We start from the raw sequence: 113,569 nt of genomic DNA on the forward strand, positions 1-113,569 counted from the left end.
TGAGAGAAAGATGAACACAGCAGCATTTATTCCTCGTCATTTTTACGCAGTGACAGTGGAGCAACAATCCCTGTCTTTAAGCAAGCAACTATGAACTGCGCCATTTAAGATATCACACAGTTTTGAGGATATTTTTAATATTAAGGTGTTGTAGTTTGACGACCATAGCTGATAACAAGTTGTTAAAAGGCTGCACTGGAGCCGCATTTGTCTGCTCCACAGGAGTTGTAATCCGAAAAAACGTCACACACTCGGACCTTGCATGTTAAGTCAGGTGTGTTTGTATTTGCCCTGACTGTGAAAATTTGTAGAATGTGGCAAACAGTTTTATACTTCGAGCCTGTGTCTCTGTCACTCCTTTAAAATCCAGCTGGATCCATCCTGACACAGAGCTTCATACAGCACACACTCATGCATCATAGCGCTGAGACAAGTTGGAGAGATGGAGAACAACTTTTTAATTCTGTCTCTGGTATGACCTGTCAGTAGGCTACAAACGTATGCCTTTATCTGTTATATTTCCATGACTGATATCATGGAAACTACGGTGTTTCAGAGAGAGAGAGAAAGCAGCAGGCGCTGATCTGAATCATCATTCACCCATCTCCCTGTAATATTTCCATGGTTGGTATCCACATGATAAATGAGCAAACTTTAGTGTTTAAAGTGAGGTTTCTGTGGTGAGCAAGTGAGGTGGAAGCAGCGGGAATTGTTTTGAATCATCATTCACCTTGGACGTACGAAATTTCGCATAAAATCGAACCTGTTCCGGAAAAAAAGGGAAATAAACGACAATTTCAGCATCAGTGTGCAGACATGATTGTAACAACATGAAACAGGCTCATTGTGCAAAGGCCTCTGCATGCCAACCTGTGTACTGAAACACCTGCAGGCTGCAGAAGTCTCTCAGTGTGCTGTCAGCACGGAGACCGACGTGCTTTCATTAATCTACGATGTCGAGGTCAGGGATAGAGCCCACTGGCTACAAGTTTTTTAATAAATAACCTCCTTGATAGTCCATGTGTGCAAAATGGAAAAGGTCTGTGCATCTGTCTGTGTGTGTGCGCTGAAATGTAGGCTCATCCTCATCTTTCCAGTCCGTCAAAATGACGGACAGCCTTCAAAATTCTCTGTCATCCTTTAAAAAAATCCACCAATGACGGAGAATATACGGTTAACGCGACCTCTGCCCTGGAGAGAAGCCCCTGGCTGCGGCCTGCAGATCAGGTGGCGCTCAGCGTTTGCCGTTTGACTCCACCCATCTCAACGTTCCATAAACCAATCGCGTTCAGTCTCGTTACATACAAATTCATTTCATTTTGCAACCACTGTTTTACCCTGTCTCCCGCTCGACTCCCGACTTGTTATTTCTGTCGCTTATCCCCCTACTTTTAAGTATGGTCCTGTCATCTCTAATATTTTTCAAGTCAAAGCAAGTCCTCCACTTGTGCTTTATATGCAAACTTCAAAAAACATCCACCCCTCTCCCTGTAGTTGGTTTGATCCAAAGACACTGCATGAGATCCTCTCTGAAGGTTAACACAGGCACATAGGTAGCTGTGTGTCACTTGTTGCAGAAGAGTTTATTAGAGCATCAGCTCTTTTTTAAAAATGTGTTAACGTGATATGTGGTGAGTTATACTGGTTGGTTAAAGAGTTTATTCATCCTGTGGTTTAGCCCTGTTCTCGCTATCTAACATAAGTTCTGATGTGCTTTAACGTAGCATCCTCTAATATTCATATGGAGAGCTTAGAGCTGCGCGAATCTTACAAGTAAGGAGACTGACTGTTACTATCACGACTGACTTTCATAAAAAGCATCTTGTCTACAATCATCTTCTCCGAACCATATCCAGTGGTCTTCCTTGTCCCTCCCCTCATCCACAAACAGCTGAAACCTTGTTTCTGTCTCTCCCCTACTCTTCCAAAAAAAAAAAAAAATCAGCTAATCAGCTAAAAAGAGCGCATAAATTTCTATCCCACTCATTTACATAAACTCCAAATCAGTAAATACTTTTCCAAATACTGCAAATCAGTAAATATCTTTCTAAATGCTGCTAACAACGTTGAGCTCCAACTCAGCCAATGGAATGGCGTTGAGCTCCGCCCCCCGAACTCTCAACTCAGCCAATGAAATGCCGACGTTAAGCGGTGTTGAGCTCCACCCTGATCTGCAGTCTGCAGTCAGGGCTAACTGGCCCTGGAGTTCATGTAAATCCACCATGAAGAAATGGCACATGTGTAAATCTGTCTAATCCAATCTAAACCAATATCCATAGACTAAGAAACAGTTTGGATCTCCGTCGAGTCCAAATATTTCCCATTTAGGCAGATACTAGTCCATTTTTCTCCCGTTTTCGCCCGCTTCTCACAGCAGACTTCCGTCTTTGAAGCCCAGAGGCGAGCAGCTGAGTTGTGCGCTGATGTGACGTCAGTGCAGCCCCTATTGTTGCGTGTGTAGCTCCACCTTTTCGGTACGGTTAGGTAAGATTGGCACCCCTACGGAAGGGTGCCGAAAAGTGGGACGGTACGGTTCGCTTTTTTGGGACCCTTTCTCTATGGAAACGACAAAAAAAGCGTGCCGTCCCGCACCGAACTGAACCGAACTGCTCGGTGGAAACAAACTATAAGACTACTCTGAGGGAGTTCCAAGCTTCAAGAATAATTGCATTGACACTACTTTGTAGAAATTTGTTTTTACTTTGACATTAAAGAGGTTTTTTTTTTTTGTCAAAAAGCCAAAATATATCGACCATGATTTTTTTATAAAATCAGTAAAGGGTAAACATCCAAGGCAGGGAATGCTTCATATAAACCCTGTATCTAGAAGTTTAGTCAGTTAAATCACAGAAAATACCACACTCACCATTGACAAAAACTTTGATTTTATGTCCCACCGTTAAACTACTTTGGCACTGATATACACCTGAATCATTTCTGACAAGGTTTTTAATTATCAGAACAGATACTCCCTCTAAAGGCTTTAAAGTTTTCCACTCTGTTCTAAAGCGACTGCCGTGGCTGACATTAACAGGAACTACAGTTTCCTCGTATTTCATCCAGGAGATTGTTGGTGGTGGATCATTGCAGAATAAAACTGGGCATTCAATTCTTAGATCTTCCCCAAGAAGAGCGATGTATTTTGTGTTGCGGTGAACCAGGATTCTGACATAACATTCATCTTCACCTACAGAAACAGACAGAAAAATACAGTGATTAGATATGCTGGGGTTAGTTTAAAAGCAGTGATACCAGCTTATGATTAAATGATTTAGCAGATTTTAAGTGTTATCTCAACTATAATAAAAATAATAGGATCTCATAAAAGTAGCAGGTATCACTTTATTGTTGCAGCAGCTGTGGTCAGAACACGGAAAGTTCACAGCAGGAAGTTATGTGTGGTGTCTGTGGCTACAGGGCCTTTTTTTTAACTCTTTGTGTTCAGTGTTACATTAGAGAAAGTGTGTTTGCATTAAATATGTTTACATTTATTTTAGTTACATTTGATTTTTAGGTTGAAGCTTGCGGTTGAGAGTTGGGTTTGCCAGTTTTAATGAGGAGAAAGTGCTATAAAAGGATGTCATATTTAAGGCCAAAGATCACCACTGTTTAAACTAACCAAGCACACACTAAGGATGTAAAGCTGCTGTTCTTCTGCTGTGCTCTATTTTCCAAGTTCTGACCAAGTAAAAGCAACTAAATTTCTCAAAAGTGGATAGGAAAGGCAAAGGAAAGCAAATTTTGTGTAATTTTTAGGGTAATATAGTTACTCCAGCTTGTTCTACCTGAAATAGATCAAATTTCTGCAAAGATTCTCCTATTGTGATCAGAATTTGTCCTGTTTAACCTGTGAGATATTTGTGTGCTTTCTCCTCTATCAAAGTTTAATTTTCGTCCACCCAGTTTCACATTTAACCAGTTCATTTCCATGTTGAGTTTTAAACAACACACAGTTGAATCTCTTTGTGAGTCCTGGAGATTATGTATACTAAAAGCTATCACTTGTGTTTGAAACCTGTGTGCAGCAGATGTAACGTTGGCATTCTTTCTTTTTCTGAAGCATGTTGGTAGACAGATTCTTCACTGATGGAGAGACAATGACAGTTACACCGCACTCATCAGAAATGACAAAAACTTACTATCTGCTTCCAAAGTGAGGAGTGTTGCAGCCAAGATGAACACATGAAGGATGGTCAGGCAGAAATTTGGTCTCATGATGGAAATCCTCTCAAGAAGCAGCTTCCCAGTTCTGTAAAAGGACTAAAGGTCCGTTCTGTGTACTGCAGTAAATGACTTCTGGTTTACTTTACTTCCTGTTTCTTTTATCAGGGTGGGCTAAGGTGAGAGAAAACCCACACTGCAGACAAAGCTGTGATGGAAAATACATGTGAAAAAACTTCACAGGCATTGAAGCAAAAAAATCACTTCACTGGTGTAAGATTGTTTATAGAGAAAGAATGGAAGTCATATATTCATTAAAACAAGCAGACACTGATTCATATATTTGATTGCACAAAATATGTCATTATCAATACATTCTCTTTACCTGAGTTAAACAATCACAGGCTGATAGAATTACGGAGGCTGTTTAGGCATTCTTACAGTCGTTAAATGAGAACTTTTAAGCTGTTTTCACACACACACACACACTCCTGAAAATTTCTCAAAAATGTCAGGAAAACCTGCCCCTGAAATATTATCTCTCATGGTGGGAAGTTTTCACTATTGAACAGTGTCTGAAGACAGTGGAGGAAAAGTCAAACGTTGTAATCAAAGGTTTTGCCTTTACATCCATGCTGTAAGCAGACTTACTGAAAGTAGCAACAGATGAGTGAGAAAGAGCATGGAAATGCTTTTGTGATTGCACAAAGATTACAACAGTTCTTTAATATAAACGTCATGACCCTTGCTTACCCAAGATGAAGTTTTCTGACCCCTTGTTTCCACTTGTGTATTGTTACAGATCTGACCAGAAGCCTACTCAGTCTTATGGTAATCTCTGAGATATCTGTCTTTCCAGCAAAACTCTTCAACTGTTATATTTTTGTCCCACAAGAATATTTTGAAAAGCTTAATTTTCAACATAGATTCGAAGCAACTGTTAGCAAAAAAGGCTAACTCGCTAACATTCTATTACTTTCACTTATCAGTGTTGATTTTCCAGTGATGTCTTATTACCAAAAAGAGCGTTATGTTATGAAATACAGCATGATTTATCAGTCAATATGGAGCACAGTCAGATCCTCAATTTATACTTTCAAGTTTAAGGCATTAGACTAAAACAGGCCAAATGAACATTTGCAGGACTAAACAGGTTAGCTTAGCTTAGTTTGTTCAGTCATCATACATCTATTCAATGAAATTTTCTACATAACATGAAAAATTCCTGGCAGGCTAACTTCTTCACTTATGTCTTGACCTGCCAATATTTTTCTCAGTAATTCTCTGAACACATATTTCAGACTATTGAATGGTGATAAACAGAATCATCCTCACTACCATGGCTTCAGGTAGTTTCTATCAGGTTTCTCTTCATAAAGAGGTGCACTCCATGCCTTGGACGCTATGAGGCATCATCTGTATAGTGACTTAGTGGATTCCTACAACCAGCCCCTGAGCTGTCTTCTGGACCTCCATGCCCCCTTAAGATCCAGGTCAGTCTCCTTCTCGCGCTCAGCACCCTGGTACACCTGCGAGCTGCGCCAAATGAAGGCTGCTGGGCGTGTCCTTGAGCGGCGGTTCAAGGCCTCTGGACTGACTGTTAACAGACAGGCATACAGAGAACACAGAAAGGCATATGCAGAAGCTCTGAGGGATGCACGGCCCAGGTTTTATTCCACCATCATCAACAACAGCCCCAGTAACTCTAAACAACTTTTCTCAACAATAAATCACCTTCTCAAACCCCCTCACTCTCCCACTCTGAGACCAGCGAGGAGAGGTGCAACACGCACATCACTTCTTTCAGACAAAAAGTTGATAGCATTCGCTCACACCTCTCTGCCACTGCTGTCTTACCTCCCCAAACTGTTGACCCACCGTCTGAGATTGTCCAGCCTCTCTGCTCTTTCTCTGATGTCACACAGGAGGAGGTGGAGGATGTCATCAGAAAAATGAAGCCGACCACCTGTGCTTTGGACCCCTTTCCTTCAGCCCTGCTGAAGGCCAACATCTCTGCCATCTCTCCATTCATCACCAAGATCATAAACCATTCCCTCCTGACTGGCCACATCCCATCTGCGTTAAAAACTGCAGTCATCAGACCACTACTAAAAAAAACACAAACCCTGAATCCATAAGTCTTTTCCAACTGCAGGCCCGTCTCCAATCTTCTATTTCTGTCTAAGGTTCTGGAAAAAACTGTTGCAGCACAACTTCAGGATCACCTCAAACATAATAATCTCTATGAGAAGTTTCAGTCTGGTTTCCGTCCTGGCCATAGCATAGAAACAGCCTTGGTCAGGGTCATCAACAACCTCCTGATGGCAGCAGATACCGGTTCCCCATCTCTTCTCATTCTCCCGGATCTAACCGCCGCCTTTGACACAGTCGACCATAACATCCTCCTTCACCGCCTGAAACACACCGTTGGACTCTCCAAAAACGTACTTAGCTGGTTCACCTCATATCTGACTGACAGAACCGAGCACGTCGCCCTGGGCAAAGCAAGGTCACACACCCACAGCGTCACCTGTGGTGTCCCTCAGGGCTCGGTGCTGGGCCCCACCTTCTTCACCCTCTATCTGCTCCCCCTGGGCAATCTCATCAGCAGGCGTGGTATATCCTACCATTGCTATGCTGATGACACACAGCTCTTCCTCAGGACAACCCCCACTTCTCCTGCTCCCCTGTCAACATCCACACTGACCACCTGCCTGGAGGAGATAGACGCATGGATGAAGCTCAATTTTCCTCACCTGAAGAGCTCCAAAACAGAAGCCATCCTAGTTGGCACACCACATCAGCTCCGCTCTTCCACCATCACTAGTATCACCTTCTCTGGTCAAAACATCCCCCTTTCCACATCTGTCACCAACTTAGGTGTTAAAATGGACCCTGTACTCACCTTTGACATCCACATCAAACACCTCTGTAAGACATCATTCTACCACCCCAGGAACATCGCCAAACTTCGTCCAACACTTACCGTGGCAGATGCAGAGAAGCTCATCCACGCCTTTGTCTTCTCAAGGCTAGACTACTGTAATGCACTCCTCATTGGGATCTCTGGCAAGAGCATCCAGAGATTACAGTATATTCAGAAGAGTGCTGCCAGGATCCTGCTGAGGGTCCGCAAACATGAACACATCACCCCCATTCTGAAATCTCTTCACTGGCTCCCTGTCCCATACAGAATTGAGTACAAGGTCTCCCTCCTCACCCATCAATGCATCCACAGACATGCCCCCCAATACCTCAAGGAACTCCTCACCCTCCAGACCTCCTCATGCACCCTCTGTTCAGCAACCAAAAACACCCTCCAAGTCCCCAGAACCAAGCTCCGCACTATGGGTGATCGTGCCTTTATCTCTGCAGCTCCGAGGCTGTGGAACGCCCTCCTGACCCCCTGAGGGCCCCACAAACTGCAGATGCTTTTAAAAGAGACCTAAAAACCTATCTTTTTACTAAAGCTTTTTGCTAAAATTTTTTTATAGGTTCTCCTCTTAATTGATTTTATAATTTTATCATATTACTCTTCCGCTCTGTAGCACTTTGAGATAGCTGAAATGTAAAGTGCAATACAAATAAAATGTATTATTATAATTATTATTATTATTATCATTATTATTACACATGAAGCAAATGTCTAGTAGTCTTGTGTCAAATAAATATTTTCTGTAAATCCAATTTAACAGTTAAACAACTTACACCATGACCATGCTAAATTAGTGCTAGCACCACCAGCCTTGAATCCTCTTTTGGAATCAGTGCTTCAGTAATATGTGTGTATAACCTGGAAGAGCCTGTGGACAACTTTATCCCCATTTTCTAGATCAGAACAGTGCTAAATTGTGTTCCCACAAAATGCTATCAATGCTAACAGGGGTTGTTTACATCCAATTAAAGAGCATTGTGGCAGTAAGGCAGTGGTGATCAAGACTACTAAAACTACACTGGCAACTAATGGAGGGCAGCTACATTACAATAATAAAAATCTTTGTTAAACAACCATAATTTACTCCTTGTCCAGCAAAACTGATTGAATTAAACAGATGGAAACACCTCTGCCTTTAACTCCAGTACATCCTGGATACTTTAACACATTTATTTTTCCCAGGCACCAATTTGTGACCCACTGAAAACAGCTTTGCTACCCACTTTTGTGTCCCAAACCTCCAGTTAAGAATCACTGCGCTGAAGCATACTGTGTGCTTTGCCCCTCCCACCAAAACAGCTCTCACTTTAATTTGAGTGAGGAGCAGATGAAGCAACGGCACGTTCTGTTAGCAAGGGGGCTAAAGAAAATGACAGAAAGCAGCAGTGGTTTACAAAAACAACCACAGACACATGAAACCATTAAGTTGCAGAATTCATTACATTATGGTGACTGCCTCTCAAGGCAGTTGCTCCATCGATCTTGATGTACAGTCAGTTGTTTCTGGTCATTTTATTTGGCATCTTAGCACCTAAAGTGATGCAGTTATCAATCCCACAATCTCATAGATGCATTCCATGTGAGTATAACCTGACACAGCCACTGGACAACTTTATCCATATTTCCTAGACCAGAACAGTGCTAAATTGCACTGTTCCCACAAGAGGCTATCAGTGCTAGCAGTTACTGGTTGTTTACATCCAGTTAAGGAGCATTGTGGCATCAAGACAGTACTTTTAAGACCACTAAAACTACAGTGGCTACTAGTGGCAGGCAGCTGCATTAACTGGAGTGTTTCACTGGGATTGTGGGCCTGAAATGATAAAAAGAATGCTAGTTTAACCAGCGTGCAGTTCTGATGCTGACGACGAAGGGATCCGACTTAAAACATTTAGCTGGCTACTTGCGTGCATCATCATATCCCAACATGACACAAGATTTTATGGTGGAGGTGGCAGGAAAATTACAAGTTATTGTGTGCCAAATAATTCTGCTATTTGCATACCCTCATGACACTCACCCTGACATTTCCCCCTAACTGTTGTGCTTGTGTGAAAACAGCTTCTGTAAACCCATGGAACCATTTCTGTAAACAGATGAGATTTTACATGACATTAGATTCAAGTCTTTAAAAAAAAATAAATCACAGTTTTAACCTGCAGCGAGCGTGTGAAGCACAACAAACCCAAAACAAACCCTTACAAGTTCTACACAAGAAAATAGGTTGAAAGTTCATTTAGTTTGATGGGAAATCGAGCCAGTTTAGTAACTCTATAGTTTGACATTGCACTCCTTTTTCCATCTTCCACTCTGCTCTGCTTAATCAAGAAGGAAAATAAGTCACTATTATTAGTTTGCATTTCTTGCTAGTTCAAGATGTCAGAGGTTGAAAGCTTTTAAGTAAAACAGTGCACACGTTTTACTGATTGCTTCTGATTTGTTTCCTGGATTTTACTGGATGTCTATTTTTTCTATCGATGCAGCTGTCCATGCAGGATGACTTGCTATTCATCACTGTCTGTGCTAATCTCGCTTGTCACAGGATGTTGGAGGCTGCCAAAAAAAGGCAAAAACTGGTGTAAAAGCTCTAAAAACTGTTGTATATCTTGGGTAAACTTACGTTTTTACACTTTTAACACAGCCAGAGGTGCAAAAACTAACACTGCTGTAGATTAACTGAAAACAAAAGTTAAGTGATATTTGCAGTAGATGTGTGCACAAAGTTTGTCACCTACAGAGGAAGTAAAACATACAAAGACACATTGGATACAAAAAACCTGTCAGGTTTCTCATGTTCGAAATTTCACTTCTTGTATTGTCACAGGTTGATTTACAGGAAATAACAAGCACACCCTTTGATGGAAGAGTCGCAGTTATTCACAACGACAAACACTTTATTGAAATTAATCCCAGGGTAAAAGCAAAGGAGCGGCTCTTAAACAATCTAGCATGAAAGGAAACATGATAAGGCCTTAATTATGTAAAAGCAAAAGTGCTGAGTTAATCTAATCTGCTTTACAGGTCAAAAATGTGTATGTACTTGTAAGAAATAATGATCTTTTTGACATTTTATCTTAAGCTTTCACTGCAGATTGATTTCAGTGAACTGATATGGGGACTAATGAATGTTTTCGTAGTCATGATCCGTGGGTTCAGCTTTATTGGAGGGCTGGCTGCTTGGATCTGGTGTTTCCTTGGAGCGTCCTCGGACACCTTAAGTTGAAAACAAAAGAGACCAATTGAATATTTAATGATAAAATATTGTGGGAATTTAAGTTAAGATGGTCTAATTTGACCTTCAGCACAATATCTGCAGTTTGATGGTATATTAGTGCCAGCAGAAAATACTTTTACAAATGAAGGAGTGGAAAATTCCTAAAAAACATGTTTGAGATGTTGAGTCATAGACAAAATGCTGTTTTTCTTTAGAACAATCAGTTGAAAATTCAAATGAAACTAAAGTGAGATATTCTGTATCATTCTAATATTCTAGATAGCCTGAAAGTGAAGTATACATGACAAATTTTTCCTAGTTTCATAGCAGTAGTTGATGTGATCATATTATACTAAGACCAGGCAATGATGGCCCAGTTTGTCTAGTTTATTTTAACAGAATATGTCAGCATACTTATGATTGGCTATGTGGCTGAAAAATAAGAATTTGTAAAAGTGAAAACAAGTCTTACATTTACAGATGGAATCTGATGTGACATAAACAAGTATCACTATGATGACCAATCCCATGATCCCACCTACACGGTACACAGTCGGCCACAGAGGCTCCCCAGTTTCTGGGCTCCCTGCAAAACAGAGAGTCTCATTATCAGTGTAAATAAAGTTCTTCATAGTTTTAGCCAGAAAGTGGATGAAGTTTTCTTACGTGGCTCTGTTGTCATCCCTGCCTCAGTGGGTTTCTCGTTGATTTCTGAAATATATTCAGATGTTTATTTGCCAACAAATATTTAGATCCTCATTGTTCTTATTTTGCCAGTTACATGGGTTTCAATATAAATCATTATTAAATGGTAGGGATGGGCATGTCAAGGAAAATTAGTGATCTAAAATTAGAATTTCAACAGATTTACTGGAATGTACATGTAAATTTGCTAGCTTGATGCACATAACTAAAACTTCCGTTTATGGGCTAATAGATTTAGCATCATGTTAATGCTGAGGGCTTCATTAAGTTTCTGGTTTAATTTAGGATACTGTCTTCCCACAAGTATGGGAATAAATGGAGGGCATCATCACTTTCCTTACACCAAAGCATGTGCTCTGCCCCTCCCACCAAAACAGCTCTCACTTTAATTTAAGTGAGGAGCAGAGAGAGCCACATCACATTCTGTTAGTTGAAAGAGCGAGGGAGCTAAAGAAGATGACAGCGATGCAGCACTGGTTAAAAGAACCAACCTCAGTCACATGGTCAAATGGATACTCAATTAGTAATAAAATCCCAACATAACAGGCCTACAAAAACTCGTCCCTACAAAAATGCATTTTTGATCATTATCAGTGGGTTTGTTACTACGATTTTAGTTCAAATTTGCTTCTATTTGGCTGACACCTACCCCCAGCAGTGATCTCAGACATGAAAAATACCTGCTTAGAAATGATCATTATTGTTGTAACGGTCTTGGTCGGAATATTAACTGGATGTTAATAGTCATTTTAACTGCATATCTATCTATCTATCTATCTATCTATCTATCTATCTGTCTGTCTGTCTGTCTGTCTGTCTGTCTGTCTAGTATTCACCTCCCTTGATGTTTTTTTCTGTTTTATTGATTTTATAAATCAAACATGGTCAATATAATTTGTCTTTTTTGACGAAAAAATGTTAAAAAAACAAACAAACTTTAATGTTAAAGTGAGAACAGATTTCTACAAAGTAATGTCAGCTGACAGATCTAATTCTACAGAGGTTCAGCCAGTTGTGCTGGTAGACTCACTGTTAGTGAAAGTTGATCATCTCAGTGCAGTGAATGTGTCTCAAGTGATTGTAGTACAAAGATACCCATATCTGGAAGGTCCAGTCACTGGTTAATGAGTATCCTTGGCTACCATTACACCCGGAAAACAAGAGCACTACAAGCAACTCAGAGAATATGTTATTGAAGAGTTTAAGCCAGAGATGGATGAATAAAAGTTTCAAGGCACATCCCCTGGAGTTCATTTAAAACCATCATGAAGAAATGGAAGGAATATAGCACATGTGTAAATCTGCCTAGATCAGGCTGAGTGACCATGCAAGAAGGAGTCTAGAGAGTGAGACCACTAAGACAGCTATGACTACTCTGAAGGAGTTACAAGCTTCAAGTAAAATTGTAGTGTCCATATGTGTAAGAGTGAATATCTATACAGTCACTTATTTTACATTACAAATTTTTTATTTTATTGACCCTGCTTTGTAGAAATGAGTTTCACTTTGACATTAAAGAGAGTTTTTTTTTTTTTTTTTTTGTCAAAAAGCCAAAATATATAAAGCATGATTGATTTAAAAAAATCAGTAAAGGGTAAACATCCAAAGTGGGGAATGCTTCACATAAACCCTGTATCTGGAAGTTTAGAGTCTGGATGTTTAAAGTCAGTTAACTGAAAAAGGGACACTTACCATTAACAGAAACATTGATTTTATGTCCCTTGGTTGAACCACTTTGGCACTGATATACACCTGAGTCGTTTCTGACAAAGTTTTGAATTATCAGAACAAATACTCCGTTTAAATCCTTTAAAGTTTTCCATTCTGTTCTAAAGCCACTGCCGGGGCTGACGTTAACAGGAACATTAGTTTCCTCGAGTTTTGACCAGGAGATTGTTGGTGGTGAATTGTTGCAGAAATTAACTGGGCATTCGATTTGTAGTTCTTCCCCAAGAAGAGCGTTGTATTTTTTGTTGCGGCTAACTCTGATTTGGACTTCACATTCATCTTCACCTGCAAAAGCAAAGAAAACAGATACAGAAAGGGTTTAGTAATCTTAAAATGAGTTTTTATCAAACATTGTGATGCACTTACTGAACTCTATAGTCGTAACAAAAAGCATTTAAATCCTTTTTTTGTTTTTTTGGTTGTTTTTTTTTTTTTAACCAAATTTAAGAACTTTTCTAATTGGTCTTGGATTGTATTTTAGCTAACCCCCACTAGACCAAAAAATTTTTGATAAACTTTGTCATTTTTGACAAAGTTTTGAATGATCAGAACAGATACTCCCTCTAAATGCCTTAAAGGTTTCCACTCTGTTCTAAAACGACTGCCATGGCTGCCATTAACAAGAATATTAGTTTCCTCTATTTTTAACCAGGAGATTGTTGGTGGTGAATTGTTGCAGAAATTAACTGGACATTCAATTAGTAGTTCCTCCCCAAGAAAAGCTTTGTATTTTTTATTGCGGTGAACTCTGATTCGGACTTTACATTCATCTTCACCTGAAAAAACAGACAGAAAAATACAGTGATTAGATATGCTGGGTTATGTTTAAAAGCAGTGATACCAGCTTATGATTGAATAACAGACTTTCAGTGTTATCTGAAGTATTAGAAAAATAATAGAATCTCATAAAAGTAGCAGGTATCACTTGATTGTTGCAGCAGCTGTGGTCAGCACACGGAAAGTTCACAGCAGGAAGTTATGTGTGGTGTCTTTGTGGCTAGGAGGCCTTTTTAACCTCTTTGTGTTCAGTGTTACATTAAAGAAGGTCTCTTTGGATTAAATATTTTTCAGTTTATTTCAGTTATGTTTGATTTTTAGGTTGAAGCTTGTGGTTGAGAATTGGGTTTGCCAGTTCTAATAAAGAGAAAGTGCTATAGAAGGATGTCATATTTAAGGCCAAAGATCACCACTGTTTAAACTAACCAAGCACACACTAAGGATGTAAAGCTGCTGTTCTTCTGCTGTGCTCTATTTTCCAAGTTCTGACCAAGAAAAAGCAACTAAATTTCTCAAAAGTGGATAGGAAAGACAAAGGAAAGCAAATTTTGTGTAATTTTTAGGGCCTAAATAGTTGTGTTAAAGTTATTCCTGCTCTTTCTATCTTTAATAGATCGAATTTCTGCAAGGATTGTTCTATGGTGATCAATATTTGTCCTGTTTTACTTCTGTTGTGTGTTGTGAGATATTTGTGTGCTTTCTCTATCAAAGTTTAATTTTCGTCCACCCAGTTTTACATTTAACGTGTTCATTTCCGTGTTGAGTTTTGAAAAACACACAGTTGAATCTCTTTGTGAGTCCTGGAGATTATGTATACTAAAAGCTATCACTTGTGTTTGAAACCTGTGTGCAGCAGATGTAACATTGGCATTCTTTCTTTTTCTGAAGCATGTTGGTAGACAGATTCTTCACTGATGGAGAGACAATGACAGTTACACCGCACTCATCAGAAATGAAAAAAACTTACTATCTTCCAAAGTGAGGAGTGTTGCAGCCAAGATGAACACATGAAGGATGGTCAGGCAGAAATTTGGTCTCATGATGGAAATCCTCTCAAGAAGCAGCTTCCCAGTTCTGTAAAAGGACTAAAGGTCCGTTCTGTGTACTGCAGTAAATGACTTCTGGTTTACTTTACTTCCTGTTTCTTTTATCAGGGTGGGCTAAGGTGAGAGAAAACCCACACTGCAGACAAAGCTGTGATGGAACAAACTCTTGAAAAAAACTTCACAGTTATTGAAGCAAAAAAATCACTTCACTGGTGTAAGATGTTTATAGAGAAAGAATGGAAGTCATATATTCATTAAAATCAAGCAGACACTGATTCATATATTTGATTGCACAAAATATGTCATTATCAATACATTCTCTTTACCTGAGTTAAACAATCACAGGCTGATAGAATTACGGAGGCTGTTTAGGCATTCTTACAGTCGTTAAATGAGAACTTTTAAGCTGTTTTCACACATGCACTCCTGAAAATTTCTCAAAAATGTCAGGAAAACCTGCCCCTGAAATATTATCTCTCATGGTGGGAAGTTTTCACTATTGAACAGTGTCTGAAGACAGTGGAGGAAAAGTCAAACATTGTAATCAAAGGTTTTGCCTTTACATCCATGCTGTAAGTAGACTTACTGAAAGTAGCAACAGATGAGAGGGAAAGAGCATGGAAATGCTTTTGTGATTGCACAAAGATTACAACAGTTGTTTAATATAAACGTCATGACCCTTGCTTACCCAAGATAAGGTTTTCTGACCCCTTGTTTCCACTTGTGTATTGTTACAGATCTGACCAGAAGCCTACTCAGTCTTATGGTAATCTCTGAGATATCTGACTTTCCAGCAAAACTCTTCAACTGTTATATTTTTGTTCTGCAAGAATGTTTAAAAAAGTTTAACTTTCAAGATAGATTGGGAGCAACTGTGAGCAAATAAACGGCTAACTTGCTAACAGGCTATTACTTTCGATTCAGTTATCAGTGTTGATTTTCCAATGATGTCTTATTATCAAAAAGAGCGTTATGTTATGAAATACAGCATGATTTATCAGTCAATATGAAGTGCAGTCAGATCCTCAATTTATACTTTCAAGTGTAAGGCATTATTAGACTAAAACAGGCCAAATGAACATTTACATGACTAAACAAGTTAGCTTAGCTTAGCTTGTTCAGTTATCATGAATCTATTCAATTTTTTTTTTTTTTTTTTTTTTTTTTTACAAAAATGCTAAATTCCAGGCAGACCAACTTCTTCACTTATGTCTTGACCTGCCATATCAGTCCAGATTTTTCTCAGTGATTCTCTGAACACATATTACAAACTACTGAATGGTGCTAAACAGAATCATCCTCTCTCCCATGGCTACAGGTAGTTTCTATCAGGTTTCTGTTCATAAAGAGGTGTACTCCATGCCTTGGACACTATGAGGCATCATCTGTATAATTACACATAACCCAATTCAACAGTTAAACTACTTACAACATTACCATGCTAAATTAGTGCTAGCACCACCAGCCTTGAATCCTCTTTTGGAATCAGTGCTTCAGTAATATGTGTGTATAACCTGGAAGAGCCTGTGGACAACTTTATCCCCATTTTCTAGATCAGAACAGTGCTAAATTGTGTTCCCACAAAATGCTATCAATGCTAACAGGGGTTGTTTACATCCAATTAAAGAGCATTGTGGCAGTAAGGCAGTGGTGATCAAGACTACTAAAACTACACTGGCAACTAATGGAGGGCAGCTACAGTACAATAATAAAAATCTTTGTTAAACAACCATAATTTACTCCTTGTCCAGCAAACCTGGTTGAACTTAAACAGATGGAAACACCTCTGCCTTTAACTCCAGTACATCCTGGATACTTTAACACATTTATTTTGCTGGTCATTTTATTTGGCATTTTAGCATCACAAGTGATGCAGTTATTAATCCCACAATCTCATAGATGCATTCCATGTGAGTATAACCTGACACAGCCACTGGACAACTTTATCTCTATTTCCTAGACCAGAACAGTGCTAAATTGCACTGTTCCCACAAGAGGGTATAGGTGCTAGCAGTAAGTGGTTGTTTATACCCAGTTAAAGCCAGTAGTTTTAAGACCACTAAAACTACATTGGCTACCAGTGGCAGGCAGCTGCAGTAGCTGGAGTTTTTCACTGGCATTGTGGGCCTGAAATGATAAAATGAATGCTGATTACTAGTTTGGCTGACTTGTAGTTCTGGTGCTGATGACGAAGGAATCTGACTTGAAACGTTTAGCTGGCTAATCATGAGCATCATCGTATCCCAACATGACACAAGATTTTATGGTGGAGGTGGCAGGAAAATTACAAGTTATTGTGTGCCAAATAATTCTGCTATTTGCATACCCTTGTGGCGCTCACCCTGAAATTTCCCCTAACTGTTGTGCTTGTGTGAAAACAGCTTCTGTAAACCCATGGAACCATTTCTGTAAACAGATGAGATTTTACATGACATTAGATTCAAGTCTTTGACAACATAAATAGATCACAGTTTTAACCTGCAGCGAGCGTGTGAAGCAAAATATCAAACCCAAAATGAACCCTTACAAGTTCTACACAAGAAAATAGGTGGAAAGTACATTTAGTCTGATGGGCAGTTGAGCCAGTTTTGTAACTCTATAGTTTGACATTGCACTCCTTTTTCCATCTTCCACAATAGCTCTGCTTAATCAAGAAGGAAAATGAGTCACCAGGATTAATTTGCATTTCTTGCTAGTTCTAGATGTCTGAGGTTGAAAGCCCAACACATTTTCAGTAAAACAATGCACATTTTACTCCTTGTTTCTGATTTGTTTCCTGGATTTTACTTGATGTCTATTTTTCTATAGCTGCAGCTTTCTGTGCAGGATGACTTGCTATTCATCACTGTCTGTGCTAATCTTGCTTGTAACAGGATGTTGGAGGCTGCCAAAGAAAGGAAAAACTGGTGTTAGAGCTCTAAAAACAGTTGTATATCTTGAGTAAACTTACGTTTTTACACTTCTAACACAGCTGGGAGTAGGTCATGAAACCTTAGCAAAGTACAGGTTTCAAGCTGCTGCTTATAGATGCTAATTTGAGCGCTAACATTCAAGGAAAAGTCTGGTGTCTCAGGTAGATTGGTTGGAGTTGCACTGCATCATTCTCGTAAAGAAGCAGTTTTTACAAAAGTGTAAATGAAGTCTTTGTCCATCCTTTTTTCTTGGTTGTATAAGTTTGATCCATCAGTGGTCCTCTAGTGTCTAAGAACTGTTGGGGTCTCTAATACGGATCGCTGCATACTCCGATCTTTCCTCGATCTGCCGCCGTGGCCGAGCAGGAGCTCTAGGTGGGATCTCATGGTTGAGTGCAGCATACACAACAGAACCCCCCTCCTCTTCCAACGTATTCCTCTGACGATCTCTGTCCTCTTTAACCCTGCTGTAAACGCACTCGTCTCTCGGTAATGGCGACTTGTTGGGCTGCGAATGCGGCATCTTTCTCCTGGTAGATCTCCGAGCTAGCGGCACTGCAGGGCTTCCTCTTGGTGAGGGCTGGACGGGGTTTGGGAAAGGATTTTCGACCATTGGAATAACCACATACTGCAAAAATCAACAAATATAACACTTAAATTGGTGAAAAAAATCTGAATAAGTCAGCTGTTTGAGATGTTTCCTCGTCTTACCTGACTGTCCTCCATGATCTCTTTCTTCGATTTTCCTACATCATGATTATTTCACAAAATAAGTTACTGTTTAGCTATTTTTTACAACTCTTAATGCTGGTTAACAGTGAATAAAAACATTGATTTCTCACCTTTACAGCCTTGCATTGATGCGACTGATACAATTATCACAATGACAACGAATGCAGCGATCCCAGCAGCAACGTACACGTACGTCCAGAAATCTAATTGAAGTCCAGAACTCCCAGTTGTGCTGTCTGCATAAAAAGAGCAAAATATTAACATGCTTGTGTAATTAGACTTAATGTAGGTTACAGTGTTCCAAAGAAGAAAATATCTCATGCAAAAGTCTGATAAAAATGAAAAATGTTATGAACTTGTCTTACTTATGTTATTCTTTTCTGTAGCATTGCTAGTCCCTCCATCATCTATAAAACAAATTATACAAAGTCTTAGGTCTGATGTGCTGTCTAAAAAATGTGAATAAAATAGAAGAAATAAGAAGAACTTCATTTATGTAAATAAGAAATAAAATAACCTTATCATCATTTAACATATTCAGTGGTTGAGTCTGGATGTTTAAAGTCAGTTAACAGAAAAAGGGACACTTACCATTAACAGAAACATTGATTTTATGTCCCATTGTTGAACCACTTTGGCACTGATATACACCTGAGTCGTTTCTGACAAAGTTTTGAATTATCAGAACAAATACTCCGTTTAAATCCTTTAAAGTTTTCCATTCTGTTCTAAAGCCACTGCCGGGGCTGACGTTAACAGGAATATTAGTTTCCTCGAGTTTTGACCAGGAGATTGTTGGTGGTGAATTGTTGCAGAAATTAACTGGGCATTCGATTTGTAGTTCTTCCCCAAGAAGAGCGTTGTATTTTTTGTTGCGGCTAACTCTGATTTGGACTTCACATTCATCTTCACCTGCAAAAGCAAAGAAAAACAGATACAGAAAGGGTTTAGTAATCTTAAAATGAGTTTTTATTAAACATTGTGATGCACTTACTGAACTCTATAGTCGTAACAAAAAGCATTTAAATCCTTTTTTTGTTTTTTTGGTTGTTTTTTTTTTTTTTTTTACGAAATTTAAGAACTTTTCTAATTGGTCTTGGATTGTATTTTAGCTAACCCCCACTAGACCAAAAAATGACATTACTCTTTTAAGCACTTCACAGTTAAATTAAATAATCCCTAATGATTGTATTTTATATATTAGCATCATGCACATCATGCACAAATGGGTGCTTTAAAAATGCTTTTAAGTGTAAACAATGGCAGATTCATTGTTCAACTATATTTTATTACTATATCTACGCCACAGTTTATATTACTGTTTAGTTTTAAAGGGTTATTTTATATGGATATGAATATGGTATGTCGTGAGATATTGGCTTGATCTTATGTGTCCTTTGAACATATGTTTAAGTTTACAGATCAAATAGAGACAAGCTTTAGTCCTTAAGACACACCTTAAAATGTAAGAACAGGATGGGCTCCATTTTTCACACAAGGCATTAACAAATAATGATCTGAGAAGTTGCCATGGTTGTCACTACTTCTCTCTTCTTGGTGGATTTTTAAACCAACTTTGTACAGTCCACAACCTCCTGTATCAGACAGAAAGCATACGCAAGGGTGGAAGCAGACCGGTAGGAAGAGTAGGTAGGGTACAAAACAATCATGTCTATAATGGGAAACAATTTGGGGCTTTTCAGTGTGTCTTGTAGTGCTAATAAAATTTCACATATAAAATAGAACAACCCTTCGCCTACAATAGACATGGGAAAAAACATATCGTTTTTATGTGTTTTTAGTTGCATACTGGCTTGTAAGGTTTTCTAAATCGTTATACTACTCTGACTTTTTAAAGCTGTTTGGATGAACCTGGCAAAAATGGTTGATGCAAGGACATCATACACAGAAATAATAACAGACTTGAACTTTAATAAAAAAAACAATCCAAAAGAAAATATAAAAACAATACTTGATAGTGTCACACAAAAAGACATCTAAACATGATAACCAATCAAACCAAAAAGGTTGGTTGATTACAATAAAGATTAAAAAAAAGTTTCTGTGATGATTTTTTATGTCACTATTAGAAAGACTATTTTCATGAGATCGAACCATTACTCAACATTTTCTGACCCTGGCAATCCCCTCTGTGTTTTGCATAAATCTTTGAAATCAGCAAAATTTCTTTGTGTGCACTAATGCCTCAAAAGTGTTACAATACACGTACAATTTTCTACTCATTATTAATGCAAGGAGAGAGTTCATTCTCAACTTTTGGGGAAGAAGAAGTTGACAAAAGGCCACTTCAGTATCTGTTCTGGAGCTTTAGAATAAATCAAATAACCATCAATCAATGTTAAAAATGTTTAACTTCACTGGTGTAATGAGTGCATTCAGACTATAAAAAAACAACACAGTTTAAGCCTCAAAAACCCAAAGACAGAGAAAAAAATTACCTAGAGGAGCCAGAAGTGCACTACAGACAAGCCACCAAGAAAAAAAAGAGGAACCAAAAACTTACTTAAAAGATATGAACAGTTTTTAAGAGACACAGTCAAAAGAAGAAGGAGAAAAATGCAGAGAGACTCTAAATAACTCACCTGTGATTTAAAATAAGGACACAAATATCTTTTAAAGAGACCCAAACAGCTGCCAGGTGAAAATAAAAACAATAAAGCTAGATAAAACGACCACAGAGACACAAATTGACTACAAAGTAAAGCTAACTTCAAATACACTAATTCAAAAATACAAAACAATAAGAAAGAAACAAATAACTTTAAAAAAGATCTTAAAAGTGCCACAAAGAAACACAACGTTGCTACAAAGGGAGATGCACTTTTTCAAAGATACAAAGAGATGCTAAAAACAACAGAGACGCAAAACAAAGACAGGCAGATGAATTTAAAAATGGGACATAAAACTTCAAATACATCCAGTCAACAGAAACGCTCGACACACCACAAAGCTACTACAAAGAGTAACAAAACTACTACAAATTAAACAAACTGTAAAAACTTTAACAAGACGAGTCACTACATAGATGAAAATAACTGAAAAGGACAAAAAAAAACTACTGAGACAAATCTACTACAAACAACTTTGAGACCAAAGACGACATTAAAAAAGATCAAAAAGGGACACAAAACACCTACAAAAAGATCAAAGATGATAAAGTAAACAACAAACTTAATGACTAAATTTAATAAGACTCATTAAATCAGAAAAATACCAATAAAGTGGCTCTAAAGACACTTAAAACTACAAAGAACGTCAAAAACTACAAAGAGAAACAAGCTATTAAAAAACACCTGCAAATGAGACAAACGTCTAAGTAAAGAATAAAGATGACAAAGGGGCACTAAACAACTACAAGGAGACACAGAAAATCAAAGTGTTATTGACTACAAAGGGCGTTAAAAGACTACAAAGAGACAAATAACTACAAAAAGACACAATAGCCTTCATTTATCAAACGTGCCTAGAAAGCAGATTTAGGGGCAGAAATCATCTTCAGTGTGATTTATGAAAAATGCCAATCTGGCAAATTACAGCTGGTGGAGCAATATGGAGGTATGCAAGACAGCAAAAATACATGCTTCCTTTATCATTGTTTCACCCTTTAGGTCAGATAAGAAACGTCATATAAAATATTTGTTGTTTTCAGCTTAAAAATTAGAATTAAACGTGATAAAACACCACATGGGGAAGGAAGTCACTGCTGTGAGCAGCAATGGTGCAGTCTACCTAACTCCAGCTCATACTAGAAAATTTAATTTCTAAGTGATACAGTATAACTTGTATGTGATATTATCATTATTCTTCACATTTGATTTAAAATATAATCAATATTCTTTATATTTGGATTTTAAAATCATGGTCAGCTCTTAGGATGTGGACATGAAAGCATGTTTTGGTTGTTAAAAGAAGCAAACCTAAGAAGGCCGGTCTAAGACTCTTCCAGACTGAGATGAGCGGAAATGACTGTACACCCAAATTTCTGGTGATAAATGAAGGCCGGTGTTCCCAAGTGCTCATCACTACAAAGACACAATTACAATACAAACAACTAAAAAAGGAAACAAGACTACTAAAAAGTAAACAACAAACTGCAAATGACTTTGAGATAAAAGACTGTAAAGATTAAGGGGACACAACATACTTAATTCACTTCAAAGAGACACTTAACTCTTAAGCAACACAAGTTGAAAGGAGATCAGAAACAGCTACAAAGAGAGACAGAGAACAACTGATGAGCTCCAAAGAAACACAAGACAACTACAACAACTGACAACTATGGAGGTATAATAAAGACTACAGGGAGGCACAAAACAACAAATATCAGCTACAGAACTACAAAGAGACAGGACATTTAAAATGTATATGCAAAGCAACTACACGGAAACAAAACGGCTACAAAGAGACACATTACTTTAAAGAAACTAAAAATAATGAGCAAATGTACCACAAAGAGAAACAAAGAGGTGGAAAACAACTGTAAAGAGATGCAAAATGACTACAAAGAAACAGCCAATGATTTAAAAGGAACAGGTCGCCGAAATCTAAATGAGCCGTCTCATGATATAATCGACTCAACCATAGAGGCAGCTATTTAAAACAAATAACCCTAAAGTTAGTCCCTTTATTGCTTCATAAGCCATCACAAAATAACCACAAAGAAATATTTATGGCCAAAGAAAACCACAGTAGAAACTCCAGATTAAATACATGACAACACCGTGGTTTGTGTTCATAAGGTTCTTCTTATGACTGTTATTCTATTCTATATAAATGATATTGTATCAGTGTTATTTTAGTGAGTAGGTACATATGTCGAACAGGAAACTGTCACTTTCCCTATGTGAATCATCCCTTTAATACTCAAGGTATGTAATGTGGGCAGACCATTGGTCATGCTAATGAGAGGATTAAAAAATATGCTTTTTTGGTGTTTTTCACCCTAATATTCTCCATCAAGCTTCCAGACACAGAAAAACATCTGACAGAAGAAAATAATAAAAAACCAGCTTTAAGCATTTGAAATAGACTTAAAAAAAATAGTTTTGCGGATATTCACAGTAAAGACCTTTAAGAGACAGACACTAACTTTCACATATGCTGATTAAACATGATAATACTTTTATACCATAATAATATACATGCTAGGTTTGAGATGTACAGTGCTTAAGAAATTTATTAGACCACCTGTCATAAAAACAAGAAAACACATGTATTTTAAAAATCTTTGAAAAAACTTGTTTAAAACTAAAAACTAAAACTAAAAACGTTTTACCATTTTGAACAGGAATGAGGAATTTCAAACTGAATTCACCTTTTTATACCCTAATTTGAGCCGGTTCACTGGGCTTCTCTGAGAATTCAGAAATTAATCAAGCATAACATTCAACCACTAAAACTCTTTTCAGGAATGCAAGTAAATAACTATAATTTGACATATTAATCAAGAAATAATAATGTGCTTTACCATTTTTTCAGTTTTTTGTAAATCAGTAAATTTGAAAATTCATGGATAACAGTAATAATTATATTTACGCATTAAAAATATCATTTCGGTTAGAGAGCTTCTACATATTAGTGTATTAACCATTGCAGAAACATAAAAATGATTTTGGTAATTACCAATGCTGTTAATTTAGGGTAGCTGTGGCATAAACCTTACTTTGGGTGGTGGTCTAATAAATTTGTTAAGTACTGTACTTCCGCTAACTTTCAAAACTGCACAGCATGTCCGCATCTTCCATTTTTAAGATGTTATTATGCCATTTTTTGCTGTTTCAGTTTTAAAAGAACACCTAAAAGTTCACATCCTTTACAGGAATCAGGCCTCCCGGCTTCATTAGAGAGTCTAAAAGCTGACTTTTTGGCCTAAAGCCCTGATTTAACACATATCAGACCCACAGAGGAAGGAAAGGTCACACTACACAAATACAGTGACAGCACAAAATAATCCTTACTGTCAGCTTTTGTGGCGAGAAGCAGCACTGCCAAGACGGACACATGCAGCAGAGTCCAGCACTTTTTAGGCCTCATGATGGGATCATAAAACTTGCTGTTATCTTCCAGTCACAGTCAAACCAAGTGAGAAAAATCCCTCGGAGTGCTTCATTATTTGGTTGATGAAACAGAGAAGTGCTGAAGACGAGGTGTTCGATTTTAACTACATGCTGCTTCCTCTTTCTACCTCTACTTCTTTCCCCCCTGAGAACAGGGGCGTGAGAGCAGGAGGGGAGTCAAAAACGGTGGGTGGTCTTGCTTCTGCAAAAGTTGCAAGTTTGAAGTGCCGAAACATCTCAGATTTGGGGGTTTTCCACTTTTTAGGTGCTCACCCTGCTATAAAAACAGCCACACAAGGACCCTGTGTTACAACAACCTTCCTTTCTAACTTTACTTTTCATTTTGAGGCTGTGCTCACTGTAAGCTTCATCACTCTAAAGCAGCGTCTGTGGTTCACCTTCTTGAAGTTGACTTCCTCTCCTAGATCCTTTCCTTTCATCGACACCAGCTGCATCTCCTGCAAACCTGTGCGGCCTTGTGCACACAGCGTCATGTGGTTTCAGAGGAGGATGTACAGTCACTGAGGAGATGTGCTTTCATACCCTATGAGACGATGTGAGTGGTTAATATCAGAATACACCATCAGCCTTGGGACTGATACTTGTTAATGAGTCAGTCTCATTCAGATTTAAAGGAACAATCCACTAACTCAACACGTCACGCTCTGCTTGTTTTGGCACATTTAGTAAAATGTAGCTTGTTGACTCATCATGTTAATGTCTTCTATGATAACAGCGTGACTGGTAAGGAGATATAATGGAGTTTTATTATTGGAAAAGGTTTTTAGCCTTTTTTTTTTATTTACGTAAAAGTCAGGATATTCCATACTCAGCTGATAACATTAAGCATTTCTGCAATTCGTGGATAGGGAGGATCAGGCTTTGTTGTTTTTCTTGTGTTTTGCATGAAAAGTAGTCTGGTTGGTAAATTCAGTGAGATTAAATGGTAAAGTACTCACCTATTTTCAATATTATAAGGAAAGAAGTAAAAACTGCTCAATTGTGGCGACATCTAGAGGCTGTTTGAGTAAGAACTTCTAACTCCAAAACATCACGTTCTGTATTTAAAATAACAGCCTTACAAAAGCATACAAATGCCACTATATGATGTGTTGAAGTGGTTGTTTTGCTGTAAAAGGATTCAGTAAAGAATGATGTGCAATATGGTCCTAGAATAATTGGAATTCATTTTCCCAATTCTAGGTGTTTCTATGTTAGATGTTGTAAAATAAAGTAAGTGGATGGTTTAAGCAAATGCAAAGCATAAAAATACATAAATACAGCTACAAAAGTACAAGTTCTTGATGTTTAAGTATGCCTTAATTTCCACCGCTTGAATAGACTACTCTATTGTAAACCCAAGTACAAAGGTGAGTGAAACAAAGGAATAGTAACAATATATATGTTTAGGAAACTCGACATTTAACATGTATGAGCCTTTTAGGTGAGAATAAGGCCACTTTAGTGAGGAAATGTGTATTTTTTGTTGAACTACAGCGCGGACAAGCGGCTTCAAAGGTCAATGCAGGTTGTAGGCTGCTAACGACTGCGCAGCCGCTTTACGTGATGACGTTTATCAACGCGTCAACGACTAGCCGAAAATGGCGGAGTACCTGGCATCCATTTTCGGCACAGAGAAAGACAAGTAAGTTTTATTGCATAAATGTGTAATTTGGCACCTAAATAAGAGGTTTTATTGGAAGTATAGGTGCAGTGGTTATTATAAATCTCTAATGGGGCTATGTTAAAGGGCGCAGGGCGACAGAATGTTCTAGTCTAGTTAACAGTAGCACGAGGAAGCTAACACTGAGCTAACGCATTGAATGAAACTCGGGGAGACACCTTAGCTAACCTGCACCAGCTGTTTAGGCTTTATTTGCGCCAAATTTAGTTATTTTTCAAAACGTGCATGAGATTATCATCAAATTTGTACATATGCCGCATACTTATGACCTATCTTTCTGTTAGGTAATGTCCTTGTTAAATTGATGAACTTGTTGGCGCTGAACTGTGCTGCTAAGATTGATTGTTTTGTTTCCTTTCACCAGTGGAGAGCAGCAAAAGCAAGAAACTATTTTAATGTGTTATTGTTTCAAAACATAAAATGCTCATTTATCACATTCATGTAATGATAGGGGTCTGACATATGCTGTAGTTCATTTGAGATGTCTTCGGAAGTAGTACAACAGTATAGTGTAGTTAGCATCTATTGAGTTTCATCCATTGAAAACTTTACCTGATCTTTAAAAATTTTAATGCACAGCAATTTTTTCAATGCAATGTTTTGGTCTCATATCTCTTAAGTATGACCTAGTTTTGTTTTAAGGTTTAAATCAATAAGTACATCCATCCATTAAAGCTGTGGACATGCTGGTGGGCTCAACTTGTATGCTACTGGATTTGATCATGATTTTTTTTTTTAACTATAAAGGCATGGATTGAAGTCTGTTTATGATTAAATAGGATACTTATATTCCAAAAGTTTGATAAGGAAACTTCAAAATATCATTTTTTCTTAATGATTCTGCAAATAAGTTTGTTGTTTTATGTTGAAATAAGTACTTTACCTAACTAGAGAAGAAACCAAAGGCAAATAGAATTAGTATTGCCGTTTGTATTTAATCATATTGCAAGTTAGTGCTGCACAATATATGATAGTGGTTGCAATTGCAGTTTTGGGCAGTGCAATTGCATAACCTCATAAAAGCCTGCATATTTTTTTGTAATATGTAGTGCTTAAAAGGTTTATAACAATGACATTTAGTTTTAACTTTTTAGAAGTACCTACAAGGAATAAATGTAATCTTTTGGACTGTATTTATGAAATCAGTACTGTAAAACTTATGGTTTTGTATTTTTCGGCTAATATTTGTATGATTTGGCTTGAGAGTTTAACACACTTTTAAATTATTATTTTCTGCACTTTCTTTGATAAGTAAACAAGTAGACTCATGATACCACTTATGTATTATATCACAACACCAAATCGCAGCTTTGTCCAGTGTTTTTTTTTTTCAATCCCACATTATTACCAAATTGTTTAGCACTGTTACTACCAAGTTGTGTGGCACCAGACTTTCAAATTGTGCAGCACTTTTGTATCCTTAAACATCTAATGTCAGACTAATTTGACACTTACTGAAATAATTCCAAACCTAGGTAGGGGCTACTTTACCATAAGTATGTGAGTTATCTTGCTTCCTCTTCTTTTCCATGAAGCAATCCATATTGAAGGACCAAAACAGAACAAATGCAATCCAGAACAAATACTATCTAGTGCTGTTCTGATATTTCTATACGGTGCCTTGCTGTTTGGTTGTCATAAATGGGTGGATCAATAATTAGAACTTGCTGTTTACTGGACTTTTTTCTTGTGTCAGGTAAGTTTTGTGACATTGTTCCTTCTTTTCCAGGGTCAATTGTTCATTTTATTTTAAAATTGGAGCTTGCAGACATGGAGACCGCTGCTCCAGATTGCACAACAAACCAACGTTCAGCCAGGTGAGCATCCAGCCAAAGTCTTACGCCTCAGATTAACACTTTATTGGGCAAGACCTGCATGACATACTGTAAATGATGATAGACCGCAGTTACGTGGCCTTTGTGAAGAAAGTGCTTTCTTATTTGCCAATTAAGAGCAGCTTGGCATCATGTTGGATGTCTCTCTCTATTTGTTACCCAGTTTTAGTGCAAACAATCAGCCTTTTCTGCCCAGACACCTTTATCACAAGGCATCTAACCAATTCAACCAGTGGATAGAGAACCTTAAAGAAAAATGTGCATCACTAATCATACTTCTGTTTGGCTGCGTTATGTCTTAGACTTTGCTTGTTTTACTTGGCTTTATACCTGAGAGTCAAAAGTTTCTTAAACCATGAGTTCCGGGAATACAGGGTGTTCTCAAATTATTACAAGCCTTGTGAATGTTTTGGTCAATGTTTAAGTACGTGCTTGTGAAGAAAAACATGGTTCGTTAGTCATTTTCTAGTTAAGCATTTCTTATTTAATCTTGCAGTTTATTATTAAATGAGATTTGACTTTTTGGATTAAGGAGGGCTTCCAGAGGTTATTTGGAATTTAATTATCTCATGCATACAACTGGGAAGATTTGTCACACACAACTGCTTGCCTCCTGTAACACAGCCCGGGTACAGGCTTTTAAAAGCTAACTTCTGCTGTAGGGGATATCACACAATGTTACAGTTAAACCTAACTTAAAATGAGCTACAACAGTCAAGTTATCATAATTCTCTCCTTATTTTTTGATGATTTTATGCATGTTTTGTCTGAAAACAAGCTAAAATTGTGCTTCATGTAATTGGAACTGACACAAAAATGTTTATGTGCTTGATCTTTCCTTTCCAGACCATCTTGATTCAGAACATCTACCGAAACCCTCAGAACAGTGCACAAACGGCTGACGCTTCTCGCTGTAAGTTAAACATTTGTCAGGAAACAGTCCTTCTGTTTTGTAAAAATAGTGCTCACATGTAACAACAGGTGTGAGGTACTGCTGCAGCCTTGTGAGCTTGAAACCATGTTATCACCCAACCAAATATTTTGACTATCACCAACAAACGCAGACACCTGCTTCTGACTTACACTGTATGTTTCTCAGCCTTGAGTTGCTCACAATAATAACACAGCAGAGGCAAAGTATCTAAATGCAAACAAACAATACCTGATGATTAGTTAAAATACTCAGAACTGTGTGCTGAAGTTGTGTACTGTCTCCTAGAGCTGAAACAGTTTCTATAGTACAGGTAAATGTGTTGATGCTTTGGCATAAAATTGGATGGATTTCACTCAGCCTGTCCTGAAATCTGGTATTATGAGCAAAGCAGTCAACTTAGGCATCAGAAGAGACTGTTTTAAGCGCTCAAACATCATTTAAAATCAGCCAGTACTGTAAAACACCTCTGAGCAGAGGTTGTGCTTACTGAAAAATTTCCATCTTTGAAAAATGACATGAATGTTAGCGTTGACTGCATACGTTTCTGAAAGTGTCTCGCTTTCCGAGTTCTGATGGTGAGTTTTGTTGCTGTGGACCGGAGGTCTCTGAGCACACCTGTGACCGATATGGGTCAGATACAGGGGGCTGAGGTTGTTGCAACAGGTTTTCCTGCTTCAATAAATCGGGGAAATCCCACATTAGGAATCTTACCTAGTTGTAGGTGGATCCTAGTGTGCACATGCATTTCTAATTTGTGTGCAGATTTTCCTAATTTTGCATGTTTTTAACGCCATGAGCTGGGTTACATATTAGAGTCAATACATTTTTTATTTTAAAAATTATTTCGTGTTGATAAAAACAAACAAAAGTCTAAACTAACAACACAGGCCAGCCTTTTCATGACTATTCATATAACTACTACTGGTTTTTTTTTATATCATAGATAGACTGTGAACAGTCATGGATATTGTATTTAAAAACTGCACAGTTAATATAAAAATCTCATACAGACACTGGACCCAAACTATGATTTGCCTGGGTGCAGACTGTTTCCTGAAATCTCCCTGCCAGAGTTGTCCAGGTCAGAGCGAAGGTGGCCCAGCTAGGCTTGGGCGGTATCCACTTTTTAACACCGTCATACAGTCCTCAAATTTTACCAGGGTATACAGTATTACCGCCAGCAACCCCCACACATGTGAGCAGCGTGCACCTCTACAGTGCTTTATTTAATCTTTTATCAAAATGCTTCAGTTTAAAAAAACGTCATAAGGGAGACGTTTGCAGGAGCTCATGAAGTGATTAACAGGTGAGCATGTTTATCATAGAAGTAAACATTTACTTTACTTATTTACCGCAAATGACATTTCTATCTTTTTCCTCTCCACACAGACGTGCACTTATTCCTCTGTCTTACCTTCGCTCCTTCCAGATCCATTATGAGACATAATAACCTATTATCATACAGGACACGGCAATGTTTAGTAATGTCCAGCATGCTTTTAAACAGATAGAAGACTGGCCTTTAATATTATTTCCTCGTAGTGCAACAATGCCGAGCCCCGTCCTCCGTCCAGCGCGTGCACAGTGCTGATGGCATTCCATGGCGCACGAGTTTCTATGCGTTGGTATGTATGTGCGCATTCGTCATTTGCCAAATTGGGCTGACATCATTAACAGAAATTCTTTCATCACCTCTGAAGCATCTTCACACAGACACAGCGGTGCTACAGTTGGAATGGACACAGACTCTCAAGGCATTTTTTTCTTTTATAGACATGTGCTTTTTTAAGCAGTACTGTCTTCATGACAGTGACTAAAGCAATAACATGGCTATTTATTAATACCCCGGCATATGATATCACTCATTTCTAGCTGGAAGTGACTTTAAGTTGAAGCCTTTGTTTTCACACCTTACAGGCAAGAAGAGATAAGGCAGAATGAACTCATCCTTCCCTCGCTCTCTTTCTCTCCGTGTCTCTGTGCGTAATACCTTAAATATATGACATCTTTACCCTATTGTATGAGGAAAAATTAAAATAAAAATCCTCAACTGTTATAATACAGCATCTATGAGTGTGAAGCAATGTCCCATGTGCTTCTAAACAGATAAAGATCTGCCTTAATTATTTATATTTGTGTTGTGCAGCGTGGGAAAACTCTGTTGCCATGAGTTTAAAAACTCCATTATAGGTCTGAGCACCTTCATCATTTGCCAAATTGAAATTAAATCATAAGCAGGATTTCATTTATCATGTTGAAGCATCTTCACATACTGGCAGTGGTGCTGCTGGTGGAGAGAGACGCATGTTTTCAAGGCATTTGTTTAAAAACCTGCACTCATCACATGGTCCCGTCTTAATGACAGTAATTGAGGCAATACCATGGCTATTTTTTAATACCCCGGTATATGGTATTACCGTATTACCGCCCATTCCTAGGCCCAGCAGCTCACCAATGTGACCCACCTCTCCACAACTACAGAAACTTATCTTAGCCTAACAGCTCATGACATCGACAGCTGTGGGAGTTCAAACGTTTGTGCCTCAAAACAAGTTTTTTTTCCCCTATGTATGATCACACAGGAGAGCTCCTTGAACAAGGTCTAAAGATGCTCTCATGTCATAAACTAGTCATAACTTGGTCCAGTGTTTATCAGCACAGATAACGGGGCTAATGTAATCAAAGCTTGTGAGTATGAATGGTGGCCTAGACTGTAGGGTTTTGGCCATCAGTTGTATCTATGATTGGTGAGTTTTGTGTAGGTTTGCTTCACCTTAAGGGGAAGAGAATCTTTGTTTTTATGATTAACAGTAGTAAATTTAACAGAGAAAATGTTTTATAACTTTCCATACACAATAAAAGACTATGAGAGTATTTCATGGTTTCTGATTTTTTTAGCTGAAGGTCTGTTCTGTCATTATTTATTTTTATTTGTAAAAGCTTTTGAATGAAGTCTTTCCCAAAAATAAAGTGTGCTAAATAAAAATAGGGATTTTTACCCTTCATACAAAAACCATAATAGAGTGGTCTGTTTTAATCACCTTAATGGTGTCATTTTAGGCACCAAAGGACTGAATTGAATTAAACATGCATACAGCAATTTAGAGGAGATTTAACAATAAATCAAATTAATAGGATTGTAGCAAGAAATGACATAATGTAAACGCGAAACTGGTGGCTACAAACAAGGTAGCATTAGAGTGGAGACAATGCTAAAAAGCAGAAGTTTGTGGAGGAGGAAAATATTGATTTACAGAGACTTTTGTAAATATGAATGCTACATTTACAACAGCTTTCTTGTTGCTTTGCTTCATTATTTTACGACAACGTAGATGGATGGCACAAACTGATGATATTTATTTGTTGCATATCAGCATGCGTCCTAGCCTGCAATTCAACTGCGTTTAGAGGGAATTGTCTTCATACAGTCCGCACACATTAAACGTGATTTCGTATGAGGTTTGTGTTGCAGTGTGGCATGCCAGAAATGTGTAAGAGTGCAAAAATCGCACAGTCTGTAGGAAGCTTTAGGCAACAGGTTAGAAACATTACCTAATAATGAGTTTTGATCATTGCAGACAAGCATCTAAGCGCTTTAAACAAGTTCATCTTTGTTAATTTGAAAAGACAAAGACATAATCATTGTCCTTATGTGTCTAAGTAAGGAAATGTCCTGGCCTAGACATTGACTCTGTAGTATTTATAACTGAGCTGAAGTCATGCAGTGACACCCTCTGACGATACCGATAAATACACTTGAAATATCCTATATTTTGGCTCTTACAGTGAGTGGTTGTGACACTTTACATACTGTTAGTGTTAAGACCTCTTAAGTCCTGGATTAATTTGATGGTCTTGTTTTTCAGCAGTAAAGCAAAACTTTAATTCAAATCCTTAGACTTATTTGCAACAAAGCATAACAAACACATGCCAAAGTAATTTGCTGATGCCAAAGTATATTGGAACAAAAGAAGCCCACAAAAATGAAGGAAATGCAAAAATCTCAAACACACAACAAACTCAAGGACCCTGGACTCAGGAACTCATGAGATTCCCAGTAGTAGCTAAAAACATTTTATTGTAATCACATTTGGTTGATTTTGGCCATAGAGATTCACAGTTTGTATTTCAGACCATCTCCCTCTTGAGTATTTCCCCTCATAACCTTGAACGCTGCCCAGCCTGCTGCTGGCTTAAACTGTAACTTCTCCCTCATCTGCAGGAGCCTCAACACCACCAGTGCTTAGTTTACATATCACACTTCCAAATCAAAAAACTGTAGGAAAAATTCGTTGACATCTTACATAACTATGCATGTTATCTAGGCTCAAATTAAACTACCTGAAATGGTGTTGTGCAATTATGTGCACAATTTTGTTGTGAGATCCTGTACTTTGACCCTGTTAGACTTAAAAGTTTACCTACTTTTCTGTGTGCACATTTGTTTGCCTCTGATTCACTGAAGCCAGTTTCTACGAATGTTCTCCTAAATGTTTCTATCTTGTTTTTGAGGACAAATATGAAATGTTATTATGTCCTTCCTTCACTTTATGTGAAAAAATTGCAAAGCAGTTTTATAGGAAAGGTGGACCGTTGACATATAATTTCAACAAAGCTAGAGAAGATGAGCTCCAGTTTACTCTTTCTTCTGGGAAGAAGTGTCATGCCTTTTTTTCTGATTGAAAAAAAAGGACAAGTTTCAAGTCTTTCTGAAGACTTTAAAGTGTCAGCAGAATCTCTGTGTATCTGTGCCTTTGACCATCCCCCTTGTTGACATTTCCCAGGTGCTGTCAGTGATGTTGAAATGCAGGAGCACTACGACGAGTTCTTTGAGGTGAGTGACCCTTTGTGCCAGTTTGTTGCCCTCATTCCACATATTGCACGACTTGACGTAAAACCTTTGTTTGACTTTTGACGTTGCAAAACTTGTCCAGTCTTAAATAAGAATAATTTTTTATCACCCTTTAAATTTACAGTGATTACTGTGGAATAAAAGCATAAATGACCAAATATCTGATACTGATTTGATTTTAGGTATTGTTTGATTAATTTAAAATGTTCTTTCTTGTTTGTTCTCACAGGAGGTGTTCACAGAGATGGAGGAGAAGTACGGAGAAGTAGAGGAGATGAACGTGTGTGATAACTTGGGTGACCACCTAGTTGGCAATGTCTATGTAAAGGTCGGTGAACATATTTGTCAGTGGGCTCATAAGGGTTCTTAATTTACTTTACTCTCTCTTTTAGACATATTAGTCCAATCAGTATGAGGAAGAAGTTGCAAAATAAAAATAGAAATGCAACAAAGGGACAACAAATAAAGCATAAAACCACACAAAAAAACACAAACGGATGTTCTGTTTTAGATAGGAAAAAAGAGAGAAGTACCATGTGTTATGTATTGTGGGCTGAGGAAAAGCAGCTCCCACAACCTCAGTTTCAGAGTGCTGGGTTACAAGCTTGACTCCTGCCTCCCTTAGTGATACTCATCAGCTGTTTTTAGATAGCTCTGTGTGTGTGATATTTTTGTTTGTCAAGGAAGCATCACCAAGATAGCAGAGAAACAATTTAAAGGGATCCTGTCCTGTCTCGTCATTTGCCGCAGCACTTTATCTGAAAGTTTTACTCCCAAATAGATGAAGTCAGGTGCCACTTTGAGTCAGTTGGTATAGACAGATCTGTGTCTCCTCTACCATTGTAGGTCCTTTGCAGATGACGTCACACAACTGCAGAGAAATCCCCTTCCCTCATTGGGCAAGTAGGGATTTCTGTATGGAGAAGTGATACCAGAAGGCCATGCTTTGTGCTGTTTACAAATATACCAAGGGTTGAAAGTGCAAAAATAAAAACTTTGTTATTTTTAAACTACTTTTGTGTCCCAAGAGTAGTGAAATATCAAGACAAAAAAGCCCCACTCAGTGTGACAGGAAATCGGTGTCTTTCAGATGATCAGATGATTTGGCTAAGCTCAGTAGAGCTTGTTGTTTGGTTCTTCATTTGGTGACAGTTTGTCTTTTTAGATGTGGATTAAATAACGACAAAGGATGGAGGAAAGGAAACTGGCACTCAAACAGGAGCTAACTACTGTGGCTAACATAAAGGAGCCGTTTCAATTAAAAAGTTGTTTGTGACAAAATGGGATCTTTTTTTTTTCATGTTAGAGGGCCTCGGTACAAGTATCCTCTAGACTCTTCTCTCCATTCATGTGGATAGATAACACTGGAGATTTGCAGGACTGAGTATACAGTGATATTGATCACAGTGGGGGGAAAAAAAATCACTTTTTTGTTAAGTGAAGGGATTGTACTCAAATGTATGTCGAATTTTTCTGGTGACAATTGCAGCGCGCATGTCCATTAAGAGCTGTGAAGGGCTTACTTTTAGCCATTCCTTATGGCTGACCTCCACTTTCTGACCCCATGTGCGTTATCAGAATCACATGATTGCAAAGAACCCATTGTTTATAAAACTTATATCACAAGCTCTGTCCATTTCTTGATTTTGTTCTGTCGATGAAGGAGAAGGGGCACTGACAAGTGCAGTCCACTCACTGAAAATGTTGGACTACTTTTTAGTTTTTTTTCCACAAGCTTAAATTTTGGATGTTTTATGCCCTTATTATAGCAAACTACAGTAGATAAAAGTGGAAACCTGGCCTGCCTGAGTACATTAAGCTCAACCTAGCCACTAGGCCATGTGAGCACCACTTTTTAAATTGAAAATGGGAGCTATCAGAGTACAAACACAGCTCCTGTTTTGCTCAGGCCCTACATGCATGATCTTGTTTTCAAATCTAATTGACACATAATTGGGTTCATTAATATCTCAGTACAGTGTGGAACAAGAGTACATTTTTAGTGGCAAACATGGACATATAATTAAAGCCAAGACGTTGCAGAATTTTTGTTCAGATTTTAATTTAGGCTGATTGAATTATATTTAAAACAACATAACCTTTTTTTTTTTTAGCACAAAGAGGCTGCCTATTAATAACAAAACACCAGTCCTGTTGTGGTTTCTGGATATGTTATAGACTGTGTTGGAAACTTGATAAATATCAGACATTTTTGCTCTTTTATAGCCGTCAGCATTTCATGTTAACATGTTACGCCGTGTCTAGTTTTTTCCTCCAATGTTTTGTCTCTTCACGGATCTTTGTTGTGAGCAGGACTTAAGCTTCTCATAAGGCCTCTTTGTTGTGAATGTGAGTGTTTGCTGTGGCAGTGAGCACCCACCCTTGGTTAAACACCAAAACAGAGAGCTGAGGACACAAGCCGAGTGCCCTTAAATGACACTGTAACATAGATCTTTTACTGCGTATGCTGACTAGACCTTGAGAAAATGTTTTATTGATTTGGAAACACCGTTTTATGAAATAGCAGCAAAATAAGGCCCTAAATCTTTGCCCTCATTTTAGTAAGACCTTGAAGATATTAGTCATAACAGAACTGTGATTCAAGAAAAGGACAGTAACCTTTTATGTCATGATACCCCTTCTTTAGCATAGATGAGTGGATAAATGATTGACTTTTCTATGGGTTCTTCATCAAAAATGCTATACTTGACTCTAGCTTTTAGTAATTCAGAGTTTGTGTATTGTATATTCGTAGTTTCGACGTGAGGAGGACGCAGAGAAAGCAGTCATGGACCTGAACAACCGCTGGTTTAACGCCCAGCCAATTCACGCAGAGCTCTCTCCCGTCACTGACTTCAGGGAAGCTTGCTGTCGTCAGTATGAAATGGGGTAAGCTGGTGATTAATCCTTTTGTTAAAGTAAACTGTATGAAGACGTATGATGGTTTTGCTGCATTTTTAGGACTTTGGAGGGGAGAATACAAGTACCTTTTTTTGTTTTCAGTAGATATTAAGAGAAACTTCTTTTGCAGCATTGTTAATACACTCATTGTGAACTTATTCAACTTTGGAAGTATATTCTGGATTGATCTGTTTTATTGCCAGCATCAAAGTATCTATTGGTAGCAGCTGCAAGCCACAACATGTTATCCTAAACCACGAGTCATTCCTACACACCAGTAGAGTCGAAACGGTCATAAATCACTGCTGCTGCTGCCAAAACAGCCCGGCTAGAGCCCAACACCTGGTCATTTACTAGGAAAGATACTCATCAAACATATGGTTGGATACAAGGCTTGATTTAAAGGCTTAAAGAGGCATGTAGTTCTGGCAGTAACCAAGTTAAGTGGTGAAAAAGCAGGTCCTGCAGCTGAAGAGTCTAACTTGAAGCTTGAGTGGAAACGGGACAGCTGCTCCGAGGCTCTGGCACTGTTCAGGGGGAAGAGCTCCAGGCTTCCTGCTTGTAAAGTCATTTGTCCTAAATTATTCTGAAGAACAGAGAGCAGCTGACATAGTAATGGCCTTAAAGTGGTGAAGAAGCTCTAGTCTAGATTTTCTGTAGACTCCTTACTTTACATTTAGATTTATCTATTGCATATTGCTAATTTGCTTTTACAATATGTAAGTATTCATAAAAATGCACAAATCACACTTAGATTAGAGGATAAATGGAGGCCCAGAAGCTGAGTTTTGCCTTGAAGAACCCTGTTGTCAGGTAAATTATGTCATGCCAGCAGGGAGATTAAAGTGTCCTCTGCGTTCAGCCTACACGTGTCCTTCAGCAAGGTACTGAAATGCTACCACCTGCACGGGCACCGTGTGAATTATCACATCTACTCTTAAATGCAAACTTAAACTTTGTCCTCACACTCTGACAGGAAACTTGAGGTTTTCTCTTTTATGAGTCTGTGTTTTTCCGTTGGATCATGGCGCGTTTGCTCTGCCAGTGATAGGACAGACAGATCCAGGGTGAGGGGGGGTTGATCAAGATCAGATGTTTTGTGTGGTGGGCTAGCATGCTCCTCAGCATGTGTTTGATTTTTTTCCTTGTGGCACTGCTCCACCCCAGCCAGGCAGATTTTAACCCTTTATGTACTTTCCTTTTTTTTTTACAGCGAGTGTACTCGAGGTGGATTCTGTAACTTCATGCACTTGAAACCGATATCGAGGGAACTTCGAAGGGAGCTGTACGGTCGTCGCAGGAAAAGGTTTTGACATTTTGGAAGTGATTGTTAATATTTTCTGGAAGGTTTGACTTTGAAGGTTAATCTTTTGCTTTTCTCTTCCCAGGCATCGTTCTCGCTCACGCTCCCGGGAACGACGCTCCCGCTCCAGGGACCGACGGCGAGACCGCAGCGAGAGGCGAAGATCGAGGGACCGAGAGCGTTCCGGAAGATTCTGAAGGAAGCAGAGGCCGACCCGATGTCCAACCAAATCCCTCCATCCTTTAATCCCAGCAGTGATGACAAAGTTATTTTCTTTTTTCTTGGTGAATTGTTGGAAATGTTTTTTTTTTTCTTTTATTCCCTTTTTTTAAGACGAGCTTGTGTCGCTTTCTCAATAAAAACAGATTTGTAATTCTGTATTGGCAGCATTTGTTTTAGATTATTGGCTTATTTCTAATGAAAAGACCGTTTATGTGAGTAAAGTGCTCATTATTGGTTAAACTTCTTTGCAAAGCTGTGTGAAAATTCAAATGGGAAGGATTTTAGTTATTTTTTTACTGAGCAGTTTATGCAAATGTTAGTAAAATGATCAGAATTTACAATCCATCAGGATAAATCTTTAATTGTCCAAGTCTGTTAGAGGGATTTTACGATTACTTTTTATTTTTTTATTACATCAGGATTGTAATTTGCTACAGCAGCATCCTTTCTTGCCTCCTGTTGTATCCCCTTTCAAAATTATAGTATTTACCTTTAAAACATTCATCTTATGCTTAAAACTCACATTTTTGCCCATTCTGGATCAAAATCCATTGAAGAACACAGCAGCAACCTCTTAATGGGAAATCAATCAGGTCAGAATAGATTGCTGTATAGATCCCAAACTTGCAGGTCTTTCCTTTTGCCTTTTGAAAGTGCTTACAACATGCCTACCTGTTCTCTGTTCTCTCCGACGCTGTAAACTGATGCAACATTTACTAAAGCGCAATCATCCTGTCATCCTACTTTGCATACTTCCACTTCTGTTTTCTTAGGTGACGAAACCCAGAGGTGGCATGATACGTATTCGCTTTCAGTTAAACTAAACTTCATGCTTTGTGCTCATTACATTCAAATTAAATCAAACTACTTGGTTTTCAGGTGAGAAATGCACAGTTAAGTGAAAAACATTTCCATACAAATTGAGCATTTGATTATGTCAGATTTCACCAAATTTAGCTGTAATTTACTCACAGGTGGAGGCTATACCTATCCAGTTGTATGTATATAAATAATGGCAATAAAGCAGTTGCATTGCTTGCTTTATTTTGAAATTATGTAATAAGAGTAAGGGCTAATTTTTGATGGTACAAGATTACAAACTTCACCAAATCTGGCTTTTTTAATAAGAGTCGTCTTTTTTTTATATACTTAGGTTTTTTTGATTTTGTAAATATATTTTCTGATTACTTGAAATTAAAATTTGGTCTTTGTTCAGTTCAAACCTCACCCAAAGCTGCATCAGTCAATATAATTGCCGTTTGACACTGAAAATGCTATTTTTTTTCGGATTTCTTGAGTTGTTACGTGAATATTTTGGGACGTACAGACTTAGCATGAGAAGTTCTCAAGGTGGCACATGCGTCAAAGTCCCCGCCTTGTGTGCCTGTTTGGTCAATAAAAGGTAAACAGATGGTGCGGACAACTTTAACACAGCGCTTTCCCAAACCCTTATTGAGAAATCTCCGCTCTGATTGGCTGGGCAGGCCAAACAGACGCCCTCGCCGCATCCAATCGGAGTGCGTTTTCAAAACTTTGCCCACGTCCTCCCTCGCTCGGTCCACGTGCGTCGTCGGGAAAACCGTCGTCTTTGTCGGAAGTTGCTCACTCCGAGGTGGTGCTTTGAGGCAGCGTGTACGCCGGGGTCATCTGTGATTTTTTTTTTCCACCTCACGCGTTTTCGGGCATTTTAACACTGCAGGTGAGTGGGAAATTACACGTGGGGGAGAAATCACCAGAAACAAATGAAAAATGGAGCCAGTAGCCCGCGTGGTATGTGACGTTTGCTGACTGAAAGACGCTCTATAGACGCAGTTTCTGATGCAATATACCTCAGTGTAAAGGTCCGTTATTTGAGTGTTTGCCAGCTGATTCTCCTTATTTTCTGTCACTGCTCAATTACTCCACACGGTAAGAGCAACATATATTATTTTACGTCATTATCAGTCGCTGTTACGTCTGTAAGGTGCATTATCATTGCATTGTCTAATATGAAATAATTGCTGAGTCGTCCTTTTTGGGGGTTTCTTAAGGTTATTAACCATGGTATGCTAATAATTTGAATTTTGACTGTAGCTGGCTTTTAGTCTGTTTTTTATTCTGCCGTTACATGTCGAAGGGATGCCATGATAAACGAAGGATTTGCCGTTATATTTTAAGTATGCGTGGAGGAAATACATGGATGTCGCTCATTCCTACGATTAATCGTTCAATTGAGAGGTTAAAACAACACAGGAATCAAAATAATGATGATAAAATAAAATCTAGGCTCTTAGTCGTTGTAAGAATCGTTTAAAATGATGTCTATATTTACATTTAAGATGCTAATCGCTTTTATTGTTTTTATTCACAATGACTCAACCGAATATTTCCCGATTAATCGTGCAGTCTGCCTCTGTTATGGGCTTAAAACGCGTTGTTTGTCCAAAGAAACGTTAAACGTGACACTTCGGTTATGCTGTAAGAGAAACTCAAATCGTAAATACTTGTGTTTTTTTAGCCCAGGTCTTTACAATAGCTTAATTAATTCGACTAATCGGCCAATTTTGCAGTTGTCATTTTAAGCATTGCTTATATTATACTTATGGGTCGTTCTCCTGGCTGCTACATATTTTATCACAGTAAAGGCTAGCAAAAGTGATCATTCAGTGATGCAACATGTTTCCCCATGTGGTGGGGTTTTTGGGTGACCATGCCTGCAGTTTTACATTGTGCATCCGACTCGAAGCATTCCTGCTTTTCACATTTACCCCATCATTTATTATGGCTGAGTGACTATCTATAGTGTACTCTCCTTGTGCTGTCCACAAGCTGATACTTTGTGTTTGTTGCTGGCAGAGCAATAATCAAACCAGCTTTGTTCGACTAATGCAACTTTTCCATAGCATAAACCATAAAGAGCTGCTGTTCTGCCTGAACATACCAGTGCAGATTAGAAATGCTATAACTTAAGCAGATAACTTAGTCTGATTAGGTAAGAATGTTGTGGTGATTTTTCAGTAGTCGGGGGTTTGGTGTCACTGGGTTCAGATGAGGTGATTTCTTTCCCCCTTTTCCCAGACCAGTAGGTTTGGGAGGATTTTATTCTTGGCGACTTTGTCGCATTTTGAACAAGAAAAAAAAAAAGTGACTGTCCTCCTCGTTAACTCCTGGAAGTCTTCTCCGCCTGGGCTTTGCGCCACATGTCCTCTCAGGGAGGATCATATTCCCCCCCTCTGTTGAACCGTGTAAGGCCGCCACATACCACCACCTCTTTCCCACATTAACCACAGCAGTTGTAGCCACTGAAACCTTAACCAGTAACTTTACCGCGGAGGTTTGGTGTCAAGAGTTGGAGTTGCATGTGGGCGGAAAGACAGGTTAACACTTCGGATTGGTTTCATATTGCCAGATGAGATAAAAAAGTGCTTCTGTTTGGAGTGATTGCTGTTTTCTAAGGTGGAGTCGTTGTTAACGGAACGTCTTATTTACCGGTGCGTCACTAACTCTGAAGCAACATATCCCCCAGGCAGTTTTCTCTCCCATGCAGAGCTGTTTGCTTAAGAGGATGGGGTTGGATCACAGGGTTTGGACTAGTGGAGTCTACGAGGGGCCCCGGTTTTAACAGCTGGCCCCTGTGTGTGCTCTGTGTATTAGTGCAGGTTCATATCCTATTGGGTTCAGTGGACATGAGGAAAAACTAATGGATGCTTAAATAAGTATGTGTAAAGACACCGTAACACTAGTATGAACCTTATTCTTTGTCTTTTTGGAAGACAATTTGTGAGGTTGCGGTTTGTCTTAATACCAGATTATTAAGACTCACATGCAATATTATCTGTTTAGATTATACAGCAACAAAATAAAGTCCTGCACAGCCAGTTTGGTATTTTTCATTGTTTTATTTACCACAAATTGCAGACAAACTCCTATGCAATGTTGTCAACATTTTTTACAAAAACATCAATATGTTTGTCCAATTTAGACCATGTTTGTTTGTGTCAGATTTTCTCTAAAAATAGCTGAGGATCTTCAGTTATTTTAAAGTTTCCGTACTTGGCAAACCAAGGAAAAGTCATTTGTTTTGCTAACCAATAAAATGTTAAGTCATTACCAGTGCTTATCAAGCTTGCAACTAATGCAACTTTTCAGTTCAAAAATATTTTTCGGCTTTTAGTTTTATTTTGATAGGACGGGATAGAGCAGTAAATCTGGGAGAGAGCGAGAGAGACAGGGGAATGACATGAAGGAAAGGAGCCACAGGGCCTAACTGAACCACCCAGGACATCTGCACCCCCTTTTTCCAAATTTTAAGACTTGGTGTAGTCATCAATGATGTAAAACTTAAAATCTAAATCCAAGAGTAGTCACTGATCATTTTTTTTGTTGGTAAATGCTTCAAATGCTCTTCTTTACCAAGTATTTGAGAGGTTGTATTACCTAAGTAATAATTTATCCTTTTAATTAAGCTGTTTAACTCCACCACTACCAGCATAAAGTATTTATGACTTTCCTGTGAACACTCTTCTAATATTTATTACCCTGTTGTCTGGAGCCCAAGTCAAAGATAACATGTTACATTCAGTTATCCATTTGTGACCTTTACAGCATTTTATAACTTTTCACAACCAGCCATTGGGTCTTTTTAGGCTTTTATGTTCACAAACAGAGATAAAGTAAAAACACAAACCGTGAAGACACACCAGTACAAGTCTGTATCATTAAAGAGTATTTCTCTTAAATTTTAACTCATGAATCGTTCTGTCTGTGATTCATTCAAAGCAGAGCTCTCACTCCTTAAAAATACGTGTCCTTAATCTGTTTAAACAGTGACAGAGTGATGCAATATCAGCAGAAGCTTAATCAGCCAAACACGAGGGGTTCCCGTACCATCAGTTCTGTTTTCTCAGGTAGCACTGATGTAAGCACAGTATTTGTTTGATCATCATGACTGTGTTAAATGTTAAGCCCGGTTAAAATCAAAGGATGGTGAAGAAACAACAAAAACGGCGTGTCCTGCCAAATGGAGTTTTTTTTTTATCTGTTAGTGTTCATATGACTCAGCATTAATAGAAGAAAAGAGTGGTTCATTGTTTTTTCTGCCTGGTTCTGCTTTACATAACCATTTGGCGAGAACGTGACGGATTTAATTTTCATTTTTTTTGTCAATCAGATCAAGTTGTGTTTTAGTGTTTTTTCTGCTTTAGTTTCTTTTATGGCTGCTGATTCTGCCTCTGGGATATATTAAAAATTGACTTTCTTTGGCTTCAAATCCTCATAACCCTCTTGATCAAAAAAATGTATTGATGTTGAAAATTTTTCAAGTACAAAATAAAAAAGACTTTTCCTGAGTTAAACAAGGCTTTAATGACTTTTGCCAATGATATCTCCAGACAAAGCCTGTGTAGAGCTCCTGTTCCTGGAAAAAACATTTTGGGAATGCTGCACTGTTGAGTGCGTCTCTGGATCATGGTATCCCAGCTGTTAACAGCTGGATTTCAAGGAAATTTGAAGTAGACATTCTTGATCACCAGAGGATCATGAACCCTATGACCTTGGTGTTTCATTTGTTTGGCTTTTGTGGTTATTCAATAGGATGCTTCCACACTGGTTGTATTGCCATGATTTTTGGCCAATGATGCCAAAGTTTTAATCCATCCTGTAGGAGTGTGTACTAACAAGAATCTGGTAATATTTGTCACTATAGATAAGTTATGATTTGATAAGCAACAGCATTTACTGATAATGCAAGCAAAGCAATGAGTTGTTCTTTTAATACTTAATTTGAGTATTTAGATAGCTAACTATAAATTACATCACATCCCTATTGACCTATGGCTAAGCCACACCCCCTCCACTCACTCGGACAAACAATGAACATTCAGTGACAGACGCTATTGCAGTTGTCACAGTAGGAGACATTTCACAGGAGGCCATTGATGATTTTTGGAGACAGATCACATATCATCTTGAAGTCACCAAAAGGGCCTAAACTACGCATTGGAGGGATATATTAATCATTTTATTGTCGAGAAGGTCAATAAAAAGCTTCAGTTACAAGCTAAAATTTACAGGTCCCAGTGCTAACGTGATAAACCGCATCTCATTGCCATCACAATCTCAGACCACAAGATAGAGGATCAGAATCAAAGTGCCACTAAAGTTAAGGTTTTTTGGCTCAGAATATAAGAAAAATATAATGGCCTTTTTTACCATCTTTACCAAGAGTGTCTCTCTGTTAGTTTGGTGCTACAGTATTTACATTGAATCATTCAGCATAACGTTTGCCAACCTTTGTTATCTCGGCTATTATAGATAAGTTAAGGAAGCTAAGCTTCAGAAGTTAACGTTAGTTTAACTAGAGCCTTTTGGACAACAGCTAATGATGTACAATCACCAAAGAAATAAAAACTAGAACGAACAATGGCAATGAACCCCCAACAAACAACGTGACACAACGAACAACGTAGCTAGGAGCTAACGTTAGGCTAACTTTAGCTAATGTTAGAGATGTTAAAGATAACTTTATATTTCTTTCCAGCAAAGTGACAATATGTAGCCTCAAAGACGATGTTTGCTTACCTTACAACAGATGTAGACATCCGTGTTAATTTTATTCACGCTGAGTTGATGTTGTGGTCTACCTCACAATTATGTACAAAGAAGACACTTCTCTCAGTTTAGATGTGGTGTCACCCAGCCTCTCAGGATACCTTGTGTTGGAGTCGCATGTACCCCATAAACACCGTTTGACCATTTAAAACTTAAAATCTCTAAAAAAAAAACAAACTATAAAACCGGACGAAAACTGACTTTCTCCTATTCATTTCAATGGATGTCCCGGTAGCCAATGTCTGAGTGTATTGGAGTGGCTATACACACTGTGATTGGCCCATCGCGTTTGAGGGCGGGACTTAGCCATAGGTCAATTATCCCACTATTCGAGTTAAATGCAAATAATGGCAAAAAGTGTGGCAAATTTCCTGATACTTGGCACTTGTGATTGTTCTACATCTTTTTTTCATGTCTGATTTATGACAAAATATCTGCAAAGATAACTGAAATCCCACCAAACTAATGCTACCCTTCTAACATGCAAAATTATGTATGTGAATCAATACATTATTTAAAGGGTTTTGGCTATCGCTGGAATATGATCGTATCTCCATAACTTTGTTACTTCTGTTGTCCCATATCCCAAATTTGAACAAATATCTGCTTAGCTAATGGTGTCACCATGAAGCTAACGATAGCATGCTAACATGCTCAACAACAAATCTCGAAAGAAAAACATTTTCCCAATTTATACATTTATTGGTGTTTTAATCTCTATTGTCACATAATCTTGATTTTTTAATATACAATATTTGTAAAGCTATTGACCTTGCTATTGATCAAGCTAGCAATAACATGCTAACGGGCTATATTTTAAATATACATTAAAATGTGCAATCTCCATAAAGTAATGCTTTTTGATAGTCCTGACCCTTATATATCTGTTTCCCATGTCTCAACTTGTGACCATATACCTGCAAAGCTTCCTGACATTTCTATAAAGCTAAAAGTAGCATGCTAACAAGCTTTGTCATGTGTCAGTCAATAGCTTACCCATCAAACTTTCATTAGCATTTAAAGGCTAACATACAAATGTTAAAGTCAGTACAAGGTTTATTAAACTTTTTTTTTTAATATTTATTTTTGCTATTTTTGCTTTTTGCTGCTAGCATAGCATAATGAAACAGTTTTTGTAAACAGAGTGTTCTGCAAATTTGGTATTGTAATGGAAACGTTGAAGCATACCCAGCTGTACTTTTTCTTCTTTTAAAGTTGAATGAGTCTCATTCTGGATACATGTGATAGTATTTTTTTATCAATCATTCTTTAATTTTATAGCTCAAATTCCTCAATAATGTAATCCCTGGATACTCACACTCTTTGTTAAATTATGTAAAACGACCTGACATTAATCCATGAGCACAGCAATTGGCAAACTTTAGTAAAGCAGCAGGGTCTAAGAGCAAGTTCCTGTTACCAGGCAGAACCAGACTCAAGTTTTACACCCATCTGCTTTTGCCAGTTTTTTACATAACTCTTTATCCTGATTTTTCCAGGGTAAGCCATGCCATCAGTTCCCTCCACCAAAGAGGCCGTGGTCAAGGCCCCTGTGTGCCCCCACGCCACCAAACTACTCAACCACACCAACGGAGACACCAAACTTGATGCTCCATTCCCATTGAACGGCGTTGATAAGCTACACGCGGTGGAACCCGAAGAATCCAACAGGACAATTCAGATCAACACAAAGAACACTAGTCCTGATAGGAAGTGGATCCGGCCTGACCTTCCCAGCCGCTGCAAGTGGAGCCTAGACGCCTCACAAGCAGACAACCCTCACACACGAGTACCAAGGTGATTCAGAGCTGAAATATTCAACAGCTATAACAGTTGCTCTTTAGATAATAATTCTTGTCTGAAGTGTTGTTATGGAGATTTGCGTCTTTGTTTAAGTCAGTAAAAACCAGTTTCTGTAACCCTCTGGGAATGCCACAACACAAAAGTGGTGATTAAGACTCCTCAAACCAGAGAAACAAGTGTTGTTATTTTGTCCTTGTGGCTGAAGCATTGTTTCCTCCCAACAGATCCGTCGCGCCAGCCATCCTTCCAAACATCCTGCACAGGATCGGCGATACGCCCTTGGTACGCATCAACAAGATCCCCAAAGTATATGGACTCAAGTGTGAAATACGTGAGTCAGCAAGTGCACAAGCACAGACACATTCTCATATTAGACGGAAGGTGTGACTCTAATCGTGCTTGAGTCGTTGATACTATGTAAACATGCATGTTATGAGATTAAGTGATGTTTTTGTGTTTTAAGCTCACGATTTGTTCCCTTTTCACCCTCTGTGTATCATTTGAATCAACTCTAGCATGAATAATCCTTTGACAGGTGTGTCTTCTTGATTTCTAGTGGCAAAGTGCGAGTATTTCAATGCAGGTGGTAGTGTAAAGGACAGAATCAGCCTGCGGATGGTAGAGGACGCAGAGAGAGCTGGGATCTTGAAACCCGGAGATACTATTATAGAGCCCACATCTGGAAACACTGGTAATGAGCTACATGTGTTGCTTAAACTACACTGTGTGTTGTGCTCAAAAGCAACAGAATTTTAAATCTTTTGTTTTTGTTTTTTAGGGATCGGTTTGGCCCTGGCTGCAGCGGTGAAAGGCTACCGCTGCATCATCGTCATGCCTGAGAAAATGAGCATGGAGAAGGTGAGATTTAGAAACTTTTTTTATACATTTTCCCATACAAACATGCTTGCAGCTTTTGTTTGGGATTTAGCAGCAGAGCGTGCAGCTGAAGTCCAGGGCTTTTCTGATATCTCGCTGTCAAAACAAGCCACTGGACTCTATTAAAACTGTTAAACCCTTGTATATTTAGGGATATTTAGGAGGAATATAAAGCCTCTTTTAGGCTCTTGTTTATTAAATTTCCATCTTTTGTTTACCATGGAGTTCAAGTCCAAACCTGATTAAACCTCCCAGCCATAAAAGAGCTACTCCTTGGCACAAACATGTTGCGCAACAAGATAACAACATGTGTTTTGTTCATGCATTGTTTTGGTTTAACTACTCTTAATTAAATAAGCTCAGCTAGTTTATGTTGGGCTTTTATAACATTTATCCGTCATATAACGTTGATAGTATTTTATTATGAAACTGGCCTTTTTTTTGTGAATGACCTAGGGAAAACAGAGTGTAGTGAAGAAGCCGCTGACTTGTATAGAAGACATGCAGCTTATCTTTAAAGCTACTGCGAGCAGTTTTTAGTTGCATGTGAACAACTGAGAAATTAAGACTGATGCTTATTTATGAGCTAAAATAGTAGACAAGTTCTTCAGCAACAAGATTGATTATTTTTATCCAGTAATTTTTAAAGCCTGTTGCTGCTGCAGGATGTAGGTGACAGGCAACACACTCCTAAAAATGAATTTTTTCATGGAAAAGATTTAAAGTCAATGAAAGGTTTTGCTGCTGGTAAGAACAAGATGTTACCTTAAAACATGTCTGCTACATGAGTAGGACAAGATCAGCTAAGAGATAGAAAGTTTTGACAATAGAGGGCGCCAAAGTCAACACAAAGTCCCTCACCAAAGCTTTAATGAAATGACTTTTAACAGCAGTTTTTGAAATATGTAGATCTTTATTGGTAAAATTTCACTTATTTTGCATCCCTGAAATTATGAAAACAACAAGATGAACTGCCTCATTTTGGGGATCCAGATTTCGTTGTGTGTGTGTGGTGGGGCTTCGTCTGCTTTGAGGTTCTCAAAATTAGATTTACTCATACAGGCATGCAAAGGTACTGTATCTGGGTTGGAAAAGCTTTGTTTGGGACTGTTTTATTTATATTTAAACAACAAAAACTATTAAAGGTGTTGATTTTTGAAGTCTATGCATCAACTTTTGTTTGTGTGGGTCCTGAGGGGCCTCAGCTCCTCTACAATACAAGTGAGGGGATCTCAAAGGACAATTTCAGTTTCAGTTTGTTCACAAAACCACTAAAAATGCAGTACAATCCATCATAATTTATTGAAAATCATTTGTGAAATGGAACTCCCTACAAGCTTTGTGGAGCTTGTATACAGGGGCCAATTTACAATTTACAAATAGCATACATAATACATTCAATCATCATTCCTAATATTAACTCAACACTCTAGAATACCCTAAAATTTACTCTAAAGGATGTGCAAAATTCAATGAAAAGACTATGGCAAAATTTACTCTAAAGACCCTAAATATGGCACTGATACAGAAGAAGCGATTAAGGAATGATCAGAGATCCTCGCAGGTTTAGGATTACCATAAAGGTTGGCAACCATTGTCTTAAATGAACAAAAATTTTATATTACCCTTAACCCTTCAGTAAAGTTGGCAACATGCAGCTCTTTTATTATGTTCTGTTTTCACCATTGCAGTGGAGTTTGCACTCCTGCTAGCTATCATATACTTGTTGAGCTCTCAGCCTGCAGGGAGATTTGTAAAGTACAGACACACTGCCCACAAGCTGTACTGCCCACCTCCACCTCTCACTTTTTGTTTTTACCTGAGAATTTTTTCAATCAGCTTTCCACTAGTTTAATTTATTTATTAGTACCCTGCTTGAAATGCAGCATTATGACATAATGAAGGAGAAAAGTGGTTAAAAAGTAGCACAATTCAGCCTAGTCTGCATCGGTTCGTTTCCCAGCACATTTGTGGGATAAAGTGGCTGCTTGTATTACACAATGAATGCAGTAATAAGAGCGCATGCCTTAGTAGTTTATTCTGGTATAAAGGTCAAGTTAGCATATTGGACACTGCCAACTTTTTAGATGAAAAAGTGGTCGTTAACAGTTAACACTGAAGTAGCTGCAGATAAGCAATAATGCTAAGACTGTCATGGCTGTATTTAAAATACACATGGAAGTATAAGCCTGAACCTTAAAAGTTAGTCTCGTCTGTAAAATCAGCTCCTCTTAATGCTGGCCTTGCGTTTTTCCAGGTGGACGTCTTAAGAGCTCTTGGAGCTGAAATTGTGCGTACGCCCACCAGCGCTCGCTTCGATTCACCGGAGTCTCACGTCGGTGTCGCCTGGCGCCTCAAAAATGAGATCCCCAACTCTCACATCTTGGACCAGTACCGCAACCCGAGTAACCCTTTGGCTCACTACGACACTACAGCGGAGGAGATCCTGGAGCAGTGCGACGGTACAGTTTTAAAAAACAGAAGTTAGCCTGATTTCAGCATAGTGAACTTAACAGCTGATTCCACCTCTTTTTCTTTTCTTTGTACCAGGTAAAATTGACATGCTGGTGGCAGGAGCCGGCACAGGAGGGACCATCACAGGCATCGCCCGCAAACTGAAGGAAAGATGCCCCAACATCAAAGTGAGCCTCTCATAGCTGAAAGGAGACACCACCACTACCTTTAAAGCTCCTCAGTGTTCATGAATGGTTTGTTTCTGATGCAGATTGTCGGTGTCGACCCTGAAGGCTCCATCCTGGCCGAGCCCGAGGAGCTCAACAAGACTGATAAGACCCAGTATGAGGTAGAGGGCATCGGGTATGACTTTATCCCCACTGTCCTCGACAGATCCGTGAGTTCAAGTTCCCCTCCTCTGTCTTCATGTTCGCTTAGCTCAAGTCCACTTTATGTGAACTAGATCTGTTTTGATTTTCAGGTGATTGACATGTGGTACAAGTCGGACGATGATGAGTCCTTCAACATGTCTCGCATGCTGATCAGAGAGGAGGGACTGCTCTGCGGTAAGTGAAAAACAACCCCTGCGTGGATATCAACATCTATTCTTTTGCTAAAGCAAATTAAAGTCTTGCTCTTTGTTTAACAGGAGGCAGCTCTGGGACGGCGATGTCTGCTGCTGTAAACGTAGCCAAAGAGCTGAAGGAGGGTCAGCGCTGCGTCGTCATCCTGCCAGACTCCATCCGAAACTACATGTGAGAATGTAGAGATGCCTTTAGCACATGTGCATACATTTTCCTCTGCGTCCTACTGTAGTTATGAGGCTGTTAAGACTTGTCTTTCTCCTCAGAGGTGTAGGAGCACAAATCAAACTTAGAAATCAGCTGAATGAAATGGGTTTTTCTGTTTGTTTTTTGTTTGTTTTTTGTAAAATGGCATGGCCCTTTTGCATTAAGCCTACAAGAACATTTCTTGTTTAGCAGTAAATAAGCAGCTTTAGCTCCCTCTAGTGGCCAGTGAGCGTAGTTTGATCAGCCTGTTAAGTCATGGCTAAAAGGAACCTTTCAAATCAAGAAATCTAGTGCTTTTTTCCTCCATATATAACTCCTAAAGTTTCACATATTTTTCTTTTGTTTTCAAGGTCAAAATTCCTGAGTGATAAGTGGATGGTTCAGAAGGGCTTCCTGAGCGAGGAGGACCTCATGGTGAAGAAACCATGGTATGTCTTATTTCAAGGATACATCGTATTTTTAAATATTCCCCATGAATGTGGTCTGATGATAATAATCACTTGTTTCTGTGTGGATCAGGTGGTGGAATCTGAAGCTCCAGGGTCTGAACTTGTCCGCCCCCCTCACCGTCCTGCCCACCGTCAGCTGCCAAAAGACCATCAAGATCCTGAAAGAGAAGGGCTTCGACCAGGCGCCCGTGGTGGACGAAGCTGGGTGAGAAAGATTAAAAACTAAATTTGTTTTATTCCAGCTTCTCTCTTCAAAGGTGTGAACTTTAACCTTCATGTGTTTCTGTTTGTGTGTTCAGGTTGATCCTGGGCATGGTGACTTTAGGGAACATGTTGGCCTCCATTCTGGCAGGGAAGATCAGGCTGTCCGACCCAGTCAGCAAAGTGCTCTACAAACAGTTCAAACAGGTCAGAACATCTGATTTTGGCTCTTCTGTGGAAAGAAATGTGAAAGTTAAAAGCTTTAGTTTTCAAACTTGACTGGCTAGGAGCAGCTGCACATAGAGGAGCGGGGGATCTTCTGGTTAGGGACTTTATTTTAGCTTGGGAATGGATTTCAAGAGCGCAGACAGCAATAACATGATCTGTAATTGAAGATTTAGATTCTCCTCTGATTTTGTTGACTTAGAAATAAACCAACAGTCAGTACTTGGGCCACACCTAAGATCAAGCCAACATTTCAAGGCACACCATATTCATATTTTTAATATAAAAAGCATCTTTAGCACAGTATTCCAATGGTTGTACAAACTTCGATAACTTGCCTCAAGTCACACCATTATGCCTCTGTTAACCATTTGCAGGCCGTTGCTATGGACCGTGTTCTGTGACATGAAGCTGTCACTGGAGCTTGAAAATAGAGCAACACTGCTTACATTACACTGTAAGCACAAATGCAGCCTGCAAGTCTCCCCCAAACTTAAATGAATATGTTCAACATGAATGTTGTCCTCTTTAATGCGAACCTTTAGGATCAAATCTGTCTTTATCAAATATAAATGATTACCAGGAAGTAGCTAAATGCTAACTTTAGCTTTGACATCATGAGCGCTAAAGGCAGGAGTCTGTTTGTATCTGAGAAAACATTGCTACGGGCTGTGAAAACCAATGACAGGTTTTTCTGTTGTCACGTCATGCTTTGCAGACTTAGAAACAGAAGAGGAGAGTCTGAATAACTCATAATGGAGAGAAAGAGACACAGAGAGGCTGTGACGTGTCCCTCAGAGTCACTGCAGATGGAAACTGCTTTAAATAATGACTCAAATTCCCTTTTTAAGGAAAATGTGAACTTTTGAAGACCTTTCATCACAGAAAAAATGCATTTATTCATTTGTTGTTTATTTGTATTCATTTATTGTTTATTGAATTTCTCCTCGGGGATAAATAAAAGTTCTTGTATTTTAGAGACAAATATGAAGCAAGTAATCTGTTGTCACACACTACAGCATTTGTAGCTTTAGCTAATTTGCTATGCCAGACCCTAGCTGGGCTTTTAAGATGCATACAACTTTAAAATGCATAACTTTTTGGTCCAAAAGAGATGGGGGAAGAAGTTTGTCTAAAAAAACCCTTAGTCATTAATATTGACTGTCTTTAATTCATAACAATCTGAGTTTTAATTTCAGTTCAGTTTCTTCCTTTTGTCTGTATAGTCCTATTACTTTTTTTTTTAATTCAAGTGACAGTACTGTAGCACACATATTCTTAAAGCTCAGGTTGTCCTGAAAAAAGGATGATTAGAGCCTAACTGCCCCACAGGGTTGGTGCTTTACAAGCCTTTTAAAGATCAAATAAAGTCCAGGTGAGACATAAAAACAGTATAAGGCTCAGAGGGTTAACTAAACAGTCTGGTTTGAGGTTCATATTCTCTTGTATTTTCTACATGAAGAAAAAATCAGATTTTACCTTTCAACCCCCTTAAGTACCAAAAGTAACTATTCAGTACTTTGAGTAAACTTTAACAATTAACTTTTACTTAAGAAGATCTATAGAGCAGTAATTTCCTTCTGTATGACTAATAACTTGGGATGTAACAGTGCAATGGTAACATTGGAGCCTATTTCCTTGAGCTCTACTCCAATGGTTTGAATTTATTTCATATGTCATGTGTGACTTGTGCAAAAATATGACCTAAATTTTTATTGTTGTTTTTGTCATATTTTCATTCTTAGATCCGTCTGACTGACAACTTGGGAAAGCTGTCTCGCATCCTGGAGACTGACCACTTTGCTCTGGTGGTACATGAGCAGATTCAGTGTAAGTACAAAAATATATGCCTTCTTGACTAAATGGAGTCTCACTCATTACTTTCAAGTCCTAATTCCCTTTTCTTAGCTGAAAAGTACAAAAAAATGCATCATGTGCTCATTATTTGTATCTTTGGCGCCCTCTCATGGTTATATGGACTTTGATGCACACCTTGCATCATGTACACAAAAAAAGCAGTCACGCCATATGTTTACATTAGAGAGTCTCTGTTTTTTCTGTCCTGTTTTTGCACGTGCAGGGTCAATGTCTACTCAAGGACACACTATTGACCGCTCCTTTGTGTGATAAGACAGCTGCAGCATAGTTTGTCGGCTTACAGCTGATCATTACTTACCTTAGGATCAGAGTCCAGCAACAACCAAGCATCCCCAAAGAGAAAGAGCTTGTAAAAGTGTTTCTGGCTTCATACACCCTGAAGGAAGACTTCAATAAAAGGGTGCGGCTTTTATTCAGTTCGATTGTAGGTTATCAGTATTCCCTCTTCCCATCAGTTGGTGAACTATAATAACCCTCACTCGACGCCAAAGGAGGAGTGTCAGATCAAAGAACAGGCACACGCTGATCTTTCACATATTGTGTAATCGCTAGAAACACTTTATGGCTAAAACAGAAACTTAAATAACATCAGTTTTGCAGAATACGACTAGATTTCAAACCCTGATGCTAATGCTAACAAGATGTAGTGTCCTACACTGAGTCATTGCTGTTAAATGACAAAGGACACATGAATAAAACTATTTGAATCTGGTTGAATTGTTGTCCACATGCTATAAAAGGCAGTATGAGGGCATCAGTTTAGCTCAGTTGGAAGAGCAGGCATCCAGAGACAGAGGCTACAGTCTTCAGCATTCTGGTTGCAGGGTTGAGTCCTGATCCTGGTGCATGTTTTCCCCACTCTCTCTCCCCATATCTTCTCTATTCTCAGCTGTCATATCAACTTAAAGGAAAAAAAGCCCAAAAATAATCCTTAGAATTAAAAGACTGGATGACAGATCCTATTTAGTGACCAAGTATGTCATTTCCAGTTATCTGAGATTTTCTGTGTGAATGATGAATTAAATGTACTGCTATATCAATGAATCCAACTTTCATGGTTGCCCTGAAACCATGATTTAAAATCTTCTTTGAATATTTTACTGAGATGGTCAAGTGTTTTGTTCATGCTCTAATAATCCTTAAATCTGCGTTCCCTGCTAATGTTTTGTTCATCATCTTGATGTGTTTGCAGATTTGACAGACGGCTCCCCCAGCCTGAAGCAGATGGTGTTCGGCGTGGTCACGGCCGTCGACCTGCTCAACTTCGTCACGGGCCGGGAGAGGAGGGAGCGATCTCTGTCAGAGTCCACCGACGAGCTGAACTGAAACACCCCAAACAAACTTCTTCACATTTCTTCCATAAACGCAAAGACAGCTTAAGAAAACAAGTCTTTAAGATAACAAAAATACAATCTTTTGACGTTATTGATTTAGTTTGCCAGCTTTATTCCACTTCCATCATTATGATTCATATTTTTATGTTTGAACCGAAGTCTTAAGCAAATATGTTTTACCAATATTTCAACCTTTGATGGGATTACTTGATTATTATTACTTATTATATTTGCTTTTAGAGCTTAAAGCAAATCTTTTGTAAGTATAAACATGTAGAAAGTTTTTAGTTTTGTATCAGAGTCTTAAATAGACGGCTCTGTTTGTTTTTGTTTGTCTGGAACATTCATGATTGTTTCACTGTTGCCTTGTGTATCAATCAAACATCAATTATAAGACATAGACTAGTATAAAAACCATATTCATCTCATTATGCAATTTAAAGAAGTAGGTGGTTGCTGTATATAAGCATATTATTCTTTCAGTGCTGCTTATCACTGCTTCATTTGTGTATATGTACACAAAAATGCAGAGTGTAATCGTATTTTTTTGAAAAGAAGAAAAAACCTATCCTTTCCCTTTCCTCTTCCAACACATTGTCTGTGATGTGAATGTAAAGTTGTCTTGACTATTTAATCTTAGCTCTGTCTGAGAGAAATGTTTTGTATCGCATCATTTTTTTTTTTCCTTAATGAATATGTATGATTTTGAATAAAGTTTAAAGGAAGTCTAACTGTTTCGCTTGTCCCTTTTTTCACCATTTATAGTTGCAAATTTTTCTCACAATTCCAAGAACAGATTCAAGTCTTCTGAGACAGGATTTTACAGCTGGACAAAATGTCTCTCCAAACATAAGCAATGCCTCCATTGTCCACTCCTGTGCAGGGCTCTAGTGATGGCCTTCTTTGAGACAACTATTACAGACTTGGCTAAAACATTTCAAAATAGGGCTGTCAAGATAAATCACACTAATTGCTATTAACTATGACCCACAATTAGTGCACTATACTATATATTTTTAGTCATGATTAATCCCAGGCTTCATTGTCACTTTCTATAAACTTTGGTTAACCATATCAATGTAAAATAAGTCCACCACTGCTCCTTAATGTACAGAAGCCCTTAGAGGCCATATATACTCATATATAAATTTTTTTCCTGCGTTAAATCATTTTTGTCCATTCTCTTGTGATCTAGACTGTTTTTGCTGTTATCTCGAGATAACTGGTTTTCTCATGATCTGGACTTATTTTTGTTGATATGTAGAGATAATGCTGGTTTTCTCATAAATGACAACTTAATTGTTGTGTTATCACAGGATAACATTTGTTTTCTAGTGATAATGAGCTGATTTATCACGGAAAAACTGAGTAAATAATATACGTGAATAACTGGCCCTTTAGGGCTTCTGTATTAATGTCTAATTTGACTTAAAAAAAAAACTCACAGACAGCTTAGCGGAGAAGTCAAAAGGCATCAGAACTATTTGTTATCAAATATTTACCTTTTCACAGTTCACTAGTTTCCTTTTCAATCCATAACAAGTTCCTTTTTCTGTGGTAAAGTTTGTGTTAAAATCCTCAATCTACCTATAAAAGCAGGTCTGTATCCAAACTGGAAGTCTCTTACTCTGAGTAGAAAAATCCAAAATGACACAAAACAGTTTTAAAAGTAGAAGAGTGGAATATTCAGGACTGAGATCCAAAGGCCTGAAATTAACTGCAATTAAAGATTTTAATTTTTTGACAGTCCTATATAAAGGAAAAAAATAAGGCAGATGGTAAAAAAAATAGATAGAAAAAGACAAAAAAAGTTTTAAAATGAATTTCAACATTGAATATTAAAACAGTAAATTAATTTTAATTTGTAAAATAGTTAAATAACCCAGTAAACATTAATTTAAAAGGTAAGTTAAAGAAATACAGAAATATGCAAGGCAATAGAAGTACTCTCATTAACATTTTACTGATACATAATAATTTCATAACGTCTCCACTCAAACCTATCAATTTCTATATTTGCATTGTCTTCAAAATTATCTTAAAATCTATATTTTTCATATTTTACCCCTTGATGTAAACCAGTACTCCATTTTTAGTTTTCTTAATTTGATTAAAATAGTTGTTAAACTGTTAATATTCCTTTTTTATGAATATTTGCATAAAAACTATATTTATTTTCGGGGTTCATCTACGTTTTCACGGTTTTTTACTATGAGACGTGAACTCAATTATTAGCTCTCATTAACGCGCTATGTTTGTGTCTGCCATGTGGTTTGTGGCGCATGTAAGTTTCCACTCCTAACACCGTGCCGGCGGAGCTTTATCAATCACAATCTGCTTTAATTGCAGCTCTTAGACTCCGCCCTAAGCATCTCTACTCTGGAGCACGCTGCGCTCCAAAACGAGCGCCCCCCTTCACGTCGGCAGCGTCCAATCAGCTCTGTCAGAGCCGTTGACCGTAGCGATGTATGTGTTGTGTGGTAGATGCAGCTACGAGCGAGGCTAGACAGGCAGTATGGCGGAGGAGGGCAGTGTGTACGAGTTAGAGGGGCTCGAGAAACAATTACAGACTTTGTTGAGCCGATACTCGAGCGAAGACTTGAGAGCCGACAGTAAACCTTTCTGTTCTGACTTTCGCAAGGTAAGGAGATGAAGCTGAAGTTGCTGACAGGCTTGTTGTCGAAGATAAGAGCGTTTATGTTAGCCGACTCCCCTCCCCCAGAAGTGGCCGTTACACCACTAGCATTAGCGGCTAGCATCGTTAGCAGCGAGCTAACAAGTCGTAGACGGCCTAAAAACAGAAATATCTCATTAACACATGCCAAATAACCCGCCATATAACCCACACTCTAATTCAGACGATGATACTAAACCGTACGAGCAGGAAAACAGCCATATTTTAACAAAGGCTTATCACTGCATAGCTAGAGAGCTAACTCGGCTAATCAGCTGCCAAGCTAGCCCAAACTTAGCATAGTTAACACGGTGAATGTTTACCAAACTATCGATTGGGCAACTTTGCGAGGTTTGCGACGCATTTAACAGTCATTCCACCAGCAATAACACTATCTAACCTTGATTTAGCTCTGATTTAACGTTGCCCTGGGATGAAAATCGTCATTATTAAAACATTGACCATCAAATCTAACTTCAAATGTGGCTTAATGACCTGTCACAACAGCTACAGGACTCTAGCTCCTCAGATGTACCATTTTAATGATAAAACAACCAAAACTCATGTGATGCTATCAAAGCCTAAAACACCACGCAGTTTTATAACAATAGGTATATAACCAGCATGTACGTACTTTAAGTATATTTGAATGTCACCTTATGGGGTTTGCTTGTTTTTGCATGTTGCAGAAAATGGTTGTCAACGATGTTCAGGTCAATTAAATTACAAAATATTAAGAAATGTAATGTAAAAATATTATTTTTAGCTACTGGTTTATTTCTCCACCATTAAAATTTAATTTCAAGGTTCATATAATCATGAAAACTCAGCCTCAGCATCCAGAAATGCTCAATAAATGCCCATTTTTAGTTATGATGCTTTAATAAGGTGTGCTAGTTTAAGTGTCATTGCAAAGGCGTGAGAATATAATTGTTGACAGCTAACATTCACAGGATTCCAGTGGTGCTCATGGAGATGTCTTCTTTCTCCACCGTTAGAGGGCAATGTAGGCCCTTTGAATTTAAGAGATTAGACAGATTGGGTTTTGTACAAAGCAGTATTAAATGTAGGGATGCACAAGATTGGATTTGTGCTGATCTCAAATGTGCTAGTAAAGATAGTGGTATCTCAATGGTGTATTTCTGACTGGAATCCAAAGTGCTCAAAACTAACTTTCAAGCATCATGATGAAGAAAGAAACTTTGGTCCTTGAACTCTCTTTAAAGTTTTTCATACATCATCTGATATATACAGCTGATATAGATGGATATTTATATTATTTGTAAACGTTAGCAGAAATGTTCATATCTGCCAGTCCTGATATTGTACTTATGATATTGTCCATCCCTATTAAATGTGAGGTTGGGGTTGTAAGGGGAGGCACTGGAGAGAATCTGCAGTTTGTTTATCAGAATGCTCTACAGTGTTATGTTGTCACACAATCAGCGTTTTAAAATTCAGTCTGGTACTTGTTAAATCGCAGTATAGAATCTGAATTAGCCAAAACAGGTGGTCCAGACACCAACCATTGGGTAACTGCCTTTTTCGGTTTTTTTAAATGTGCAGACAAACTCCTGCGTACTTTCCAAACTGCAAGTACCTCAACATATTTGTGCAATTTAGACAGAATGCAGTTTCCCCAGTAAATTTTGATGGATTTGTTCCTGTACAGTGTATTTGTCTTAGGAAATTAGATGACTTCTAACATGTTTCCTCTTAAAAAATTTTTTACAACTTTTTATGCCACGAAGGACAAAAATAAGACATTAAAAGTGGATAGATGCACACAAACACACAAAAAAAGAATAGAACCTGTGGTATCTTTCTAATTGTAAAATACAGGAAAAATCCTGGTGTCCATAACACTTGAAGTGGAAGCGTATGGGGAGGGTGTAGGCTTTCCATTTTTCCCGTAAGTCTTGAAATATAATTTTCTGCAGCAGCAGTAGGCCTGAATGATTAGGAAAAAAAGATGTTATTGCAGGCATTTTTTCTGTATTGCAATTGCTATTAAATACACATTTTTTTAAAGTTTCTCATCCTGTGTATGTTTCAACAAACACAATCAATAATTCTATATCATAACACAGTATCACTCATTTGTTCTATAATAATACACAATATGTGATAGATAACACTAGAGCTGAAGAATTTTGAAAGAATCTGTAATTCTTAGTTTGAGTCATATTGCAAATTTGGTAGGAATTTTGTGTCGATGGAAATAATCATTTTTATGTGGTTCTTATTTTGATTGAGAAAAACATTCACAAAAATAAGAGTTTTTTTTTGTTTTGTTTTTTGTTTTTTGTTTTTTTTTTGTAGACTGGTTTAAAAAAACTTGCATCATGTTTGCATGACCTGTAGAACACAACATCTCTGCTGCAGAGATGAAAACATTATGAAAAATTTTATTAAACTGGTGTTTTGAAACCCATTTCATGTTAAAGACATATTGCATCGGCATCCTGATTTGAAAACCAACACTTTTAAGTGCACAGAGTGCTTTACAAGATTTAATATTCCCAGGTTGCCAAAGGGTTAACACTAGTAGTTAATTGGCTGAAACTACAAACACTTGTCCTTTTCTTCTTTGACATTGAATCAAGACAAAAAAGTAGCCAAGTTTGTTTCTGTCTGATTGTTTATTTCGCTGTCCTAATTGGCCAGTATTGGTAACACTTTGTTTCTGGGTTACAGTAAAAGCACACATAACAATGATGTGCATTGTTAATTTTCAGTGTGATCCATTTCAACGTATCTTTATTTTGTCTTTCTTCTGTGCAGCTGGTGGAGGAGCATGCCTCCCGATGGCAGGTGCCGCTGCCTCAGCTCAGGATCCTTGAGAAATCGCTCTACTACTTCACTCAAGCAGCCACCTTCTTCACGTCAAACTGTGATCACGTGCTCCACACACTCAGTAGTCTGGCCTTGTGAGTACACAGCTCTGATAAGCGGTTGCTTGACTGAAGTTTTATCCACAGATTTCACTCACCGCTTCAAAATTAATCAGTCAATTGCATAAATGGCACAGGTGGTATGTCTTAGAGCTGGTTCCATTAAGGTTTTCTCTGCTTATGGTTACTTGCTTTATATTCTAAATAGTAACATAGTGGTTTGTTAAAGCAGTTGTAGCCACTCCTACTGAGCGTATTAGATGTTTTTCAGTCAAATTGACGGCACAATCTTTAACTTCTAACAAGACTGCACTAGTTATATTTAACAGAATTTTTCGGAAGTGATAGCAAAACATTGAACTAAGCAGATGAGTTCACACTTTTCTTTAACAATACATCTCCAAGTAGAACTCACCTGACTGCCTTTTGTGCACATAACACTTGTGCGTAATTTCCATGGCTCTCAATTTTATCGTGGCTTATTTATGTCCATTCAGCCTTGTCTGGTCACTTGCCTTGTCTCAAAATGATGGAGAAAAGCTGTTAAAGAGGCACTGCAATCCTTTTTGTTTGGAGCAAGTTTTCCTGAATACTATGTGCAGTGAGGCTGCTAACAATACAAATAAACAAGTCAAGAGGCTTGCTGTGCCTCTTTAACAGCTTTTCTCCCTCTTTTTGTCACATATATGCTTTAAACAGTGGTGTATGAGTGAAAAAAGCTTGTAGGTTGTTGGTTAGATTGAAATGGCAACAAAATTTCTTTGCTGATATTTCTTCTTCTGCTTCAGTTTTTAACTTTAAATGTCCAGCGCAAAGCCAGTGATGCTTCTGAAATGGCAAGGATAAAAGGAGTAGTGACCAGCCTACGATGTATCTTTTTTCTAGTATGATTATATGTACAAGAGTAGTGATGCACAATAACTATTTTTTTGAACCGATACCAATAACCAATAATTTCCTCCTCCTGATGGCCGACAACCGATAATAACCGCTATATTTTTTCAATTGTTGATTTAACAAAAGAAGTTTAATTGATGTGTTTATGCACATCTCGGGGTAAGAAGGGGTTAAAATGTAGTGAGCAAAGATATTTATAACTAATTTTAACTAATATCACTTGTGTTTTTCAAAAAACAAAGAACTATTCTGACTTTATAACTGTTATTACAGTTAACTTTTTTTAGTTAAACATTTGTGTACCAAGTACAACATACACAAACAACTGACAGACGGTTTTCCCCCATAAAACCAAATGATAACAGGCTGTTATGCTTAACAAATGGAGATATTTAGGGGTCTGGTTTTTTTTTTTGTTTTTTTTTTGCTTAAGCCAGAAATAAAGCAAGCTGATGTTTTACATGAAGATTGAAAATATGCACTGACATAAGTCATATCAGAGATAGGTTAAGTATGTAAAGTCTACCGTGGTCTGTGGCTAAACTTCTGTTCCTAACGTCGATCAGACTGAATGAAACCAAGTCAAACAGAGCAGGCAGGTATACGTCTATAAAAGTAGTGATGGATCAGGAGACTGTCACTCTGATCTTGTTATAACGTTGCGCCTTTTGACTCTGGCAAGCTTTCTGCAGTTTTCAATGCCTGCTTATGCCCATGGCTGAGGCTAGTGGCTGCTGCCGCTTCGTTTTAACGTCGTTAGGATGATGACTCTTAAGTGACTTATAAGATCCGTCTAGGACTTCTTTCTACTCTTTGCGACCTTTGCAGGGCAAATTCTACACACACGGTTGTGTTATACTCCCCGTAAATACTGAATAATGCCACTGTTTTGTTAGCATTTTAGCGCAGGGGTTACTACTTTCTCTTCTTCTTTGGTGCTTTAATAGCAGGTCGTGTACTGTGGCGCCACCTGCTGTTTCGGAATATGTAGTCCTGTGAAAAGGAAAACAAATGCCAGCACTGCCTGCTGACAAAAATATATATGTTATCGGGGCTCATCGTAATGATATCGGACCGATAAGAATGATGTAATAATTTCCTGTTATCAGCCCGATAACTATCGGCCCGATAGTTATCGTGCACCCCTATACAAGAGTGCTGGTGTGGAAGTTTTTAATAGTTTGACTAATTGTTATTCAAAAGTTTATTTTGGGAGTATTTTTTTGTTTACTGTTAAAGGGAGAATATTTAAGATTGAAATCCATAAAAAAGATGTATTTGAATACTCACAGAACTTTCTTACCCTCCACAGAGTAAATGATGAGTAAAATGACGTTATTCTGGTTCCTGCTTTAAGTTCTGCTTCTTGTTCCAAGTTTCTCTTTGGTTTTACTGTGAATGAATGAATTATACTCTGTGTTGCCCCCCTTGGGACCCACTTTGCACAATGGTCTCTTTTAAAATCACACTTAACATCAGACATCACACAGCAATTGACTGGAAGACGAGGCAAAAACCTTTTAACAGTGTCACTTATATATTTGCCAGTGACATGAACACAACAAGACAGCCTTTAAGTCTATTGTTTACAGTAAGAGTAGTCACACAGACGGCGGATAAAACCTCTTTATTTATCATCCAGCTCTGCTGTAGTTTTGTATTTGGCGACAGTTGGTGCCAGTGTTTACAGACTCGAAAACTGATTGTGTTTGTTGGCTCAAGTAGCTCATTTTTTGAGCCAGGAAAAGACCTGGCACAGTGCCTGAAGTTGACCCTCTCACATCCCGACCTCTGGGGTTTCCCTTGGCTTTACCCATGTGTGTATCTTAACATCCACACATATGAATAAGAGATGTATCAATTGTGAAAATCAGAGCCTATTATAGTGTTATTAATCACTTCTTTTGATTTAAGACTCCCACATGTTTGACCAATAAAACAGATCAGAGTTTGTCTAACAGGTGACTTCTTCTCTGATGTACTGGGTATTTAAGATTGCCAGCAATAAACTGGTACATTAGAAAACATCAGCTATTTGCATCAAACATGCCACATTATTTGTTGATGATATCTGTCAACAAGGCTGATATCAGCTGATGCCAACATGATTTCAGTGCATTAATGTATCCTTTGAATTCTCAAATAAATATCACTAATATTATATGTAACTGTTTATAAAAGGGATTCATAGACGATAGCCTCACAAATTTGATCCCTTCACAGGAGTGTTTTTGAGCTGCTGCTGTTCTTTGACCAGAAGGACTTCCATGAGGAGGTGCTGAAAAAGTTCACTGTTACATTCCAGGTGGGAATAAAGTCCAAACATTTATGGATAGTTGCAAAAAATCATTTTTATGGTCTGCTTTACCCCTCAAAACAAACTGTTTAAGGACATTATTCTAATACAACACGGTGTCTTTTTTATAACTTCCTAATCCAACCCTTTTGTCTTCTTTCAGGAATGTCATTTGGCCCTAGCGAGGCTTCAGAATGTTCACTTAATTCAGGTGGAGCGTTTGGTTCAGGGCGGGGGTCCTTGGGCCAGCTCAGTCTTACAGGCAATTCTCAGCGAGTCCAGTTTACCTCAGAGTGAAGGTAGTATCCCTGAAAGTGATATGATTTGAATTTTGCATCACCTCCTTGTTCCTGTGTTTCCGTTTCTCACACTTTTCCTGAAAACTAGCTGCAGTTTGAAGCAGTTTTTCTGCCAGTGTTTTCGCCTAAATGTCATGTGCTGCTTTTCATTTTTCTTATTTGTGTAAATGGACCATCTTTGCAGCAGTAACCAAAGTTAATATCACTTTAAGATTCATTTATTCATCACAGTGCCCTAACCCAAAGTCATATCTGTGACTCTGCAGTGGACGGGTTCATCAGCTCCGAGCTGCCGGTGTTCTTCGAGCTTCGTGTGCGCTACCTCTTATCCTGTGAGCAGCGGGTCCGTGAGGCTGTGGCCCTGGCCAAGTGTTGTTCTCAGCATCCAGCAGCAGGACAGCACTCGTTCTTCCTCCAGGTCTACCTCACGTGGCTTCTCAAAACTTCACAGCATGAACGCCTGCACAGAGAGGTGGGTGCTCTATTTTAATCTGAATATTAACATGCCTTTCAGTGATACCACGCAACCATGCCAAACTTTTGAGGATGTTATTTAGGGCTGTTCTGATGCTTTCATTCTCTGTTTTTAGGTGGCTGACCTCAGCAGCAAAGATGCAATTCACATCATCTGTAATTTAGAGTGTGAGGAGAAGGATGAGTTGCTTTTAGCTCTCTGCAGAGCTTTCCTCTCCCAGCAGCTCCGCAGGGGAGACATGTATTATCTATGGTAAGAAAACTTTAACTCTACACAAACACAGCAATTTTTGACACCAACTTTTTTTTTATAATCATGATAATACATTTATTTGTGTAGCATAAGTTTAGAAAGTTCTCTGATAATGTGCAAAAACACACAAAGAAAATAGCATAGGAGCCTGAAACCAAAACCCCAACAGCAAAAATACCTTTAAGAAATTTAACATTGTTGACCTCAAGAATACAAGATCCCAAAGACAAATCATAAGAACCCAAGAACACATTATACGAATCAAGTAATTACATCAAAATCCAGAATAACCCAATTTATGTTTTCACTGAAGAATATTTCTATTTATTGCTGGCCTGGTATTGAGTTGGCTGAGTCTTTTTCGCCCAAAAGGACTTGTTCCTGAAAGTATAAACACTCCAACTTGAACCACAGCAGAAATCACCCGTGGGGTATCCCAAGGCCTAAGTCTTGGACCCCTCCTCTTCTCACTAAACATGCTCTTACCTTGGCAATATTGGGTTTTCTCTCTGTCTTTGCAGTGATCTGGTCTTGGTGTGGAGTAAACTTCACAGTCGATTGAAAACATCTAAACAAGCGCTTCTTGAGGAGAGTCATCAGCTGATGCTGTTTGCTACCAACGTCAACTCAATCTTCCCGTTCATCAGAGCCATAATGCAAGAAGTGAGTCCAAAACATTCAGCTTCTCTGTTTATTTATTTTTTTATCAGATAAGATATTTTTGGTATTGGATTCTTCTCTAAACAAATTCTTGTTCTGTATATTTCTAGCTTGGTGAAGACGGTATCCAGTTCTGCGTGGAGCTTTGTGCAAACGCCCTGAAATCCTGCCTTCCCTGTGATGTCATCACTAAGTCTCTAATATACAAAACCATTGCTGGTCTGCTCCCTAATGACCTGGAGGTCTGCAGGGCGTGCGCTCTTCTTGTCTTCTTCCTGGAACGCTCAGTTGAGGCTTACAAGATGGTCTACCTTCTTTACATGCATCCTGATCAGGAGTACCACGTGGACTCCAGCCCCATCAGAAACCACGTTCGCTTCGAAACCCTGCAGGTAAAGCATCATTTTTAAAGAAGGGACAAGGAAAAATTAAAGTTTGTTGGCTCTCAAAACAATTAGTCTTCATCATGGTATTATAATGTATTCTTTTCTATCTATTTTCAGGTTTTGAAGAAGGATCTGTATTTTGACCCAGAGTTTTGGAACCTCATTGCTTTGCGGACCAACTGTTTGAAGCTGATGAGCGAGAAGGTGGTTAGTGCCGCCCTTGAAGAAATCATGGAGGACAAATGGATTTTTAAATACTGCACCAAAGAGTTCCTTTCCCGGTCAAGCACACCGGTGTGTCAGAAAGGGAAGGAAGGGGCACTTGAGGTTGCTTCTTCCAAGAAGCGGCACCTTAAAGAAGAAACAAACATTGCAGCCAAGAGATTAAAGATTGGCCCCGGCAGACCGCGGCTGAACAGTAACCACACAAAGAAGAAGGGCAACCAGGGATCTCGAAGTTTTAGAGACGACCCGACGAAACCTTTGCGACGTTCATTTTGGCAGCTAGACAGACTTCACGACAATGGCGCTTTTGGGAGTGGGGAATATCAACGAACCACACGACGGTCAGAAAAGAACCTGCCAAAACGCAGGATTAGAAAACCTCGGTGGCTTCTGGAGGACTCAGGAGCTCTTGAGGAGAACGATAGACACTCTAAGATGAGAAGGCATGGGTTGAAGCATCGACAGCACCACCGATCAGCTGTCATAAAGCGGACTGAGAGCGCTCAGATAAAGAACAATGCTAAACACAAACCTTCAGTAAACTCTGCATTGGCAAAGGACAACAAAAATCAGAAAGGATTAACTGTGGACTCTGTCAAAACAGCCAATCCTCCACAAGTCATTCTGGAGCTCTCCTTACCCGACAACGAACTGATGGGTACTTTCAATGACGACACTTCTAACAGACAGAGGGGCCTTCCTCAAGTGCTTCTTTACAAACGAACAGTTAAGCATCCTGACTCGCCACAACCTGCAAAGACCTGGCTTGGAAAAGAGGTGATTCTAAGAGCACGAGATCCTGAGATGTTCATACAACTGCTGCACTGTTATACTCGGCGCCTGAAAGGAAAAGGCAATGGGGTGAATGTGCAAAGCTCAGTGTCAACAATCACCCGCTCTTCGGCAGCTCAAGGAAGCCCTCCTAAAGAACCACTAAAGAAGAAACTTCTTCCTGAGAGGAAAGGCGGAATCACCACACGTACGAAACTTAAAGAAAGTTTGGAAAAAGTTTCTCCACCTCAGACCACAAAAGCAGTGTTACGAAAGGCTCCAGCAGCCAGGGAGCTGTCTGGAAAGTCTGATGTTGGGATGAAAGATACAAATGCATCACATACGTCAGCCGAATGTGAAGTAAAACAAGCTCCAAAGTTAGATAAAGTCATGCAAGGTAAAGCTATAACTTCCAGAAGCGAGCTCTGTGAAGGGTCTGCTGTTGAAATGAAAGTGACAATTGCATCACAGACGCCAACTCCAGCTAAAGTGACTGAATCCCAAGAGTTAGTTTGCAAAGCTCATGAGGTAAAAGACACTGTCGAAAGCGCGACTCCTACTGAGGTTTCACAGCTATTGAGTGTAGACAAAAATCAGACTGAAGCTGCTGATCAGACACTTCTGCAAACTGGAGATGATACTCTTGGAAAACAGGAACAAAACCTTGCATCACTCTCACCTCAGGCTGAAAGTGACAAAAATCCTGTAGCCCAAGATCTTTCACATATGCCTGAGTTGCACACAAATCTCAGCAATGGCATTTCTGACATGGATGTCACAGATATCCCACCGACACTCACAAAAGAGCTTCCTGTAAACATCACCAATCCAACTCAGTCAGCCGATACTCAAAATAACACAAAGGTTTCTCCAGAACCAGCAGACCAGGACAGTATAAATGATATGTCTGCTCTGACATTAGTGACAGAAATGGTTACTGAACTTGCACCAGAGACAATTTCACATAATTTGGAGAATCAAAAGCCCTCATGTCAAGAGTACACTGCCTCTAAGGAGACCAAAGCAGCAGGCAAAGTGAGAAGTCCTCACAAAGTACAAACTACCTCCAAAGTCCCAGCACCAGAACATGGGCCATCCCCAGCTGCTAAAGTCCAAGACAATATAGTGCCCACCATGGATGATGATCCTGAGGACAGTGAACCAGAGAGAGAAAATGAGGAATCCAAGTTGGAGTACTGTTGTACATTTTGCAGTAAAGTCTTTAAGGGAAGTCGCGTTGTTGCCCATGCTATGTTCCATTACCGTAAAGACGAGTGCATGTTCTGTGGGACCATTTTTAAGGATGACCTCCTGGCAATGATGCATTTGTCTGATCACATTGAGAAGTTAAAGAGGCTCAAAGATGCATCAAGTAACAAAACACGGGTCTCTGTGACCAAAGACAAGTCCACACCGAAGACGTCCTCCAAAGCTAAGCCTGAAAACATATCTCCAAGGCATCTTAGTAGAGGAAGACCGAGTAAATCAACCATCCGTCCAACATCAGCAAGCTCTCCAGATTCAACTCCATCTGGATCGAGGAGGTTAAGATCCAGCGACAAGGCAGCAGATTGTCCAACTTTAAAAGAAAAGAAACCAAGTGAGTCAAAGCAGGCTGACAATGTACCTCTACACAAGATAAATGGGCATATTGGCGTAAAGAAAAAGATTGGCAGACCAAGAAAAGTCCCGTTAGACTCTGAGAGAATGCAAGAAAGACCAAAAGATGGACCTTTGAGTTTAACGTCGAAGGAGAACAAAGATGCACAAGTGAATTCTTCAGCCCCAGAAGACAAAAAGATAAGTCGCTTGATTGAAGTAAAAATGAAGGAAAAGAAATCCCCCCAGGTCCAGAAACCTGAAAAACAGGCTGTAAAGCCTGTTTCAGAGAAGAACTTGGAGCCACAAGAGAAACTGTGTTGTCCTATGGATGGTTGTGCTTGGTTTACCGACCTGTCAAAGAACCGCGTTGGGCTCCTTTACCACGCCCTCGAGGATCATTATGGAGAAGTCAAACCTTTAAAACTGGCGTTCCGCATCGGAAGCAGCAAATGCAGCATTTGCATGAGAGTTTTGTGGAGTTTTGAACACTTTCAGCACCACGTTGAACAACACAGACTCAGTCCTCGCTATCCTTGCCCGCATCAGGGTTGCCCTGCTAGGTTCAAAACAGGAATGGATATGAGACGCCACGCCAGGAAGCACAACCCACTGCAGGCAACATGCTGCCTCCCTGGATGTTCAAAACTATTTATTTGTCTCTGGGCTTTAAACCTGCACGAACGAGAGCACTATACAGCCAGTCCCACAAAAGTAGACAAGAAAATAAATAAGCAAACCGGTGACAGACTTGAGAAGAAACAATCTGAACATATCACAAAAGAAGGGATGTCTCCTACCACATCAAAGAAGAAAAATGAGCAAACTGCTATCAGACAAAAGAACAAACAGTCGGAGCATATCCAAAAAGTCTCAAAGTCTACTGCCATTTTAAAGAAGACGAATGAGCAAACTCTTGACAGACAACAGAAGAAACAGTCAGAACCTATTCCAAAAGAGACAATAAAGAAAACCACCACATTAAAGAAGACTGCAAGTGTGAAAGTTCTTCCTAAATTAAGAAGGCGGAACAGACATGGCATGTCAACAAGAAAACATGTCAACGCTCCTCCTCAGACCAGTCTCGGATCGTCTTTGTCCAAACAGCAAACAAAAGAGAGAAGTGAGACCCAGGAGTCAACCATCTTGAAGAATCTCTCAAACAAGGAGACCCCTGAGCGTCCTTCCAGCCCGAGTCTGAGATCAAGGCAAACGTTACAAAAAGTATCAAACCTCCCATCTTTTAAAAATCAAAAGCCAAAAGTAGTTTCATCTTCGTTCAAACGAATTATCAAAGTGAGGCATCGGTTGAAGAAGAAGCAGGTCGAAGTCATTGCAAAAAGAAGAGGCCGTCCTCCCAAGGTAAATAAAGCTGTGCATAATGTGAACAAGACTACTGGTCCAAATGGTGAAACAGTCAAAGGAAGAACTGCTCTGAAACAAAAGCCTAAAAAAGCAGCTCAATCCTTAAATGAGGGCAAAGACTTAAAGAAAGAAGAGAGCCAGCAGGTAGACAAACAAAAGAGTGTTGATAAGCCTAGAATTGCAGCAAAATCCTTGAGTGAGAGCAAAGGCTTGAAGAAAGAAGAGGGTCCGCAGATAGACAGAGCTACAGAAAAATCGATAGAGAAATCGAAGCCCATGAGGTCAAGCAGGATGTGTGTTAAAACAAACCAAGTAGAAGAAATGACAATAGAGCATAAAACCAGCCCGGCTCTTTCTGTTGCCTCCCCTTCAGCAAGCAAAGCACGGTCCATCATTGAGAAACTAAAGAAGTTGCATGAAGCAGCTAAACGCTCCAGTTTGAATCAGAATCGTAGCCAAACTGCATCTTCAGACTCTCCCACACCCAAGAAGCAGGAGGATAATGTTACTGAAGCCCAAACAGAGAGTTTAGAGAAAGTAAGTCTGCAAAAAGAGGCAGATTCTGCTCCAGAAAAGCCTGCTGAATCTGAATCAGTCATCCCACTAGTTGAGGCTGAAGTAGCAGTGGAAAGCACCGTTACGGAGGAGGTTAAGAAGAATGTAGAAGAGGCAGGATCGAGACAGAACAGCTCCGACAACTCTGCTCCTGCTGTCCAAGCTAACAGTTCAACAGAAACAACAGAGCCGCCAACAACATCAGGAGAGAAAACCCAGGAAGTAACAGCAGAAAAGTCAAAGAAATTGTTCAGAGTTAGAGAGAAAAGAAAGGTAGAAAAGAAAACCTTTGCTGCCTCTTCAGCTTCTATCAAAACAAATAAGAAGCAAAAAGTTGCTCACAACACAAGGGACAAGAAAGTGATCAAGAAAAGGCAACTGAGTAAAGATGGTAGCAAAAAACCAGCTAAGAAGAAAACAAAAGCTGAACAAACGCAAGAGATGAAAGTAGAAGGGAGATTTACTGAGGCAGAAGGAAAATCAAAAGAAGAGAATGTAATCCTTGACGGTTCCTCCGTCCCTGCAGCGACAGCTAGCAGCTCAAATGAACTGACTGGTGCTACTGAAGAGAAAATACAGAAGACTACAAATAAAGAAAAATCAAAAAAGCCTCGTGTTTTGAAAAATTCAGACCCAAACAAAGTAAAGAAGTGTAAAATTAACAAGGGTGACGCAAAGATTGTCAAGAAAAAACTCAAAGATCCATCAGAACCTAAGAAGCCGAGAAAGACGAAGATTAAAGTCCAATCAGTCATGGAGAACACAGAGGAACGGGAGAGTTTTCTGGAAGTACAAACTTCAGCAGAAACGCTTGAACACACTGTGAGAATGCCTGGATACTCACGGATGACCAATGGACAAGAGGCGCGTGAGGTTGCCAGAGCCCAGCAGTTCAAGCAGACGCTCGCAGAGTACGGTAAAAAGCCGTACCTGCGTGCTCCACCAGAAGCCTACCTGGATGAGAAGTACATCACTATGCCAAAACGGAGGAAGGAGATGTCTCCACCGTCTCAGAAGAACTTCTTTCCAGAGCAGGTGAAGGTTGCGGTGACTCCACAGAGGCATCGATGCACGAACTGTTTTGCTACGTTCAACAGTGCTGAGGAGCTGGAGAGTCATGTCAAGATGCAGAGGTGCTCTAATCTGTTTGGATTTGACTCTGACGATGAGGGTGAGTCTGACCGCTTTATTGCTAACAAGTAAAGCTAATTTGAAGCATACTCAAGCTCTGAGAACAGATTATAACCTCCGCCAAGGAGGTTATTTGATGGGGAGGTTTTGTTTGTCTGTTTTTTGTTAGTTTGTTAGCAACATAACTCAAAAAGTTGTACACGGATTTTGATGAAATTTTCAGGAAATGTCAGAAATGGCATAAGGAAGAACTGATTAGATTTTGGGAGTGATCCGGATCACCGTCTGGATCCATATTTTTTAAAGAATTCTGTACTATTGGGAGATAGGGCTAATGGCAGAGGTCTGCGCTCTCCGAGCGCTTTTCTAGTTCTTCTCAATGCACCCTTCTCTTTTTGAAAAAAGATTTGCTGAGAGCAATTGTAATCAAGATTGATCTAACACATGAATAATAAAACAAAAGACCCCAAACATATCAACTACAGCCATGAGATTTCAAACTTTCTACTTTAAATGTCACCAGATTTAAACTGGTGTAAATCACAAGTCCACACTCTTAAACTTGAAGTCTTTGGAGCTCAAAAAGGACTTGAGAAGTGGCTTAAGCTTTCACCTTGCCAATGTTAAAATATGGAGTTAGTTTTTGCCATGATGGATGCATTATTTTTTTCATCAAGAGACATTGAAAGAAGCTTTTTAGTTGTATTCACTCAGCAGAGCTCTTTTTCCTCAACCTGTACCACCAGTTATTGGAAACTTCCAAAGACTGTTAGGGATGACTTTAGGACAGTTTACTCTTACAAACAAGCATTTGGTATCGTTGAAAGCAAACTGCTGAAGCTATTAAAAAGGTGTAAAATGGTTTAAATAAGCTGAAAGCTGCAGATATATTTTGGCAGCCTCTCCTTGAAAGCTTCTAAAATGTTTCCTCATCGACTGAGGAACTAATAAGTGTGACTAGAATGAAAAGGGAAAAAGGAAAGGAAAAATAAGACAATTCATGCCCCCTCAGGAAGGAATGGTTTGATAAATGATGACTGACAGTGCATTAAAGTGTTTTTTTTTTTTTTTGTCTGCTAGGGGTAAATGTACTGCAGCAGAAGATTTATGTTGTTGTTTTTTTTCCCTTCTGTTCAGGCAACAGTTGAACATCTTTTTTGAAGTCAAACTGGATTGACATTTTAGATTGGCTTAATAATAACAGACATGTCTTTGGATCACACATGTCTCCTGGATGGATCATACCTCAGCAGATCTGGATTATCGTCTAATATCTAACTGGACGTTAACTACGAGAACTGAAAGGGTTACCTGACTGTCGCCGCAGCATGTGCCTGTAACAGGAGGCCTGTGGGGGGAAAGCATCCAGAACACAAGCAAACCGATCGACAAACTGAACCGAACCGCAGTCAGACTGTTGGCAGAACAGTTCGTACTGAAGTGCCTGCTCTGGAAACGCTGCGGCGTTTCCAGCTACTTCACCGAGGATGGAGATTGTGGCTTCGAGACTGGACTTTTGAAAGCTGTGAAAAAAAAAAAAAAAAAAGACACGCTGAGGCTGCTCCTGCTTTCACTAGGATACATAATTTCACATCAGTAAGCCATATAACGCCATTGTTTGCTTTTTGCACTGTTTTCTCATAAGTTTTCTTTCTGCTGAAAATAACGGACTGTATGATGAATGAAGCATCTAAAATCAGGCTGTTTAGCTTTCTAAGGTTACATAAAATTAAGTCTAAACTTTGAGAAGTTGTAAAATTGCTGTATCAAAGTCTTCTTTGGGAAGTTTTATGTATAATTCTTGTTTAATACTAACTGTGTCTCTTCTACAGATCTCCCTATGAGGTTGATTAGGTCTGTTCTTGTCACTATCATGAGTAACCAGTAGGGGTCAGTGATCGCCAATCTTTCTTATGGCAGTTCTTTGTTTCTTTTGCAGAACATAAGAAATCCTATTTCCTTCTTTTCTACAGGAAGTTTTTAAATTTAAAACTGCTCCACTGTATTTTTCATGCAGATCCTTCCACTTTCATACATCCAAATGTATTTCTTTTAGCAATAACAGCCACAAAACGTGCCAGTTTCCTTCATGTAAAGTTTTTTTTTTGGGTTATTCAGTCACTGTCCGTGGAGCAGCCGTCTTGTATTACTTTTAATCTGTTTTATCTTGAAAGATTATGAAAACATTGTAATTTTCTCTTCTAGTGTGAATGTTTTCCCTTATTCCTCCGAAGTATCAAGTTCTAAACAAGTGTTACGGGAAACACGGCACCAGTTTTTCATGAGCAGCAAACAGCAGGTTATATTTATTTATGTTTTATTTTCTATCTTTTGTAAATATTTGAAGAGTTACAACTGCTTATTATATAAAAAGGGGGTGTTGGAGGTGGGGTTTATATTTTGTTCTTGATGATAAAATAAAACATTTCAAATGGTGTTTTTATTTATTCCTTTCAATAACAAATTTGGGAAAAAAATGGGCTTTGTAGGGTTGGAAATGGGGCAGAAATGAAAAGAAGTGGCTGCTAAATGGAGAAAGCTAAATGCCTGTTATATTTGTTGTAGTTTTATTGTGCTCTTGGGCTTTACAGTGCAGAATTGAAGATTAGTGGTAGCTTGTTTGAAATAAACCCCTCCAAATATGCACCAGTAACCCAAGTAAGTACTCCACACTATTCATTTATTATTATAGCCCTAACTTTTGTATAAAATGTGATTTTCTTCCTCCATTTGTGAACCTGCAGGTGTAGCTACAGGCACAGACTCTTGCTGCATGAAAAATCAGTGGCATTTAAAGGTAATTTAGCAAGTTAAGTCACACCTTAAAACATGCATTTCATACACAGAACACAATGTGCTTCACATTTAATCAACCATTCATATGATCTCTAGACATGTAAAAAGAGCAGGTCTAGGTCATAAAATCCAACATTAAGTCTGGGTGCAAATATTTACATAATATCTATATCAGCAGGTAATGGCTTGGGCTACATTCACACTGCACTTAAAAGTGACCTGAATCTGATTTTTTTGCTCACGTTACTCAAATCTGATTTTTTCTGACAGTGTGAACAGCGCAAGTCACATTGAATCTGACCTTTTCTAATCAGATTCAGGCCACTTTCATATGTGGTTCTAAATCAGATGTGTATCTGATCTTTTGGAAGTTGACTGCAGTGTAAACAGGCAACCAAAAAATTCAGATGTGAGAAAAGATCAGGATTGAGCATTAAGGCCTGTAGTGTGAACATACCCTTAAAGAGTCAACTATTGGTATGATAGATATGAAAATTCCTGCTGATTCAACAGTCATAGGCAGAATACAAAAATGATTTTTAAATTATAAGCATGTTGGATATCTTCAAAAATCCAATATCATCCAAATAGAGCATTGCATTACTATGAGGCACACTAGGTATAAGAAGTATGGAGCAATGCCTCTCAGCTGATGGGTTGTGAAGCTTTTTCAGAAGAGTTTGGGGGAAAAAAAGTGCCAAAGCGTATGGAAGACCTAGGCTGTAATATCTGGTGTGTAAGATTCAGTTAAGTTGATACCTACTACCTATTTCTTAATCGAAAACGTTGGCTGCATTCTATATACAATGCAACCAGTATACCAGTTTAAAGATCACATATTTTACCCCTTTAAGACAAGTTTATATTGGTCTCAGAGGTCCCCAAAACATGCCTGTGAAGTTTGTTGCTGAAAAAAAAAACACTCCATGTTGGATTTTTGCATGTCTGAAAACCCCTCTGTGGCTTTAAATGTAATTGAGCTGTCTAATTCCACCCCTCTCAGGAAATGTATGTGGCTTAATAGACTGAGCTCTCTTGGTGGAACTTTCTTCCAAGCAGGGAGGGCCAACCAAAACTGGGGGCGGGGCTAACTCCCCACATGACATTGTGAGGGGAAATCTGAGAACGGCTTGATTCAGCACACTTTTTCTGAAAGGTGGAAAGAGAGGGAGAGGGAATGTATTTTTTCCCATTCAGGCCAGGGACACATATTTTGGCTAGAAAAACCTGAAAAGTGTATTTTGCATAATATGTGACCTTTAAAATCATAACCAAGTGTTTAATTTAAAAAGGCGGTTTTTGGACATGAGATGAGGCAAAATATGTGGGGAAAAAAAAAAAAAAAAATGAGTAAATTTCCTTCAAAATAAAAGCATATCATATACTTTTTGCAAAATATTGTTTTTAGGCACAAATCCGTGACCCACTGAAAATGGCACCACTGCACACTTTTGGGTAAATACTTGAGAACCACTGGTTTAGCAAGTGCTAGAATACCTTACGATACAGATCAGGCCAGTTTGGTACCACTGTTTAACCACTTTTCGTCCTTGATAGGTCATAATCCTAACCTTGCAAAGCAGATGGATACGCCCATTTCCTTGTTTTTCACTGGGGAATCCATCTTGCCAAGCTCCCATCTGAACTGTTTGGGCCCGGTTAGAAAGTGACAGGACCAATCAGCGATGAGGGGCAGTACTTTCAGGCGCAGCAGAGTCGTGACGTAAGCAAACAGCCGCAAAAGGCCGGTGCAGTTATGGAGGAAGAGATTAGCGTGGATGCTGCTAAAGTGCCAGTTTTACCAGAAATTGACGACATTTCTTCGTTAAAAGAACAAAGAACTGCAGTGAGTTGTTTTCTTTTCAAAAACAACAAAAGTCGAGTACTTACATGTCTATAGTCACCATGTTTCGTGTTATCCCTCAGTAGCTGCGCATGCGCAGCATGCTACCGGCTACGTCACGTGCTTTGTTGCTCTGATTGGCCCATAGAAATGTGACAGACAGAACGTTCACCCAATCATACTCAGAGGATTTTTCAAAGCCTCTGCCTTTTCTCAAATGTTTCCTATTGAAGCTTTCCCAGATGGATGTGTGAAAAAAATCAAGGTCAAGAGCTCAACTACCATGGTATGTTGTAGATGTGCAAACTCCATACAGTGAAAACAGATGGTACTAAAAGAGCAACACAGCTGCATGCTGTAGATTTGGCTTTATTAAAAAAAAAAAAACCTTAATTGTCACGGTGAAGGACTTGGGTGACCTATTCTGGGTTTTACAGTACATCAAAATCTTTGAGGATTCTCACTGAGGAGGGTCCTGCTAGATAAAGTGTGTATAAGGAAGCTGAGGCTGTTTATTTCTCTATGCCAGTTGTCGTCATACAGCTATTAATCTCTATTTATGTGCTGTTATTCGCTTCTAGTGCAGGCAGATGAAGCAGGCAATTAAAGAGGCACTTTGACGGGCAGACGGTCACCCAAGCCAGACAGAAAGACGATCTCTTTGTCTTCCATCCGGGTCAATATTGTTTGTTGTGGGAAACAGACAGTCGAAGAGAGGCAGACCACTGACAAGGAGGGGGAAGGAGAAACAGGAGACCACAGCAGGAGTCGAGTTCCCTCTCACAGGTGTGTATTTTGTGTTTGTTCATGCAGAAGGGTGCAGGTGCTTTCATCTGGATTGTGATTTGAAACAGGAGGAATGTAACGTGCATTTCTCAAGCTCAAGTTGCAGAAAGCTTACACGCATGTTGATGTTCACTCAGAATCCTACGGGCCTTTTAAAGGTAGGATCAAGGTAGTCTGGAGGAAGCAAAAGAAGGTCTGAACACCAGGATGCTCTGGTTAAAAGATTAATTTGGAAGACAAATGATGTTTTTCTGCTCAAAGCTTAATGTAACGGGAACTTGGTGGTCAGACCATTTTTGCTCCTTTGTGATTGTTCATTTTGGATCCAGCACCTACTCAGACATTGGTTTAACCTAGGCTACCCCAGTGTGTAGGCTTCTTCTCTTTATCAGCACACTTGAGACTGATATCCACAATTTTTTCAGATGAATGGGGGAAGGCATGCACCACACTACCCCAGGATTTTGCTTCAATCTAGCAACCAGTGCATCAAGACTGTAGCCTCTGTGTATGGGCTACAACTGAGCTAACTCTGCACCTGATTCATATTCACGTTTGACAGAAATGTATCACTTTATTTCGTGTGGGTCCTGGGTGGCTCAGCCTTTCTTAGATGCAAGGAAGGAGCTCTTAGGAAAAGAGTTCAGAACCCACTGCACAAAGGGATGTGCATGTCTTATTTGTATTTTCTAGTGTAGGCAAGTGCTTAGAGGTTCAAGCACCAAGGGGTCTCAACAAGTGACTGGGCCCTTAAAAAACCCGGGAATGCTTCCTCCCCAGTTGTGATCTATTGACAATATTAAGACATTTGTGATGGATCAGTAGCATCCTGGCAAAAATTTACTTCATTTTGGAGCAAAAAAAAGTGTGGTAAACTATTACTAGACTCTAATGCCAAAATCCTTTTTTTTCTGCCACTTTTTGACCACTTTTCATCACTGCACATTTATGGCACCTTTTATGGCACCATTTTTCACTCTTAACTCATTTATGCTACTTTTTGTCACCTTTAACCCCTATTCCCTACTTCATCCTGTCATCTTTGCAACTTTTCTGCCACTCTTTTTAGTACTTTTGAGACTTTTTACCTACTTTTATAACATTTTGCTCCTTAAAACACTTTAAACCAATTTTTGCCATCTTTCTGCCCCTTTTCCCCACTCTTTAACCCCTTTTTTCAGTTTTTACCCTTTTTTGACACTTGTTGCCCTTTTTGCCACTTTCTAACCCCTTATCACAAGTTTACCTGGCAATTTTTGCAACCTTTTTTGCCATTTTTTGACCCATTTTCACTACTTCATTGGGACATTTTTGGCACTTGAAATGCTTTTCGTGAATTAATCTATTTTTTGCAACAATTTTGGCACTTTGAGCCCTTTTTGCCACTTTTTGCACTTTTTGGGCCAATTTTTAACCCCTTATCACGAGTTCACCTGGCAATTTTCACAACATTTTTGCCACTTTAAACAATTTTTGTTACATGTAAACCCTTTTCATGACTTTAACTGGCCATTTTTGAAACATTTTTGCCACTTTGATCCCTTTCACGACTTTATCAGGACATTTTTGCCCATTTAACCCTTTTTGCCACTTTGTAACCCTTTTTCACTACTTTATCTGGACATTTTGCCTTGTTTAACCCTCTTTGCCACTTTTTAACCCCTTTTTCACTACTTTATCTGGACATTTTGCCTCGTTTAACCCTCTTTGCCAATTTTTAACCCCTTTTCGCTAATTTATTTAGACATTTTGTCCTCTCTTACCTCATGTATGCCTCTTTCTGCCATATGTAAACCCTTTTCATGACTTTAACTGGCCATTTTTGAAACATTTTTGCCACTTTGATCCCTTTTTACCACATTTTAACCCTTTTTCACAACTTTATCTGGACATCTTTGCCACTTTCAACCCTTTTTATAATTTTATCTGTTTTTTTTTGCTACATCTTTGCTACTTTTAACTCTGTGTGCCACTTTCAACCCCATTTCACTACTTTATCGGGACATTTATGCAATATTTTTGTCACTCTTAACTCATTTATGCTACTTTTTGTCACCTTTAACCCCTATTCACTACTTCATCCGGTCATTTTTGCAATTTTTTTGCCACTCTTTTTAGTACTTTTGACACTTTTTACCAACTTTTATAACATTTTGCCCCTTAAAACACTTTAAACCAATTTTTGCCATCTGTTTGCCCCTTTTCCCCACTCTTTAACCCCTTTTCACTACTTTATATGGTCATTTTTGCCTTTTTTTTGCCTCATATCCATTTATGATACTTTCTTTTTTCCTCCTTCAACCAATATTTTGTGACTCTTTTACCCCTTTTCAACATGTTGTTCACTGCCAAATTTGGCCACTTTTAACCCATTTTTGCATGTGGCTGCAGCCAATGCATTTAGGCATTTATGCTTATCAGATATTTTCTTTAGTGAGTGGTTGAATAGGTGTACCTAATAAAGTGACCTGTGAATGTATTTGTTAATTTCTAGACAGCATCTGGTCGATTTATTCCTCTCCTAAGCACATCTCATGAAACATTTTTTTAAATTTTAAAACTGACATTCATCAAAATAATCAAGAATATAATGTTGAAAAGTATCATATCAAGGGTTATCGACCACATTATAAAATGAAGTAGTTACTTTTAATAATCCTGACATACTCTTGTTGTCAGAAATATAGTCAGAGACCACAAAAGCGTGTAAAACAAGGCTTTAATGTATACTTCAGATCTACTTTAAATATATAATTATAGCGGGATAACAGGATTGCCATCTTTATCTACATTTATGGAGCACATTTAATACAATCATTTCTTCACTGCAGTAAAACCTCAGCCTTATATGAAATGTTTTAGTTGGGCCAAAAAATCATTACATAGCAAAGCTATACAGTCGCCTAAATGAGCTCTGGTACAGTGCAGGCAAATTGACTAATAACAGTATTCAAATTCTCCACAATCATTAAAACTGCAGGGAAAAAGACATTTCAAAGCATTTTTTTGTCTAGAAAGTAACTTAAATACAGTATTTACAGTGACACAACTTCAAATAATCACTTTAAATAAGTCAAAGATTTAATATTTACAAATAGCATCACATAAATTGTGTAAAATTAAATTACCAGAAGAAGTGGGACTGTATCCAAGTCTTACAGTAAATTGTGCTTGAATTCAGCCATGTATGAAACAGCAGCAGCAGTAGAGGCAAGTAGAAACTGGAGGATATAATAGCTGTTTGGGAGTGTTTAAATTAGCGTTTTATTGAACAGGGGCTGGCATCAAGCCTCTGCTTTCTGCAACAAAAAACCAAAATATACTGTCACCTTTTCCACCTCAGCTTGAAGAGGGAATATAAACCGCCTCGGGCAAAGTCACTTTACATGATTACTGCAAAATAAATCCTTCAACCTCTCAAATATGTTGTTGCCAAAGTTGCCTGCAGGGCTAGAAAAAAGCAGTCTGGTGTGTTATTACTTTATTCCACTTTCCATTTCTCACAGTTATTTGCTGCACTGGTGTGGTGGATCGGTGGTTCAATATCGAGCTCAAACATGTCATAACAGATCAGAGTATCATTGGTCCATCCTGCCTTTGCTGACATGCTTTAAGACAGTCTTAAGGTGTGAATGGTTGCTCCACAAGTTGACTGCATACATGTGGCTTTTTGGGACTTTTTGTGGACCTGGGAAGCATCCTCCTTGGCAGCATAACAGAAAGTCTGCATAAAGTCCCTCAAAGTGTCTGTCGTAATTCTGTGCTTATAAATATGTAGTTCATCCATCCTCCTTCTTGCCAGGATGAAATGTTTCAAGCCTCATGCTCAAGGGCAAAGAAACTATAGCATGCAGTCATGCTCTTTTCTGTGTCTAGTTCCACTCAGGCCTCATGTAGTTTGGGATGCACTGGCAGACTGGGGGGCTGTAGTAAAAACCTCTCTGGCACACAGGTCTGAGCTTTCTGCAAGGCAGCCTGTAACAGCTATAGGAGAGGAGACAAAATAAGACACAAAGCGATGATTTAAGAGCAAAAAAATACATAAAAGTGCATGAAATTAAGACAAAACAGAATCAAAATCTCCAAAAGAGCATGAGAAGACAGTTTATAAGGCAAGGGTGAGGTTGAGAGGAGGAAGCAGAGAGAAAGAAAAGAAAACACATGGGAGATTATTCTTTTGGCACCAACACTATTGATTATTCAGATCCTCACATCCCTTTTGGATAAACCCTGATCCAAGTTTTAGTTTGCATCAAACAAAACTGTGTGTGAGAAAAAGAGGGAGTGTGTCTCCCAGGAGGAGAGAGATTCGACCAATTTCTGTGAACTCTCCTTTTCAAAACCACAGTAGGTGTGTGATCTGACGAACCTCCTCCTGTGACCAGATGTTGAATCTAACATGAAACAAAACGAGGGAGAGATAGAAGTAAAAGATTTCTTGTGAATGCTTTAATAACATCCTGTGCTGCCTTGGCTGTATTTAAGTGCTTCATAAAACCCATCACACAAATATCCCTGAATCATTAACTCTTTGTAACTACTTTGAAATGACAAACTAGTCTTTTATTTAAGAAATGGACAATGAAAAGGATTTTTTATGCTATTTGTTGCAAGCAAGATAAAAATTAGCTTAAATTTAGCACTAGCTGCAGCAAAATTCACCAAAAATAGCAGTAAGGGGAACATATTAATCTTAAATGCTAATTATTTTTAAATCTAATGAACACTTAATGTCAAGTAGGATACCATACGTTTTGAAATGTGCTTCTTAAAGCAAGCATCCATGCTATTAACAATGAGTGGCTCTTATGCTAACCTAGCTAACACTGCTCATGGCATACCTGGTTGTTTAATGTGGTATTTTGCTTTCATGGAGGTTAGATGACTTTTGACATATCGAAATCACAGCTACACTGTGCAGCTAGCTTAATTGTAACTGACATTTCCCTTGTGGTTAACTGTTTATCTATTGAAACACATTGTTAATGGAGAAGGATAAGAAATGCTTTTTAAAGAAACTGCTAATTTCATTGAATTGAGAGCTTTAAGAGTTGTAGCTTCAGTTTTATTCAGTTGCATGGATCGCTGCTATTTTTAGTGAACTGTAAGCCACAGTAACAATGAGCTTGTATGTTGTCTAAGTATTTCATGACCTAAATACTTAACTACATTCACCAAATCAGATTCTTGTAAGATTTTTAGTTTGACTAAATTAAATTTATTATATCTTTTACCTTGTTTAAAAGTTGATCAGGTAGTTAGTGGTTAGCTAACAGCTATATTGAGCAGCTAGTGTTATTGTAACTGACATTTTACATGTGGCCAATTGAAAAAGATAATCCAAATCCAGATGGACAAAGTGTATCAAAATATATATTGCAATTTTAAAATCGAGGTTGGATAACTCATTCTGATTCTCATTTGCAGTAAATATCTCGTTTGTTTTTTTTACCACATTGAGCTCAGGCTAAAACACTGCTATCAGAGGTCACTTGTATAAATGTCTGTGAACTTTCCCACATTTATATTGCTGCGATTAGATATTACTTATATCATCATATATGTCTGTTTGTATGTTTTTCCCTCTTGCTGTCACTCCATCTGTCTCCGAGCCTGCCCGCCTGTCTGATAGCCGCTCTGCTCCCTGTCATCAAGTCCATCCTGTCTCTCCCTGTCTGTCTCTCTGCAGGCCTCTTGGGTCAGAGGGAGGGTGAGCCCTTACGTGATGGCTGTGGGAACCTCGACACGCATGGAGAGCACAGCTGAGACCGCGATCTGATGTTTCAAACGCCCCGTGTCCATAAAAGGTCATACTGAAACATGCGAATGGAGAAAAATCAGAGTTTTTCTGTTTGAGTTTGGAATTTATGATATGTCTATTGAGAGTTTCCTCCCCTCTAACTCCCATTTTTTTGCTCTTTCCTAACTTCTATCTCTTATTTATCTCACAGATTGAAGAGATTTGGTGGCACTCAAGATAGCACATAAAAAAGAGAAGACAGGACCACTTCTACCAACATACTTCTAGTTCAGGTAACCAACAACAAGCTCAAGCTTTACCAAGATGTGTTTTAGCAACTTTAAAATATGTATCTCACAATTATACATAATTGAATTGTAAATGAACCGCAACACCCCCAAGTACTTAAATGTTACATACTGTATGTAACATTTAGCATAGTACAGCCAAAATTTCAGAAAGGTTGGTACACTGTGTAAGATGTACATTAAAACAGATTCCTATGATTTGCAAATCTCATAAACCCCTATGTTATTCACAACAGAACTGAGACATTTATCTATTTTCATGAAAAAATACTAGCTCATTTTGAATTTGTTGCAAGTAATACATTTTTTAAAAGAAGGGGCGGGGCATCAAGAGCTGGAAAAGTAATGAAACTAATGAAAAACAGCTGGAGGAGCATTTTGCAAATAATAAAGATAATTGGTAGTAGGCCTGTAACATGACTGGGTATAAAAGGTGTCCTTTAGAGAGGCAGAGTCGCTCAGTTTTTTAAAGATTCATTAAAGTAAAATTGTGAAGACTTTGAATATCCCACAATCTACTGTTCATAATATCATCCAAAAATCTAGAGAATCTGGAGAAATCTCTGTGTGCAAAGGACAAGACCTGAGGTCAATATTGGATGCTTATAATTTTTGGTCTGTCAGGTGGCACTGCATAAAAACAGACATGATTCTGGAACACTTCCAGAAATCATTGCCCGTCAGCAAAGAATGCTGTGGTATTCACAAATGCAAGTTAAAGATGTATTAGACAAAGAATAAGTCATATTCTCTGGGCTAAAGCTCATTTAAAATGGACTGAGGCAAGATGGAAAACTGTTCTGTGGTCAGATTAATCAAAATTTGAAATTATTTTTTGAGAACATAGGTGCATGTCCTGCAGTCTAAAGAGGAGAGAGACCATCCAACTTATCAGCACACAGTTTGAAAGCCTGCATCTCTGATGGTGTGGGGTTGCATTAATGCCTCTGGTGTGTGCTGCTTACACATGTGGAAAGGAACTATCAACTGAAGGTTTTAGGACAACATATGCTCCCATCCAGACATCTCTTTCAGGGAAGGCCTTGCAAAATTCAGAAAGACAATGCTAAACCACATACTGCATCCATCACAGCAGCATGACTTCACAAAAGAAGCGTCTTAATGCTTTCACCAGTAGAAAACATTTGAGAGAGAGCATCACCAAACAAAAAATCCAGCAAAGAAGAGCCACGACTGTTGAGCAGCGAGAATCTTACATCAGACAAGAATGGTACAACATCCCAAGGCTGATAACATACAAACAACCCCCCACCCCCTTTTGTTCTATACAAACATTTGACTTCCGTAAGAGCATATACCATAACTTCAGACCCATATAGCTCATTGTTAGTCCATCTTGAATGGTTATGACATAAAGGCTAATATTCAGTTACACATAGCCTGTTGCAACAATTGTATCTTATTCCAAATTCAAGGGTAGGTGCAGCTCAGCCAAAACTCTTGGGTTTACTCTGAAAATAAAAGTGATGATGTGGAACAGCTTTAAAGAGTAAACTAGAACACATCTGTACAGTAGTGACCTGATTTTAGCCAGCATTCTAAAAGCACACAATCACCAAAGAAATTCTATGTTCACCAGTAAAAACCTGCTCTAAATCAATCCTGCCCAAACAATTACGCCATTACTGCCAAATTGTTTTAAGGTGCAGTACACTGATCAAAGCTCAGAGAGATCTTCACCTCCCTTTACCCTGAAGCCATCGTGACATCACCTTCTTCCCCTTAATTGCCGACAATGTATTTTATTTTCTCTGTAAAATCTTAAGAAGTATAGTAAGTGTATTCTGGGCCACACATGGCAGCCAGAGCCTTTGAGAGTATCACGGTCAAGTGCAAAACAGCTGCAAGGTTCTGAGAGCAGATCAAGACTTGGGATCTTTTTATTTAGATTTATTCAACAGTTGTAGGCTGAAAAGAGGAACTATTATATTAAAATAAACTGTTTTGATGCAATTCTGGAATGAGAGCTACTCTTTCTTTGTGTAATCGCTGTTTTGGTTCAGCTTCAGATGGATTTTCCCCTCATGCTTGTGTGGTCGTGTCACGGGTTTAAACAAGCGCAAAGGCAAATTCCAGAAGCTGTGTATTCAAAAATATATCATTCCATTTTGCAGTAAATTATCATAATATTATTGCAGTTTATTGGCCTTTTATGGCTTAGAGTTATGGGTCTAGTTGGCAGAATCCCAGACTGGATTCTTTGGATAATTTAATCCCCAGAGGAGACATTTTCTCTCCGCTTCCCTCTCTCTCCTCAGGGAGACTTCAGAGCTGAGAACATCAAGGTTCTGCTGAAAGATGAAAACATGGATGCCGGTTGAAACCAGGGCAGGAGATGCCTACCTGCAGGTGGTGGGATTGAACTTCTTGCCCTGCCTTAGACACGAGTGTGGGCTCTCTCTGCACTGACACAGGCAGGTGTCTGGGTTGAGGGGTTGATTCCCGGGACAGTCTGCAGCGCACACACAGCCGCACAGCTCCTCATCCCACCGCTGACCTGTGGGACACAACTTCCCCTCGCTTTGACCTTCACACTGACATTCACCTGAGACGACAAACACAAGCAAAAACTATAGTATGAATTAAAACAAACGTAACATGCTACTGCGTTGCTCAACCCTGTCTTTGTTGTAAATATTTGTGGTCCAGTCCTGACTTGTTGCTGTAGAAATTTGCCTAACACCTGACTTCCCCTAAACTCTTTTTGTCTGTGATTAATCAGTCTGGATTGATCTGTGTGGTTACTTTCAGAATTACTGCCCTTTCTTTTACATTTAATGTGGTTATAGTAATTTCTTTCTTTTCAATGTGGGGAAAAGAGTAGCTAAAATGGTGTATTCTTACTATTTTGCTCCAAAACCCTTTTTAAACCACCTCTCATGCCTTACTTTTTATTAAAATGTGTGAAATAGGTCAAGAGTCTGTGTTCTCTTTAACAGGTGGGATGTGAGATATTTAAAGGGACTAAAATCCTGCTTACAGGTGTTGTGATCCAGTTTCCAGCCTGGATCACAGCTGGCCTCTGTGAGTCCGTTTCGGCAGACACAGTCACAGGTGGACTCGTCCAGAACTCTGTTTGGCCCGCAGAGAGCCAGCAGACCCGATTCAATCGCCTCTGGAAGCCACATGAAAAGGAGGTAGAAAAGGAAATGATCATCAGCTTTCGTTTACCCTGATGTAGATTTAGTTATTGAGTGACACCTGGGCAGGGGCTGTACAGATAAAATTAAACTACGAGTCCCACACTTCGGTTCAGAAACCTTTCAAGATATTCATGGCCTACACAGGATGACTTACTGACTTTGATGGGCCATTACCTTTATATTGCACCACTTACAATGTTGATTAATCTTCGTATATGGAAATATCCCTTTGAGAATTTAATAGATTGCCAGCAGTATTAACAACCAAAGGTCATGCCCCCAAGAGCACCCATTTTATTAAGTTTAATTATCAGCTTGTGCTTCCAGCAGATGGGTGCCACACGCAAAGCATTTTGGTAACCCAATGCAGTGTGAGACCTGAATATGTTGTCCGTTTTGAAAATCTTTTCTATCTTAAAATGTGAAATTTATTTATGAAAATGAAATATAGGTTCAGTTTGGTACATAAACCTTATAGAGTTCAAAATACACCTCAATTAAAAAAACTTCTAGACAAATGTGCTGATGAATGTCCAAGTGTCCGTGCGTTTACGGATATCTGATGTCTACACTGCAGCCAGGAACTCTTGCTCATCTTGATGCTTCTTGTATAGATTTTTTTTGTATTTGTCTTCTTTCTATCAATCTATCTACAAAAATATATTTTTCAAAAAAGTATGACTTATAATTAAACTGGAGCTATGGTACACTATTTAGACAAGTCAACAGAATGAAGAGAGAAAGTGGTGGTTTATTATAGAATAAAGGAATTAAAAAGACAGCGGCGTTATGTAATTGCTATTAGGAAAATTGGTAAATGTCGGCTTTTTAAACGTCCTCTGTACTCTGTTTTTTCCTAGCAGCCCCGAATGTAAACATTGAGTCGAAAAGATTCAGCCAATCAGAGCACGGCAGTAGTAGCCAATCACAGCAAAGGAAGGCGGGACTTCACCGTCTGGGCTTTCCCACCGTTATCGACGGGAACTGATTAACGGCTGTGAATGTTAGCGCGCTGGTTTTAGCATTAAGCTATCATGGCAGACGGATTTTCAGAGCCAAGTTTGGCCAGAATGTTACAGCTTTGGTAGTTAGAGATGTAAATAAAGAGGGGTTTTCTTTTATGGGTAGGTATTTTCATTTATTACGTCAAAGTTACCAATGTAATTTTCTACAGAATTCTCATAAGGAAGCAGACTGTTTCCCATGGGTAGCTATCTATTTTTAGCCTTCTCTTTAAAGCATGCCATAGGAGGGTTTGGCAGTTTATATTTAGAAAAAGTACATTTATGTGAAGGGTACTGTAGTTCAGTACATGACTGTACAAGTAAAATGCCACAGAGACAGAATCATTTCTCATGTTACGGTTGAATAAACATTTCCTCGGGGGAATAACTCATTCCAGATCAGTTTATATGCCGCCCTGGCTTCATCATCATCATCACTGTCTTGTCTGGCAGTGGCGTTGGAATTTTTTAAAACTCTGAAACTTAATGGAAAATCTGGCTCACATCCCAAGACCTGCTCAGGTGTAGCAACAAATTTGAAAGACAGTGAGTTCTGGTAAGGGGCAGGTAGATTTTAGTGTTGTGAACTAGTTTACAAAGCAACAGGAGGAACATTTTTCTTCAAGATACAACAACACTGTCTGTGGCACATTTCAGAGGTATGTATCACTCAACAGAAAGGGGGTTTACTCCGCAACAGGTAAATTTTACTTAAGTCAGTGAAATCTACTGTGTTTGTGTCATATTTTAAAGCCCATGCTGTTTCATTTTAGACATATCAGCCTGAATCTGATGCATTAACATGGCAACATCCAAACACTGGCCTGTCTGCAGAATTTTCCTAAAGAGGTGAGTCCTGTTAGAGTATGCAACACACTGTACACTGTCTTAGGTTTGCATATAGAAAACCCTTTTACAAAGATTTTTTTAGGCTTTTTTTATACCATTATTAGTTTTCAGTAGAAAGAGATTTATTATTGGACAGAAGCAATGACCTGTTGTACATATTCTGCTCTGTTAGTACAGCCAAATTTGAGAGAAAACTTTACCGATTTGGGAGTCTTACACCAGTGTTAATTTTTGCAGCTGTTTTAAAATGTAGTCTTAATCTTAATATTAAAAGGCCTTTTAGTTTTAGATACATTTAAGTCATCTTTAACCTTTGAAGCTTTTGTTTTTAGATTATTGCTTGGGCTTTTTGCCTTTAGGAGAGCTGATGAGAGACAGGAAATATAGAGAGAGATTGGGGGAAGACATACACCAAGACCAGTAATCAATACTGGATTGTAGGCTCTGTTTATGGGAGCCTGTTTTACCAACTGAGCTAAAACTGCGCCCTGTCTTTGAAGTTGTACTCTAGTCTTAGTGGGCAAGACTCAAAAACATTAATGTCAAATTTAGTCAATAAAGAGTCCTTATGTTTTAGTCTTTACCTTTGGCAAAGGAATTTATTTTCTTTGAACTAATTTGATTGGCCATCTTTAAAAAATAATGAAAGTGTAAAAAATCTAATATTTATAAACTACTAATACTTAACTTTTTGTACATAAAAGTTAAAAATGTTCCGGTTCATATTGTATATTTATAGTGTATATTCTTGTGTGCTAAGAGAGTAATGTTTAACCAAGTCAAATTCCTCGTATGTGCACACGTACTTGGCCAATAAAGCTGATTCTGATTCTGATGAAAACCTTGAATGCACAGTGGAGAAGCAGTTTTTGAATGCCCAGCAGTCTAGCACTAACATTTTAGTGTGGTTTGAGTCTCCTTGACAAAAAAAACAGAATCTACTTTCTTTAAACCATTTTTTTTTTTTTTAGCTCTCTCAGTCTCATCCTCCTCCTGGAAAAACGTTCGTCAAACATTTTTGGTCATAGTTTTTGTCAACAAAATTAACATAGTCTTACACCAAAAGAAGTCTGTGGGATCTGTTTTTTTCAGGCCACACCAGAATTACCAGTCAGACTACCAGACTGCCAAAATGCTTTTTATTCCGATAAAAACAACCACAAACTGATAGCAGTGATGTTATCTCGGGGAAACAGCCAGTTTAACATTATTTTGATACAAGGGTGTGTCTGAAGAATGATGAAATTCAGATAAGGACGGAGAAGGATGTTTTCATTACAGTGTTACGTTGTTTTACCGTTGCAGTGCAATGTTAGTCTACAGATGAGTAATTTGCATTCAACCAGATGGAACAATAGTTGCCTAATATTGGGTAATTTGTTGTTTTTAATCACCAAAAATTGCTGGCAAACCTCAGGCAAAATTATACACTGTCTGGGGTAATGGTAGCCTTGTGGTTAAATCCATGCACCCCATGTATGTTAAGAGACTGTTGTCTTCAATTTGGGTGGCCTGGGTTTTAAATGTAATGTGTGGCTCCTTTCCTGTGTGTTGTTCCCCACTGTCTCCCAGATTTCTCATTCTATCCTCTGTTCTGTCTAGAGTGAAGACAGTCAAGCCAAAAAATGAATTGCACAAAAAATGTTGCCAATAATGAATGAACTATTACTTTCTTGTGCATCTGTCTTCTAAAAAAAGATGTTTTTTAAAGTTAAAATACATGATGATACTATTGACTAGCGTTTTTAATCACGTGGTATCAAAAGCGCATAGAATTTTGAGAACCAAGCTTTAAGTATTCATTTATATCAACAGCATTACACAGAATAAAAGAAATGTCAGTCAACTTTATCAGGGATAAAGTAACAGACGGACATGATGTTTTGAGTTGTGCACATGTACCTGTCTCTCTCCCAGAGTAGTTAATGGAGTCAGCAGAGATGCAGACACAGTTCACTGGATCCCACAATAACCCCGAGGCGCAGTCATCTATGGGCGGGGAACACCTACATAAACAGACGCACGCTCGCATGATTCAAATGCACGAATACAGTTAATGACTCAGCCACGTTTACGCATGCCTCTGCCCACTCACAGATGATCTGCCGCGGCTCGCCTGATGATGGAGTGGAGCGGCCGCTTAGAAAGGCACTCGCACGCAGTGTGGTTGACGAAGGTCACCATGACGACTGAACGATCCATCCTGGGCGGGGACAGCTCCATCAACTGGTAAGGAACAAATCTGTTGTTAGAGGTGTGTCTGTGCAGACCTTTAGATTTGACTCTGGTTTGTTTTTCATCTTTGTTTTCTTCCTTTGCTGCTGTTGTCAATACAGTTTAACAGCTCATAATAGAAGAACCCCTGATGTTTAGAAGTTGATGTAATCAGTGGGAGGTTGTGCAACTGTGCGTGATTGTGTATTGACTCGAGGTCCAGTTGCAGCCAAAGGGCGTCCCCCTGCTGTACAGCTGGCTGTGATAGAGACGAGCTGGGTTACATGGGTTTCTCTGATTCTCTCTGAAGTAGTGTGAGTGAGTGTTAGATAATGAAGCAGCTCTAAAGTGTAAAACATGGGAGTTAAAAGAGTTGTTAAAAAATGCAGTGGTGACACTTACCGTCTTGTTGACTAGCGTGTAACTTGTATTCGTGCAGTAGTAGGCCTCATTGGGGCAGCAGCCGCCGCATCGATGCAGCGCCACGCAGCGTGGGAGGTAGAACTGACTGGTGGATTCTGGGTATTCTTTTGCAACTTCAACACACACCTCTCTGGGCTGGCACGAGGTCCGCTGGATCTCCTCTAAGATGACTGGAAACAGACGTGAAATAATGACAAAACATGATTTTAATCAAGCCTCATCCTGCTTTCAATGTTCTGCATGTAACACCTGCTTCCATTTGTCTCTAGTGCACTTATTTGTCCAAAATAGTTGAGTAAATCTAGGACTAGAATTCTCTAGATTTTCATATTTTTATTGAAAGTTCCTCGGTGTTTTACCTTCCAAAGTGTCATCCATTTTAAAAAGCGCCTCCTCCCTCGGCTGACCCCACAGATCATCATCGGTAGAGTGGACCAAAGGGCTTGCTGAGGAGGAGTGATAGGAGGGGGAAGAGTTGCGCCAAGACTTCTTCCTCAGGCAGTGTTGAAGTAAATTGTATTCTGGGTATAAAACTTGCAAAAGCTGATCCACGCTTGTCACTGAGCCCAAATTGGGCTGGTCATCTGGCAAGACTGGAGCCTGAAAGATGGAAAAGAGTACACTTGAATGACAAAACACTGCTTTGTGTGTTAGAAAAAGGGCAAAAATAAGATTTTAAGGGTAGGACAGTATGTAAATTCTCCCACCAGGGGGCTCTCAATCAAAACAGTAACACCTACCTGCATTGTTTACTTTTTGTTTGAATTTAGTAGGGATGCACAATATTGGATTTTTGATTATATCTGAAATGCTGATATTTCAAAACTAATTTTTTGTTGATACTGGTTTATTCACACTTTTTATGGTTAAAATGTCTGCAGTGAAGTGCAGGAAATAGTAGAAAAACCTTAAATGTTAAATGCCCTAAGCAGCCACCTATACATAATGATACACTTGCACATTTTACCAGTATTTAGGACTGATGTTTGAGTTATACTGCCAATATGTATATACGATATATCTGCTGTAAATACCAGCAGAAATTTTGATCTTTGCTGATACCAAAATCATGCTGATGATATCACTCCTCCCTAGAATTTAGGACACTATCCAATTAAAACAGCTTTCTTAAGGTGTATTTACTAAAGCGCAACTTACCAATTCTTTTTCCATCAAGGGAAAATAAGTTGTTAAAAGTAGTCTTCATGGTTTGAGGCGGCAAGTGTGGTATTGCTTGCAGCGTTAACCAGGAAGGCCACTTTTACCTGCTTTTCTCCCTCATTTTGTGAAATTCATCCATGAAACAAAAACTGTGATTTACTATTTATTAAATTTCTTGCGAGTGCAGCTTTTTTCTTAGAGTCCTTAAACCAAACAAGAATTAAGGAGGCTAAAGCTGAGCTGCGCATCTCTTTACATGACTTTGAAATGTCCCATGGGGCTCCAACATTAAGGGGGTTGGAAGGTGGGGGTGCATAGACTTATGTAAGTGCTTTAGCTACACAACAGGCAGAAAACAATCATGGTCCATCACAAATAAGCTGATAAGGTAAAAGAACAGATATGTCATCCTTTGTTCACATGTTGTTCTCAGCACAGAAGTTACCGTTTTTTTAAAAAATAGACATTTTAGTGCAGAAATGTGTGGTATTTTAACTTTAGGAGCAAATATCAGGCCTAGTATCCCATTTTGGAAATAAAGTTTATTACAAATCTTCATCCCATCTGAGCTTGATTTGACCAGAGTTGTGTTTTTCTAGAACCACTATCGAATCTTCTAGCGTGTAAGCATCACTTGCTTTAGCTGGATAAACTGTGAATACCTCAGCTACCAATGTGTTGTGACATGTTACTGCTGGCTACTGTTAGCTATTATGAATACATGTGTCCTCTCGTCACCTGCAAACACTGAATGTTTTATTTCAGCACAAAAGGAAGCTGTGATGTCTGTTTGTATTTCTCTTCCTTTAGATGTCTCTGGCTCCATTAAGAGGAGTTAAACTGCACTTTAAACATCACCTGAGGGGATCTGATAAAATTTGAACACGCTTGCCCTGCTGCTGCTGTGCCTTTCAGCAGGACGCCGTAATCTGACCCAGTTTTCCCATAAACTCAAATAGTTGTTGGATATTTGCAAATGTCTACTGAAGATTTCTTCTTAGGCTTTTCTGCCTTAATTGAAATAAGACTGTGGAGAGAGAGAGAGTGGGGTGAAACCCAGGCCACCTGAGGATCACAACCTCTGTATGCAGGGTGCACAAACAACTATCAGGCAGATATCTACTGTTTTCAACCTTTTAGGTTGCTTTTAGGTTGCTTTATAGTTAGAATTCCATTCATATTCTAAATAATATAATTCTTACTCTTTGAAGATGAACAATCCCCCAAAAATAACAACTTGATGAACATCTTTAAGTTTTGTAAGTCCTGCATGGCCCACTTTAGGAACCACTGGGTTAAGCCACATCAGCGTCTCCCTGCTGCCACAGTGACGTAAGCAGAAAAGGAAAATAATTGGTCAAACCCAAATAAACACTACATAAATGATCAATGTAGGAAAATAGTGCATGAATTAATAGTATGGAAAGCTATTATAAAAATAAACTGAATAACAATGGATTGTGGGATATGTAGTTCCCTCACCTTTCTCGTGCCTGTGCCCTTTTCTCCGTTTTCATCTGCTGATTTGTTCTGATCAAATGTTTTATAACCACAGATGTGCAGGTAGCTGGTTAGCTTGGTTCCCAGATTAAAAGCATTGATATGAATATTTTGTGAAACGCTGGAGGAAAAAAAGCCAAAAAAAATGTGGGCAGTCACTGTTGAGCTCTATTATCTAACCTTTCATGTGCCCATCCTTAAGGAGCCCTCCGTGACAAGTTAAACCACACACCTCCTACATAAGAATGCAGCAATAGTCCTGAATTAATGGACCAAACAGATGTAGATTATCAGCACAGCCAACACCCTTATCGTCATTATTATTATTCAACAAAGAGGGTTTTATGTGGCCGACCAGGTCTATTCAGAGGTCTCGGTTTACTTTAGCTTTGCTTCATGAATCGTTCATGCTGAGTCACATTCATAATGATTTTTCTACTGTTATTATTGATGATTCTGCTCTACCCTGCAGTAATACAGTAGATGATGACGAACAAAGGTTATTGTATAACAAAGAGCTAATAGAGGCATCTTTGGGAAATAAAAGTCAGCTGGGATTTGGACATTTGAGTGTCACAGTTTGTTTAAAGATTGAAGGTAGTTGTAGTTTCTTGTGCTGTGAAGGGTTTACTGGTACAACCTTATATAACCTTAATGGAAACCGGATTTTTTTATCTGTCTTTTTAATGCTTTGTCTCACTCTTCCTGCAATTTCTGTTTACCCAACCCTTCAGAGTAAACAAACATTCCCGCGTTAACCACCTCCACTACGATCAGGGTTTTCATCACCATTTTGTTGCTATGCTCAGATAACAATCTTATTTTTAGAAGTTTGCCTGCTAGAACTGCTGAAAACCACCCACAACAATGTACCTGAGACTTCTGGGAATTGTTCTTTATATAGCAGCAAGTAAGGGGATAAAATAAAGTAAGATTTTTACCCAATTATGTAACATGATAGAAGTAATCTGATCATCAAAGTAATCTCCAAATGTGTTGCAAATTGTGCCACTGTTTTGAGACATGTCTTAACTCCTGTTATACACCAAAGCAGTCAGGTTTACGACCTTGATGTGCTGCAGCTGGTCTTGCACTTTCAAGGTCATTTCAAGGTTTCCGAGATATCATAATTGGTTACAAACAATACTTGGCCCACTGGTGCCACAACATTGCCAATACTTTTGTGCAACTCAGGGCAGATTCACTATGGGCAACTTGTACGAGTCATGCTTATTTGATCAGTGTTAGTGCTCAGTACTGCACACAAGCACAGAACACTTCGATGATTTTGGTGCAGGTGTGCTTCGGCAGCATGTTTTCAGCCACAGGTGTGCAGCATGGATGTATAGCATCACTTGGAGTTTTAGAGTGCCGTTATCGGACAAAAATGACTTGAAATAATCAGTCAAGAAGGTGAGCAGGATTTATCATTCAGGCATTAAAATGTACTTTGTTAGGACCAAAGTGCTGGCCAAAATAGTCATGTCCAGTGTTGGTTATTAGGAAGACTGAGCTGGGTGTTCCCCTGTTGAAACTCTACTGTCATTAACAGTTAATGGAAACATCTTAAACATAAAACATATTACATAACATTCCACCACAGTTTTATTGTACACTCAGGATTGATCCCTCTCCCTCTTCTCTTTCCTGTCAAGGTCTTCCCACATTTTTCATCTTCTCTGTCACTCTCTCACTCTGTTTGTATTAAGTGATCACGACATGAGGTCACCGCTGTGGGACTATTAGATTGTGAGGGATTAATGACCATTTTGGGCTCGATCATTGGATAACCCTAGCATGCATGCACATGCAATAGCACACGCCCATGATTAAGCGGTGGCTTTGTCTTTTCCTATAAACCTTTATTAATTTACTTTGATTTTTTTTTCTTGTGTCAACAATTAATAGCGGCTCTTCCTTTGAAATGTGTTTGGGATTCCACTCTGCTACTATCAGTTGTATCAGTAAACTAAGGCAAGAGTACAATGACTCACTTTGACTGTGTTTCTCTTTAACAGGCTTTTCACTACTTCCAAAGAAAAGCCCATGAGTCAGAGTATGTCAGAAGTTGAAACCAATCACCTGATAGTTTCTCTGCTGGCTTGTAACCAGCATTAACTGTAAGGTTGATGAAATTCCTTGAATATTAAGATGTTACCAAAGAAGACGGAAGTTATGTTGTAAGGAAATTTGGCACCAAGGTAATTGGAGATAAATTGCAGTTTCAAAGGAACTACACAGGTATGACTACACCTTGGAGTATTTATAACAGAATATTTCATTCATGTAATTATGTAATCAAAATATAACACTCACAGGCAAAAGTGAGGATTGCTTGTTTACAAAAACCAAATAAGTGCTGTTACTGCTCTTGCAGCATATCATTTTAAGATTTTGCTGAATAAGTTGCGACCATTTAATTTTGTTTATTCTGCTTCAGTTTGGTTCAAATCATGTCTTTCAGAATAGTTTTATTGCCACATGTAGTCAAATAGTTAGAGGTGTCCCACATGGATCAGTACTCAGCCTACTACCATTTGCTTTGTACCTGCTTATTGATATGAAACTACTTTGTTTATGGGAAGGATTACTGGGGCTCCACCCTATAAGACTAGCTAACCCTCCACCATATTAAAACTCTAAACAAGCCACTGGGTGGCAAAAGATCTAAAATCACAATTGTTGATGCTTGTCTAATATAAAAAAAAAAAAATCACCATTCCAGGTCAAGCATGTGATGAAAGCCTATGTAATGGAGGTTGAGTGCCAGGTCAGGAACAGACTGAGTCTGGACTTAGCGTTATCAAAGCTAGCACCAGGCATCACCAGAAAAAAAGTTTGGGAAACACTGTGCTAATGCATCAAATATACTTGTCAAGCTAAAAAAGAGTGCCAAAACACCCCAAAACACTTGGATTCTTTTACAGGAACAAAAATCTCTCCTTGCAAAATCGATAAAGCGGTGCTTAATCCACTCTCCCTTCTGTACTGGATTTAAGAGATATCCTGTTTGTTCATGCAGCTGCTGCTTCCTTTTAGAACACATGCTAGGTAACTAGCTGAGTGATTTGTCTCGTTAAAATGCCAAACAATGTGTTTGTCGGATCTGTGTAGTAAAAGAGGTTTGGTTTTTGAATTAGGCTTCCTGAAAAGACAATGATTTTTTAAGCTTAAAGCTGCTGTGAGGAGGTAAATGGTTATGAAAGAGACTAAAATACATAGTGATGACTCTCTGTGCTGAAAAGCAAAGGTGGTTATCAGTGGCAAGACTTATGTGTTTCTTTTGAAAGCACCAAACAACAAATGAAAATCTATGTTATTTTAATGCCTGAAATCACTGCCATGCAGCTAACAGCTTTTGTTTTACATTTTTCATTGCAAAGACTTGTGTGACAGAAGGTTGACAGTTTGTTAGATAATAACTACTTCCATATGTGCAGGTCAAATCAGCAGAGAGATAACAAGTTCTGCTTTGACCACAGGGGGCGCCAACATTGACAAAAATAGTTTCTCATTGGATCTTTAAACTGTATACCTCTTAAAATATACATTTTGATTTCTGTGTTAAAGATGCTCTTTTCATCTCCAAATTTTAATTGGAGAGCATCTGTGAGATTTATTATTACTTTTCATGAATTCTTTTGGACACTTTAACCACAAGGAGATTTGGGTCCAAAATTAATCCAGAGAACTATGAGACAAGATAAATGTTTTGAACTTACTACAACGTCCCAGCCTTTATGATGTGTCATAGAGAGACGACTACACCAGATGGAAAAATGAGAAATGTTGGCGAGAAAAAGCAATCAGTGACTAACTGCTGTTAGCCTACGCATTAAGCTAGCTCATCATTCATCATAATGTTTGAACACGACCATGTGGTCATGTCTGTCAGTCTAGTCATGACCCTAATTTATGACTCAGTGACCATAGTAGCAGAAAACTGAATCATGTAGTCTGACCTCGGCTTTAGTCAAGGTTTCAGACCTCACTGGCATCGCAGTGCAACACTCCTTTTAGTAACAAGTGTAAAAGGCAAGGTTATAAAATGCATCTCTTCGACTGTATTTGTTCTGTAACAATCTTAAACTGGTGAGAAAGGCTTGAAATTGTCAGTATTTTTCATCAAAAACATGCATACTGAAATGTAAAATTTCAACGTAAATTTTCAACATACAATTATTTGCTGTTGCTCATAATTAACTGTAGAATTAACCACCCTAAATTTAACATTTACGTAGATTTTTACCCTGTAAATGATAGAATATGCTTTTTTTTTAGCTAATTTGTTACCCAGAAGGTATGCATGATATTTTCATCATTGATATCAGTATCTGTAGCTTCACAAGTTTATTATTAGTATTGGCAAATTTGAACATTAATACCAATATTTACAGCTGATACTTATGGACTGTGAATACCAGCCTAATGTGAAAAAAATGTGGAATTTTAGGCAGGATTGACAGACCTATGTCAGCTGGAGACTTCTCTTTAACATGTTGTTTGAGGACTGAAGTTTTAGGTATGTTATTGACTACATTATTGGCTAAAATAAGTCTGTAAATATCAGCATGTTTGATATCACAGGGCTCAACAGTGCGAACGTTTCGCTCACATTTGCACCTAAAAATAGGTGTGTGAACTGTAAAAAATATTTAGGGGCACATGCGCGCATAAAAAAAATCAGCCGAAGAAGAGATCCATGGAGGAGAGATGCCTCGCTTGGCGTCTGTGTAGCCATAGCAACACGTCGTCGTCCATGCTTATTTGTTCGTCTCATGTCAACGACATGTTGGACATATCACTGTCTCGCTGGCAGCTCATAATGCCCCAATGCAAGAGTAGAAACCCCATGACAGCGTAATTTGGTGTTTTTTCATTGTTTATGTGGAAAAAAAAGACCGGCGAAAGGAGCTGAATTTCCCCATTTCGTCTTCTTCTACGCCGGCTTTTCTTCTTGGTCACCATTTGTTTGTCACGACAGCGCCCCTAACGGGCAGAGGTTGTAGGTGTTCAGACGGTTTGGGCCGTTTAGCAAAGTGCAGCAATGTTGCACTTTCCGCTCCAAAACGGACTGAGTCCCCTGGACTTTACAAAACACGCAAAAATGAAACTTAGACCAACTCTGACTGAAGTTGCCAAATTTAAAGTACCAAAATTAGTAACATTAAAGACAAAATTAAATTGCAATATTTGATGATTTTACCTTTCTGTACATTTTGCATACAAATTAATTAAATAATTTTGCTTGTAAATGTCTATTTCTATCACGTTTATTACGGAGAACACATTATTTGATCAATTTTCATTGTGCCCCTAAATTTCTTTATGTTCTCCTAACTTTTTCAACTTAGGAGCACATATGCTCCATGGGAAAAAAGTTAGTGTCAAGCCATGTATCATATATCCCAACTTCTCAAGCTGTAGAGATTGGAAAACATCCTCAATTCCTTTGGTTTCGAAGCAGTTTGCATATGATACCTCCATATTTAAAGCTTCTGTGAGGAATTTTCAGTTTGGTTTGATTTTGGTGCCCTCTGTGGACAAAAAGGGTACTGCTTGACTTTTATGCTGATTTTAACCAGACCATACTTTCTTAGCTGTGTGATTGTTTGTCACATTGCCCAACCCCCCCCCCAACAGCCATAGGCATGTAAAAAAATAACTTAATAGAAGCAATTAATCTAAATGTTAATTTTTTTCTTTTGTAGCTAATGAGGATGTAAAATTATGAATAATAAAGTTGAAGGTGTTCCACAAGGATCAATACTCGGCCCACTGCGTTTTACTCCATAAATAAACTGTAAGTGGCTGATTTGGCTGAGATGGTATAGCATAAGGATAGCTGCAAAAATCTAAGTCTCCTTTTATTAGCCCCACATATCTGACATTAATGACAAGATCTGATACACTAGTGCATCAAAAATACTTGTTTAGCTAAAAAGAAAGACCCCTGACCAACTTCAAACTCCTCACAGGAGCTTTAAGTTACATTTTTTTATGAATGATGTTGGACTTTAATGTCTCACCTTGGTGCCCATGTCTCCAGTTTGGTAATAGTCCATATAGTCCTGTCCTGAGCACAGATTGCTGATATTAAGAATCCATAGGAGCACAGCTGGTATCCACATAGTGAGGAGATGAGGTAGAGGAGAAAGGAGGAGAGGAGATATTGAGGGAAGGAGAGGGGAGCTGGTGATCTTCGTCTAAAGTGAAAGAAAGGAGGAGAGGAAGGTGAGGCAGAGAGGAGGGGGAAAAAAAGCGGGTATCACAGACTCGGCAGGTATCTCTTTGCCTCTCTCGTCATTCTACCCAGGGACGAAGTTGCTCTTCCGGCGCGGGTTGTTTGAGTTTGGGAAACCAGCTGAATAAAACATGATGAGGAAATCGTCTCGTCTTCCTCGTGTATCAAACACAGCTTCGTCTTTCCTTACTGGAAGTCTTTCATGTGGCCTCGCTACGTCTCCATACTTGCCGTAGATGTCAGGTGTCTTTTCACCTCCGTTTTTCCTCAACTTTTGATTCAGTCCCTTTTTCTCTCCAGCCTTGATTCCTTCGCCTCTCCTTCGCCCTTCACACTTTCTTTATCTTTATTTTCTCTTCACACAACAGCTGTGCTCTTCCCTCCCTCTTCTCTCCGTCTGTCTCTTCGGATTATCGCTGCCTCTTTATCTGTCTCCTGTTTCCTCCTCAGAAACCTCCAGGGCAAAGCTTCGTCTGTCTGTCTCTGGAGGTTTTTTTTTTTTTCTCTTTTTTGCGCTGCCGCTTTCTAAATCTGTCACAACTTTTTCTGCCGGGTTGTCTGATCCTCAGAAAAAGCATCAAAGAGAGAGAAAAATGAGGAAGAGCTTATACCAAATCCCACTCCCAAATGGATTTTTTTAAAGTGTCCAGCTTTTGGTATTAAGTTCTTGTCCAAACAGAGTGAATATGCGTCTTTCTCTCTGACATCCTGGTGAATGGAAGGAATGGAAAGATTGTTTTTGTGGGTGGAGCGACAGATTTCAAGGAGATGATTCGTGAGTTATGGCTCATTATACTTGCACTTTTTTCTCCATAAATTGCAAGCTATAAAGAGTCTGAAGAGGCAGGAGGAGCCTTCAATGTGACACACTTTCCCATCATCCTCTTTTTTGTCGTTAGCATATGACAGGAAGGTTATTATCCACAACTTTTCAGGTTAAACGGTCCAGAAGAAATCAGATTATCCTCCCACGTTCCTTATCACTCTTTCCTTTCTCACACATCCGTTATCTTGATGTCTTTGCAGCAGCTGCTGTAGGATTTTCAGAATGTGTGCGTTCAGTAGCAGCCAGTGGTGATAAATGTGTGAGTCGTTTAACTGCAGCTTTCTAAGTGCCTTTTTATGAGCTGCTAATACCTCTGCTGTCTCCCTCTCTCTTTCCCTGCTTTATGTCAGCTGCCTTCAATAATTCCTGCTGGGTTTCCTCCACCAGCATTAGAAATAAAGCTGCAAAATTGTTTTTTTTTTTTTTTACCTTCACCTTTGTCGTCTTTTTCCCCGTTTCTTCAAGGTCCTAAAAATCACAAACTTTACATACCATCTTAACTCTACCGCCCCAAGGCTGTGAGCATGTGTGTCATGAAGGATCAGGAGGGAAGGGGGGTGGGAAAGGTGAGCAGCAGCTTACCTCTTTGCTTTAATATCTTTTTTTTTTTTTTCCCTCTCTCCTAGGGCAAATCAGTTACCGACAACTGTAAAATAAATTACGGGGATGTTGGACAGACAATCAGACGGGGAAAGAAGAGGAGAGACAGACAGGAGGCCGACAACAAGACGAGAAGGACAAGGAGGGGGGAGAAAGAGGTGTGTCTGGGAAACGCTCGAATGAGAAAACATCCGATTTTCGGGCCAGTCACCGCCAGCCTTCTTCAAGGATTAAAGACGCACGCTCACACGCACGCACACGTCGGCAAGTGTCTGCTTGCAGTACGCTTTATGTGTCGAAATCTGCGCAACCAAATTCCACATTCCAGTCATTGCTTTTCTCAATTTCATCATGTGAGCTGGATGCATAGAATTAGACATGATAGAAGGGGGCGTTTATGTGGCGAAAAACAAGATACAAACAAAATACTTGAAAAGGTCAAAGATTTAATGATAAAAGCAAGTAGTAGTAGTAAAAAAGAGGGAATGATGTCGTCAAAGAGGTGGAAATATATGTGGCTAAAACACAACAAAAGGCTGTGGCGCTTTTTAATTTAAGTTTTCATGATGAAATGTAAAATAGTGAAGGATAAAAGCTTTTTATGCTTTCCTACTAATAGGACGAGTACCCAGTGATACAGTCCCCAATGTATGAGGTAGCAGCAGTGGTAGTGGCATTTCAGCGAGTATTGCTCTTTTAAGAAGGACTCGCTGGTTTTACCGGCCAGGAAGCTAGGCTTTACAGTGTAAGAGATGGGTACAGTTTCTCTGTGAAATTTGGGGAGGTTTTTTTATTTTTGCAAAAATCTGCCACAACAAAGTTGGCCCAAGCATTTTATTTGATGCCCAGTGAGCCTCTGTGTTTTTTCTTTTTTTTTTTTTTTACTATTTGGCAGTGGTAAATTACGCAACAGAAGACAAAGCCTGCATTGCAAAATAACGAAAAAACACAGCTTTTCTGGGTAAAAAAATAAAATGTTTCAAAATTTTTCAGTAGCGTGTGCCAACATTGTTTTTACGGACCATCTTAACCAAAAAATCATAGTAAAAATATGCATTCTGAAGCATAGCCTAATATCAGCTCATCTGATCCTAAGGAAACCCTGCAAAGTCTGCATGTTATCATCTGCATGCAATGCTGATTTTTATCTTGTTGATTCAGAAGATTTAAAAAAAATGTGTTTTTTGTTCGATAAAGAATCACAGTAAGCTTACAATTGGTAAAGCCTTTGATTTGAAAACCTGCACTTTAAATACTGAATCACAAAACAAACGGCATGAAAGATGAGTTATGGACATAGAGCCTTTTTGCCTTTGCCTTTTTAGACTAACATTCATTATGAGACATGGCTGCACCTCTCCAATTTGGCGCCTGTGTTGATGCATCGCTCCAGCAAACACTAATGGCCCTAGATGGCATCACACAGTTTGTCCCACATACTCTGTCGCTCACCTGGGCAGCTAAACAGACACGTTAGTGACTGGATACAAGCACTAAATGACACTCTAGTCCAGATAGTCTTTGTACAGCTCATTTTGTACATGGCAAGCTAATGCAAATGTCAGTATATTAGATACCTGCAAATCATTTGATGAAGCCTAATACAGCACGGTAATTGCTAGTTAGTAAAACCATCTAATGTTGGTTAAGGTATGCTCAGTGATTGGATATGCTTAAATGGCTAGTTGCTGGCTGAAGAGGCAAATGGCAAATCATTTTATGGATTTTGGGGAGGCCAATCAGATTTCAGGGGGCCCTCATCAGCTCTGGCTACCACTGGCCACACCCCTGGAACATCATTGGTGCTGCTATTTGCTGCTGTAATCCATTAGGGCATTATAGATCAAGATACAGTTATTGTTTTGGTTGCAAATATTTTTTCTATTTATAGTGTCATCTCAATTTAGTCCTGAAAAAATAGCTTTAACTCTTGTCAAAATGTTTGTTTACAGTATTAGAATGGTATCACTGCCTTGTTTTGAAACTAGGAAGAATAATACAGTTTAGCACAAAGTTCATACTCTACTGAGGGCCATGTTTAATTCTATTGAAAGAATTTTGGTGCGGCCAATCAAGAATGGGCCACGGGCCACATTTAGCCCCCAGGCCATAGTTTGGACAGTCCTGAATTAGGGGAACAGTTTCTCTGTTTTGTAAGCACCTTGGAGGTGAATTCCCTCATTTGACTGAGTCACTAACATTTGTGTTAAGCAGGTTAATTCTGATAGGCTACTTTCTTTTACTGCTCTGAAATAAAATTGCATATTAATGCCAACAGTGGTGCTTTATCTGTAGTAAGGGACGTCATGTGAGTCACATGTCTGCACAAGGTCAGTCCAGGGGAGAAATTAAACCTCTGTGACCACAAATCACATAAGACACTGACAACAATCAAAATGTGACTCAAGTCTCATGAAAGGTTTAAAGTTGAAGGCCAAACTGTGCCCCTCTAGTCAGCATAGAAGTAATAAATGTTGGAATGATTCCCCACAGGAGAAAATGTTACAAACTGGCCATTTTGTATTCGTGCAAACCAATTTAATTCATAGTAATCACCGTTTTATTTGTTAAATAGGCACCATGTCTGTGACGGATAAACTTCATGAACCTGCCTGAGGCAGCGCTACTCTCACTGACTGCTCTCAGTAGACAATTTTAAAGTATCACGCATTATAAAAACCAAGATGACATTTCACGCAGCACAGTAAGGAAACAAGGTGAAGGTTTGTGTAATTTCATCACATGTGCAGTAGAAATTAGTTCAGCCGTCTTAAGATAAGGAAAGTGTTCATTTGAAAGATCATCAAGGTTAGGAACTGTTCATATGTTAAATCTTCTGACACCAACTCAAAGTTATACAAGTCTGAATCAAAGACGAGAATCTGGAGTCAAGTATAAGAACAGGTGTATGCTGAAACATATGATCAGGATAAAAGACACTAAAAGGTGATTTTTATAAAACACCAGTGTGTTTTAAACAAGTATGTAAATTTGTGGCTAGCGAGGGGTCTCTCAGTCAAAACAATAACTAAAGATGACAAAAAGAGATGGGGATGAGTACCGAAATCCAGTACCAAGGTGGCACAGGTACTGACATGTCTGATACCTACAAAACTGAATCAAAACAGATTTTGGAGCATCATTTTGATATCCCACCACTCCAATATAACCTGCCAGTCCAAATAAATGACATTACGTTGATGGAATCAATGTAATTTACAGCACCAATTAATCATAGTCGATCTTTTTTGGCTTTTTGACAAAAAAAACCTTTTTAATACAAAAGTGAAAACAGATTTCTACAAAGTAATGTTAATCAAATGAAACTATGTAAGTAAAATAAGTGGTTGCATAAATATTCACCCCCTTTAAAGTGGCTTACCTAGTTCAACAGAGGTTCAGCCAATTGGTGCAAATCTCACTACCAGTGAAATGGGGATCACCAGAGTGCGATGAATGTGTCTCAGGTGATGGTAGTATAAGACACCTACGTCTGGAAGGTCCAATCACTGTGGTTAATCAGTATTCCTGGCTACCATTACACCATGAAGACAAAACAACACCTCAAGCAAGTCAGAGAAAAATGTTATTGAAAAGTATAAGTCAGGGGATGAATCTGCCTCACCAACTGAGTGACCCTAAAAGAAGGAGACTAGTGAGAGAGGCCACCAAGACATCTGTGACTACTCTGAAGGAGTCACAAGCTTCAGCAGCTGAGATGGGAGAGACTCTGCATACAACAACTGTTGCCCGAGTTCTTTACCAGTCAAAGCTTTATGAGAGAGTCTCAAACAGAAAGCCACAGCTAAAGAGAATACATTAAATCTCAACTAGAGTTCACCAAAAGGCATGTGGGAGACTCCATGGTCACACACACCATCTGCCACTATGAAGCATGATGGCGGCAGCATCGTGCTGTGGGGATGCTTCTCAGCAGCTGGCCCTGGAAGTTTTGTAAAGATAGAACTTAGCGTCTGTTAGCTTAGCTACTGCTAATTAAAGTTTATTCTTTTCTTGTGAGTTTAATCGGTTTCTTGGAGTGGATCTCTGCAGGAACTGAATCATCCCTGGAGGTCTCATCATATCTTAAACACGTGAACCTGGTCATTAAAGCGAATAAAACCATTTAGTAATGCTGTTTCTGCTCTGCAGCAAGAACATCATGTCTGGTAATGGGGCTTCTAGCTGCAAACTTCATGTGTTAACCTTTAGTTATGTACTTGACTTTGTTTCAAAGGCCATAGAAATAATTGTGCCTTGTAGTTTTTTTTTTATTAGAGCAGATGATATCAGAGTTTTTATAATGCTTTGAAGCTGGAAATGAGCTTCTACTCTGACGTCAGTGTGCAAAGCTTTGTCACTTCTCTGTAGCGTGAACTGAGGAATATGCGTCTTTATTTACATAATAGTCATCACCATGTCATGTCCAACAGTCACATCTGAAACACTTCAAATAAAATGTTAAGTTTAAGGGAATCCAGTTATTTAGAAGCTGCCCATCCCTTATCATACAGCTATCCCATCATATCTGCACAATGGACTTAGTCCAAGTTTGAAATCTGACAAAGACAAGCACCAATCTGTGATTAGTTCCTCTCTTTCCCTGTCTGTTCTTGCTCTGCGTCGTCTCTGATTATCCAATGATGTTCCTCAGCCTCGACTTGTTGTCCCTTTGCTGTAGATAGACCCTCCTTTGCATTACAAAAGCAAATCATGCACCCTTTTCTCCAGCAATTGCAACTGGTCAGGCATCAGGCCCCATCAACATCGCCTTATGAGAAATAGTAACCCAAAAAAAAAAAGAATTTCATCATTTTATAAATTTGTATACTGAAATTCTTGCAATTTGGACTGTAAATGGGACATTACATGATTGAAATGTTGTTTTTCTGTAAATTTCCTCATTATCTTGGGCTTTGTTATGTGGGGGCAAATGTTTTAAAATCTTGCAAAATCCCTGGAAAATCTAAAAAAGTAGATTACTAAAGGCTTCCTTAGGGCCTCTGTGCCTTGTAGAATTAGGATCTGTAGCCATAGCCAGCTTTTTTTTTTTTTTTTTTTTTTTTTTTTGCGCTGGCAGTGCTCAGGATCTCAATTCAAGAGATCAGTTGTAGCAACACTACAAAAATTGAACCGCGCTTTCCTTGGTTAAACCTGTGACATTGTTTTAAAACAGCTCCATGTGATTTAAGTTTCTGTAAATCCAGGAACAAAAACAGCTGACACTGAGGATGTTTTTCTGCCCATTGCGCTGAGCACTCAGAACACTGGACTACATTAGTTTGGAATTAAAAATAAACGCTATGGAAATAGAAAAAGATCACGATGCCACATTTTTGTCCCTGGCATATATTGACGACCCACTCGAAAGGACTTTAAAACCCATTTTTTGGGTCCCGACACACCAGTCGAGAATCACTGGTTAAGCACTGATTGAGAACTAATTTTAAAGTTTAGGGAGAACTTGCAGATCCATAGATTGGGAACTGAACACTTTGCAGACCTTATATTCTGCACCTGCATACTTTTTGACTGCAGATCCTTAAAAAAAATGTCTTACATGGTCTGAAGTTAGATGTTTCAAATTTAGACCATAAAAACCTCTAGTTTCAACCTGTGCAAGGCAAAAAAAAAAATTTAAACTTGGGACAATGATAATCAAGCCACAGAAGGCCAGAAACGTCCTGATTCCACATGGTGCAAAAGAAGCATTTTTTTGTCTTAAATTTAATTTGACAGTGTGCAACAACCATGTGAGTGGATATTTCTTGATGCAGGAACCCTGACTCTAGAGGTGACAGGAAGGTGTAGTATATGACTCACAGTTTTTAGTTTCTCCATTTTGATCCCAATTTATCAAACAGATGTTGAAGTGTCTATTTTGTTTTACCTGCTTCTCTGTTGACGCAGACATAACATGGAATTTGTGTTGATCTCAATCCACATGCAGCAGAACTTTTACACCTTTGGTTGTCAGGAGCCACCACCAACTCCTGAATGGGAAACCCCTACAGAGATTTCTAAACATTTTGAACATGAAAGACCTGCACTCCATTTAGCTCCAAATACAATACATGGATGCATGTCTTGCCATATTTTCCCCTTCCTTTCTTAAGATTTATTTGTAGTTTAATGGGAGAGAAAGGACAGCTGAGGGTGAAACTGCTGGAAAGCTTCTGCACATTACCACAAGGCTACCTGTACCTCGCATATGTATAACCCACCTAAAACTGCTCTGGGACCTACTTTTGGGTCCTGATCCCCTCATTTAGAAGCATTCTGTAGCTGTCTAAAGAAAGATGAGCTTATGTGAGGATCCTGCAGAAATTTTCAAGCCCAATGGCGCCCTCTGCTGGGACAAACATGGAGCTTTCATTCCTGCAAATCTCTTTTCATGCATTCAGATGATCAAGTTACCCACTGGAAATACTTCTGCTGTTTGTTGTCCATTTTGTTTGATTTTTTTCTTAATTTCCTGTGCATGTTGATCTTTAAAAACAATCAAAACATTTGAAATGTAACTTTGTTCATTCTTTTATTTAGACATCAGATGGAGCTGCAGTGATGTAGGGGTTGAATAAGATGAGTCTTCTCCCCCAGAAATCAGCAGCAAGGAGAAGAAGGAACAGTCATGTCTCTGCTGTCATCTCCCCTCAGTCTGGAACCTCAGATCCTCCACTGCTACTACCAGGGCCGTCTAGACTCAGAGAAAATGCCAGGGATGAGAATGCCGCTGCTCTCTGTCCTCACAGCGATGACGAAGACACACAAAGCCTGTCTGGGATCTGATGATGAATCTGTGCAGAACAGTGGACAGGTTTCTCTTTGCGTGTATTTGCAGTTCCTCCAGTAGAGGGTGGTCACGTGCTGATTTTAAAGGTGAGCCCAATGCTGGAGTTATGGCCTTCAGTGTGAGCTCGATCTGAAGCCTTGCATGTGATCTTGCATACTGATAATTTCCAAGTTATTGGAAGTTATTGAACAAAAAAAAGATTGTCCGACTTCAGGGGGCGTTCCAGATGAAATTTCTGAGTGGGAACTCGGAAATTCCGACTTCTCAGTACAAATGGAACGCAGAATTAAACAAATGATGCAAAAATCAGAGGAAAAAGGCTGTAAGTGACGTATCTAAGTAGAATTGTGTGTGAAAAGCAGCCAGGAGTGGCATCAAATGGCAAAAGGTGGCTTAAATGCGTAAAAAGTGGCAAAAAAGAGAAAAGATTAGCAAAAGCAGGATAAAAGAGGCAAAAAATTGGTGAATAGGGAGCAAACATGGGATGAAAGTGGCAAAAAAAATGGACAAAAAGTGGCCAAAAGAAGTGGCAAAAGCAGATATAAAGCAGTGAGAATGGATTAAAGTTGCAAAAAAAAAAAAAATGCAAATCAGGCCAATGGAAATATACAGACAAAAAATAAAGGTTGACAATTAAAGCCAACTGTACAAGTGTGGGAAACAAACAGATTAATGTGACTTTTAATTGATAATTTCTTAAGTCAAAGTTTCCCTTTTTTAAGGTTTTCGGGGGGAATATTTCAAATGAAGACCTTAAGGAGCCACACGCTGAGTATCACTGCAATGTTTGTTTCTCTGCAGGTCTGCAATACATTGTTAAAGAAGTTGCAAGCTGCAAAAATTACAAATACATCGGTCAAAAATATATACGCAACACTTTTGATTTTGCACTGCGTGAGGCAATAATGGTCACGTCAGTTTTCTCACCCCCCTAGACCCCCCCAAATACAGTAAAACTGCACATTTTTAGATTGGCCTTTTATTGAGGCCAGCCTAAGGCACACCTGTGCAATAATCATGCTGTCTAAGCAGCATCTTGATATGCCACACCTGTGAGGTGGATGGATTATCTTGGCGAAGAAGTGCTCACTAATACAGCTTTAGACAAATTTGTGAAGAATATTTGAGAGAAATAGTCCTTTTGTGTACATAGAAAAAGTCTTAGATCTTTAACTTCAGCTCATGAAAAATGGGAGCAAAAGTGTGGCGTTTCTATTTTTGTTGACTGTATGTAGCATTTAAGGGCTTACCGAGTAATTCTAATTCAATAGCAGATAAAAGAATGCAAGATCATAGGCATCATACTTAAAATCCACTTAATCCCTCCCTCTTGTGACCGAAAAAGGGCTTAAAATGCTTTCATTTTTCAGTGAGTTATGTTCGTTTTCAATCCCCCCGTCACTGACTCACATCCATCGTCAGCCTCGACTCCACCTTTTGCATATGGCGCCCGCATGACGCACGAACAGGCTCAGGCGTCTTCATAAACCGCGGCTGCACCCCTTCAAAATGGCGCGTTCGATGTGACGTCACAGATCAAAGGCGCACGGAGCTGTCCTCTGAAGTTGAAGTGTATAAAGGGACGCTTCGCTTTGCTTCTCTCGGTTAGTTTGAAAGCTTCTCTGGAGTCGTTCAGTCAGCAGGTAGAGCGGTAACGATTCTGTCCGTTTGAAAAGCTCAACATTGGTTTCAAGCCCAGCTTCCATTTCAGCAAAATGAATTTTTACAGAAGTTTTCAAGCAACTGTTTGCAGTTTGGTCCAATCCACTCTGGGATTTTTTAGACCACATCCACCTGAGCCTGAGCCTCATACTGCTAATAATGAGGAGGAGGATGATGATGATGATCCTGGCCCGAACACACCTACTAGCACGAGACAAAGCGAGCCTGCAGCTACAGTCACGAGGCTCAGAGACGGTACTGTCCGAGCAGTAAGCAATTTTTTTGCCAACACCTGGGCCACTATGGCAGCTCAGATAACAAGGATCACAGATTGGTTAGCCCCAGCCGGACCCAGAATTAGAGATTTTGTCGCTACAGTCAGGGTTCTCGGAGATATTTTTTATGAGGTCATGAGAGCTTCTGTACCCCTGCTTAAGGATATGTTCCTCTCCTATCTCATACTTTTGGCCATGGAACTATTAGCGCATATTTGTTTATCGGGCTTAAGGATCATTCTAGTTCGATACGTCGCTGAAAGACTTTTTCCGCTGATTATTGCATGATTTGCCTAATGCCGCGTTGCATTTGTACTGGGAAGTCGGAATTTTCGAGTTCCCAGTCTAAATTTCATCCGGAACGCCCCCTGAAGTCGGATTTCCGACTCGGAAAGTCGGACAGTCTTTTTTTTTTTTTGGCCAATAACTTCCAATAATTTCCAACAACTTGGAAATTAATCAGCACGCAAGATCACCCGAAGGCTTCAGACTGAGCTCACACTGAAGGCCCAAACTCCAGCGTTAGGCTCACCTTTAAACACCAAAGATGGCTGATCACGATCGGCTGTTTCTTTGTTTTGTTTCCCCAAAGACATTTTGACCTCCAGCAAACCTGCCTTCTCGCATTCAGTCAAATAGAGGAGGAAAAACGACGGAATGTAACGGTCCTTAGTTACATTCTTGCTGAACGTCAGATTCAGTGACGTCAGATTGAAGCAACTCCGTGAAGTCGGGGTAGAAATTTTTCTCTCCGGCTTCGCGACTAGGACCTCCCAGTTTGAGCGGCTTTCCAGTGAACTTCTCCTGGTCGGAGGTTGGAAAAGTCCGACTTCCCACTTTTCTGGAATGCAGCTTAAAATCAGCACGCGACCACGCTCTACTGGAGGAACTCCAAATACACACGAGACGTCAGCGCAAAGACAAACCTGTCTGCTGTTCTGCACAGATTCATCATCAGATCCCACACAGCAAAATCGCCAGTGTTAGATTAACACTGAGTGTTAAATCTAACACTAGAAAAGTGTGTATATGTGTCCATTCTTTTGAGTGTTAATTTAACACTTTTCAGAGTGTTACTTTTTTTACACTGAACCAGTGTTACTGCAACACTGTGTGGTGTCAAAAATGTACACTGGTGAACACTGAGTAGTGTTGATAGTACTCAACACTGGCGTCAGTGTTAACAAATTAACACTAAGGAGTGTATTACAGTTAACTTCAGCAGGTGTAAAATATTGTGGATAGCAACTGCCCCTCTTCCACCAACCTGATAATGTCAAGAAAGAAGACATGTAAATTCCATAAAACGGATGTTGGTAATTAGATGCACCTGACAAGATTGACTGCCCCCTCACATTGTGAAGTATTTGACAGCAATCAGAGCGTACTGAGGGAGACTCAGAGACAAAACTTGTCCTGAGACGTCAATCTGCTTTTACTCCACTATAATAATTATGTTGCCGCCACAGCCAAGACTTGACCAACGTAGAAGACAACTACACTCATGGTGCAAAATTGTTTATGCATCAAAAACTTAGGAACTCGAGATAATTCAAGAAACATGTGCGAGTGAATCCCAGCAGTGACCCCTGTACAACAGGCAACATCTAAACACAGCGAATCATCTAAATACATCTAAAAACATCTGAACCCAGCTTAACTGACTCTCTACAGTGTTGGAATAACACTGGTTGATTTAACACTGTCAATTAACTCCAACACTGAAGACCATTTAGTCTGAATGGAGTTAAAATAACACTTTGAGTGTTAAAATCAACACTGAAATGTTCAACACTGAGAATTCAACACTCCAGTTTTTGCTGTGCAGACAGGCTTTGTGTGTCTTTGTCATCGCTGTGAGGACAGAGAGCAGTGGCATTCTCATCCCTGGCATTTTCTCTGAGTCTAGACGGCCCTGGTAGTAGCAGTGGAGGATCTGAGGTTCCAGACTGAGGGGAGATGACAGCAGAGACACGACTGTTCCTTCTTCTCCTTGCTGCTGATGTCTGGGGGAGAAGACTCATCTTATTCAACCCCTACATCACTGCAGCTCCATCTGATGTCTAAATAAAAGAATGAACAAAGTTACATTTCATATGTTTTGATTGTTTTTAAAGATCAACATGCACAGAAAATTAAGAAAAAATCAAACAAAATGGACAACAAACAGCAGAAGTATTTCCAGTTGGTAACTTGATCATCTGAATGCATGAACAGAGATTTGCAGGAATGAAAGCTCCATGTTTGTCCCAGCAGAGGGCGCCATTGGGCTTGAAAATTCCTGCAGGATCCTCACATAAGCTCACCTTTCTTTAGACTAGGGCTTAGCAACTAATTGCAAATGAGATTAAATCACAGTATGGCCTGATGCAATTTTCAAATCGCAGAGGTTGCAATGTTTCTTTTACCTGAAATACGTGTCAAAATAACAGTTTAAAACTTTTTTTCTTTTTTTTAATGCATTACATATCGTGCAATCATTCTAGTGGCATATTTCCATTAAAGTGTACAAAAAAATCCTATATTCTTCATTTTGTATGTTTTTCTTGTGAAGTACGAGAATTGTATAAAATTATCACTCCCTTTAATACAACAGTTCATATTCAATTTGCAAAATGAGTCAAAATCATCACAATTAAATATTTTATCAAAATTGTCCAGCCGTAGTTAAGGTTCAAGGTTCAAGGTTCTTTATTAGTGCCCAAAAGGGTAAATTTGTTGTGCAGACAGGAGTACAGCGTCCAAGAGACAACAACAACAATGGTTCACAATACAAGACACAATCCACAAAAAACATTAAAAGCTGACATTAAAATGCCAAAACAAACATTGAAGATTAAAACCAAGTCATGATAAAGTGCTCTAGATGACATCCATTCAAAAATAATACTCTAAAAATGCTTAAATGCTTATGAAGGCTCTCTAAAATAATACAAATTCCTTTCTAGTTAAATAAAAGCTTGATAGAATAAAATCAACAAAGTTTTGTCAATGTTAAAACAAGCAAGTTTCCTCAGATAAAAAAGCCGCTGGTGTGCTTTTTTGCAGACTGCCTCACAGTTTCTCTCAAACGTCAGTTTAGAGTCAATAACTGTTCCAAGATATTTGTAACTTTCAACACATTCAACTGCCTGTTTTTTTTTTATCATAGTAGGCTGGTGATTTGGGGCATGGGCTCTAAAATCTACAATACTTTCTTTTGTCTTAGAGATATTAAGTTCTAAGAAAGATTTGTCACACCAGGCAACAAACTCATCCACAATTGGACCGTGGCTGGACTCGTCATTGTACAACAAACTCACAATAACAGAGTCATCAGCGAACTTTTCAATAAACCTGTTCTCAAGTTTGCTTCTGAACATGTTTGTGTACAAAATATAAAGCAATGGTGAGAGAACACACCCCTGTGGTGAGCCTGTAGAAGAATAAAGAGTCTGATATGGTCCTATTTACTTTGACCCTTTGTGACCTGTTTGTTAAAAAATCAGTTATCCAGCCAACAAGATTAAAACTCAGGTTAAAATGCTCTAAAAGCTTCATGGCAAGGATATGGGGTTGGGTGGTGTTAAAAGTAGAGGAAAAATAAAAAAACAGCAGTCTGGCATGTGTTTTGCTACCTTCAAGATGCTTGGTTAAAAGATTCAGTAGCATCAGTGTGGCACTGTAGAGGGTCGAGTGCCTGCTCAGTTGCCTCAATAATCCTTTTCTTAACGAGCCTTTCAAAGCTTTTCATTACAACAGATGTGCGGGCATCTGTTTAATCTAATATTGTGTTAGTTATAGTTTAGACTGATTTTTTTTGGAAAAGACATGAGATGTTGAACTTAAGAAATAATTGCATATTAAATCACAATACTGGTAAAAAAAAAAAAAATCACAATGAGATTATTTCATCAAATCGTTCAGCCTTACTTTAAACAGCTACAGAATGCTTCTAAATGAGGGGATCAGGACCCAGAAGTGGGTTCCAGAGCAGTTTTAGGTGGGTTATACATCAGTGCTTAACAAATGTATTACCACCTGTCATATTTGTCTCAAAGACCATCCAGCATCATGAAGTGCTTTAATGCGGACTCTTTCATTTTCAGTGAGCTCTCCACGTTTAACCATTTTCAACAGGAATGAGGGATTTCAAACTGAGTTCGCCCAAATTTGAGCCGGCCCACTGGACTTCTCTGAGAAGTCAGAAATTAATCAAGCATAACATTCAACCACTAAAATTCATTTCTCTCTTCAGGAATGCAAGTAAATAACTAGAATTTGACATATTAATCAAGAAATATTA

General features: G+C 38.9%; 5 protein-coding genes and 1 long non-coding RNA gene across 7 annotated transcripts; 4 read left to right on the forward strand and 2 right to left on the reverse strand.

Moving 5' to 3' along the window:
• Positions 1 to 14,781: 14,781 nt before the first annotated feature.
• LOC121506068 (B- and T-lymphocyte attenuator-like) lies at positions 14,782 to 24,447 on the reverse strand. Of its 2 annotated transcripts, XM_041781568.1 has the most exons (6): positions 24,189 to 24,447; positions 18,802 to 19,122; positions 18,576 to 18,617; positions 18,321 to 18,446; positions 18,190 to 18,224; positions 14,782 to 18,106 (listed from the first exon to the last, which is right to left on the reverse strand). In XM_041781568.1, exons 1-6 carry the CDS (start codon positions 24,262 to 24,264, stop codon positions 17,768 to 17,770), a joined length of 939 nt encoding a protein of 312 aa, XP_041637502.1. In that variant the 5' UTR covers positions 24,265 to 24,447; the 3' UTR covers positions 14,782 to 17,767. The 2 variants fall into 2 exon arrangements, with proteins under 2 accessions (XP_041637502.1, XP_041637503.1); XM_041781569.1 differs by lacking the exon at positions 18,576 to 18,617.
• Positions 24,448 to 25,829: 1,382 nt separating this feature from the next.
• On the forward strand, positions 25,830 to 38,174 carry LOC121506331 (splicing factor U2AF 35 kDa subunit-like). Its single transcript, XM_041782094.1, has 8 exons — positions 25,830 to 25,932; positions 27,701 to 27,788; positions 28,653 to 28,719; positions 33,525 to 33,574; positions 33,822 to 33,920; positions 36,348 to 36,481; positions 37,707 to 37,799; positions 37,882 to 38,174. Exons 1-8 carry the CDS (start codon positions 25,889 to 25,891, stop codon positions 37,991 to 37,993), a joined length of 687 nt encoding a protein of 228 aa, XP_041638028.1. The 5' UTR covers positions 25,830 to 25,888; the 3' UTR covers positions 37,994 to 38,174.
• A 1,388-nt stretch (positions 38,175 to 39,562) lies between these two features.
• LOC121506291 (cystathionine beta-synthase-like) lies at positions 39,563 to 55,348 on the forward strand. Its single transcript, XM_041782028.1, has 15 exons — positions 39,563 to 39,717; positions 46,106 to 46,403; positions 46,634 to 46,740; positions 46,966 to 47,100; positions 47,188 to 47,267; positions 49,543 to 49,747; positions 49,836 to 49,927; positions 50,011 to 50,136; positions 50,221 to 50,305; positions 50,389 to 50,494; positions 50,881 to 50,958; positions 51,050 to 51,184; positions 51,279 to 51,387; positions 53,151 to 53,235; positions 54,476 to 55,348. The coding sequence occupies exons 2-15, from the start codon at positions 46,114 to 46,116 to the stop codon at positions 54,607 to 54,609; spliced, it is 1,767 nt and encodes a 588-aa protein (XP_041637962.1). The 5' UTR covers positions 39,563 to 39,717; positions 46,106 to 46,113; the 3' UTR covers positions 54,610 to 55,348.
• A 1,767-nt stretch (positions 55,349 to 57,115) lies between these two features.
• On the forward strand, positions 57,116 to 73,531 carry LOC121506124 (zinc finger protein 292-like). Its single transcript, XM_041781711.1, has 10 exons — positions 57,116 to 57,258; positions 60,076 to 60,221; positions 63,306 to 63,387; positions 63,542 to 63,677; positions 63,944 to 64,149; positions 64,268 to 64,404; positions 64,926 to 65,067; positions 65,175 to 65,456; positions 65,568 to 71,136; positions 72,234 to 73,531. The coding sequence occupies exons 1-10, from the start codon at positions 57,133 to 57,135 to the stop codon at positions 72,242 to 72,244; spliced, it is 6,837 nt and encodes a 2,278-aa protein (XP_041637645.1). The 5' UTR covers positions 57,116 to 57,132; the 3' UTR covers positions 72,245 to 73,531.
• Positions 73,532 to 79,231: 5,700 nt separating this feature from the next.
• On the reverse strand, positions 79,232 to 99,825 carry LOC121506037 (vascular endothelial growth factor C-like). Its single transcript, XM_041781527.1, has 8 exons — positions 98,914 to 99,825; positions 90,583 to 90,823; positions 90,203 to 90,393; positions 89,682 to 89,812; positions 89,489 to 89,592; positions 85,571 to 85,705; positions 84,934 to 85,135; positions 79,232 to 80,505 (listed from the first exon to the last, which is right to left on the reverse strand). The coding sequence occupies exons 1-8, from the start codon at positions 99,013 to 99,015 to the stop codon at positions 80,394 to 80,396; spliced, it is 1,218 nt and encodes a 405-aa protein (XP_041637461.1). The 5' UTR covers positions 99,016 to 99,825; the 3' UTR covers positions 79,232 to 80,393.
• On the forward strand, positions 86,586 to 101,305 carry LOC121506038. The gene is made up of 4 exons (XR_005991604.1): positions 86,586 to 87,396; positions 87,511 to 87,586; positions 89,684 to 89,815; positions 100,581 to 101,305. It is a non-coding gene; the product is annotated as an uncharacterized LOC121506038 (long non-coding RNA).
• Positions 101,306 to 113,569: the final 12,264 nt, after the last annotated feature.

The sequence above is a fragment of the Cheilinus undulatus genome, linkage group 24 (assembly GCF_018320785.1).
Source record: "Cheilinus undulatus linkage group 24, ASM1832078v1, whole genome shotgun sequence".
Classification (NCBI taxonomy): Eukaryota; Metazoa; Chordata; class Actinopteri; order Labriformes; family Labridae; genus Cheilinus; species Cheilinus undulatus.

Excerpts from the sequence above, each read along its gene's own strand:
- LOC121506068 (XM_041781568.1), bottom strand. The coding sequence starts at position 24,264 with ATGAGGCCTAAAAAGTGCTGGACTCTGCTGCATGTGTCCGTCTTGGCA. Across the intron at positions 18,618-18,801 it reads AATCAATGTTTCTGTTAATG|ATGATGGAGGGACTAGCAAT; the intron begins GTAAGTGTCCCT and ends TTTGTTTTATAG. Across the intron at positions 18,225-18,320 it reads ATCAATGCAAGGCTGTAAAG|GAAAATCGAAGAAAGAGATC; the intron begins GTGAGAAATCAA and ends ATCATGATGTAG.
- LOC121506331 (XM_041782094.1), top strand. The coding sequence starts at position 25,889 with ATGGCGGAGTACCTGGCATCCATTTTCGGCACAGAGAAAGACAA. Across the intron at positions 28,720-33,524 it reads AACGGCTGACGCTTCTCGCT|GTGCTGTCAGTGATGTTGAA; the intron begins GTAAGTTAAACA and ends GACATTTCCCAG. Across the intron at positions 33,575-33,821 it reads ACTACGACGAGTTCTTTGAG|GAGGTGTTCACAGAGATGGA; the intron begins GTGAGTGACCCT and ends TTGTTCTCACAG.
- LOC121506291 (XM_041782028.1), top strand. The coding sequence starts at position 46,114 with ATGCCATCAGTTCCCTCCACCAAAGAGGCCGTGGTCAAGGCCCCTGTG. Across the intron at positions 47,101-47,187 it reads GCCCACATCTGGAAACACTG|GGATCGGTTTGGCCCTGGCT; the intron begins GTAATGAGCTAC and ends TTTGTTTTTTAG. Across the intron at positions 51,185-51,278 it reads CCCGTGGTGGACGAAGCTGG|GTTGATCCTGGGCATGGTGA; the intron begins GTGAGAAAGATT and ends TTGTGTGTTCAG.
- LOC121506124 (XM_041781711.1), top strand. The coding sequence starts at position 57,133 with ATGGCGGAGGAGGGCAGTGTGTACGAGTTAGAGGGGCTCGAGAAACAA. Across the intron at positions 57,259-60,075 it reads TCTGTTCTGACTTTCGCAAG|CTGGTGGAGGAGCATGCCTC; the intron begins GTAAGGAGATGA and ends TCTTCTGTGCAG. Across the intron at positions 60,222-63,305 it reads ACACTCAGTAGTCTGGCCTT|GAGTGTTTTTGAGCTGCTGC; the intron begins GTGAGTACACAG and ends ATCCCTTCACAG.
- LOC121506037 (XM_041781527.1), bottom strand. The coding sequence starts at position 99,015 with ATGTGGATACCAGCTGTGCTCCTATGGATTCTTAATATCAGCAATCTG. Across the intron at positions 85,706-89,488 it reads CTACTCTGGGAGAGAGACAG|AGGCGATTGAATCGGGTCTG; the intron begins GTACATGTGCAC and ends TGTGGCTTCCAG. Across the intron at positions 85,136-85,570 it reads GAAACTGGATCACAACACCT|GTGAATGTCAGTGTGAAGGT; the intron begins GTAAGCAGGATT and ends TTGTCGTCTCAG.